Source organism: Ictidomys tridecemlineatus, unplaced genomic scaffold, assembly GCF_052094955.1.
Source record: "Ictidomys tridecemlineatus isolate mIctTri1 unplaced genomic scaffold, mIctTri1.hap1 Scaffold_103, whole genome shotgun sequence".
Classification (NCBI taxonomy): Eukaryota; Metazoa; Chordata; class Mammalia; order Rodentia; family Sciuridae; genus Ictidomys; species Ictidomys tridecemlineatus.
In genome coordinates, this window is record NW_027520990.1 from 749,459 (window position 1) to 893,419 (window position 143,961).

At 37.8% G+C, this 143,961-nt stretch overlaps 3 protein-coding genes, 1 non-coding gene and 1 pseudogene across 4 annotated transcripts; 4 read left to right on the top strand and 1 right to left on the bottom strand.

Moving 5' to 3' along the window:
- Positions 1-30,622: 30,622 nt before the first annotated feature.
- LOC144364733 (cohesin subunit SA-1-like) lies at positions 30,623-90,572 on the top strand. The gene is made up of 5 exons (XM_078035808.1): positions 30,623-30,938; positions 69,261-69,412; positions 73,147-73,220; positions 89,786-89,882; positions 90,380-90,572. Exons 2-4 carry the CDS (start codon positions 69,263-69,265, stop codon positions 89,802-89,804), a joined length of 243 nt encoding a protein of 80 aa, XP_077891934.1. The 5' UTR covers positions 30,623-30,938; positions 69,261-69,262; the 3' UTR covers positions 89,805-89,882; positions 90,380-90,572.
- Positions 81,661-81,735, top strand: Trnaa-agc (transfer RNA alanine (anticodon AGC)). Its single transcript has one exon. It is a non-coding gene; the product is annotated as a tRNA-Ala (tRNA).
- A 7,288-nt stretch (positions 90,573-97,860) lies between the features above and the next one.
- Positions 97,861-98,368, bottom strand: LOC144372433 (coiled-coil-helix-coiled-coil-helix domain-containing protein 2 pseudogene; annotated as a pseudogene).
- LOC144372437 (putative polypeptide N-acetylgalactosaminyltransferase 8) lies at positions 98,345-108,728 on the top strand. The gene is made up of 5 exons (XM_078035813.1): positions 98,345-98,378; positions 98,738-98,853; positions 99,362-99,457; positions 100,538-100,705; positions 107,729-108,728. The coding sequence occupies exons 1-5, from the start codon at positions 98,345-98,347 to the stop codon at positions 107,870-107,872; spliced, it is 558 nt and encodes a 185-aa protein (XP_077891939.1). The 3' UTR covers positions 107,873-108,728.
- A 33,169-nt stretch (positions 108,729-141,897) lies between these two features.
- Positions 141,898-143,956, top strand: LOC101972791 (potassium voltage-gated channel subfamily A member 6; the record flags this gene model as incomplete). The annotated part of the gene is given in 4 exon segments (XM_078035814.1): positions 141,898-142,622; positions 142,624-143,095; positions 143,098-143,673; positions 143,676-143,956. Coding segments are annotated over 4 exon segments (1,380 nt in total), but the record flags the coding sequence as incomplete, so codon positions are not given.
- Between the last annotated feature and the right edge of the window lie 5 nt (positions 143,957-143,961).

Here is a 143,961-nt window from a genome sequence, read left to right on the forward strand (position 1 = left end):
GGAAAGTATAGAGAGGTGAGCTAAGAGAATTTGCAGCTAAAAGACAATAGTTTAAAAAACAGGCCCATTTCAACATTTGTGCAGAATTAATAGTGGTGCCATTGCTGGCCTAAAATAAAGTCAATGCTTTTATAGACTTTGGGCCCTTTTGAAAAGGATCTTAGGACACCATGTCAATTTTCTGCTATATTATGATTTTTGTTGGTAATCATCAAAAGAAGTAACTTTGCTGGAGCTCACTTATATACCTGCCATGAAATCATGAACAAGGGCAGATTTGAGAGATAGCTAAGGATAAACAGATCCTGCTCCAATGTTAGGTCTCCCACCATCAGGCACATGAATTATGTAAAGCTGGCAAGAATTCAGCCTTCTCCCTATATCTCTTTCCCATGCATTGCCTAAAGTGGCTGTAGCAAGGGGAGGACCAATTTCCTGTTCTAACATTGGACCCTTGTCATTGAAAACCAGCTCCTTTCCTTTGTTCTCTCATTCTTGCTTCAATTCAAACTCTTTTACCCACCTCTGTCATCTCTAGTTTTCTAGTGCAAGTAGATGACAAAATAGCACTTAGTGTTCAACATTTGACCCTATAATATTCTTTTTGCAAATGAAGATTTTGAACATTGAAGGGTTTTGTTGAATATTTTTTTAAATATGCATGTAGTTCTTTTTGAAACTAATAGCTTTATTAAAGTATAGGGAAAGAGCAAGGACACAATAATAACAGACTTTCTCTTCCTTGTAGTTTTTTTTTTTTTTGAAAGAGAGAGTGAGAGAGGGGGACACAGAGAGAGAGAGAATTTTAACATTTATTTATTTTTTCTTAGTTCTCGGCGGACACAACATCTTTGTTGGTATGTGGTGCTGCTGAGGATTGAACCCGGGCCGCATGCATGCTAGGCGAGCGCGCTACCACTTGAGCCACATCCCAGCCCCCTTTGTTGAATATTTGTAAAACTTTGGATGTGATCATTTTTCAAATTTGGGAGCTTGTGGGACCACAGAAGTTTCACCTGAAAAAGTCACTTCTTGGGGCTGGGGTTATAGCTCAGTAGTAGAGCACTTGCATATGTGAGGCACTGGGTTCAATTCTCAGCACCACATAAAAATAAATAAAGAAAAGATATTGTGTCCATCTTAAAAATAATCTTTAAATATACAGGGCACACATAAATTATCATGAGAAATAAACACATGCATACACATATTTAATCCATTCTTTCTTTAATTGAAGTTACATATAATAATTTATAGTATATAAATACACACAACATATAAATGCCTACTGTATGCTATTCTGGACATTGGGGCTAGAACAGTGAACAATTAAGAGTCTTCAATAAGACAAGGGCTGGGGATATAGCTCAATCGGTAGAGTGCTTGTCTTGTATGTACAAGGCCCTAGGTTCTAGATAGGGAAGAGGGGTGGGAGGGAAAGGGATGGGGCAGGGGATTAGCAAGGATGGTGGAATGTGATAGACATCATTATCCAAAGTACATGTATGAAGACACAAATTGGGTGTCAAAATACTTTATATACAGAGATATGAAAAATTGTGGTATATATGTGTAATAAGAATTGTAATGCATTTCACTGTAATTTTTTTAAAATCAATAAAAAAGAGAGTCTTCAATAAAACATATTCAGTTGCATGTGGTGTCAAAAGGCATGTGATCTGACTTGTTCATTAGCATAATACTTAACCACTCGTCCAGCAGCTGGTACAGTTATCTGGGTCTTTCCCAGTTTCCTTAAAAGCAGAGCCCAGGGTTCAACTGTAAGAAACATGGAGTATTTTATTTTATTCATGTGTTTTGGTACTAGGGATTGAGCCCAGGAGTGTTTAACCACTGAGTCACATCCCCAACCCTTTTAATTTTTTGAGACAGGGTCTCGCTAAGTAGCTTAGGGCCTCGCTAAGTAGCTTAGGGCCTCGATAAATTGCTGAAGTTGGTCTCCAACTTGTACTCCTCCTGCCTCAGCTTCCTGAGCCACTGGGATTACAGGTGTGCAGCACCATATCTAGCAACATGGAGTATTTTAAAGCGACAGCTATAAAGGGAGCAAGACAGACAAGGGGAGGGCGCCAAGCAAACACCTGATGTTAATTAAAATCAAGACTTGGCCTGGTGTGGTATGTGGAGGGAAATCTTGTCTCTGAAACACAAATTGAATTACAGAGTTTTTTTCTGCCTTGAGTCAAGGCAACTGGCCTTTTGTAGTTCCTTATCTGTCAGTCTTCTGGAGATGGAGGCACCCCTGGGCTCTGGAGCTCTCAGCAGCCAAAGGCAAGTCTCATAAACAGACATCATGCCATAAAAAAAATCTAAAATCTGCCAAGCACAGTGGCACACACCTGTAATCACAGAAGTTCAAGAGGCTGACGCAGGAATATCACAAGTTCAAAGCCAACCTCAAAGGGCTGGAATTGTGAGGCTGTGGCTCAGTGGTAGCATGCTTGCCTAGCATGTGTGAGGCACTGGGTTCAGTTCTCAGCATCACATATAAATGAATAAAATAAAGGTCTATCCATCTAAAAAAATTTTAAAGAATTTGGGGAATGTGGCTCAATAGTTAAACATCCCTGGGTGCAATCCATTGTACCAAAAAATCTCCAACAAACAAATTTAAAATCTGGTTATGCATTTTGGGTTGCCCTTTTGCACCTCTGTTCTTGCCATGAGAAGAACTGTCCCCAGGTAACTATTGCCCTGGCAGCCTGAGACTAAGAATAAACACATATGGAGCAAATTTGAGCTCCATTCTTAATAAGGAGTCAAGAACAGGTGAACCTACAGCTTGAGGCAGAACCAGTCAGCCAAATCTAGCCAAGATCAGCCAATTCCCAGATATAAAAGCAATAATAAATGAGTTTGGAATAATTTGCTATGCAGAATTATGTGACTCTAACTCACTGATTTATACACTGAGAATTTCTGGAGTATTCTAACCTGGTAATGTTATTGCACACTTCATACACTTACTAAAACTCTCTTGGCCTTTCCCGCCATTCATAGTGGAAACTGTGTGGCGGGCAAAGCTTTGTGAATTGGGTCTCATAGTGTCCTAGCTGTTATGAAGTTCTACCAGTCTCATGAATTTGATTCTCCTCAGGGCTTGCTCTAAGAATCTTTTTTTTTTCTTGCCTTATTGGAGATTGAACCCAGGGGTCCTTTACCCCTGAGCTACATCCCCACAGCCCTTCTTGTTTTTTTTTTTGTTTGTTTTTAATTTTAATACAGGGTCTTGCTAAGTTGCCAAGGTTGGCCTCAAACTTGCAATACTGCTGCCTCCACCCCTCACGTGATTGGGATTATAGGCATGTCCCATTGTGCCTGGCTAAAAATCAATATTCCTCAAGCCCATGGCTCAAACCCACTATGCTAGTCAGCTCATTGTCACTGTAACAAACATCTGAGATAATTATCTCATAAAGAGAAACGTTTTTTTCTTGGCTCACAGCTGTAGAGGTAGCAGTCCATGATCTTGGCCCTGTTTCTTTTGGGCATGTGGTGGCACATCATAGTGGGATCATGTGGAGAAGCAAAACTACTCACCCTCATGGGTAGGAAGTGAAAGAGAGAGAAATAGGAAGGGCTGGGATCCCACTATTCCCCCAATGACCTTAAAATCTCCTAGAAATTCTCTCTCTCTCTCTCTCTCTCTCTCTCTCTCTCTCTCTCTTTTTTTGTACCAGGGGTTAAACCCAGGGCCACTTAACCACCAACCCACAACCCTAGTCCTTTTAATTTTTTAAATATTTTATTAGAGACAGGGTCTTAATGAGTTGCTCAGGTCCTCATTAAGTTGTTGAGGCTGGGTTTGAACTCATGATCCTCCTGCCTCAGCCTCCAAATGCCTAGGATTACATGCATGTGCCACTGCACCAAGCTGAAGGTCCATCTTTTAAAGGTTCTAAACCTCCCAATAGTGCCATGCTGAAGACAGGCCTTTAACACATGTACCTTCAGGGGACACTGAAGATCCAAACATAGCACTCATCAAGGTGGTGTTTACAGACAGAAGTTGCTGAATTTTGAAACCTAATAGCCAACCGATTGCAACCACCTTCTTTCTGCCACAGGCCAGAACAAAACCATTGCACCTTCTGTACTTTTCTGTTCTGGAAACCAATGGACAACCTCTCTTTTTTTCTCACCATTCTGACAAGGTCTATAATTATTAAATTATCAAATTGTGGGACCATTATTAACCATGGTGAAAGCAATTCCAGAGGAGTAAATCAGAAATCAAATTAATAGATTCATCAAAAATGACAGGTGAGGGCTGGGGGTGTGGCTCATCAGGCATGCGTGCGGCCTGGGTTCGATCCTCAGCACCACATACAAACAAAGATGTTGTGTCCAATGAATACTAAAATAAATAAATAAATAAATATTTAAAAAATTCTCTCTCCCCCCATCCTCTCTCTCTCTCTCTCTCTCTCTCTCTCTCTCTCTCTCTTTTTTAAAAAAATGACAGGTGAGGAAGAGGGTACATTAGCATAAGGTTTTCTGTCTAAAACTTGTCCCTTGACTCTCTCCCTTCACAACCTGGACTCTTTTAATTTCATTCTTCCTCTCACAACTAAAATTAACAAAGTGTTCTACATTTTGCAAAGCTCTTTTTAGGCAGAAAAAAATCATTTAATTGTCACTTCTAAAAGCTAAGTAAGAAAACCACCTGACATTAACAGGTAATTTACATAAATTATCTTATATTTTGTTCTCAAAGTCATGAAGTATGTTTTACAAAATGCTAGGTGGTCTCCATTTTTTCCAGTGGAGATTAAGAAACTTTGAGTGATATGCCTAAAGTCACCCAGTGGGTTAACAGAGTGAGATAATCAGGAACCACCAGGGTAGGACACAAGGCTGGAACAACTGAAATAAACCCATGGGCACAATAACTTGTCACTCTTCATAGCATATGTCCTTTCCTCTACCCTTGTGTAGAGGAAAGACCGGCTTAAAATCCTCATAAAAACCACAGAAGATAAATGCTTGCACATGATGAAATTGTAACTGGGGGACCACTCTTTCTCCCCACCAAAAAAAAAACCCTTTAGCTTCCCTTATTTCTTGTCAACATAAAAATCACTAATTTTGGAGTTCATACAGCAGGCTGAGACATTATTAGTCTCCCACTAACTTTGTTGTAGTTAACACCTCTGATATGTGGATTATGATGATAATGGTTCCTTAGGTCACTTTTTAGGGACTTGAAGGCTACTTTTGCTGAAGAATATTGACTCTTGGTTTGGGCCTGCAGATATCTGGTGGGTGATTGGAATGGGATCTCTGTCATTATATATGTCTGTCCCTTTTGCTCTCTTAACTTTTGGATTAGGCTGTGCCTGTAGACATGTTGATTGCTTGTTGGACCTGGTGTTTTCTTCTACCACACCCTTGTGCCTTTATAGTAGGTATTGCAGCCTAAGCACCCAAAGTCCTTCAGCCCTATCATAAGACCCAGATCAAGGTACAAGTCTAAGATATTTGCATAGGATAATGATGCCAGCCACAAGAACCCCAAGAAAGTTGATTATGACTTCCTGGTGGTTCAAATCTTATATAAGAACAAACATCTTTTGGAACTTTGCCCCTGGCTAACGGAAATTACCAAATCCTAGCCCACCCCAGCGAATCAATAAAAGCTTGTATCTTCCTTTGTTTAGAGAGCAGCCTGGTCCTTTGATCAATGCTATCTCCGTTTAGCCAAGCCCCAATTAAAGACTTGCCTCTATATTTATGTTCACTTGACTCTTTCATTTCTATTGTCACCAAGTCAAAAGTTTCTGTCTCTGGTATCAGAAGAATTGAACCAGGAATGAGGACTCCTTGATCTTGATTAGTCTTCTTGCCTCTGCATAAAAGGATGTCCTCCCAACCCAAGGTGTCCAATTCTCTTCACTATTCAGTAGTCACAGAATCTTATTTCCTTACTTCAGAGGACAGATTAAGTGAGATTAATGTGCCAGAAGATCTAGGATTGGAATCCAAACCTTGTGACTCAAGTTGAAGGCATGTTCCAGAGTACCAGGCTGCCCCAGTTCTTGGCAGTTCTTGCCAAGGGAAGAATATTTGTTTTACAAGGTCAGTCACACACTGTAAAAGAAATCTTGCCTGGTGACCATCCAGTGTATCCTCATTTACACATCTGGAGTATCCCTAAAGACTCCCGTCAGCTTTGGAGCACACCAAGTTCTGTGACCTTTGTCATGTCTCCTTGGAGTGTCAAAGTGATCATGTGTTCCACTCAAAACAGAATTTGGACAAAATGGGGACCAATTTCTGTGCTGACCTGGTCAGTTCTGCACCCAACCACTTGCTGAAAGCAGCCTGAATGCCTGCTGCCTGTACTTGCTCACAACCCCTGTTGGCACTGTATGGCATCCATCTCAAGGAGCCAGCAGGCTACAGGCCAGAAGATCCCATTAAGGAACATGAAATGTGCCTTACTGCTTCTTTGTTGCTGTCAAGAAGATGAAACTAACTAATAAAGAATTTTTGGAAGTAGAGAATAGTGACTGAACCAAAAGATCAATAGAAAGCATCATTTTTTTTAAGGTGATAAAATCCAAATTTTAAGAAAGAAGTTTCAAGTTGTTGCTCAGTTGGCTTTATGAGTGATGCCTCTTTCCTTTCTCAACACCCCAAAGTCTGAAAATGTTATTTCTGAGTATTTCCAAGTATTAGCAATATTTTTGTGGGTCTATTTAGCAAACCATTAGAAATTACAATAGAACTTTAAAATTTGGAATTGGAATTTCCTTTTTTTGGTACTAAAGATTGAACCCAGGGATTCTTAACCACTAAGCCACTTCCCAAGCCCTTTTTTGTACTTTTTTCTTTAAGAGACAGGGTCTCCCTGAGTTGCTTAGAGCCTTGCTTTGCTGAGGCTGGCTTTGAACTTATGATCCTCCTGCCTCAGCCTCCCTTGCCGCTAGGATTACAGGTGTGCTCTACCACACCTGGCCCCGAAATTATAATTTTCAACTATACTGTTTTTTTTTATTACAATGCCAAAGGCTACCTTTTTACATCTAGACTGCTGAGCCAGCTCTGTTGAGATTCTCCTTTGTGAATGTTAGGGATATGATGATCCACCATTCAAATACTCCTTCAATGCAGGATTATTGTCCCAGCTGCTAGGAATGCTGTTGGCAGATAATTCTTCAGCCATCAGCTTCTTCAGGGATTGTCTCATTAGTAGAAATTAGCCTCTCTCAAGGTCATATTGTTTCAGAGCTAGCCATTTTCAATAACTAAAGATGAAAGAAATAAAATCTGGCCCCTTAGCCCAACTTGGGAAAACTCTGAAGGGCTATTTTCACTCCAGAACATGTCATTACCACCCAAAGTGGGGGTAATGACAAAAGTTAGGTTTCCTCATGGTATTTGTTGAATATTCTGTGCATCTTGACAAATGTATGGTGATATTATATACAATATTATAGTATCATGCAGAGAAATTTCACTGCTCTAAAAATCCTCTGTGCTTTGCCTAGTCATCTCTCTCTCATCTCCAAACTCTGGCAACCACTGATTCTTATTACTGTCTCCATATTTTGGCTTTTCCCGAACATCATATAGTTGGAATCAAACAGTATGTAGCCTTTTCAGATTGGCTTCTTTCACTTAGTAATGTGAATTTAAGATTACATCTTGCCCTTTCATTGCTAGATATCTTATTTCTCTTTGGTGTCAAATATAGTTGCATTGTTGGGATATTAAAATTTATTATCCATTTATTGACTGAAGGACATATGAGTTGCCTCCACGTTTTGGTAATTACGAATAAAGCTGCTATCTGTGTGTAGGTTTTTGTGTAGACATAAATTTTCAACTTATTTGGGTAGCTACCAAAGAGTGCAATTGCTGGATCATATGGCAAGAGTATGTTTAGTTTTATAAGAAACTCCAAACTGTTTTCTATGGTGTTCCTTCCAATAATAAGTGAGGGCTCCTGTTTTTCCACATCCCTTCTAGTACTTCATCGTATCTGTGCTTTGAATTTTGTTCATTCTAATAGGTATGTAGTAGTATCTCATTGTTATTTTTATTAGCAAGTCCCTAATTCCTTAATATGATGTTGAACATCTTTTCATATGATAAACAGGTGGCTTATTTGCCATATTTGGTGAGGTATGTACTAAAGTCTTTGACTCATTTTCTATTGAATTTTTTATTCTCTTATTATTGAGTTCTTTGTATATTTTGGATAAAGTCTTTTATTAGATATTTCTTTTGCAAATACTTTTTTTCAATCTTTATTTTCACAACAATGTCCCCCATGAAGTAGAAATTTTTTTTATTTTAATAAAGTCTAGCTTTCATTGATCATAGCTTTGATGTTGTATCTAAGAAAGTCTGTCCTGCTCAAAGTCATCTAGGTTTTCTCCTATGTTGTCATTGAAGAATTTTATAATTTTCTGTGTACTTTTAATGGCCCATTTTTTATTTAATTTTGAGAATATAAAGGTCTGTGTCTAGATTTATTTATTTATTGTGCATGTGGATCTTGTTTCAGAACCATTTTTTGAAAAGACTATCTTTGTTCCATTGAATTCCCTTTGATCCTTTGTTAAGGCTCAGTGTGGGGTTGTTTCTGAACTCTCTGTTCTGTTCCACTAATCTTTTTGTCTATTCCTTCATCAGTACCACACTGTCTTGATTACTGCAGTTTTGTAGTATGTTTTGAAGTTGTGTAGCACCTGTTCTCTCTGATTTCATTCTATTCCTTCAATGTTGACTATTCTGGATTTTTCTCTCCATATAAACTACAAAGTTAGTTTGTCAATAATAACAAAATAACTTGCTTTAATTTTGGTTGAGGTTGTGTTGAATCTATAAATCAAATTGGGAAGAAGTGTCATCTGGGTAATATTGAGTCTTTCTATCCACATATACCAAATGTCTCTCCACAGTTTTCTCACATATACTTTGTTAGGTTTATTCCTATATTCCTTTTTTTTCAGGGATGGGGTGTTAATGTAAGTGTGTAATGTAAATTAGTTCCAGAAGCATGTTTCATTTGTTTGCTTTTGTTTTTTATTTGTTTTATGCTTCTTTTGGGTTTCTACACAGACCTGTCATCTCGGAACAAAACCAGGTTAATTTCTTCCTTCTCAATCTGTATACTACCTCTTCTTTCTTTCTCTCCTTTCTTCCTTCTTTTCTTTCTCTCCTCTTACTACATTACCTAGGATTTCCAGTAGAGTGTTAAAAAGTGGTGGTGAGAGAGACATTCTTATCTTGCTCCTAATCTGAGGGTCAAGTTTCAAGTTTCTCATTATTAAGTATGATGGTAACTGTGGGTTTTTGTAGATATTCTTTATCAAACTAGGAAGGACACCTTCTATTTATAACAAGTGGATTTTGGATATTTTCAAATGTTTATTCTATATCTATAACTGCCTACAAATCAATAAGGGAGACCCAGAAAAGGAAATCCTGCTGACATCTTGTTATCATACTTCTAACCTCCAGAACTGTGACAAAATAAATTTCTCTTATTAAAGACACCCAGTCTATCCAGTCTATGCTGCTTTGTTGTGGCCGCTCTAGAATGTAATCTTAAATTCTTTTCAGCTTGTGATGTACCAATTCATTCATTGGTACATTGTTAATGTCTTAGTTGCAGCAATATGTTATCTTTGTTCATGTCAACATATAACATCAAATCATCAGGAAATTTAAATACAGCTGGGTGCAGTGGTGCATGCCTGTAATCCCAGTGACTCAGGAGGCTGAGGCAGGAGGATCTCAAGTTCCAAGGCAGACTCAGCAACTTAGCAAGGCCCTAAGCAACTCAGCGAGATCCTGTCTCTAAATAAAATACAAATTAGGGCTGGGGATGTGGCTCAGTGGTTAAGCATATGGGTCTAATTTCCAGTACCAATAAATAAATAAATAAATTTTTAAAATTAAATACAGACATTCTAATAAATTCTACCTCATAGAAGTCCCACCATAAATATTTTATAAGTGTATTAGATATTTATAAATGCAAATGTTACATCATTAAGAATATTTCCAACATTCATGGATCAGAGCAGAATTACCTGTCCAGGAGCAGTGGTGTGAACCTTTAAAACCAGTGAACTTGAGAGGCTGAAACAGGAGGATCAAAAGTTCTAGGCCAGGCTTAGCAATTTATCAAGACCCAGTCTCTAAATAAAGAATAAAAAGGGCTGAGGAAGTAGCTCAGAGGTAAAGCACTCCTGGGTTCAATCCCCAATCACCCCTCCCAAATAGAATTACCTGCTTACCAATGATTATGTGTAATGATCAGTAAAATATTCTGCAGACTAACATTTGGGTATATACATTCCAATCCATATTCTCAGTTCCTGTACACTTCCATTGCCAGGTTCTGTCCACAATTTCACATAGTGATGCATCCTATAACTCTGAATCTTCATTTGAGTAAGCACTGTGGACAATAGGGGTTTCCCTAGAAGCCACTGCTAACCAGGACAGCAAGTAATACTGTTTATGGAGCTCACTAAGGGGCACATGAATACACCTCACTAAATGCAAACTAAATGCATCCCCAACTCAACTTTCCTTTATTTTTTTAATATTTATTTTTTAGTTGTATTTGGACAAAATACCTTTATTTTTAAATTTATTTTTATGTGGTGCTGAGGATCGAACCCAGGGCCTTGCATGTGCCAGGCAAGCGCTCTACCACTGAGCCACAACTTTCTTTTAACTGAATCCCCAAAGTGCTTTTGAGCACCCTGCACAATTCAAGAAATGTGACAGGAGAATTTCAAATGGAAAGAGAAATTAGTCTTTTATTTTTCAAGGCTTACCACAATATAGAACTATAAGAATACTACTGGGGTTCTTCCTAAAGTTCTTGAAGTCCTGAAGCTTGTGCTTTAATAGTTTTACAATAAGTCAGCCTTTGGCATTGTAAGAGTCTCATGCCTGATGCTAGTCAGGAATTTACAAGATGGTCCTCTGTGTTAGCTTTTTCTCATTATAACAAAACACATGCACACTTAACTTACAAGGATGGAAGTTTTATTTTGGCTCATGGTTTTGGAGGTTCCCATTCACGACTGAGCAGTCAAACTTCTTTGGGCCTCTGATAAGGCAGCATATCATAGCAGAGAAGAATGTTCACCTCATCAGCCAGGAAACAAAAGAGAAAAAAAGGCCATGGTCTCACAATCCCCTTCAAGCTCATGCCTACAATGACTTAAAAGCCTCCCACTAGACCCCAAGTCCGCTGTAACTCACAATAAACAACACCAACCTGGGGACCATAACTATAACACAGAGATCTTTGGGGGCTTTATACAAACTATAATATACTCTCACCTGTTTTCTCCTACCATCTCATGATGGTCTTTTCTCACTCAGATCAATGTTATATTCCACTATAACAGTATCCAAATCAATGGATATGTCAAGAATTTGTGCCTTTGTCTTTACCCACAGCCTCTTTCTGGTTGGGTTTATCAGTCTTCCCTCTGAACCTTTCTAGTTTTCATCCTGATCATCCCTCACAATTCTCAAAATAGGATGTGACACCTTTGTCCCTCACTTTCACACTTGAACAGACCCTGACAGGAGAAGAATCATGAAGGAGTCAGAGTCGCCGTGACCAAGGATGGGAAACTAGAAACAAAACAGAAACAAAACAGCTCAAGTCAGGAGGAAAGCCTGGCTGGGTTTAAAATATGATCTTCTCTTATTTATTTTATTTTTAAATTAATCTCATGTGTATAAAAAATAATGTAGTCAGGATTTACATGGAAAATAAGAATCTTTCTCACTCCAAAGACCTAATCCTTTACCCCAAAGTTAATCATTAACCACAGTTCAGTGATTTCCTGTGTGTGTATTTGAAGGATTAGTTTTAAGGGAGAGATGATCACTCTGGTTTGAGACATTAAGTTGAGAATAATGATGATATAGCTTGGTGGCAATGTTCCAAGAAACAGTTAGATATTTTAAATAGGCAATTGGAAAAGTGAGAACTAACAGGTAGATCTAGACTCTTTTATTTTTTTGCATTGCTAATGGTGTGTGTGAGAGAGAAATGAGAGGTAGTGAGGAAAAGAGGACAATTCTTATCTATAGGGAACACCAACATTTAGGAGACAACCAAGGAAGTAAGTCCCTTGAAGAGACAAAAGCAATAGTCAGTGAAGTGAAAGAAATTGAGAAATGCTTCTTTGTTTTAGTAGCATTGGAAACTTTGCTTCCCTGAGAAAATACAATACACAAATAGCTAGCAGCCAGTACTTCTAGGAACAAGAAAACTTAGAGCAACCATACTGTTTTGTGCGATATTTTATGGTAAAACTTTCTGTTCCTTGCCCTTGGTCACTAGTCCCCTATTAATTTCTATGTGCTAGACTTTGTGCCTTTTTTCTCTCTAGAGATGTGAAGACTATAAGCTCTCCTCAATCCTCAGCTTTTCTTTACTTTTTCTTTTTTTAAGTATTTTTTTTAGTTGTAAATGGACATAATGCCTTTATTTATTTTATTTTATTTATTTTTATGTGGAGCTGAGAATTGAATCCAGTGTCTCACACATGCTAGGCAGGCACTCTACCACACTGAGCCACAACCCCAGCCCACCTCAGCTTTTATTTTCTGTTCTACCACCATTGCAGAACGTCCCTCCTGTTTCATATGGTAGAAAGACTCCTAAGGTGGACACATATGGTCCCCAACTCGTAGTATTCAGAGCTGTGCATAATTACCTGCTTTGAGTGTGAGCTGAACTTAGTGATTTGATTCTATGGCAAAGATTATGAGATGCCACTTCTATGATTGTAACAAGGGTCATAAATTTGGTTTTCCTAGCTGATTGTCACTATTGCATTTTGGGTTGACTTTTAAAAAATGTTTTTATTAGTTATAGATAGACACAGTACTTTATTTATTTTTTTAATGTGGTGCTGAGGAGTGAACCCAATGCCCCACACATGCTAGGCAAGTGCTGTACCACTAAGCCACAACCTCAGCCCCGGGTTGACTGTTTTGATGAAGTAAGCAGCCAGGATGGAGAAGCAAGGAACTGAGGTCAGCTTCTGGCAAAGAGCCAACAAGGAACAGAAGCCCTGAGATTAATAGCCCAACAGGAACTGAATGTCGCTAACAACCACTGAATGAACTTAAACCTTCAGATGAGAGTACAGACCTCAGACCAATAGTCCAGGAGAATAATGCTGAGACCCGAATTGAGACAGTGGCTGAGGGAAGAGAAGAGCAGTATATACAAAACAAGACTAGCTGGACTTGATGATCAACAGGATGGTGGGGAATGACAGAGAGGAGTTGACCAGGGCCCCTAGGTGGAGAGTGGGAATGTTTGCTAAGCAGTAGTGCTTAGGGATGAGGCAGGTTTGGGGAGATGGCTTGGACTGTATGATTATGTTCTTAAGCTAGAAAGAAAAAGTTTATATTTTCCTTGTCTGTTCAAAAGCATATCTGCTGGGAAAATGTGCAGGGGTAAAATAAATCTGAAGCTGGCTCATGGGTGCATGAAATACAATCTACATCTACAAAATAGGTAGGTCATTTAAATTGACTTAAAGAGAAGATGGAGGGAGAGAGGAAGAGGGAAGGAAGGAGGATAAAAGGAAGAGAGGAAAAAAAATGAATATCGTCTTTAGACAATGGAGCTGAGCTCTGTGGTACACACCAGAAATCTCAGCTACTCAGGAAGCTGAGGTGGGAGGATGTCAAGTTCAAGGCCAGCCCTGAACAATGTAGTGTGACCCTGTTTCAAACTAAAATAAAGTTTCAAAAGGATTGGGAATAAGCTCAGTGGTAGAGTGCTTTCAATGGTAGCATGAACAAGGCCCTGGGTTCAATCCATAGTACCAGAAAAAGAAAAAGAAGAAAGAGAAGGAGGAGGAGGAGGAAGTGGAGGAATAAGAAGAAAATAGATAGAAGTGAATGCAAATACAGCATAGTAATTTAAAGCAAATGGAACAGGGGGAGTCTGGGCAATACTCAGTTGAAGAAGGCAGTAGCTAAAATTTTGTTGTTGTTGTTCATTGAACCCAGGGCCTCACAAATGCTAGGCAAGCATTCTACCACTGAGTCACATCCTTAGCACTTTAACAATTTTCTTACATTGAGATAGGTCTTGCTAACTTGCCTAGGCTGACCTCAAACTTGGGATTCTCTCTGCTTCAGCTTTCCAAATAGGTAGGATTTCAGGCTTGCTCTACCTCACCAGGTAGTAGCTAGAAATTTTAAGGGAATCCTGTGCCCTTGCCACTAGAGGCCCTGAGCCAGCCTGAACTCCCAGCTACAAGGATAGACCTATTCTATAGTAAGAGGCTTAGGACATTTCACAGTAGCAGTATCACCCAGAGCAGGGTTATTGTGGAAGAATCTGCAAACCAGACAGGTAAGAAAATGCCAGAAAATGGGCCCAATTTTAGGAGAAGCATTCAAGTAGGTTCCGATAAACTTCTATGGTGCAAAACTGCCTTGGCATCACTGGTTGAGGAAGGAGAAATGGGAACAGAGCAGACCTTGTAAAATTAAGTGAACAGCACTTACTGCACTCAAAATACACTCGCTTCTGCCACCTCCTCATCCCACCTCTCCTTTCAAGTGTGAATAGCATCTGTGCTCTGCAACTGAGTCCTGGCCTTAGCAAAATGTATTAGGAGTGAGTTGCTGGTATACTTAACAACTAGATCCTAAGGACAGGGTTGGGGAGAATTACTGATTTGCAGCACTTGCAGTTATCCATCATGTAAATAATCCAGACTTCCGCTTGATGTCATAGAATACAAAGTGGGGAAGAGATGTGCACAATTAGCTTTTATGAACTGGTGAAAGCCAGCTCCAGCATGTCAGGGTAAGGCACTATAAAACATTTTGCTGAACCCAATCATCTCTTGGAATTCACATTGCTTATTCTTCATATATTCTAATGGTTATAGTGAACATCGGTTGCTCTTTGCACAGTATACCTCAACTTCTTTGGTTACTTCTCTTCCCTTACTGCTAGGAACTTCCCCTCACACACTATTTATGGTGTTTCTCAGTGAAACCCCTTGACCTTTGGGGTAGATTCAAGACTCAGGCTAAGATCAGTAAGTACTGTTCACTTAATTTTACAAGGTCCAAATTCTTAATTTTACAGGGTCAGATTCTCTCTGCTTTGTAGAAGAAGACTGAAGTCAAATCATCATTTAATGCAAGCTTCCCAAAAGAGGATATCTGAGATATGTTGGCTCCTGCTGTTTGTGACAACAGTATGTTCCTAAGTTCCTTCCACTCTGTGAGCTACTATGATTTTTTTCTATAAGTAAAATGTTATTGTGAAAATAAATAAAATGGTATTTTAAAATTCTAGCTAGAATTTCAGTCAAAGGTCATGTATTGTTAAAAAGGAAATCAGCAAGTACCAACTATAAGCTCCCAGCAAACTACAAGTTTCTCTATATAATTAGGATTGAAAGTGCATGTCTTGTGTTTGCACTCCTGAAATTATTCCACATTCCATGCTTGCAAAAACATTGAGCTAGATAATGCACACTCTCAAATGAGGTGTTTGGACTGGCATGCCACCAGTTGGTCCAGCCCGCTTTCTTCCCCTGTTGCTGCATATAAGCAGAGAGGGATAGGAGTCCTTTTGGCTGCTGTCTCAAACTTAAAGCCTCACTTTAAGCTATAGTTGAGAATGACTTTTGGATTTCATGAGCAGTGTCACAGACAATTTATTTCTTTTTTTTAACGTTTATTTATTTATTTATTTATTTTACATGGTACTGAGGATCAAACCCAGGGCCTCACAGCTAGGCGAGTGCTCTACTCCTGAGCACAATCCCAGCCCCATTTCATTTTCTTTTTCTTTCTTTCTTTTTTCTTTTTTTTTGTTGTAGATGGACATAATACCTTTATTTTATTTGTTTATTTATATGTGATGCTAAGGACTTTTTTCTCCAATCCAGGGCCTCACACATGCGAGGCAAACACTCTACCACTGAGTCACAATCCTAGTCCCGGCAATTCATTTCTTATGGAACGACCATGGATTTGATTAAAAGGACAATGTGTTATGTTAAAGTAACATTGAAAAATTGAATTTGCAACTGTTTCACTGATTATGTTGGCTGTTGGCCATTATAGCCATGTCCTGCGTTTGATAACCCGGTTGTGTGCTTCACACATTGATGTATTCTGGTTGCCTGTTGACAGTTGAGTAGCAGCATATTCCCTCTGTCTTCTTAAATCTGACCAATTAATGGCTTTTAGAAATGTGAATGTAAAACTTTTCAAGTTTCTACCTTTAAATTTATTGTGTAAATATAAATTTAGCCTCTTTTGTCAGATACTCAAATGTTTAATATAAAACAGTAATTAAAGTATATAAAACATAGTGATAGGAGGAGAAATACTGATGACAAAAAAATTACGACAAAGTTCTCCTTGTTTCTACTTCATATCTATTTAGGCATCTAGTTCAGGCTGCAGACCCAGTGCAGACAGCGCTGTCTCCTCTGTGTATATCCTTAAAGCCTGGGCCAGGGGAGCAATATCCATCTACTTCTGAGTGGAGGACCACTCTTTCTCCTCTGGCTATACCTGTGCAACTCTCCACACTATGGAAGGGTTTCCACAGACAAGTCCATCAATATGTATGGGTGACTCTAGCAATTCTCTCACCTATGTAGTTCCTCTCAAGGGACAAAGCAGAGGAGCCTGCCTACCCATTTCCACCCCAGCATAGACTTTGCTGTTCTTTTGGAGCTGGGTTCTTGATGGCTCATTCATACTGCCATTGCCCAAGACCACAGCTGCAGTCACTTGTGCTGGCTCCTCTAAGTGGACTATTCTGGCTGTGAGCACATGCTTTAGTGCTTCCTTGAGTAAGAGCCTTCTTCCCCTCTGTCAATCACTTGACTCAATAGGAAAAAAGGAAAGATTCCATCTTTTCATTACTTATAATTGTCAAACACACCACTGAATATTACTGAAAGAAGTGACTGTTATGATTCTAGATAGGCATGACTGTCTACTGCCTTGACAACCACCAAAAAAAAAAAAAAAAGAAAAAAGTCTGGTTCTCCTTTTGTGCCTCTTTCTTAGTAAATGATTTTACTCTCCATTAAGTAGCACCAGTTAGAAATTCCAGAGTAATTCATATTCAAATTATCTTGCCTCTGGGAGGTCAGTTTACTGCCAGATCATCTCTTGAAACCACGTACTGTTTGGTATCTCCTCTAATAAAATACTAGTCCATGCTAGCCTGACCTACATCAAAAAAACTTTTCCAGAAGCCAGGTGTAGTGGTGGTACATACCTGTAATCTTAGCAACTCAGAAGGCTGAGGCAGGAGGACGGTAAGTTTGAGGCCCATCTCAGGAATTTAGTGAGACCCTCAGCAACTCAGCAGGACCCTGTCTAAAAAATAAATAAATAAAGCCAGGCAGGGTGGCTCATGCCTGTAATTCTAGCAGCTTGGGAGGCTGAGGCAAGAGGATCACAGGAGGCTCAGGTAGTGGTTTGAGAGGCTGATGCAGAAGTTCAAAGCCAGCCTCGGTGAATTAGCAAGACCTGAAACTTATTGAGATCCTATCTCAAAAAATAAAAAGGGCTGGGATATAGCTCAGTGGTTAAGCTCCCCTGAATTCAATCCCTAATACCTCAAAATAAAATAAAGAGGTCTGAGGATGTAATTCAGTGTTAAAATTGCCCTAGTTCCAATCCCCATTATTCAGGAAAAAGAAGAGAGGCAAATGGGGAGGGGGGAGACTGACTTCTCACTTTTACCTTGAATTCATTATCCACACAGCAACTAGTGATCTTTGTAAATATAATCAGATCACTCTCCTGTTTACAACCCTTTGACTTACTCTGTTGTTAGAATGATAAAAACAAGACAAATCCCTCACATTCACTAGATGGAACAAAATGGATGCCCACATACCAACTTTCTAAACACTAAAAGGCCATAAAAACAAGCTGATGATCAGATTTTAAAAAATAGTATCTTCCTCTGTGACAAAGAGGAGGATGTATCTTCATGACTGTATAGAAGAAGTCCATGTTTCCATTTTGAATTCTCAGACATGAAGTTCCTGAGCCAGGCAGAGCTAAGCACCAAGCCCCAACTCTCTCTGCTTTCCTTTCTACCCCAGGTTCTAGACACTCTCACGGGGTCTCACCTGCATATATGCAGTCACCCAAGTCTACATATTTCATATTTCTGATATAAATTGTCCTTTGAACAACTTTTTTTTAGCTGTAGATGGATACAATACTTTATTTTTGTTTGTTTTCATTTTTTTAAAATATGGCTCCAGGGATTGAACCTAGTGCCTCACACATGCTAGGCAAATACTCTACCACTGAGCCACAATCCCTGCTCGCTTTTGAAAAACTTCTGAATCCAGAAGTGTGTATTCTAGTAACTAGGTCAACACTCAAGAGAACAGACAAGGGACAGGCTCTGGGAGCCAGGCACAGGGACATTTGCTCAAGGGATTTCAGAGTACCTTGAATATGTTCTAAAGAGTAGGGTGGTACAGGCTTTAGGTGGGCATGTCCCTCTGATCTTGAAAATTCCTTACCTCTTTGGAAAAGTGAAGCTAGAGAAGGGCCACTGTGGATTCAGAGCTGTTTTTTGCATTCTTCCATGACCTTCTGCCTTTTATTCATATTAAGCTTTTAGTTCTTTAAATCTCCATGTTCCCTTCTGTTACAGGGCCTTTGTAGAAGGGGTTACCCCCTCCTTGGCAACTCATTTTTTTCAGGTCTCAGCTGAAACATCTTTTCCTTGAAGTTGGTTTCTGATAGTCCTCATATCACTCAAGTGCCTCCATTCGGTAGGCTCGTAGAATCCTGTACTATTTCATAGCACTAATAACAACGCTAATAGAATAATTATTACTTGCCTAGTACTCATATAATTATTAAGTTATTATATAAGTAGTTATTACATAATGAGAAGTTTAATGCTTTTATCCTCTGCTAGAATGAAAATCTCCAAGAGGGAAGGGACACTGTGTCTAATTCATCACTGTCTCCCCAATACCTAACATGGTTCCTTACATAAAATAGCCAAATATATTTGTTAAATGAAGAAAAGCATGCTTTGTGTGACTGTCTCCAGTCTCAGGTTTTCCCTGCCTTGTTATAAGGGAAATCACTTTTAAGATTCACAATCTTGGTCTCGGCCTCTGTGAAGCACCTGCAGATCCCCTGAACCTTTCTTTCTAGTGGGGGTCCTCATGGACATTGGCATTATGGCCTGTCCCCTTCTAGTTCTAGATGTTTGCTCATGGCATGTATTTTTAGAGACCATTCATTTAAAAGGATTATTCAAATGCTTTAGCTCTATTTAAAAAGAATCTTTTCAGAAATAAAAGTTAGATGCAATTATTTATTATTATTATTTTGGTATTGGGGATTGAACATGAGGGTTCTTTATTACTGAGCTATATACCCAATCCTTTTTATTTTGAAACAGGATCTAGATAAATTACCCAGGCTGGCCTCTAACTTGCAATTCTCCTTCGTCAACCTCCCTAGTAGCTGGAATTATGGGCATACACCACTGTGCCCAGTTGCAATTATTTCAATAGATCTTTCATCAGTTAAAATATCAATGTTAGTATTTTAATGTCATCTCTTTATATTGTATGTTTTAAAATATTAGATGCAACTGTTTTGCAGCTTTGGAAATAAGTTAAAAATGATGTTTGCAATTCTATTCAGTTTCTAAAAATAACTGCATCAAGATATATAATAGTATTGTTTAGTTTTAAAACATGTTTTCTGTGATTCTAACAGTGTATGTTTACTATAGAAAATTTGGAATGAGCACAAAAATATAAAGAAAATAAAAATTATCTATAATTCCAATACCTTAAGATATATACTAATGATCTGATCACCTCTCAGAGGCCCCACCTCTTGAAACTATCATGGTAGGGATTGAGTTTCATCATAGGAATTGGGAGTGGGGCACAAACATTCGTACTCTAACAGAGGGACCATGATTATTCTTTTGATCTCTAAGTAAGAATGTCAATTCAGATTCTAGGACCTATGGTCCTTGAAGTGTTTAGGTATTCCCATGTTCCCAGTGGACAGTTATCTGAGTAAATGGCTTTAGATCTAAAGGTTCTGAAACAATCTTTGGGGAAATACTGAGGAAATTGATACTATGCACATTCATCATGGTATTTCAAGTCCATCTTCATGGGAACCTATCTTTCTTTGAGTTCATGGTTTTAGATCTAAAAACAGATTCATGTTTGGAAACTTGTCAAGGAAACATTATTTAATTGAGGAGACTGCTTCACTCTCCTGGTTATAAATCCTAGAATTCATCAAATGGTACAAAATGAGTAGTATCCTCATTAACTGCCCATTTATTTTTCCCTCAGGATCATCATATTAATTATCTTCATATTATTTTCTGTAGTTCTCTTTTTCCTCACTGCACCTGGGACTTTATAATAATTGTCCAACTTGACTTCTGACAGTGAATAACCACTACGTGGCCTTGATCACTTTAGGACCCTGTTATCCCTATTGCTATCAGTGAAACTCATTCTTCCATGGCTTCTTTTACCATCAGTTCTGGCCTACAGGGAGTCACTAGTCATCATCTTAGAGATACTGGTGCCCCAACAATAGCACATCTTTTTCTTTTTCTTTTTTTTTTTTAACCATAGTGCTGGGAACTGAACTCAAGGCCTCATGCATGTTAGGCAAGCACTCTACCACTAAACTATGTCCCCAGTCCAGCATAACGGTGCATTTCTAATGGCCTTGAAATATGGTGTAAATAATGGCCTTATGTAAACTAGTCATCTGGTGGGGTTTCCATCTTTATAAAGTAAATATTCTTCAGCATAATCAAATTCCTGATCCTTAAAATTTATTCTTCTACTCTCTGCCATGGCAATGGTGACATTTTAGCCTCACTTGATATGGGTCATCAATTTTTTCATGCTTCTGGAATCCATTCACACTAACTGTTGGGGGTCTTGATATGGTTTTAGATCCTTAGTACTGGGAGGGTGTTTCCGAATATACTTCTCCCTTATCCAATCTGATGTTCCTTTCATTATCATTAAGCACTCTCAAAATTTAATTCTATACATTTTTTTCCAGTTTATGCTGGCTGGGTATTAAAGATCTTTTGGGATATAGGTCCTTTCCTGAATGACAATATCCAGCATATTGAGACTTAACACTAGTTAAGGCCTACGGAAAGAGAGAACCTGTGAGTAAATCTTGAGGGCAAAGAGGAGACACTTATTATTTTAATGAAGAGACATGTCTGAATCATCTCTGAGTAATGGGGAACCATTTCTGGAAATGTCCCCATCTGATTGTCAAGCCCCATTCTTTCTCAACTAAGACCCTGCTCTTAGCTTAATATACCTGTCTTGACTGGAGTTTAGCTCACTCTGACTGAATTCATTCTTTGGCTTATTATGGACTCCTACTTCAGGAGATTTTTTTCTCTTCTTTTTTGTGAGGTACTAAGTAGTCACTTTGAGCTTTCAGTTGGAGATTAATCACTCTCAGCTTTTCATTAACTTATTTCCAGTCCATTCATTCAGATAAACAATAATCTTAATCACCATGAGCTATTACAATAAAATGCCATAGACAGGGGCTGGGGCTGGGGCTCAGTGGTACAGTTCTTGCCTCATGCATGTGAGGCACTGGGTTCAATCCTCAGCACCACTTAAAAATAAATACATTTTAAAAAAGATATTGTATCCATTTAAAATTAAAAAAATATATATTTTTTTAAAAAGCCATAGACAGGGCTGGGGTTGTAGCTCAATGGCAGAGTGCTCACCTTACGCATGCTAGACCCTGGGTTCAATCCTCAGCACCACAAAAAAATAAATAAATAAAATAAAGGTATTGTGTCCAACTACAACTAAAAAATAAATATTTTTTAAAAATGCCTTAGACAGATTGCTTAACAAAGCGAAATTTTTCACAGTTTCAGGGTCTGAGAAATGCAAAATCAGGGTGCTGGCTCATTTGGTTCCTGGTTAGGGCTCTTTTCCTGGCTTGCAGACCACCATCTTCTTGCTTTGTTCTCTCACATTCTTTCCTCAGTGTGTTCACAAAGAGACACAGCTCTCTTCCTCTTTCTGTATGGTCATGAATCCCATTATATTAGGGCTCACTGCTACAATCTAATTTAACCTGAATTATCTCCTAAAAGCCCTATATCCCAGTACAATCACATTTTTAGTCCAGAGAAATACCCAATTCCATTGTTCTTATAATTTTCATTTTCCCTATATGTACCATTCCACTGGTGTACCAATCCCATTAACCACCCATAAAAATTTTAACACTTAGACTGTAACCTTGTGATAGGAGCCCTCAATGTCAGGTAGGCATCTAATGGTCATATGCAAAACCCCATCTTATTGCTTGCTCCTTCAGACCTTATTCTTGCCCTCAACAGTTATAGGTTGGGTTTCCTGGGAAGGTGACGACAAGACATGAACAGGTAGGGTGTTTGGAGAGTGCCCTTTGGACTAAACGCTTGTAGAAGAGTGGGAAAGAAAAAAGGATTGGGGAGAGAGATTGTGCAGGTCCCATAGGGAGTTTTGGAGGTTCAAACTGACTATTATAGTTGTCCCAAGTTGGGCAAGTTGGCCAGTCTCTTATATTCCCACTTTGATCCCCAATCGATATGTGGACCAGGCTGGGAGAGGACCTTAGCAAAGGTGACAGTCTGCAAATGCAACAGTTCTAAAGGCACCAAAGACTCGGTCAACAGCAGGCTCAATAGCTGGGACAAATCCTTACTCGAAGGGGGATGGTGGTAGCATATCACCATGTTCATGAAACATTTAAATCTCTTATTGTTTTTGTTTTCATATCAGGGAGAAAATTTCCACTCCCATGAGGAAAAAAAAATGGTAAGAGCTTAATCCCTTACTTTCTAGGGAAGTAGGAATAATTTCACTAACAGTTGAGATCAGAAGAAGGAACCAAATTTGAAACACTAAGCCCATTCTGGGCTTTTTGTTTTGGTCTCACTTTGTTTCTCTCTGTTTTTTTTTTTCCCTCTTGTCTGTAGGATTTAACAAATTTTCTGTTTTATGTGGCAGACCCAAAATCTATGAAGTTGTCCAGTTCTGCTTTTGACTGGGTGATATATCTGGTTGTGGGTAACAAGTACATTTGCTAAACCTTACCTCTTTGTTTAATTGGCTTTATGCAATGTAATTTTTTATAAATTTTATTTATTATAAAAATTTCAAACATGATCAAAAGCAGAAAGAATAAATCAAGGAATGCTGCTTATATTTAATACCCAATTAAGTAAATATCAGGATTTTAAAATATTTTTTAGTTTTAGGTGGACACAATATCTCTATTTTACATTTATGAGGTTCTGAGCATAGAGCCCAGTGCCTCATGCATGCTAGGTGAGCACTCTGCCACTGAGCCACAACCCTAGCCCCCTTTATTTTATTTGTATGTGGTGCTGAGGATTGAACCTAGTGGCTTCCACATGTGAGGCGAGCGCTCTACCACTGAGAGGATTTTTTTTTAAATATTTTTTTTTATTCATTGATGGACACAATACCTTTATTTTATTTGTTTATTTTTATGTGGGCTGGGAATCGAACTCAGTGCCTCACACATGCTAGGCAAGTGCTCTACCACTGAGCAACAACCCCAGCCCAATATCAGGATTTTTATACAAGCCAATATTTTGATTTCTATCTGTCAGATTTTTTAAAATCTTATTTTTCATTTGTTTCCATACTTGGGAATGGAGGAAAATTATATTATCTTAAATACAAACACAAAACAATACACCCTGAGAAACTTCACATGAAATCTGGACTTGTGACAGCTCTTTGGGTGATTTAAAAAAAAAAAAAAAGGTCTGGCAACACTGGCTAGGGTGGCGACTATCAGCTGGCTCTGAGAAGCAGCTGCTGGCTTTAGACGGGTGTGAGCTCTCCTCTTTGAGATCTTAGTGTCCACCCCTCCGAGTGTGGCAGCCTAGTGCCAGTTCACCATTCATCACAGAGCTTAAATTGTTGCTTTTATTATGTCTGTCCCTCTTCCCACTTTTGTATGTTACCTCTCCGGCTTCTGAAGGCCCTAGCTTTGTAGACAGCTATTTTAGTTTACCTCAAGACCAGATCAGGTGATGCACAATCACAATGTCTAAGTGTTTGCAGCAGCTTTACTATAAGACAAAGCTGGAATACAAACATCCATCAGTAGGTACACTGACAAACTGTAGTATGATCATACAAAGGAGTACCATAGCAATACTGGAAAGGAATGAATGTTTAATACAACATGGATGAAACTCAAAATAATTATATTGAGTAGAGAAACAATACAAAAAAGCAAAACCAAACCAGACCTAATACATGTTGTACTTACTAATCCATTTTTTTTTAATTCTAGAAAATTCAATTAACCTATAATAACAGAAAGCAGATCAGTGGACAGACAGTGGATGAGTGGTTGCCTGAGATGAATAGAGGAAGAGAAATGGTTTACAATGGCCAATGAGGCAACTTTTAGAGACGATACATTTGTCATCTTGATTGTGGTAATAGTTTAATGGGTATACATACATGTTACAGCTCATCAAATTATAAACTTTAATTATATGTAATTTATTGTGTTAATCCTATATCAATAAAATTGCACTAAAGACAACAAAATAACAAATGTCTGTCATAAATGGCAATAGCTACTGAATATACATCTACCTAAGTGTCATTGACAGAAGGTATTTATATTTAATTTTATTTATTGATTGTTTACATTGATTTAGAAGGAAAGGTCTGCAATTCTGATCCTGATAACTTGTTATTATATTTTCTTTCCTAGGAACACTAAGATTAAAGAGAAAGCCTAAAAGCTTTTGGAAACAGATAACAGTGGCTGCCTCTGGGGAGAATTAAGAACAAGAGTAAAGATATGGGCAAGTGTTTTAGTCATCTTTTTTTTTTTTTTTTTTTTTTTTTTTTTGCTGCTGTGACTAAAAGACCCAACAAGAACAATTAGAGGAGGAAAAGTTTATTTGGGGACGTACAGTTTCAGAGGTCTCAGTCCGTAGATGGTCAATTCCATTCCTCATGTATGTATACCTGTTAAACCATTATCACAATCAAGATGAAGGCTCTCATAATCCAATCATTTCACCTCTAAGCCTTCTTGCACTGTCTCACAGGTTTGAGCTTTTGGGGGACACCTAACATCTAAACCATAACAGCAAGTAACTTTTTATTGTTTCAATAGGTCATTCATATGCATGTGATATTTATAATAAAAGTTCTTTTTACAAAATAAACCTGGTTATAAAATATATGCAATGAAAGATCATAGGAAAATCATTTAGTATGTTTCCATAAAATATTTTACCCAGAGATGATTTACATTGGGTGGAAGGGTAAACATCTGATAATGATGAGGAATTAAGAAACTAATCATCTATTAAATCCAGGAAAACAGGTTGAACATTCCTGCTGTCAAGCTCAGAGAGGGTTGTTGGAATGCTTTTGTTGTAATTGTTCATCCTCTCATTTATCATACGGTACACAGTAACAGATTTATTTTATTGTTTGTTAACACTTTTTAATCCAGGGCTAGGTAGAGTACTTGTGTATGAGGCCCTGAGTTCCACACCCAGCACTGCAAGCAAGCAAACAACAACAAAAATCAATCCATACTTTCATTCAGTTTCACTGAGTACTAGACAATGCCTTGGGACTTCTGAATGAAAGTAGACTCAAACTTAGTTATACTGACCAACTAAACTTAATGTTTCTTTTTTTCTGTGATACTGGGGGTTGAACCCAGGAGCAATCTACCTCTGAGCTACATCCCTAGCCCTTTTGAATTTTTATTTTGTGACAGGGCTATGCTAGGCTGTCTGTTAGATTGGTTTCTCTGTGTGTATGGAAACAATGTCTTAGACATTTATTTGATCAAGGATGATTTCCAAAAGTGGGCTAGGCCTTTTGAAATTAGGTGAAAATTCCAAGGACACCAAGAAACTTGGACTAAGCAAATTGTTGTTCTACTGATTCTTTAATCTCTACCTTAAATAATGTGTAGAAAGCATTAGTTTCTTCCCATGTTAGTTCCAGTCTTATGCCTATGAATTTATTTATTTTTCTTTCTCTTTTTCTTTCTTTTTTTTTTAATATCTGCATAGTTCTGGTCCTCTACATTTTTAGGGATAGAACTTTGTCTGCAACCATGTTATTGACTCTAAAAGGAAAGGTAATTTGGATACATCTTATTATAAACTTTGGGGCAGAATTAATTTGTCATCTTTGGAAGGAATTATGTTCTGAGTTAAAAAAAAAAAGGAAAAAAATTCATGATTTAACCCAATTATGGACTGGTAGTAGGACACCATGGCATATTACTGCCACCAAGTGGCATCACATCTTAATTGCAAGAGTAGAAAAAGGAAAATAATTTCTGATTTTTAAAATATAAGCAACATCAAATTTCCTGTAACCAAGTGAAAAAATTTTAAGTAAGAATACTTCATTTGCAAAATAAAAATGAGGAAGTTGTCATGATCCCTAAAACACAGGGTTTGTGAAAGTGATAAAAGTGAAGGGATAAGTAAGTAGGGTCAGATGACAGAACACGTTTCTTTGGTCTAAATATTCAGTAGCTGCATCTGGAACTATATCTGCAAAAAAGTAGTGGAAAGGAAGAATAATTCATAAAAATATTTCTTTAAAATGCCTTTATGTGAAAAGAACATAACCATTATCATCATCAAAGTTGACTGAATCTTGGGCTGGGATTGTGGCTCAGTAGCAGAGCGCTTGCCTGACATGTGTGAGGCACTGGGTTCGATTCTCATCACCACATATAAATAAATGAATAAAATAAATGTCTATTAACAACTAAAGAATATTTTTAAAAAGTTGAATTTTAAGCAGAACTGAATTGTTTTGTGAGCTAACATTATCTAGAGAGGAAAAAGGCAAAAGTTTAGCTAAAATTTCAAGGAATCATACTCTCTATAGAGTCACAAACTAGTTCTTTGTGTTATTAAACAAAGTTCCTCATGTTATTGGTTAATTAGATCGAATACATTGTTAGACATATTTTGATTTGGTATATATGCAAGGAAAATATCAAAGGCAATTTAAGACAATAGTATATAAAAAGTCTTTTTAAAATAAACTATAGAAACTCCTCTTCAATGTCTACCAATTTCATAGAATATGGAATGCATTTTTCTGTTTGTAATTTTAAATGTCAACTTTGGATGAGGTGGGCCAAGAGACTGAGTTGAAATAAAGGTCTAATGGCATGTATTTTAAAAGGCATATCCTTCTTTTTGATATTTCAAGCATATCTATGACTTGTTAATGAAAAAAGCCGTGTTTGAAAATCTTTGACAAGGGATTTGAAATCTTAAGAAATTCTTAAAAGCAGAGGCTTCTGGGAAATATGTAATCCTGCAATGAATTCATCATGTTATGGAATCTCTATTACTTTACCAAATAGCTAAAGGATGAATGAATCTGCCTTTTGTTTACATTTATGATTGATCAGACCAAATCAGCTGATATGAAGAATTTGTGACAAAACAGAGATAAACTGGAAAAAACATCAAGGCATTCCTTGAATGACATTACATATTTTAGATGATAGTTTATAATCCATAAGAAACTACAGAGACCTTTTGTGTAAGTATATAATATTGCTTTTTTTAAAGGAGGAAAATGAAGGATCTGAACTGTTCAGATGACTATTACAATAGTGGTGTAAGGCAATGGGAAGAGATGGGGAGTGAAGGGCTTTGATGAAGATGGCTGCAGAAAAAAAAATAAGGGATCTGAATGAATTAGGATATGATGGGACTCAGGTTAAAAAAATATAAGTCAAGTATGGCCTTATAATTTAGACCCTGGGGACTACATAATTATTTACAAACATCAGTTCAATTTGTGTGAGGGCAAAATAAAGTGTTAGGTTTCTACATACTTAGAAAGTTGACTATTTATGCTCTTGGATAATTTTTAAATTTTTTTTTAAAGTGCTAGGCTGGGAATATAGCTCCGTGGTATAGCACATGCCTCAAGAGGCCCTGCCTTCATGAGATGAGGGGTAAAGGGCTGAGGGGGAGGAGAGAAGCTAAAAAATACTTAGCAAAATATTACCACTGTAATAACACAATGGATTTTTTTGATGGTGGTGGTAGGTGGGGACTGAACCCAGGGCCTCACACATGCTAGGCAAATACTCTACTGAGCTATACCCCTGACCTGTTCATTTTAAATTTTTGGACAGGGTCTCCCTAGGTTGCCCAGGTTGGCCTTGAATTTGTGATCCTCCTGCCTCAGCTTCTGGAGAAACTACCATTACAGGTGTGTACCACCATACCTGGCTACAGATGACATTTTAATATATTAAATAGTTTAATACTCAACAATCTATTGCTATTTCCATGTTACAGATGAAGAAACTGAGACACAGAGATCTGCCCAAAGTCATACAGCTTTCCAGAACAGTCTGGTTCCAGAGTCCATGTTCTTAATCACTGTACTATGCTGAAATCACAGTGTTATTAGATTAGAATGTTCAAATAAGAGAGATAAAATGTCAGTTTATTTATTTTTCCAGTATTGATGATTGAATCCAGGGGTGTTCTACTGCAGAACTATATCCCCAGCCCTTCTTTCATTCATCTGCTTTTGAGGCAGGGTCTTACTACATTGTTGAACCTGGCCTAAAACTTGTTATTCTCCTTCCTCACCCTTCCAGTAGCTGGTATTACAGGCAGGTAACACTGAGCCTGTCTTAGAGAATTAATTTTAAATGCTTAATTTTGCAATGGAGCTTCCTGGAAAGTACCTGTAAGGAAAAGGTAGGAAGATTAAAAAATTAATTTTGGGGAGACTTTCAAGAGAAAGAATGTATTACATAACAGAGAGCTAGGGGTTGAACTACAGGATGGAAGACTGAAGTGGAGTTAGAAAAGGAATCAGAGACCAGTAAATCAGGTAAGTATAGATCCAGGGATTGAGAAGTGTTAATTGTGAAGGAAGGATGATAGTAACTGGAGGGAACTGACAGCAGTGTTTTTTTTTTTTCTTTAAGACAACGGAAACTTGAAAAACAGAAGGAAGAAGCCAGAGAATAGAATGCTGAATACTGAGGATGTAACACTACAGGAAAATAGTAATGGTACAAGGAACTTGAAAAGCAGGACACACACCATTTAGACAGGATAGACTGTGGAGAGAAGGGCAGAGGGAATGCCTTAATTCGCTGAGAAATTTTGAGATCCTGATCGGAATCATGGTTACAAATGTCTGAAGATGGAGAGAATGTCAACCCATTGTTGGAATTGCACAGCTTTTAGCCCAGGAAACTAGATGAAGTCATCTATTAGCCTAGTTTGGGACTGGCACTTTTAACAAGGAAAGCTAGAAACAGGCTTTGCAGAGTAACAATAGGAAGTCAACCAGAGACTAGTAAATATATATCTATAAATAGTGTTATCTAAAAACCTCTGCAAGTCCAGTCACAGATTCATACCCGACTTCCTTCAGTGAAAAGCCACCACACACCACCTTCCAACGCCTAACAGAAACCAGGAACAAGGATGATAACTAGAGATTAGCCCTCAAGAATATAATGGAGTTGAGCGAGTATAAGGTACTCGCTCAACTCCATTATATGGAGTCTATTCTGTTGGAGAATTGAGTCACAAATGGGCTGATGACCTGGGAGAGTAAGGATTCACTTTTGTTGAAAAAAGGTGAAAGCAGGTGAAAGGTAGAAGCCATGGTCAGGGATAGGCAGGTAGAGAGCAAAGGGAAGCTGTGAGATCCAACAAAACAGCTGGGTCAAGATTTCACGGTAGTGACTTTGTCCCTAGCCCACTGGAGGGCTAAGAGTCTCACGTCCATTTCAGAACCACTGACAATACTACTAGTTTGCAGTAGGAGAAACCGAATCCCAAAGCTGAGTCTCTATTTTCCCAGTCTAGCTGCATTCCCGGCTCACTAACTAGCCAATGCTGCCGCCTTATGCAAAGCCGGCACCACGGAGAGACTGCTACACAGAGGCAGGACGACGCCTATCGGCCTGGAGCCGGCAGTGTTCCGTCCAGAGCCCTGGCGAGGGAGGTCCCAAACAGTTCTGGCAACCTACTCCCCTTGGGTGGAGGAAAGCACCTCCCCAACAATAAATCGCTAGGAGTTCTCCCTAAGACCTGGAGGGGCTGGAGCAGGGCTCCGAGAGATCGCTCCCTTCCGTTTCCGCAGCAGGCCAGGCGGGCAGCGGGAAACTGGAGCCCAGGGAGGGAAGAGCTAGCCCCCGACCTGGGGAGGGGCCTGGGTGAAGAAACGGGGGCGGGCTCCGAGCAGCTCTAAAAATGGCGGGCGGCAGCTCTGCGAGTGGGACGCTCAGGCGCCAGTGTTCCTCCTTCCGCCCGCCGCGGGTGGCCCACGAACAGTCCACAGCGGCCTCATCCAGAGCTCTCCGCCACTCGCAATTGGCGGAGCTGGGCAAGCGCTCCATGTGGGGGCGGAGCCGCCACGCAGCGGCCACGTTTCCCGCCCCGCTGGTGCGCCTGCGCGCAGTCCCCTCAGGAAAGCGTTTGCGCGCGCCCCCGCCAAGGCCCCAAGCTGGCGCCTCAGCTCCCTCCCCTTTCCGGGCAGGCCAGTCCCGTCAGCAAGGCAGTGAGCACCGCGGCCAGCAGAGGGCGGTCCGGACCCAAGTCTGCAGCGGCGCCATTGGCGTGTGGAAAAAGCCACCAGATGGCGGGTTAGGATTGCAGCTCCGTTGAAGGCGCGGACCCCGCTCCCGAACCCCCGGCGACCACCCCGTAACAACCCCCTCACATCGGGAATAACACACGGGAGACTTTTGGGGGGAAACTAGGTCGAAGGCCGCCAGCGCCCGGATGGGCAGCTGAGGTGAGTGGGCGGCGGCGACGGCGGCGGGGGGCGGGAAAGAGGGGGAATGCGGCGGCAGCTTTGGCTTTTCTGGGTCTTTTACTCTTTTAAATGAATTTTAGTACTGTCTCCTTACATTTAAACAGTGTTATTGGCATTTTAATGTTATTGAATCTGTAGATTGCTTTTGAAAATATGGTCATTTTAATAGTATTAATCTTTCCTAGGAGAATTAATACATAATCGGTGATATTTATTTTACTTCTGATGTAGTAATTGCAACATAGTTGTTTCCATCTTGTAAAGCCTTATTCATTTTCATTCTTTGGTGTTTTATAATTTTTATTTTTAGAGTTCTGTCATCTCCTGAGTTAGATTTATTCTTGTTTATTTTTCAATTGAATGAAATGATTTTTTGATTTCTTTTTTGGCAGATTTATTATGGGGATATAGGAAAGCTACTGATTTTTTTGTGTTCATCTTGTATGCTACTTCTTTTGAGTGTTTTTTTTTTATCAGATCTACAAGACTTATGCTGGAGATTTTTGCATCCTCTTTGTATAGAATCAGGTCATCAGTCAGCAGAGATAATTTGACTACTACTTTTCCTATTTTTCTTTAGTTTTCTAATGTTGCCTGGTTGCTCTGGCTGGTATTTCAACAACTGTAATGAATAGGAGTGATCAGAATAAATAACCTTTCATTGTGTCTGATTTTAGAGGAAATGCTTTCAGTTTTTCTCTATTTAGTATGAGGTTGACTTTGGGTTTGTTGCATCTAGCCTTCATCATGTTGAGGTATGTTTTTCCTATCCCTGATTTCTCCTGTGTTTCTAACGTGAATGAGTGCTGAATATTTTCAAATCCTTTATTTTTTTTGTATCTATTGAGAGAATGTATTCTTAATTCTATTTATGGTATGAATTATATTTTTTACTTGTGTATATTAAACCAACCTTGCATCCCTGAGATTAATCCAGCTATTCATATTGTCTACTCTTGTTAATGTGTTTTTGAATGTGGTTTGCCAACATTTTATTAAGGATTTTTGTGTATATGTTGATTTAGTACATTGGTCTGTACTTTTCTTCCCTTGATGTGTTTTTGTTGTTGTTGTTTTTTGGTCTTTGTATCAGAGTAACACTGGTTTCATAAATGAGTTACAGATTGAGTCCTACCTTTCTATTTCTCAGAATAATTTGAGAAGATTGGTGTTAATGGTTCTTTTTTGGGGGGGTATATGCACTTCTTTTTAGTAAATTTTGAAGGAGATGTATGTGTTTTTTATTTTTTTTTAGTTGTTAGTGGCCCTTTTTATTTTTTTATTGATACATGCTAGGCAAGCTCTCTGCCACTGAGCCACAATTCCAGCCCTGGTGTTAATGCTTCTTAAAGGCCTGGTAAAACTGCCAAGAATCCATCTGGTCTTGGGGTTGTCTTCCTTGGAAGGCCCCCCTTTTTTTCTTTTTATTTGGTATTATGGATTAACTCAGGGGTACTCAACCACTAAGCCACATCCCCAGCCCTTTTTTGTATATATATTTTTAGAGACAGAATCTCACTGAGTTGCTTAGTACCTTGCCATTGCTGAGGCTGACTTTGAACTCACAATTCTCCTGTCTCAGCCTCCCAGGTCGCTGGGATTATAGACGTGTGCCACTGAGTCTGGCTTCTTAGAAAGCTTTTAATTAATGCTTCAGTCTCATTGCTTGCCATTGATCTGTTTAGATTTTCTATTTCCTCATGGCTTAATTTTGGCAGATGATATATCTAGAAATTCATTAATATCTTCTTGGTTTTCCTGTTTATTATAATATGAATTTTCAAAATAGTCTAATGATCATATGGATATCAAAAGTGTCTCTGTTGATATCTCCTTTGCCATCTCTAATTTTGTTGATTTGGGTCTTCTCTCTTTTTGATAGTTTGACTAGAGGTTTCTCAATCTTGCTTATCTTTTGAAAGAATCTGCTTTTGGTTTCATTGATTTGTTGAATTTTTTATTCTTAATTTCATTAATATTAGCTCTGATCTAAATTATTTTTTTCTACTGGCTTTAAAATTGTTAAAATGTTGGCAATGAATACTATAAGCTTCCTTCTTAATCCTGCCTTTATGGTATCCCAGAGATTTGGGTGTGTTGTATTGCTGTTCTAATTTGATTCTAGTATTTTTCTTTGTCTCATTTTTTCAATGATTCATTCTTTATTTAAGAGAGTATTGTTCAATCTCCATGTATTTATGTGGTATCTATATGTTTTCTGACTTCCATTTATTATGATATTATAAGTCATGAGATAAAATTGATTTTTTTTTGGTGGGGGGTATGTGCTAAGACTTGCTTTGTGCCCTTAAAATAAGATCTGTTTTGGGAAAGATTCCATAAGTTGCTAAGAAGAAATTGTAGTCAGCTGATGTTGGTTGAAATATTCTACAGATGATTATTAGTTCCATTTGGCTTATCATATTATTTATGTCAGAAATGTATTTATTGATTATATGTCTGGAAAAATCTTGTTTTTGGAGGGGTGGGTTGGAATCAGCAATTATTAATCATACTCTGTAAATTCATGAAGTATTTATTTCATGTAGTAAGGTGTATTTACATTTGAGGTAGAAATATTTGTAATTGTTATATTTTCTTGTTGGATTTTTTCCTTTAACAGTATGTGCTTGATTTTTTTGTGATTAAGTTTTGCCTACATTTTTTTTTGTCAGATATAGCATCTCCTTTTTTTTGAGAGAGAGAGAGAGAGAGAGAGAGAGAGAGAGAGAGAGAGAGAGAGAGAGAATTTTTAATATTGATTTATTTTTTAGTTTTCGGTGGATACAACATCTTTGTTTGTATGTGGTGCTGAGGATCGAACCTGGGCCGCATGCATGCCAGCCAAGCGCGCTACCGCTTGAGCCACATCCCCAGCCCCTTGTTTTGTTTTTTTAAAGCTCCATTTGTAGAGAATATTCTTTTCTGTCCTTTAGCTTGCAGTTGGTGTATATCTTTGCCTATAATAAGATGAGTGCCTTGGAAATTTCATATGTTTGATGTGAGTTTTTTTGTTTGTTTGTTTTCATTTTTGTTGTATTCTCCTTGTAGTACTGGGGATGGAATCCAGGGCTTTGTGCATGCAAGGCAAGCACTCTACCATTGAGCCATGTCCCCAGCACTGAGTGTGATTTTTTTTTATTATTATTCAATGAGTCAGCTTTTTAATTATAGAGTTTAGACTGTTCACATCAGAGTTACTATGGTAAGATATTTATTATTTCCAATTTTTTTATTTTGTTTTATAGTTTTAATTCATTATTGAATTTAATTTGCTTAATTGCTCTTCTGGAGAACTATACATTTGAAAGTTCTGGGGCTTGTTTATGATTTCTCTTTGTGTAGTATTTCTTTAAATAATTTCTGTAGTGTATGTTTAATGGTCATGGAATTTTTAAATTTTATCCTTATCATGAAAAGTTTTTGTTTTATCTTTGATTTTAAATGATAGATAATCTAATAACCTTTGTTGGCAGTTGTTTTCTCAGTATTTCATTCCACACTATCTTGTTTTTGGGGATCTCAGTTGAGAAATCTGAAGCAACTCTTACTGTTCTACTTGTGTCATCTGATGTTTTTCTTTTTTGTGTTTTAATAGTCTTTTGTTATTATCTGTATTAGACATTTTTTGTGTTTTAATAGTATTTTGTTATTATCTGTATTAGACATTTTGATTATGACATGGCTTCGAAAGATTAATTTTTTATCTTGGCTATTTAATGTTCTATATGCCACAATATGCAAATGTACATCTCATTTCTAAGGTTTGGAAAGTTTTGGGGTATTATTTCATTGCAAAGGTTCTTAATACCATTAAGCCTGTTTATCTCTGCTCTTTCTATCCCAGTGACTTCATTATGACTGTGAAGTTTTGTTTCTTAAATCTTGTTCCCAAGTTGTTATATATTTTCATCACGTTACTTTCCTTACCTTAGATATGTGTCTCTTAAATATTCCAGCTTAAACTCACTGTCAAGTTTCAAGGTTCTGTTTTCTCCATAGTCCAGTTTGTTGGTGATAATTTTCAAGTGATTTTTTTTAATTCAATTTCATTTTGTCTTTCATTTTCAGAAGTTCTGATTGGTGTGTCTTCAAACTCTATATTTCTTTAAGTGGTCATTCAATTCTTGTAATTGCTCTCTTAATTTTATTTCTTAATTAGTTTCCCACATCCTCTTTTACTCATTTATCACTTTAATAATCAATTTTTAAAAGCTTTTCTTTGGAATTTTATCCCCTTCTCTGGTTGTGTATCCTTTTTTGAACGGTAGTAAGTTTTGGGGGAAGACTTTTTTCCTGTTTACTCATGTTTGCAGAGGTCTTGTATTTGCACATCTATTGAGATGAATTCTTTTTCCTTTCCTGTGGATAGCCTATGGAGTGTAGTTGTAGATTTTTTTGGTATCTCTAAGCTTCAACACATAAGCTCAGTGTAATTCAGTTGTTTCATCTGCCATTATCTTCCAGTTTGGTGCTGTAGAAATGCTAAATTAATTCATTCTTGTAGAGCTGCTATAATACTATGGGCTTTTTACATCCTTCTTTTTGGAGTCTTTCTCTTATATGTTGTAGGGGTAGGGGCCTGATGCTCTCTTTATTTGTTGGTACCTGGGATTTAGTCTTTGATTTGACATATTTGTCTACCCTATTCTATGTGTTAAAATATTGTTGAAGTTTAATTTGGATTGGTTTATGTATGGAGGAAGATGTACTGTCATGTTCCTGAATTGTGGGTGTATTTCAGTCTCAGAGTCTCTACTCTGTGAACCTGTAGTGTACTAGACATTTCCTAGCCCTTCTCAAAGGTAGGAGAAACAAGCAAAAGCAACAATCATAGTGATCAATATTCAAAATAAAGATAAGTGTACATTGTCTACTGTGGCATGTACACTTTTAATTATTGCAAAAAGAGGAAGGGCAAGGTTAGCATTTAATAACAGCAATAATAACCAATAACTATGAACCAGATCTTGCATCTCCCAGTATGAATAACTTGAGAACAATATGAATGATGAGGTAATAATTATATAAATTATTGTTAAAGACAGTATAATTATAATTCATTAAGAAGAAAGAAAATAGGGACAATGTAAACAAAAGTTTAAAATACTCAAAATTCAAATAGGGGTACAATAGGAGAGAAGAGATATCAACTGATGGCTGTAAAGGAGGAGGAATAAAAGGGAACTGAAAGAAATAAATAACAAGAAAAAGAGAGAATAAGCAAACTTGGCTGTTAAAGAGGGAAGAAAGGAGAGAAGGAATAATAAGGACCAGAACTAAAAGTCAAACCAAAACACACAAACAAAAAACTTTACTCCTCTACCGTCATAAAAAGGTGGAATAACCTATTTTGAGGGGGAAAAAAGTAGAAAAATTATAAAGGAAGAAGTGGAAAAGTGATAAAAATGAAGAGAAAAAAAATAGGAAAGTGTGTATCTGTGTGTCCGTGAGTCATTCAACACAACTAGAACATACACTCCCAGAAGAACATGTACTTTGACACTCATGCTCAATTCAAAAAGGAGAAAAAAAGGAAGAAAAAGAATTCTGTTTCTTCACTAATTTAGTCTTTCTTCTTGTGTTGCCCTTCCCCTCCACAGTAGGCCAATGCCATGCCTTTTTGGCTGCATTCCACATGTGTTCTTTCCTATCCTTTGTTTAGAACATCTGAATTTCTGTTTCTTTGATTCTAGTATTAAGATTAGGTGAATTCCTTGTGTCACCCTCCTTGCTGGGAAGCAATGTTGTGCTGCTTGAATCCCCAGTCACAATATCTGGATATTACACCCTTCCTCTACTCTGTCATCTTTCACCTCTAATTAGTGATTGTGATTTTAAATGTCAATTTGATGTTAATATTACTTCCTCAGCCTTTTGGTAAGTTACCAAGTATTTATTGATTCACATTTTTTTAAGGTATAGTTGGACACAATGCCTTTATTTTATTTACTTATTTTTATGTGGTGCTGAGGAACGAACCCAGGGCCTTGTACGTGTTAGGCAAGTATGCTCTATCTCTGAGCAATAACCCCACATGTTTTTAATAAACAGAATTTTATCTTAAATAAATAATGCATGTATATGATTTTTAAAAATAAAACAATATTTTGATCAACATCGACCCACTATCCTGCCCTCTTCACCTGTAGTCCTCCTGCTTAGAGGAATTCTTTTATTTCTTTAAACCATCCCCCAGTATTACATGATTATTTACTGCATTTTGGTGGGGAGCGGGTAGTGCTTGGAGCCCAGGACCTTATGTATGCTGGTACATACATACCCTAACTTACTCCTCCTTTTGACAACATCATGATAATATTTTTGGTGAACAAAAAGTATATCTAATTCTTTTGTAAAACATACGCAATATAGAGAGGGTAAGATTTTCCCCTACTTCAAAGTCAGTTGTTTGTGGCCATTGTTAATAAATTACTGGATATTCAATGATTTGGAACATGTCCTAAAAATATGTGAAATTTTGTGGAATATAAAGACAATAAATATACATCTATGGAGTATTGTGGAGGACAGACTCAAGTGTGCCTCCTTCTGAGCATCATCTACTGATACTCATCTTTTTGTGTTGTCCTCTTGAGTAGGTTAAAGCCTGTTACTTGCTTTTAAACAACCAACATAATATAGCAAAGATGATAGGGCAATTCTGATTAATAATGTTGTGAAAAATTTTTCTGCTAACCTACTTTCTCTAGGAATTCTCCTTGCTGGCTTGATAATGTGAAAATATTGGAGAAGTGTATATGACACAGAACCATGTATAATTTCTTGGCCCTTAGGGGCACTTCTTTAGCCATAAGTGGGCAGAATATCAGTGGCTTCGATTCTATAACAACTGAGAAATTAATTCTGCCTTTGACCTTAGCGAACTTATAAATTGATTCTTTCCCAGTTGAGCATCCAATTGAGAATGCAGAGAATGCAATGCAGCAAACAACTTTTTGTATCCCCACCCATGTCTCTGTCTCTGCATCTTTCTCTCCCCCTCCATACTGTGAGGTTTTTTTTTTTTAACTCATTCTAGATTTAAAAAAAAAAACTGTATTGAGAGATTTCTCCTAATTGGAGTAAAAGGCCTGTGATGAGATTTTTTTTTTCAGACAATGTTTTCTTTATCTGTAAGAAAACCCATGAGGTTTAATACAAGCTGTTTCAAAAAATGGCAGGAATTCTTACACAATTGAAGCTCTCTTCTATGACTGTCCTCTAGAAATGGAAACCTAAAGTATAATATTATAAATCAAAGAATATGTTCCCTGAGTGTTTCTCCCACCTTCTCTTCAAACTTCGACCACCAACACCATTATTTCAAAGTTACACAGTACAAGCCAGTCTCATCCAAAGTCCTAGCTACTCTGCAGTTTGAGGTGGAAGGATCTGCTCGAGCTCAGAACTTCAGGGCCAGCCCCAGTAGCAGAGGGTGAACTTACCATTTTACCATAAGAGTTGTCTGATCCTGTGATGAGATTTTGAAGTTTCCCCAAGGATGCAGTATTACTTCTAATTTATTTTCTCGGTAGGGAAAGGAATTTTCATTACATGTCCTTTAGCTATTCTTTCCATAATGACCCTTTTCCCATGGATCAGTAAAGCTGATGTGGGGATTCTGACATTTTCAAGTATGTCTTTTGCAACTATATATTCAGAACTGAGGAAATAACCACAGAATGTGTCTATGGTTTGGGGTTCAAGTTCATTGGATTTGAATTACAATTCCATCAATCATCCAGCTACTATAAGTCCATAATTTAAGCAGTTGATTACAATGGCATTTTGAATCTCCAGAAACTGTCAATTCAGACAGTGTCTCTTAATACATGAAAGGTCCTAATGTTTGCTTTTTAACAATGCATAGTACCTCTAATTAATGGCTATAAATTCTTTGAGGGAAGGATTAGAGGAAGATATATGGCATGTAATTGCAGCTGTTATGCTGGGGTCCTTCTTCAAAATGCCTGGTCTCAGTCATAGTAGAATCTGTGAATTGACCTAGGTCTGAAAACTATGAGAGGTTGTAACTCTTCACTGTTGTCTCCTAAGTCATGATTCTAGCTACTAGACCTAGAATTTCTCTTTTTATATAGTATATACAGTACTCTAGATTGCTCGCCTATTTTGTTACTAGGGGCATTGTTAATTATCTATTGTTGAAGAACTTGTATAATGACATAATAATTGTGTGTGTGTGTGTGTGTGTGTGTGTGTGTGTGTGTGTTGCCCTTTAGAGAGTATATGTCCACTTTGTTTTTGATGGTTAAGTATGGCCAGTTGGAATGTTTTCCATTGGAATTACATTATCTCCATTGAAATCTAGAAACTCTTCTTAATGACCACATCTCATGTAGTCATACCTGGCTTTAAAAAAAAAAAGAAAAAAGAATAACCACAGAGCTTTATAAAGATGTATATGTATTTCCTTTCTTCACTGATAAGAGTTTTCATTGTTTTTGGTCCCTCTCATAGAGCATAGAGAGGAGTAGGAGCATAAATATGCAGTTTGTACATGATACATCAAATCCAGCATTCCTAATTCTCTAAATCATTGATCTGTGTCACTGCAGGGAAGCTCTGGCACCTCAACTGTTACATCCACTTCCAGTGCACCAACTAGAAAATATAGCCTTTACCAGCTACACGAACTACTGCGTTAAATCTGGAATTTTTAGTAAGCACATTAATATTAATGAATTTAGCATGATGTACTGTTATATTCTACCCTTTGTGGTCAGATACATTTAGAATCTACTCCCACATGTGTTCCTCAGTTATCTTCTGGGTTTGTAAAGTATTTATTTCTTCCTGGATTACCAATATATACTTTTCCTCTTAGAACACGCTGATTTGAACTCAATTATGGATCAAGTGTCAACAAGAGCTGGATTACATCTGCTCATATAAACAGAATTTTCAAGCCAAGAAAGGCCCATCTTCTCAGACACTGGAAAGGAACTTTATTCCATTGGTGTGGGAGGCTCAAAATTACTTGGGAATGAGGGAGACTTGTTTACAGAGGTTAGTTTCATCTGAGATGAAACAAAATTCTTTGTTCCATGTTTCAGGATCCCATTCTTTGCCAATTCAGGTCATAATTTTCTAGATGGGAGAATTTGGTGAGACTGAATCAATTACTCAATAAAAATTTTAGGAGTTGGGGATATAGTTCAGTGGCAGAGTCCTGAGTTTAGTCCTCAGCCCTAGGGGAAAATTTTTTTTCCAGCTTGATTTTTCAGCAGTTTTAAACCCCATAACTATAAAGGAGGAAAAGATTCTTCTAAGACAATCATGGAAGTTCTTTGGTTCTCAGATTGTGATTTAGGCTGAGATTTAAGGGACCTGAGCTTTTCATTTGCTCTCTGTAAATGCTGTAATGTACTTAGTGGGATCTATGTTATACTATTGCCCTAACACTTGTTATTACTGCCATAATATTCAGCTACACTAGCCACTAAGCTCCCAAGGTATGTGCTTGAGTGGGCACTTCATTACAACCAACCACAGATGACAACTTGTTTAACACTTTTTTGTGGTATGAGGGATTGAATTCAGGAGCACTGAACTACTGAGCCACATTCTCAGCCCTATTTTGTATTTTAGAGACAAGGTCTTACTGAATTGTTTAGCGCCTCACTTCTGCTGAGGAGATCCTCCTGTCTCATCCTCTGGAGCTACTGGGATTATAGGCATGCTCCATGGCACCTGGATTTGGTTAACTTTTGAAGTTACTATTTCTCTACTAGCATTCTGTTTTCCCTAGCAAGAAGCGTAGTCTTGTCTTTAACCCCAAGGGTATGACTCAGCTCCTCAAATCTTATTTCTACTGTTTTATATCCTGGAAATAATTATCAGTTTGAATTTAGTAAGGAGCCAGTCATTTGAGTTAGTAAAACTTATTATAACTAATCACTAAGTTATAGAGGATTAACTTTATATATAAAAATAAAGATAATTCTAAAAGGCTTGAAGCACCTTTCTCAAGGAAAGTCAAACTTGAAAGGAGGAGCCTCAGCTCCTTCATGGTGAATTTCCAACTCTGTTGGGAAAAGATGAATTGCAGTTCCTTGGATGGTAGATTGCACTAGGTTGCCTTGGCAAAACTGGGTTGCATTTGTGGGCAATAGGGAACAACACTTGCAGTAGTACACTTGTTAAAAATAGTGGATAGTTGTAGAGAGATGGGATACTTGCTGCCATCATGAGACCTGGAACATACCAGTGACCATGTTCATGGGATATCAAACAGATAATCATCGGGGCTGAAGTTATACCTCAGTGGTAAAGCACTTGCATGCATGAGGCCCTGAGTTCAATCCTCAACACTATATAAAATTAAAAAATAAAAGATATAGTGTCCATCTACTAATCTATCTATCTGTCTACCTACACACATTTTTTTAAAAGGATAATCATCAGTCTCAGGCTAGGCAGAAGGTCAGTGAAGGACTGTATACTTATGGCAGAAAACTGAGGTAGACCATTGTAGTATTTCCTTATATATACTCCTCCTGGATAGACCATGCAGCAAGAGCAAAAATAATAATAATAATAATAATAAAAACTCAGCATATCAGAACCAGGAAGAGAAGTTTCTTTCCTTTTCTACTATCCTCCCGAAATTATACTGATAAAATTTATATACTTCTTAATGTAAAGGGAAAATGTCCATTATAACAGAACTGATACTGAAGGATAATTTTGGAACTGAAAAACAGTAGATTGATAATAAATTCAGAGGCTTTCCTTATATGTCTAGGATTTCTTGGCTATTTGTTTAAAGGTATTGATTGCTGATTTGGTGATCCCTAAGAATAGTTTATAAACATTTTATCTGATTTATTTTTGGTCCTCAATGTTGTAAGGTTTTTACTTTTTCCTTGGAATCAATTAATTCTGGCTGTAACTAGATGAAACTTGTATATGTTCAGATTCTTGTATATGTTCAGATTTAAATCTTTCATTGATCAGGGTATTCCTTTTAAAATGATTAATTTATTTTTCTTCCTTTGTTCTTTTTTTTCTAATTCTCAAATAGTTAGATCTGCTAAATGCATCTGCCAAATCTTTCACTCCTTTATTCATAAATTCTTTGTATTTTTGTTTTATGTGTTGGCAATCCTCCACCCACTCACACAAGTTTCATGCCATTACATTTGTTCTTGGTGATTATTCTTTCATTTCAGGGCATATTTAAATTGGAAATTCTTTTTTTCTTAAACTTCTTTTTTTTTTAAGCTTCCAGTCATTATTTTTTTATGCTTTAATTTCCTCATCGGTTTCATATACAATTGATTTGCTTTTTCACTTCTTGATTACTGAGTCTTTTAGGCACATTATTTTGTTTTGATTCCTTAAGGAGTCATATTGTCAAATTACCAGGGCCTTTTAACTGACCCAAAAACATATGTAGTGAATGTTGCTGTAGTCTCTATTCCTGTATCATTCTAATCAATTCTGTTAATTGGTGCTTTCCCACCTAGTCTTAGGAGTGGGAAGCAGCTAATTCATCCTGTGACCCTGTGGTTTCTTTTGGGCTAAGAATTTGCAGTAGGTTTTAGTACCACACATCTCAGGAATTCTGCTATTCTAAAGAAGATTCAGCAATCTCTGAACATGCCACTTTTTAAAGAAATGTCAACAAGAAATTCTTGTCTTTCCCTGAACATTCTTGGCTGAGAAGAAATCTTCATTTTGTGCTGTTTCTATTTTCTAGAGATCCTTGTAGAACCCATATCTTTGCTTGCATCCTCCTTGTTCATTGCAGTTACTTTGTTTTGAATGGGAATGTGATGAGAAGAGCATCAAAAATGGAAATTCAGGTTGTCATTTTGCCAAAATGCCTCTGATGAGACCTGTGAGATAAATATTGTAAATGTAAAGACAGCTTACAAACTGAAGAGAAACTATAAAACGTGACATCAATATTAAAATACCTTTCTCTGCCATTTTTATGTAAATGGCTATTAGACCACTTAGCTTTAATGTTACCATGTTAAATGAAAAAATAATTTGTTGATAATAGCTTGGCATTTCATAAAAATAATAGAAATGGGAAAAACTAAAATTAGTATCAAATGAAAGTGTGAAATATAGTGGTCATGGGGCTTTATTTATTTTTCTGGAAATTGGTGTGAAATGATATTATAAACTGATTGTAAGGTAAAATGAAAATACATCCTATCGTATGAAGGACCACACTATTCATCTAAGCTTAAAAACTAAGTAGTAATATAAAAGGACAACAGTAAGATCACTTTGGTCAGAAACGTCAGTAGTACAAATGAAAAGAAATAGCATTGTGTATAAGAGCAAATATCAGAAGAGCTACATTAAAATATTAAAAATATATTTAAAGTAAGTGTAAAATAGTAAAAACAGACAAACTCAGACTTGCTTGTGTTCCCCTGTCCCACCCTTTGTGGTGCTGGGGATCAAATCCAGGGACTCTAACATGCTAGGCAAGATTGCTACCACTGAGTTGCATCCTAAACTCAAAACTCAGTCTTTGAAGAGCTATAAAAATAAAGAATGTTTTAGGGATATAGCTCAGTTGGTAGAGTGCTTGCCTCACATGCACAGAGCCATGGGTTCAATCCTCAGCACCACAAAAAAATAAATAAGTAAAATGAGAGTTATTTGTATGTTAAAAAAAAGTTTTAACTTACACATCAAGATAAGCCTCAGGTAGTAATAATATAAGTCTCATGAAGTAATAAAAAAATTCTCACTATGTAGAACTTATGCATTTACACACAAAAAAATGCTTGTGATTTGCAGGGGGGAAAATTTCATACATTTATTATACAATGATTCTCAGTTTAGAAGAGAATGGGAATGTTTTCTCTGATACAAGGCTGATTCATAGTGGGATAGGGAGGGGATGCATGGGAGGGATGAACTCTAGATAGGGCAGAGGGGTGGGAAGGGAAGGGACGGGGCATAGGGTTAGAAATGATGGTGGAATGAGATTGACATCATTATCCAAAGTATACATATGAAGATACAAATGGTTTGAATATACTTTGTATACAATTAGAGATGTGAAAAATTGTGCTCTATGTGTGTAATATGCATTTTAATGCATTCCACTCTCATATATAACAAATTAGAATGTTTTTAAAAAAGGATTACTGTGGTTAGGTCTGCTTCCCCGCTTCCCCCGCACCTGCCTCGAAACATGGTCTATTTGTACCCCAGAGTGACTTCTGTCTCCTAGGCTCAGGCAGTCCTCGAGCCTCAGCCTCCAAGTAGTTTGGACCATAGGTGTATGCCATCATTCCTGGCCCAGATTAGAGTTTACATGTGACTGTATTTTCTTTGCCATCTGCTTGTCTTTCTACAAAGCAAATGAATCTATAATATAGGATAATAGTTCTCTGTGCCTTTGTGTGTTTAACCAACATTCTGTCAAATGCTACTGAAAAATATATTTACCTAACAGTTTAAGAATATCAACTTAGTACACTGCATAGATAACCAAATTGAATTGATCTCTAAGCCTTATGGAGAGATTAAAGGCAAGATTTAAAATTCATTTTTAACATTGACTATTTTGTACCATATATGTAATTTTTCTTCCTTGCTTTAATTTTTGTTGTTGTTGTTGTTGTTGTCTTCTCTTTATTTTCTTTCTTAATTTAAAAATGTTATTTTTTGAACTGCCTCATATTCCTTATGGAGAAAAACAGAATATTAATTTCTGCACTGTTCTCTAGTACATAAGAATCATGATTATAACAAATGTCATGATATTTGTCATTTATAATCTGTAATTTTGAGTCTTCTAATGGTCTTCTTGTTGAATATCTGTGGCTGAGCTCTCAGAGATTTTCTTTGTAGTAAAGTCTTATAATAAAACTCTTTGTGTTGAATTGTGGATATGAAAACTATCAGTATCACAGCTTGAATTTTTCATACGTTTTTCTATTCTGGAGGTATGTATGTGAATTTGCTTTAAAATTAGTATCATACATTTCTCTTTTCACTTAATGTCACAAATAACCTTCATTATCATTAATGCTAACTGTAGATTCAGCTCATTTGTATTACTATTTACATTTCATCCTAATGTATGAATATATTAGTTTTATGAAACATTCTTTTATAAATATTTAAATTGATTAGCTTTTTTTTTTACTAAACAAAAATATCCATGCAGGAAGGAATAGTCTCTATGTGGTAGGAAGGCTGCCACAATTATTGGAAGTTGGACTGATTTTGGCAGAGATAACAAAAATATACCAAAATTTAATTTTTCTTCTTGGTAGTAGAGAATTTCTTCACTTCTCTAATATCCAAATATTTAATATGGCTACTGATGTTTTGTCAATGAAGTACACTTCAAATCTGAGTCACAAAAACTTACTATGAGATGCTTTTTTAAAAATGATTTTTATGTTCTGTCAACTGGATATTGATACTGAAGGCTACTTACTTAGGATTATAGAAACTTTGTCATATTAAGGTCCCAGAGTAATTGTGTGTTTGTGATTTATGATTTAGGTATTCTAAAGTTATAGGATTCTCTTTGAAGATCTAGGACTATCGTATCCAAAATGTTTTTTGAAATTATCCTGTGTACCTTTCCTACTCCACAAATAAGGGCAACCCATATTGGAATATTATTTTTCTTAAGGTGAAACCCTAGACCATTGATTTAGATCTTTTTAAATAAATGTAGAATTTGTAAAATATAAGTGTGTATATGTAAGTATGTATGTAGTACTGGATTTGATTGAGCCTTGTATATGATAGACAAGCACTGTACCAGTGAGACACATTTCCAGTCAAATTATAAGTAACTATTTAAAGGTCTGATGTTTCGTCTCCATAAGCACCACTTTAGCTGTATTTTCAAACTTAGATGTTTTCATTATCTTTAGTTTAAAAAATTTTCTAATTACCAAACATTTGGGGATATTTTGTTATCTACTTCTGACTTGAATCTGTTATGGCCAGAGAATATGTTCTTTGTTATTTCAGGCCCTTAAGTACTTAAAAGATTTGATCCATAACTTGTTTTGGTGAATTCTATGTGTGTTAGAATTTATATTCTGTAATCATTGACATTATTTTTTATTCATGTCAATTTGGTCACATTTGTCTTATTCAAAACTATATACTTACTTTTTTGTTCTGTTTGCTTCTTTCTTCAGCTACTAAGAGATGTGTATTAAAAATCTCAGTATGATTATGAATTTGTCTATTCTTCTAGTTCAGTTTTTGTTGTATATGTTTTGAGACTTGTTATTTAGTGTATCCAAATTTAGCATTGTTATATCTTCCTAAAGAATTTATTATTATGGAATATTCCTCTTCATGTTTGATAATATTCCTTGTCTTTATTTCTGTTTAGTGTAGCCATATTCTTACAATTACTGTTTGCATGGTATATATTATTACCCTAATATTGCAAGCTACTTGTGCTCTTGTATTTAAGGAGTATCTCTTGTAAATATCACGTGGTTAGATATTTTTTCTCTTTTAAATAGCAGTGTTCTTTATAATGACAGTATTGATAAACTACTTAAATGAATATGTTATATTGGGCTCAAATTCAGGGCCTGGGAAGAGATATAATTGGACTCTAATAGTTCTCAGACTCTTAAAAAAGAGGAAATTTTTTAAGGGAGTGGTGCTGCTGTAAACACAGCCTAAAGAAGCAGAAAGTTGGTAAAAATCTTAATATAGGTGACTTCCAAGGAGTAATTACTGGATGTATGAGGCTAATATCATTTTTCCTTCTCTATAATTTACTTGTCTGCGTAATGGTTGGGTCTTGTTGACCAGTCTAAAGAAGAGTGTTTAGTCCATTTTCTTGGTTTTATTTATATTTTTTGTTGAGTGTTTTGTTTTAAAAGTTATTTTGCCTTTATTTGGAAGATTTATTTTGGGTAGATTCTGTATTAAAAAAAAATCTATATGGACATATTTTTTTCTTTCTTTCAGTATTTTAACTAGATCGTTCCATTATCCATGAGCTTGCATTATTTTTTGGTGTGAAATATACCATCCTTCTTGTCAGTCGTTCCCACATATATATCCTCTGGCTCCTTTAAGATTTTTTTTCTTTTCCTGAAGATTTCCAGCAGTTTGATTATGAGGCATGTTTATGGTTTTCTATTCTTTTTCTCTCTTTAAACTTTTATCCCACACAAGGTCCTCTGTAACAGGATGCATTATCTACCCACCTATGCCCATAGTAATACTTCTCATACATATATGTCTGTAGTTTCTATCTACCAACGCTTCTTTATTGCTTTATATTCTCATTTTCTTTTGTCCCCACACTTTTCTGGTAGCTTTTATATTTAATTTAATTAATTAATTAATTTGCAGTGCTGGGAATTGAACTCAGGGGCACCCCCATCCTTATTATTTTATTCTGAGACAGGGTCTTTCTGAGTTGCCCAGCGTGGCCTTAGACTTTCGATCCTTCTGCCTCAGCCTTCTGAATAGGTTGATTACAAAAGTGTGCCACTGTGCCTGGCTTCTGAGAGCTTTTAAATAGTATGATTTTTTTAAACTCCTAGATGAATAATCAATTATGTTAATATAATTTATTAATAAATTGATGTTTGCCTTCTAAAATTGAAGTACTTTCTGCGTAATGTGTTCTGTATATCTGAAACTACTTCTGTACTTTGTTCTTTTATGTTACTTGTCTGTTATTTTCTGATTTATATTCAGTACCTTTGTAGTAAATTTTAGTACTTCTAATGCAATTTCCAGCACACAGGTTTTCTCAGAATGTTTTGAGCTCTTCATGTATAACTGGTGGGAATATAAATCAATACCGGGGAATGAAAAATTCTGTCACCATGTTCAGAATGCTTTCACAATGGTGGACCTACATAGAAATATAGAAACAGATTCTTCCTCAGCCTTGTGCCACACTTTTTTAACAAGGTCTCACAAAGTTTTTTGCTTGGGTGCTAAATCTTAAAAGTTTCTGCATTTACTCCCTGGTTCTCACCATTATCCTGAACTAGTGATGAGACCTAACTCTCAGCAGAGCTGAACTTTCAACAGATAACCGTACAATACTTTTTGATTTTTGCCCTCTCCTACCACCATAATATTTTTCTTAGTTTCTGTTCATTTTTTAAATAAAACCTCCCAAACACTGTGTGATAAGATAGGAAGATAGGATTATGTACAAAAAAAAAAGTCTTCTCTTTTTACTTAGAAGAAATGAAAGTGATTCTTTTCAATAAAAGGTAATAAAAGAAGGTTAACCCAGCCAGAATGGACTACATTAAAAAGACTAAAAATACCTAGTATTGATTGGGACATGGAGCATCTGGAAATCTCCTATATTGTTCCTATTCTGTTGGTGGAAGTATAATTTACTATACTTGTTTCTGGGAAATTGCTTGTCATAGTCTGCTAACCCTTGACATGTATATTCTGTATACTAACAAGTCTACTGCTGATTATATAGAAAGTAGAAAAGAATGTGTATGTTCATCAAAAGATGTGTACATTTAAAACAGTTTGCTTGTAATTATCCTAATCTGAAAACAGCTTTATGTCCATTAACAGTAAAATGGATAATAAATTATTATCAATTTATAAAGTAAAACACTACTAAGCAATACAAAAAAGGAATTACTAATATGAAAAATAACATAATTGGATCTTACTAATATAACTTTGCTGAAAGGAAACACAAAAGATGAAACATATCAAACTAATTTTTGGTAATAACTGTCAGAATAATAATTACCCTTTGGATTAGAAATGATTACTTACAGGAAAGCATCAGGAAGGAACATGTTTCAATTCTGGAAATATTTTCTTTTTCTTGTTTATTACATAGCTGTATTGGTCAGTTTATTAAGGTGTAACTTAAGATTTATGCATTTTGCTGTGTACAAACATACTTCAGTGCACAAATAAAATTTTAAAAAATGTATTATGTTTTATATATTTATTCTGATTCCCATCCTCAACTCCCACCAAAGAATATCCCAAACAGTCTTGCTAACTAGAATGCCAACTAAAATCTCATTAATTTGCCTCAGAAGCTGAGAAGACAATACAGTTTTGAGATAAAACTGAACTTTTTGGTGGTGTTGTTTTTAAATTCAGAACATATTTATGTCATTTTTTTATATCCTGTAAATTTTTCAAACATTTTCCTTATTAGTGCTTGTACTTCTCTTGAATTTATTTTTGGCATTTTTAGTTGTGAACAAACCTCTCTTCCTTTTATGTTGTCTAGTTATTGTAATGCTCAAGCCTTTTTTTATCAATTGTCTTATCAAATTTTTCTATTTTATTAGTCTGTTGAATCACTGTAGCAGAGCCTTAAGTTTCTTATTTGTAGCAAAAGAGACTTGTTTTTATTAGTGTTTTACTAATATTTGCGTTAACAAAAGGTTCAAACCTGTGTTGAATGGCTACAAGGGGTATCCTTGCTTTGTTGCTTGTTTAGTTGAAATGTCTTAAATATTTTAGTAACAAATGTATTTTAGTCTTTGTCTTTATTTTCTCTGAGTAGATTCCATCTTACTCTGGTTTTTGTAGAAGTATTTTTTATTGAGATTGACTTAATTTTATCAGACAGTTTTGAAATCTAAGAAGTGCAACCATTTAATTTTTTCATAAATTTGATTTCGAAATATTGAACCCTCCTTTTATTTCTGAAAAAATTCATTTTGTTACATATGTTCTGCACTCTTTAGTAGGTTTCCTGATACTCAGAAAACATTTATCTGTAAGGAGTGAAGTTGGCTTAATTTTGAGGTTGTTTTTATAATATAGTTTCTGAATAATTATATTTGCTTGACTTCAAGGGATTGGTAAAGTCGAGTTTGTTTGGTGTATTGTGAATGAGAACTAGTAATGTACATTTTATTGACCTTTTTAAAAAAGAGTTATCTTTGCTTTTATTTGGCTACAGAGAAGTAGTGTCAGATAAGTAGTTTTCTTATTCAAATAGACCCACAAACACAAACTTTTTGAAAATTTATTTGCTATGATATCAAAATTTTTTGAAGTTTTCATTTTTATATTTTTTTCCCATAGTCTGTGGTGGACGACTGGATTGAATCATATAAACAAGACAGGGGCATCGCACTTCTGGATTTAATCAACTTTTTTATCCAGTTTTCAGGATGTCGAGGTACAGAATATTAAAATAAACGATGTACATTGAGCCTGTCAGCCCAGCAGGGTGACTTTTTACTTCACCTGCACTACTCAAATATAATTCATTCTAGAATTATGTACTAATTTTTTTCTGATAGAGAAAATAATTGGTAAATTATTTAAGGATATTCATTTTTGTTCTAGTTCCATTTTGCTCCTATAAAATAATGCGTTTCTGAATTTTTTTGAAACTTTAGGGAGGAAATATGAATTTTATGCAATACCTTTTTGAATTGAATTTTTAGATCATAACATTTTCTTGTTTTTACTCATTTTTGTATATAAGCTTCATGTTAGAAAGTGTGGTAGTTGCTAACATTCACAATTTTGTGCATTTGCAAAATCCATAAAACAATTTAATTAAAGTGATATTTTTATCATTTTAACAGGTATTTACTAGATATTTTTCTCATGTAGAATAGTTATAGCTTAGATTAAAAGAGTCTAATATTTAAAGGTGTCTTTATTCTAAGGAATAATAAAGGAAATATATGACTAGTTCAGTGAAGTGTTACGATTATAAAAACCAGATATTATTTAATGACTGTTTAGATATGTCAAACCTTGTGCTTTTCTAAACTACATTAGTTGATTTAATCTGTGTTAACAGTCTTATCAGGTAGTTGTGATTCTTATTTTATAGATCAGAATCTGAGATTAAAGGTGTTAGGTAAGTTTATCTGGATTCATACAGTTAGGGCCAAAATCAAGACTCAAGAGTCAGGAAGTTTCATTTATTGTCTATATCCCTAACCCAAAAGATCATGAGAATAATAGGGATGAGCTTCTGATCCAGCTGGGCTGTACCTGTATATATTAATGTGGGAAGATGGTAAAACAACAAAACAATACATCCTAGAGGAAGCAGACCCTGAAATGAATATAAGGATGTTTGAAGAGAACAGCAAAAAGTAGCAGTGTACAAAAAGACAAGAAGCCACAATTGACTCCAGGACAGAATTCAATGGCTGAACCTTAGAGTTTAGAGACTGGCAGGGAGTAGGTAGAGATTAGGCTATTTAAAACTAAGAAAGTTTGTTCATTTTACTCTGGTAAAATTGGTGGAGCAACCATTGATAATATGTTTTTCATATATTATCTCTTGCACTCCAAGAGTTCTGGGTTTTTACTTTAAAAATAGTAAGTAGTCTTTAAAATTTTACTCCTGCAATGTATTCCCATGGCTCTAAAAATAATTTTTAAGTTATATAATAAAAAGTCTTTACACTTTTTGTCTTCTCATTTATCTCTGCGTAATAGATGGCTCCTGTCTAAATTATTATATGTCCTCCAATCTATTTTTCTTTCTAGCCTTCTAATTTCCACACTTATAGGTTGAAATGCATACAATTTCTTCTAAATACCTATAACACAAAACATATTAGTGTATAGAGTTTTCATGCCCCCTCTTTTTTTAGGGAAAAATATATTTATTTTTTGTTATTTTATTTTTTTGTTATTTTAAACAGTACTATATTTCTCAAAATTTTCAGCTTAATGATTTAAAAATGGTATCAGTGTGATTTTTTAAAATATGATGTGAAATTTATATGACAGCCATTTTTAAAAATTGATTTTTTAAAAAAATAAATGATAGTGGAATGCATTACAATTCTTATTACACATATACAGCACAATTTTTCATATCTCTGGTTGTATATAAAGTATGTTGACACCAATTTGTATCTTCATACATGTACTTTGGATAATGAGTCCATCACATTCCACCAACCTTGCTAACCCCCTGCCCTCTTCTTTTCCCTCCCACCCCTTTGCCCTATCTAGAGTTTGTCTATTTCTCTCATGCTCCCCCTCCCTACCCCACTATGAATCAGCTTCCTTATATAAGAGAAAACATTAGGCATTTGTTCTTTTGGGATTGGCTATATAATAGCCATTTTAAAGTATACAGTTTATATCGTGCAGCTGTCTTAGTGTGGGTGGCTTTAACATCATGAAAGATTGGTTATCTTATAAAAAGCAAAAATTTATTTTTGGAAGTTTAGGATAAGAGTGCCAGTATGGTCCGGTCCTTGTTTGGTTTCCCTTCCAGGCTGTAAATTACTGATTTCATGTTGTATCCATGATAAAAAGAGGGTGAAAGAACTATGCAGGGTACCTTATAATGTCACTAACTCTCATAACCTAATTATTTCCTTCATCCCTGTCTCCTAATACCAGTGCACTGGGACTTAAGATTTCAGCCTAAGAATTTTGGGAGGACACATAAAGATGTTTCGTACTTACCGTATATTTTTGAGGATTAGATAAGTTGTAGCCTGTATCAGTAGTTCATTTTTCTTTCATGATTGATTAATACTCCATGTTATATATGAATTTCACAAATTGTTTACCAATTCATCTGTCTTTAGATATTCAGGTTCTTTCTACTATCTTTGCTATTGTGATTACTGAAAGAGAAAGCATTCATGAACAGGTCTTTGTGGTATAACTACACACTGGGCTTTTGTGGCACTTTAAACAAATAAAATGGGGAATATCTGTGCTAACATGCATTAATAAATTTTTAAGGGCAAAGTGCAAAAGAAAATCTGAAGTATACATCCTTTTTTTTCCTAAGAAGAGAGAAATTTAGATATACACATGTATATGCTTATATGACTGAAAAGAAATATAAAAAGAATAAACCAGAGATCAATGAGATTGGTTACAAATAGGGAGGGATTGTGGGGGAGGGGGAAGAAAGGGAGGGAGAGTGAGAATGAGAATTAGCTGGAAAAATATAGAGGGAATTGGGGTGGGGATGGATACTTAATTTGAAAATACCTTTTTTTTTTTTGGTACTAAAAACTGAACCCAGAAGTGATTTGCCACTAAGCCACATCCCAAGCCCTTTTATTATTTTATTTTGAGACAGGGTCTTGCTAAGTTGTGTAGGGTCTCAGCCTCCTGAACCACAGGAATTATAGGCATGCACCACCATGCCTGGTTGAAAATGCTTTTTGAATAGTCCTTAACTTTGAATGCTATCTCAAAATTTCACACACTCAACAAAAATAAAATGGAAATCAAGAAAGATGAAGGTGTAAGTTCTAAAATTGAATGCAAACGAAACAAATTAATCATATCATTCCATACAGTAATTAAACTGTACTAAAAAGAGAACTGAAAACTTCTATATAATAGGCACAGTATAGTGAAGGTCAACAAAGGACAAATGAACTATATTTCTAATATGTTGAGGTAAGATTTGTATCATACATACAGACCTTTTTGTTATAAATTAAATTTCTAAAATGCAGGTTCAAGTTTTATTGTATCAGTTATTCCCCCTAAAGCTGCATAAGATCAAATGACTAATCTATGTTTACATAACTTGTCTTGATGGAATAGGGACTATTTATCAATAAGGACTATTTAGGAAAGGGAAGAGTTTGGGAGAAAGGGTAGAAGGGAGGATTGGATATGATCAACACATGATATAAATACATGTATGGAAATATCACAATGAAACCTGTTAGTTTGTACAATTAATATGTTAATAAATAAAATTGGCTTGAAATAGGAAGAGAGTAAGGGTATCGAGAGGCTTTTTTTTTTTTTAACCATTAGTTACAGACTAGAAGGATACCACAACCAATGACAAGGCAAATGGAACATCTTACCATGACTGAAGAACATGGGCAGTATTGTTTTCTCATCTTGGATCTTGAACCCTAGGATACAGTATTGGTTTCCAACTTTAGCTATCTTAGATTGCATCAGCACCACTGATTGTCTCCCTAACTGCCCATTTATCTTTAGTCTTTTCACAAAAGTCTCTTCATTTGAACCATTTAGAAAGAATTCTATTTACTGTGGGAGCCCTCCATCAAAATGGGCCAACTAACTCAATAAAAGATATATTTAGTATTAATGAATAGGGAATGATGACAAAGGAAAAGTTTAAAACTGTTAACCTTGTGTTGTAGTCTTAAGTTGTATAACTTTATAAATGTTTATAGAAATAAATTTATGAGGAAGCTAAAAGGGCTTTTCATAGAACTATAGGGATAGATTAATAGAATTATGCTTGCCTAAATGAATGTGTTAGCCATGTTCAAAAGTATTATACTTTATTAAATACATAATATTGATGAATATATGCATACATTCTGGTTTACACCAATACATAACATTTCAAAGTGTTTATGTGGGGTAATGATAAATATTTTTCATTGACAAATGTCTTTTTATATAAAGTATATGCTTGAGAATTGATGATTAGAAATAACCTTTCTTATTTGGTTATCACAACTAATATTTCTGTTTTGTAGTACTTATATTGACTTCCAAATGCTCCTTAGGAGTGCAGGATTGCCAGAGAATTAAACCTAGGAGCAGTTAATCAGTTTCTTGAACTTTCCTAATTTGTGAGCCCATTAGTGTCACAGGAATTTTTTTGTGGCACCTCTAGGCCAAAAGAAATACAATGGTTCCTTTTATAAAATAGTTATATCCAAACTAGTTATTTATGTCCTCACAACTTAATAGCTGCTGTTAAGAAAAGTGATATGTATATAATTGAGATAAAATAAAAATTATGTTACTCTTATATAACCATAATTAATAATGTATGTGTGTACCTATTGGACACCCAATCTTTGGATTCACCCTCAATTTTGGTTCCATATTGGTTTTCTGGCAGTACTTATGAAAACTAAGATTCCTAAACATAGGATATTTTCAGAAGGAGCTTAATTAGGTTCTAGTTAATGAGAGTAGTAATGGGCTACATAAAACACTTCTAATTCTGATTTTTTCCCCTTATTTTATGTCCCTACTGCAATACTATGATTTATTGTCTTCTCCCAAGTAAATAAATGGCACTGGTATCCTTATCTCTGTGTGTGTATATATGTGCCTGTGGCTTAGAAACTAACAAGTGTATATTTAATGGGTTCATTATGTATTAATCAGTATTCTCTTTTGAATTTAATGAATCCTTATCTCTAAACATGTACAAGTACATTATCATTTTTCTTAAGTTTCTTTAAGTTGTGACATTTTATACATACAGAAGTTATATAGAATATGTAAGTATAGGTTTTATAATTTAATATATTATGAATTCCAGTGTTACCAGTACTCCAGTCAAAGAAAAGAATATTGCCAGGACTTCACAAGAACCTTCCTTTCTGTGTTGTATGACCCTCCCCATCACAACTGTTTCCATTTCCCACAGAGATAAGTGTTACCTTGATTTTATGAGAACTATTTCTTGGCTTTTCTTTATAGCTTTATAATTAGTAGTTATGTCCTTAAATAAAATAGTTTTGCCTGCTCTCCTTATTTGGATAGTTAACTATACCTACTCTTTGTGTTACTTTTATGTTTCCTGTACTGTAGTTATTTATGTATATGATAAAGACAATTCTTTGTTGTTTTGGTTTCTCCTGTGTATCATAGAACATTTAGCAATATCTTTTAACCTGTAACTCTTAGTTACCAATAACACATTTCTCTCTTTCTTCTCTCCCTGAGTTATGACAATCAAAAATGTCTGTAGAGGTTGCTAAATGCCCCTGGAGAGGCAAATTGCCCTATTTTGAGAGCTTCTATAAAATATCAGTTTTTATAAGCATACCAGTTTATTTATACTTCTACCCTTGAAAGAAATTAAATTGTTTCTAGCTTGTAGGTAATATAAACAATATTACTATAAACTATCTTTTATACATGTTAGTTAGTATCCCTGTACAAAATGGTGTGATTTATATACCATGGAGTCAAAGTTCTTGCTGGGCTTGAAAATATAATGGCCATACTTTGTTGAAATGGTTGTAGTTAATTTTAATGCTCTAACTAGTCAATGTCACTGAAATCAGATGGCTTCATATCTTTGCTCAAACATAGTATTGACAATATTTTTAGATTTGTCTTGTGAGGTAGCTTCCAAAGTCTCATGTTACGTTTTTCATTTTTATTTCCTCTCCTGCTTTTGAGATTGTGTACTGTTTCATATATCAGTTGATTATTTTACTCTTGCAATGTTGGTCTTTTTTTTAATTGATTTGTAAGATTTTTCTGATAATACCAGTCTCTTGATGAAAAAAAAAATATATATATATCTATACACATATACTCACATGCATATGCTGTCCTTTCCCACCTTGCAGTAGGTTCTTTTTTTCTCCTCATTCTCATAATTTGATATATTATTATTTGAGGGAAGTGGTTTCTATCTGTTTTGTTCTCTGTTATATCTCTAGCACCTATAAATATTTGTTGAAAGAATGAATGAGCCTAAGTTCTTAATTTTAAAATGTAATGAAATTTGTTAGTCTTCTCTTTTATGTGCATTTTGTGTTTTATGTGGGAAATTCTTGTTGTTGTTTTTTCCCCCTTTTCCCTTCATCTTTTTGTAGTACTAGAGATTGAGTCCAAGGGCATTCTACCACTTTTATGTCCCTAGTTCTTTTTTCAGTGTTTTTTATATGATAATGTCACTAAGTTGTCGAGGAACTTATGATGTTCCTGCCTCAGCTTCTCAGGTTGCTAAGTGTATAGGTATGGGAGCCCACATTTAACTTATTTAAGAAATTCTTTACATGATAGTCAAGAAAATATTCTCCTGGTTTTTAAATAAAAACTTCTAGTTTATATAAAGTTTATTTATATTCAGTTTAACCTTGGAAATTTAGGTTTTTACTCCATCTGGAGTTGTAGATTTTTTAAGTGTGAAAAGTCCTCTAGTTTTTTTACTATTTGTACAATGGAACCATTAGCATATGCAAAGTATTTGCTTACAGGAAAGTCTTCTGGATTCTGTATTCTAATAATTAATTTGTTACTTTAAAAAAATCCCTTGACTAGAAAATTCTTGGTGTGCATGTGAGATTGTGTGTTTTGTAATTAGTTCTACCAATAAACTTGGTAAAACTAATTAGAAAACTTGTTAGAATTTGTGTATCAGAGTTTCTCAACTGGGATAGACACTATTGACATTTGGGGCTGGATTATTCTTTTTTGTGGAGCATTTCTCCATCATAGGCTCTACCCACTGAATGACAGTGGAAAGTCTCCTGTACCATCATTGTTCATGTCAAAGTAGTTCACAGGTGGAAGTGCAAAGATTAATGGTACTTTTATACATCCGTGGTTGATATATTTACATTTTTATGAAATCAGATCTTATAATTCACAGTCATTTTATTTCTCCATTTAGGTTTTTTTCACTATGTTAGAGGGTTTTTTTGGGGGGGGTTTTACATCTGTAATTAAATTTATTTTTGGATTTTGACCATTTAAAAGCATTCATTATTAATAGAACCTTTTTTTTGTCAAAAGACTTAATTTTTAGAGCAGTTTTAGGCTTATATAAAAAATAAGCAGAAAATATAGATAGTTCTCATTTATCCTCCTTCTACCTCCATTTCCTGTTTTAAGATCTATCAATTACTGTGGTAATTGATGAAATCATATCAATACATTATAATCAGCTGAAGTCCATGGTTTACATTAGAGTTTACTCTGTGATGTAATATTCTGAGTTTTCACAAATTCATGATAATCTATATACTGTTACAGTATCATATAGGATAGTCTCACTGACCATAAAATCCCCTATCGTTTTACAGCTCTCTTCTCATTCCCCCATAAAATTTTTAAATTTATCATGAAGTTTGATTTGTTAATATATTTTGGGGGATTTAGTATGTGTATCCTTTTTGTTTGTTCATTTGTTTATGGTACTGGGGATTGAAATCAGGGCCTCATGCTTGTTTGGCAAGTACACTACCAGTGAGCTACATTCCAGGCTCTTTTTAAAAACTTTTTAAAATTCTGGATCTAGATAGGGTCTCCTGAGTTGTCCAGGCTGGCCTCAAACTTCTGATTCTTTTGCCTTGCCTTCCCAAGTACCTGAGATTGTGGTTATATACCACAAATCCAGGATATATCTATATTTTATCAATGAGATTACCTGTACTTTTCCCTTTTTATTCTTTCCATTTTTAGTATCAAGGCCTTCTTATCTTAACAAAATGCATAGTACACATCTATGGATTATTATCTTTATTAATATGAAATGACCTTCTTTGTCTCTTTACCAAGTTTGGCTGTATTCTGTTTCATCAGATATGAATATAAGTACTCCTCTTGCTTTTTTTCATTCCATCTTCTTCGAACATCATTTTCCATCTTTTCACTTTCAATGAAGTTAGTCTTTCCTAGTAAGGTTACTTTTTTTTTTTTTACAAGCATCATATTACTTTTTTGAGTCTAGAGTAATTTAAATTTTTTTCTTTTTGTTGGTTTTTAGATTCCTTTTGTTTTTTTTTAACAGTTCTGAAAATCGGCTTTATTTTAGAAACCAGTTTCTTAAAATAAACCTTGTTTTTAAAAATCACTTTACAAACATTTTGTATCTTGTATTTATTAACTTAGTGACTTTGGACAAGCGGTTTAACATCTGTGCTTCATCTTTATGGTATCAATACCAATGATCCTTTCTCAGTACTGGCATGTAGTTAAAACAACGTGGAGAATCAGAACTCTTACAAACTTAAAATTATGGTCGAAATTAAGTTAAATAAAATCAAGGAAATAAAATAAGTGTTAAATTTATTTAACAAGAATTTTAATGTGCTTTTAATTTTTTTAAATCATAACCTTATTTGCTACAATTGTAATGTCCCTCAATTTATATAAATTTTCTGTTTTTCCTGTTGTTTGGATCCTTTATCTTTTAGATCCCCTATTATATTTTTTCCCCTTAATTTAGTCTCCTTTTCTGGTATAGGATATTATCTGATACATTTATGAATAAAAGGATATCAGGGAAGTAAATATTTGAGATTTTGCATGTCTACAAAAATATGGATTTGGCCTCTTATTTAATAGTTGACTGCAATCTAGATTTAAATATTACAAATTATTTTCTTCAGAATTTGTCTCTATCTTCCAGTATTGCTCCTGAGAAGTTCTTCGCTATTAAGCTTTCAAGGGCTGGGATTGTGGCTAAGTGAGAGAATGCTTGCCTAGCATGTGTGAGGCACTAGATTCGGTTCTCAGCACCACATATAAATAAATAAGATAAAGATTCATCAACAACTTTACAAATAAATAATTAATTAAAATATTTCAAGCCTCTCTCCTTCCCTCCCTCCCTCCATTCCTTCCTTCCTTCCTTCCTTCCTCCCTTTCTTCCCTCCCTCCATCCCTATTGAACTCAGTGGGGGGGTACTTAACCACTAAACCACATCCTTAACCGTTTTAATTTTTTTTATTTTGAGACAGCATCTCACTAAGTTGCTGAGGCTGGCCTCAAACTTGGAATCCTCCTGTCTCAGTCTTCCAGCCACTGGGATAACAGTCTTGAGCTGCTCTGCCAAGCAATAACCCTGTTTCTTGTCTTTAGAAACTTTTACATTTTGCTACTTGTTCCTAGTATTCTGACATTTTTCGGTGCTATACTCTGGTGTATGTTTTTTCCAGATTGGTGGGTATCATTGTGGGGTTGTCTGGTGGTAAACTAATGTTTTCATTATAGGTCCTCAGATGTTGGCTTTGGTAATATTTTTTTTCTCCTGTAAAAGATCAGCTTCTTTGCAGAAGCATGTAAAATGGCTGTCTTGACATTTTGGAGTTGGGTAGGGTGAGGACGTGCTTGACATTCTGCATATCACATATAATTGTGAATGTGAATCACATATGTGTGTGTGTATGTATGTATGCATATGTATTATGTATATATACAATGATTCCAAATCTCTGGTTTATTTTCCTCAAGAAATAAATGTCTGGACTTCCAAAATAAGTATGTGGTAGAAAAATTGCCAGGCTGCCTAGGTTTGGTGAGGACATGGGAATTTAATTGCATATTTTACAGACTATATCACTTTCCATCTTCTGTGGAACAGATGCAGTCTGTTTCTGCATTTTACAGAGCAAAATGGCTTTTTGTTTCACAGATAATAGCTGTCATGATTTTTCTACCCCTTTCTTTGATTTGAATGTTCCCTCCTCGTCTCCTTGCTATTCATATATTTGTGATTTGAGACTGCAGGTATTTTCTGGATTCTTTGAAGATGAAAAATCTTTTCTCCTTCCTATTTTGCTTCAAATTTAAAGGGATAAAGGGATTAGTTAAATCTTTTTTTTTAAGTTTTTTAGTTGTAGATGGATACGATACTTTTATTTGCTTGCTTATTTGTTTGTTTGTTTATTTGTTTTTATGTGGGTGCTGGGGATTGAACCCAGTGCCTCAGGGATGCTAGGCAAGTGCTCTACCCTGAGCTATAACCCCAGTCCCAATTAGTTAAATCTTTATCATTTGAAAATGATGAAGTTTATCATAGCCCCCTTTAAACCAACACTTTTTATAGTAAGGCTTATGCAAAATTAAGTATTATCAACCCTCTCTTAATAATCTAATGTGTCCCATTATCAAACATTTTTAGACACTAGATAAAGTAACATGTGCCTATAGTCCCCTCCCCACTTTGGAAGATCACTTGGACCTATGAGTTTTAGACCAGCCAGGGCAGTGTAGTGTTTTTTTTCTGTTTTCCTACTCATCTACTGTTTTTCTTCTATTTGGTCCTGAAATACTTTTACACAGTATTTTTTTTAAAAATTTTTATTTGTTTTAATTAGTTATACATGATAGTAGAATGCATTTATGTACTTTGATATCTGTAGATGGGATATAATTTCTCATTTTTCTGAGTGTTCATGTTATAGAATCATATTGATCATGCAGTCACATACATACATAAAGTAATAATGACTGTTTCATTCCATTATCTTTCCTATCCCTAAATCCCCTTTCCTCCCCTTTTTTTCACTTCCCTCTACCTAGTCTAAGGTAACATTTTTCTTCTCTTATTGTGAATTAGCATCTTTATATTAGATAAAACATTTGGCCTGTGTTTTTTTCGGATTGGCTTATTTCACTTAGCATGATATTCTCCAACTCCATCTATTTACTAGCAAATGTCATAATTTCATTCTTCTTTAAAGCTGAGTAATATCCCATTGAGTATATATACCCCTTTTTAAATCCATTCATCTATTGAAGGACACCTAGGTTGGTTCCATAGTTTAGCTATTGAGAATTGAGCTTCTTTAAACATAGAGTGGCTGCATTACTATAATATGTTGATTTTAAGTCCTTTGGGTATAAACCGAGGAGTGGGATAGCTGGGTCAAATGGTGGCTCCTTTCCAAGTTTTCTGAGGAATCTCCATACTACTTTCCATAGTGGTTGCACCAATTTGCAGTTCCATCCCAGTATTTTTAATATTCTTCACACAATATCTATCTCTTTTTTCCTTTCATCATTTGTTATAATCACATCCTTCTTTATACCCTCAATTTCTTGCCTCTGTCTCCCTTCGTCATACTCCCTAGAAAACCCTGTATCACCACATGCACCACACTTGCATCAGAGTACCTGAAAGTGACTGGGGAGGAAACCTAACTATAATGGCTGGATTTTCTATTAATCTGTCAATGGAACCTTTTTAATGCTGCTAGTAAACCCTATGATATTTCATTCTAGAGTTATTTGCACTTCCTTACAAGGTTATGCCTTACCTCAAAACTATAAAACCTCCTGTCTTATCTTCACACTTAGTTGATTATCTTGTTCTTTAATGGAAACAATCAGAAGAGTATTATTCAAGGATTAAACCTACCTGTCTGGCTACAATAGTTGTAATATCTATACGTTCTGTCTTTTCTCTTACTACAATGCCCTCTAAGGCCAGTCCTTATATTTGTACAATGAATCTAATCCCCATTCACTTTAGAACATTGTTTTTCAGATTGTTCTGTCTCTCTTTTCTGACTTCAATTTGTCCCCTGGGATTAGATAAGTCTTATCATTATGCTAACATGGTGTAATGGCTCCCATCTTTTAGAAATCCTTTGCATTAATCTGGATTCCTTCCAAATAACAAAACCATTTAGAAATATAGTTACCTATTTACATGCGCGCGTGCACACACACACACACACACACACACACACCCCAATACATACATACTTAAGTAAATTGACTCTATGCAGTTATGAGCTGGCAAATTGAAATCTGTAGAAAAGCCAGCCAACAAGTTGGAAACTCAGTCAGGAATTATACTGCATTGAATCAGATCTGTAAGGCAGGCCAGAAGCTTAGTATTTTATGCTGCAGATGTCAGAAATTTCTTTTGAGAAGTTTGTTTTTTCTTTTAAACCTGCATCTAATTGTGTGAGGCCCACTCACATTAAATCTCATTTGTTTAAAATCAGCTGAATTTAGATATTAATCATATCTACAAAATACCTTCAAGGTAATAAGTCGATTAGTGTTTGATTAAATATCTGACCAAGGTAATCTAGCAAAAATTGACATATAAGACTGATTATCACAAATCCCTTGTTTTGTCATGCCCCTCAGCTACATTCTCATCGCTCCTTTTCTGTGCTACAAATCACAAAGAATGATTTATATGTACTATTTTACTCAGTATCCTCATAACTCTCTTTGTACCTACTCCTGTCAGGTTTCTGTTTCTAACACTGCACTGCCTGTGTTGTCGCCTGGTTAACAGTTACCTTCTCTGATTGGTAGATCCCCCCTTTTATTAAGTTGCATTATAATATACATAACAGTAGGATTTTTTGTTACATGTTCATGCACAATTGCCAATATCTCTTTCCCTTTCCTTTTCCTTCCCCTGGTCCCTTTCCTGTGTTTACTGGTCTCCTTTCTAATTTCATACAACCTCCACCACATTTTTTTCTTCTTTTTTTTTTCACAAGCATCTGCATAAGGGAGAAAACATCAGACTTCCTGAGTTTGACTTATTTCACTCAACATGATGTCCTCCAGTTCCATTCATTTACCACCAGATTACATTATTTCATTTTAGTCCCTGAATAAAACTTCATTGTGTATATATACACATTTTCTTTCTCCATTCATCTGCTTTTATTCTGGTTGTATAACTTGGCTATGTGAATTATGCTGCTATAAACAAGGGTATGCATATCTTGCTGTAGTATGATGACTTTAATTCTTTGGCATAAAAATCAAGAAGTGTTATTGCTGGAACTTAGGGTGGTTTCATTCCTAGTCTTTTTGTTTTAATTATTCGTTTTAGTTCCATATAATATTAGGATATATTTTGGCATTAATCACAAAAAATGGAATATAACTTGCTTTAATTTAGCCCCTAGTACTTCTCCCCTTGACCTTTCCCCCTCTTTTTGTTCCCCTCCCTATCTCCTACTGATCCATCTGTAATTTATAGTTTTTTTAAAATTAGTGTCTTATAGATGTACTTGATGTTGGGATTCACTGTGGTATATTCATGTGTGTATACATATGAAAGTTCAGTCGATTCATTCCACTGTTCTTCCCTTTTCCTATCCTTCTTTCCTTTGATTTTTGGAGACTGGCTTATTTCACTTAGCACGATAGTCTCTATTTTCATCATTTGCTGGCAAATGCCATAATTTCATTCTCTATGGCTAGTACTCCATTGCATGTATGTATATGTGTGTGTGTATATATATATATATATATATGATTTTTCTTGAGCCCTGTTGAAGGGCTCCTAGGTTGGTTCCATAGCTTGACTATTGAAATTGTGCTACTATAAACATTGATGTGGCTGTATTCCTGATGTATGCTGGTTTTAAATCTTTTAGATATACATCAAAAAGTGAATAGCTGGGTCATACGGTGGTTCTATTCCATAGTCTTTTGAGGAAACTTCATACTGATTTCCATAGTGGTTATACTAATTTACAGTGTTACCAAGAGTGTAAAAGTATTCATTTCCCCACACATCTTTTCCATTTGTTGGTTTTTTTTTTAATTCTTGATGGCTGCCATTCTAATTTGAACAAGATGAAATCTCAGTGTATTTTTGATTTGCATTTCCTCATTGCTATATTTGTTGGCCATTTGTACTACTTCTTTTAAGAAGTGTCTGTTAAGTTTATTTTTTTCATTTATTGTTTGGTTTTTTTGTAGTCCTTTATATATTCTAGACATTAAATCTTCTGTCAGAAGAGTAGCTAACAAAGCTTTTCTCTTTTCTCTTCACACTCTTGTTTTCTTTGTTGTGCAGAAGCTTTTTAAATTTGATGCTGTTCCATTTATTGTTTCTTGGTGTTATTTTCTGAACTTTAGGAATCTGTAGAAAAAGTCCTTGCCTGTACCTCTATGAGAATGTTGACCCTACATTTTCTTCCAGCAGTTACAAAGTTTCTGGTCTAATTTCTAGTTTTTGGTTTCTTTTGAATTGATATTGGTTCAGGGTAAGAGATAGGAATAGAGTTTCATTCTTAGACATATGGATATCCAGTTTTCTTAGCACCATTAATTTAAAAAGGCTATCTTGTCTCCTGTGTATGTTTTTGCTATCCATGACTATATCTTTTTGGGCTTGTCTGTGTCTTCTATTTTCTTCCATTGGCCTATGGGTCTGTTTTTATGTCAGTACTATGCAGTTTATATTACTATAACTCAGGTATAACTTGAATTCATTTATTGTGATTCCTCTCCAGCATTGTTTTTTTTTTTTTTTTTTGGCTTAGAATTGCTTTGACTATTCTGTGTCTTTTATTCTTCTAACTGAATTTTAAGACTTTTTGTTTTTCCTAATTCAATAAATGATGTCATTTGTATTTTGGTTGGGATTTCACTAAATCTCTACTTTGATTTTGATAGTATGACCATTTTAACATATTACTTCTTCCTTTCACTGGAGCTCTTTCTACCTTGTGTCTTCAGTTCTTCAGCGTTCTATAATTTTCATTGTAGAAGTCTTTCACTTCCTTGGTTCGATTTATTCCTAGTGCTGGGTTTTTTTTGGGGGTGGGGTGGGGTGGGGGGGAGTATTATAAATCAAATTATTTTCCTGAGTCTCTGCATATTCATTATTGATATATAGGACGGGTTATGTTGATTCTGTATCTTTAGCAGTTATCTTCTCATTGCCTAGGTCATTGAGCAACTCACGGATGTCACCTTTCTTTCTTCTTGGAACACTGTCTTTGCATGTTTTCTGGAAACAAGTATTATCCTATAGGTTTTAACTAAACTGCACATATTGAATTATCTTTAAGACTCAGTCTTCAGGTTTTTTTATTAAGTAATGAATAAAGTGTAAAATAGTTTGTGTTAATTTTTTTTCTTTTTTTTTTTAGTTGTAGTTAGACACAATATTTTAATTTATTTTTATGTAGTGCCTCACCAATGAGGTACAGCCCCATCCCTTCTGTTAACTTTTTGTTCACTGCGACAAAGTACCTGAGAAAGTCAAATACAAACCATTTTGACTTATGATTTTACAGATGTGAGTTTATGTTCAGACAGTTCAGTTGTTTTGGAGCTTATTGAGGCAGTACATCATGGTGAAAGGGCACGATAGAGCAAAGCTGCTCATCTGCTGGCAGCTAGGAAGCATAGACAGAGTGGGGTGCTTGGAGAAGAGTGTTGGGGAAAAAATATACCCTTCAAAGTTATTCCCCCAGTGACCTACCTCCTTCAACTAGGCACCATCTCCTAAAGTTTCTATCACTCCCAAAGCTACAGACCAAGCTTTCAACACATTACCCTTTGGAGGAACATTTCAGATACCAACCATAACACAGTTCCATGGTTTAATTATTTTTCTGAAAATATAATCATTCTGAGAGGCATAATATTCAAGAGTTCATATTCAAAGTAAAAAATGTTACATAGTGACATACTACTTATCTATCCCAATCTCAAATTCTTTTCCCTGAAGAAAACTAAAATTTCTAGTTTCAAAAATATTTTATGTGTATAATAGCAAATACAGGTTCAGTGAGAGGCAGTGTGGTATAATGATTGGGAGCTTGGAATATGGAACAAATCTGCTTGTAATCAAATTTTCTACCAGTCACTGGCTGTGTAACCACTGTCTCTTAGCTGATCTGAATACATACGTGCAAAGAGCTTAGAAGACTGTTTGGTATGTGAAAATAAATGACATATTTATTCTTTCTGCTAAATGATTTTGTAATATAAATAACATCAGGCATTTTGGCTCTCCCCCCTTAAAACACACACACACACACACACACACACACACACGGCAAGCTTTTTTTAAAAAAAATTCTTTTCTTTCTTTTTTTTGATGTTGATTGACCTTTATTTTATTCATTCTATGTGCTGCGCTGAGAATCTGACCCAGTGCCTCACTCATGTTAAGCAACTGCTCTAACACTGAGCCACAACCCCAGCCCCAGCGCAGGATATTCTTTACAACAAACAAATCATACCTGATATTTTTTCCTTTGGCCAGTAATTTTTCATCAAATATTTTTGCCATCCAGTTTTATAGCTCTAAATACCAATGTCTTTGATAGCAACTTCCAAACGTTTTACCTACTGGACATTGCCACTTAAATACATAATTAGCCGGGGTGGGGGCACTTTTTAGGTACCTTTGTTGCTTCTATTTCTCTGATTTCCTTTATTATAATTTTTAAATTTCCTTCATTATAATTTTTAAAATTTGTTCACCTACAGTGTTAAAATATACATTATATGTAACCATTTTTTCTACCTCTTGCTGCCACCTTAATCTAAGCCATCATCACTTTACTTTTAAATTATTGTTTAGCATTTTAAGCAAAAGATTTTCAGCTCTCCTTCACTCTTCTCCTGTTTGGTTTTTTTTTCCTCCACTTTTACTCTCAAGTAGAGTCAGGTGCTTTGTTCTTTTTGTATCTCTAACACATCAACCAATGTTTAGTATATATTGGGTTGATATGTGAGTGAGGAAGCACTAAATAAGTGCTTTGTGAACTATGTGGAGTAAAAAAAGAGTTTTGTTTACCAATCTGTCACAAACTAGTACTTTTGTAAAATGCAATCAAATTGAATTTAGGAAAAATGAAATATGTATTTATTAGTGTCATTTTATTAGCTACAACATACTGTCAGATTGCTATCAAAATTTCTAAGCACTCTCAAATTTGTACTTACAGTATCCTTATAAGAAACCTTTTTTGGTAAGCAGCTGTTTGCTGACCATACTCTCAGCACAGTACTAGATAATGTTCATCATTCTATAACCCACAGTTAAAAATGTAAAAACTAAATGAAATATTACTCTCCTTGGTAGAGAAGAAGAAGGCACTTCAAACCCTCTGTCATAATATGAAGGCTAAATCCCGTTGGATTACTACTTTATTAAAAATTTATTTTTGGTAATACTAGTAAAATTTAATAAATACTCTATGCATTAATCAGTCGTTTTCAGGGGACTAAAGAAAACATAATTGTCAAGTTGTATCTATCTCATAAAAGTAGAAGACTATTCTCGATCTATTTGTTTATGTGTTGATAAGAAAAGTAAAACTTTTGGTGAAGTCTTAAATTTACAGATTTAGAAATATTTTAACTCAAAGAGTAAATTATATTATATATGGCACTTTCCTGAAAATGTTTGCTCATTTTGCATTTTTTGTTTATTGTCGTAAGTTGATTATTTTCTTGTTTATATATCTGAGCTGAGAGGAGAGTCATTTCATAACAGAGTTTAGTATCAGGATTCATAAAAAGATACATAGCTGAAAGCAAAAATGACTAAACTCAAGAAAATCTGTGCCTCATTTTCCACTGGTAATTCCAGGCGGAGTTTATGTGTTAGTTTTAATACTTTCCAAATCCTTGATCTTCAGTTCATTTTGCTTTAGAGATCCGGAAGTTTATACTGAACCCCTGTTGGTTATCACTTTGTGTGCTCAGAATGCCTCACTCAGATAGTTTGTCCCAGATCCTTCTGTCTTTGAGCTATTTTCCTTTCTAATATAGATTAATTAAAAAAGACTTTTTTTTACCTTTATTTGTAGAGTCACATATTCTACTGTTGACAATGTATAAATAAACCTGCAAAACACTAGCTTGTATTTTGAAACACAAGAATGTTTCTCAGTGTATTATTTGCGATATCATATCTCAGGAAAAGAAGTATTAGATGCATATCTAAATTGTCATTAACTTAAATGTGTTTGTTTTCAGGATTTTTGTTTTATATTTTGGTTTTAGGGCAGCAACAGTGTTGACATGAAACTGGCCAAAATATACAGTTTAAGAAGAACATTGGGAGTATGCAGATAGATCAATAATAGATTAATAGATAAGTAAATAGACATCAATCCAGCATTATGTATGTTATATATGTAATTAAAAGGAAATAGAATTTTAAAAGAAATGTATGCTCATTTTTAGTTAAATTGATATGTTAGCAGATATGTGAATCAGTTCTAAAGCACTGGACAGCTCATTTTTTATTAGTGAACATTTATATTTGGGGATGAATTACCTAAAAGGAACAAAAAGGGAAGTTATTTACCAACACAGAGTGTCTTATTTCTTTACCAGTATTTCCCATACTCTGTCTCAACAGTGAAGACAAGTATGAATGAATAGACAAATAAAAATTTGAGATTCATGTTCATACTGTTGAACAGATGATTTACAAACAGAAGTTTGAAAATATTTAATAGGATTTACAAATACCAGGTGAACATTTAAGAGTACATTAACACTGTGACTGAAGAGAGTATCTTAATTGGAAATTCACAGAATGCATTTTTTAAAGAGTTCAATATGATCAGTGTTTTTTTTTTGAGTTGAAAATTGTGCAGCTCACTGAAGTGAGAAAAAGAGGGAGAAGACCATCTTTGGTGTTACAAGGATCATAAATTGTAAACATTTAAGGGACCTTGATGTATGTACATAAAGGCATTAAGGAAACATTTGTACACACAGATCTGGTGGTCAGAAGAGAGATATAAGCTTGATATAAGCTTGATTAGTATGCCAACGCTAAGGTGTTTGTATTTGGAAGTAGAGGGAAGAGATTGTTTAAGATGCTGCTTAAATCTTTCTGGCTGATAATTAGGATGAAGCTCTTTTTAACTAGGCAATGTTAACAAGCCCAACAGATTTTTTTCTTAAGGAAGAGAAAATTATGTTCAAGACTAAAAAAGATGAGTTTATTTCTATAAAATTACCATTTTGAAAAGTTTAAATTTCCCTGAGTTATAAAACAAATTGTACTTTTATCTTTTATTCATTTGCTGTATAAATTTGTAATCCTTTGGATGAAAGTATGTTTTGTAGGTGAATATTATAATATTTCTTATATTTCATAGCCATGAAGCTCATGACTTCTCTGGTGAATGTTGCCTTAAACCTCAGTATTCATCAGGATAATACACAGAGACAGTATGAAGCTGAGAGAAATAAAATGATTGGGAAAAGAGCCAATGAAAGGTTGGAATTACTAATTCAGAAACGTAAAGAGGTAAGCAAATTTCATTGTAACTGATGGAATATGTAGTAAATGTAAGTAATTTTTCTTTGTTCTCTGCAGAAAGGTTTATATTGATTATTATTATTAGTTGTTCAAAACATTACAAAGCTCTTGACATATCATATTTCATACATTTGATTCAAGCACATTATGAACTCACATTTTTACCCCGTATACATATTGCAGATTCACATTGGTTACACATCCACTTTTTTACATACTGCCATACTAGTGTATGTTGTATTCTGCTACCCTTCCTATCCTCTACTATTTTTAAAATTTATTTTTAATTTGTTTGATCTCAGAGTTCTCAGATAAAACTGGAATGTTCATTGCTGATTGGCTAAGTGCCTTCTGAGGTAGACAAAGATCATAGACAAATCAATTTTCAAAAGAAGGCTGTCTGAAACTTAGGCAGCTCAGAAAGGTTGTCAGGGTATAGACTCAGAAAGCACAGTAAATAATTAAGTCATAACTGTAGGCCAGAAAAGTTGTGTTTCTAGGAGAAAGCCAAAGCCTGCTGATATATAAGGTATTACTGTAAATTAGGTTGGTCCAGATTTTGTTTGTTGTTGTTCATTTGTTGTTTTCTTTTGTTTTTTGTTGTGCTCATGATTGAACCCAGGAACTCATGCAAGCTAGGCAGGCTTTCTACCAATGAACTATACCTCCTTCCATTGGGCCCAGTTTTAGACTGTTTTTTTTTTTCTTTTGGGTACTGGAGATTAAAACCAGAGATGCTTTACCACTGAGCTACATTCCCAGCCCTTTGTATTTTTTTATGTCGAGACAGGGTATTGCTAAGTTGCTGAGGCTGGCCTGGAACTTGTGAGCCTCAGCCTTCCAAACAACTGGGATTACAGGTGTGAACTACTGCACCTGGCTTAGAATAACATTACACATATATTTTGAAACATTTTAAAACTGGATTTTTAATAGGAACATTTTTATCATCTAATTGGAAGTAAAATTTTTAGATTTGTAATAATCTACCTTGTAGCTTGAGAAAAGAGTATCATATTGCTGAAAAGGAATTGTGTGTGTGTGTGTGTGTGTGTGTGTGTGTGTATGAATAATGTGTTATTCATGGGTAAGAAAAAGCAATGTATCTCTAATATATTTTTTAAGAGAGAGAGAGAGAGAGAATATCTTTTTAATAGTTTTTTAGTTTTCAGCAGATACAACATCTTTATTTGTATGTGGTGCTGAGGATCGAACCCAGGCCACACGCATGCCAGGCGAGCACGCTACCATTTGAGCCACATCCCTAGCTCTCTCAAATATCTTTATTATCCATTTTGTATAAGTTTTATAGGACTGCTGGAATGATGTACCACTATCTGAGTAATTTGAACAAGTGAAATTTATTTTCTTGTACTTTTGGATGATAGCTGTCCAAAATCAGGGTGTTGACAAGACCATGTTCTCTCAAGGCGTTAGGGAAAGATATGTTCTAGGCTTCTCTCCTAAGAGCATGACTCCAGTCTTCATGATGTTCTTCCTGTGTATGTTTGTCTGTCTTTACATCTGTTCTATTTATAACCAGTACAAGTCATGTTGAATTAGAGGCCTGCCCTACTCTAGTGTGACCCCATTTTTAAGAATTGTTTTGTCACAACCTTGTTTCTAAATAAGGCCATATTTTGAGTTACTGTGCATTACAACTTAATTGTACAAATTTTTGAAGAACATTTTTTAACCCCTAACACATTATGCTTGAAATGTTGTGGAGGTAAATATTGGAAAAGGGCTTTATTAAGTATTGCCAACTAAAATGTAGGACTCTTCTCTTTTTTTAATGCTTTTATTAATTGTTGATGGATCTTTATTTATATGCGGTACTGGGAATCAAACCCAGTGCCTCACATGTGCTAACCAAGAGCTCTACCACTGAGCTACAACTTCAGCCCGTAAAATGTAGGACTCTTATGAATCAGTTTTCTATAGTAATTAATAAAGCAAAAGGAATTTTTATAACTTACAATAAGTTACCATAATTTGAATGATTTACTCAAAAAATACAAATGGTGCCCTATATGATGAATTACTTAAAATTATTTTTACCTTACAGTAGAGCAAAAGCCATATATATTTAGAATAAAACTCTGCTTCAAATTTTATTTTTCTTTTTTTTCCAGGCTAGTAGTACATATATTCTCCTGATGCTGGACAGTAGTGGTTCACATTCAGCTACACAATCATAATACTCTCTGAGGTATACTGTATTGCCAGTAGTTTTTTTTGGATATTGTGTTGTCAGTTTTTTTATCCCATCATGGCTACAAAATTCCCGTCTATGTGTATACATTAGATGTTCAACACTCTATTATAAAATAGGCTTTGTGTTAAATGATTGCCCATCAGCAGGCTACTAGTTTAAGTGTTGTGAGCACATTTAAGGTAGGTTAGGTGATGCTGTGATATTTGATAGGTTAAATGCATTGCTGACTTAACAATATTTTAAACTTAAAATGGATTGATCAGGATATAATACTATCTTAAGTTAAGGAACATCTTTCCCTGTTCTCAAACTTAGTAAAATCTGAAATAGCATACAGCAAAGAATAAATCTGAAGGAATTTTATTATCATGTTTTTAGCAATAGCAAATATGTCACTGGACATTATTACACAGCAAATGATAAGATAAATTGGAATAATAAATACCATATCAAGGGCTGGGGATGTGGCTCAAGCGGTAGCACGCTCACCTGGCATGCGTGCGGCCCGGATTCGATCCTCAGCACCACATACCAACAAAGATGTTGTGTCTGCCGAGAACTAAAAAATAAATATTAAAAATTCTCTCTCTCTCTCTCTCTCCTCTCTCACTCTCTCTTTAAAATAAATAAATAAATAAATAAATAAATAAATAAATAAATAAATACCATATCAAGTGTCATGTTCTAGCACTGCTTTTGAGTAGTAAATAAACTTTATCTCTAATCACTGATGTTGCCTGAAACTTATCTTTCCTGTAGTAGTTAATTTTGTTCCATTACACCACTATTTTCTCTTATGCCTCCTAATTGAGGAACTTGGCCTACTTTCAGTTGTGAATTACTCAGATGGAAAGTAATATTTGGATACTTTAGATGGAGAAGGAAGTTCTTATAGAATGACAGATATATTGATCACTGATGATCCCTTATCTAAGGAAAACAACACCAAGCCAAAGACCTGATTTGGTGAGATGTGTAGAAATTTAGGCCTATTCACAAAGCAGATGATACTTTGGAGATAGGAGCCTGATCACTTTACCTTGTTAGTCATTGTGTAGTATATATCTATTTTTTCTTCTTGTTTCTTTTCTCTTTAATAAATGGGGACTGAATCTAGAGGCACTACTGAGTTCTTTTTCAATCCCCAGTAGTTCTTATTTTTTTATTTTTAGACAGGGTCTCACCAAGTTGTGGAGGATCTTGCTAAGTTGATACAACTGGCCTCAAACTTGAATTCCTCCTGCCTCAGGCTCCTGAGTCCTTTAAATTACAGATATTCACTACCATTCCTAGCTAATCCGTGTCTATATAGAGACAGCAAGAGATTTAAGGTGATAGAGCTGTAGAAATAATGCAAGTATACTGGTTATTTCAAACATCTATTGCATAATGAGAGAAAGGATAGATAATAACCAGGATTTTAAAACAGTTGGAAATGTTGATTCCAAATAAAATGGCCAGTTTTTCAATTTGCATTTTTTACTGTCTTTTCTCCCCCCACCAGCTACAAGAAAACCAGGATGAATTCGAAAATATGATGAACTCTATTTTTAAGGGCATATTTCTTCATAGATACCGGTAAGGGATTTTTAAAGTCATTTAGAAAGTCTTTACCTTAGATAATTATTGCTTATTTGTAACAGACTAACTGTAAAGCCATAATACTCTACTAATTATTACTTTTGTTTTCTGGAAAACAACTGTGGCTATAAATGCTATGTAAATGACATGTGGAGAATATGCACTTATTACTGCCACATTCTTCCAAACTCAGACTGTCTACTGTTGGAGGCAGCCTATGGACTTGGCATTTGTACTGATATAATATTTATGTAATTATTAAATTAATGTAGCCTTAATAAGATATGTTTTTCACATTTGAAAAAAATTAAATGCTTTACTTCTTGATCTGTGTTACTTACTGTCTTGTTTAATAATCAAATTAATGACTAATCTTTTTTGAACATGTCTGTTAAGAAGAAAGAGGACAAGAATAAGAAAGGAATTGTTAGCGAAATATTTTTTTGTCATACTACATTACGAATGAGTTTAGTTTGTCTTTCTGTGAAGTCATAAAACTTTGAAAATACTACATTATAAAAGCATATTTGACATAAAATTAATAGATTGTATGTGTACCTATATTTCTGTTACTTAAATGCAGTATATGTATAGGTAGATACACTCCAATGGAAGCACTGTTTTCAGACAGATTTGAAACTGTAGTTGATAAATTCATATAAAGCAGTAGTTTAACATAAGAAATTTTGTGTGTAGGTGTGTGTTTATATATAACTTTGAGATTTTAGCAGAATTTAAACATTTTAACTCAAAAGTATATAAATATCTTTTGAAACAGGACCAAGGCCTTAGTTTTAGTATGGATTCTCTGGTTAGATCTTTATATCTCTTTTTTGCATAAACCTTGTATATAACCCAATACTGACCCATTTATTTGAAACAACAACAAAAAGAGCTTACATGTATGTGGCATGCGGTCATGTAGTCTTTTGTTCTTTGTGAATGTATAATTGAGGTAAAACTGCACATTTAATTGTATAATTGAATGGGTTTTGACATATTATGTACCTGAAAAGCCACAAGATAAATAATAAGTCCATCAACCTTTGAAGATTTTTCTTGGCACTTTGTAGTTCCTCCCTACCTACTTTCTCAGCACTTTACCCTTGCATCATCCTGTTCTGCTATTTGATTCATGGTTCTCTTTTAGACTTTTGCAGCAATAGAATTATACAATATATACTTCTCATTAGTCTTGTTTTTTTGTCTAAAAAAATTAGTCTTTCACCATTAAATGTATTGTTTACTGTAAGGTTTTCATAGATGCCATCTATTAGACTGAGGAAGTTTGTTTGTTTCTGTTCTTCAGAAAGTTTCAATTCAGAATGTACATTGGATTTTGTGAATTGCTTTTCTGCATCTAGAGATCATTGTGTAATTTTCTTTTTGAATATTGTTAATGTGATGAGCTGAGCTGTTTGACTTTCATATGTTTACATTTATTCATGGGTCAAAACCCACAGTCTTGTTGTAGTTTTTTTCTTTTTATTTTTAATGCTATATTTTTAAATATTATTGAATGTGGTTTGCTAGAATTTGTCCAAGAAGTTTTGCATCTTCAAAATATATTAATCTCTTTTTATTTTAATGGATGTATCTGACTACTTTAGGTATAAAGATAACAACACTGAAATTGTAGATTCATTTGCATTTGAGTAAGATTTTTTTTAAATGAAGTAACTTTTTTTTCTATAGCTTTATTTTATTCATTTATTTTTTATGTGATGCTAAGGATTGAACCCAGGGCCTCACATGTGCTAGGCAAATACTCTACCACTGAGCCACAGTCACAGCCCTTGAGTAAGATTTTTAAATTAGGTAATATAGTATTTCTACTTTGTTCTTCCTTTTCAAAGTTGTTTTGAGTATTATAGGTCCTTTGCAGAATACAAATTTTGGGATAAACTTGTCCTATTTTACACTAAAGCTTCTGAAGTTTTCATATGAATTGTAATGAATCAATTCTTTTCTAATTGTTTTCATATTTTATCTTGTAACTGCGATTTTATTATTTTGTGTTAGATTGTTCCCTGCTATTACACAAAAATACAGTTTTTAAAATTTGTACAAAGTAATTTTATCCTAGCAGTTTTGGTCAGGGTGTGGTGAGTTTTGTTTTATTCTGTTTTTTTTTTTTTTTTAGGTTGTTTAGAACTTTTCTACATGTGAGATACGGTCATTTTTGAATAAAGAGAGTTTTACTTTTTGCTTCTGTTATCTCTTCATTCTTTTCTTTAAAAGTATCTTTACTTCTAATTGATGCATTGTAATTATACAAACTCATGGAGTATAATCTGACACTTAATACATGTGCACAAATGTAGATAATGTCAGGGTAATTAGCTTATCTGTCACTTAAGGCATTTATTATTTCTTTGTGGTAGGAATATTTGAAATTTTCTCTACTACCTATTTTGAAATATTTTCAGTTAATTGTTGTGAACTATAGTTAGGCTGTTGTGCTGTAAAACATTAGGAGTTATTTTTCCTATCCAGCTGTACCCTTCTACCTGTTAATAATTCACTCTCTGTCTTCTTTTCCCCATGTCCTACTCAGGCTCTGGTAACCACCATTCTCTTCTCCACTTCTTTGAGATCCAACTTTTGTTCTATATATGTCGAAGAACATATTCTTTCTGAGCCTGACTTGCTTCACTTAATATAATGTCTTCTACTTCATCTCTCGTCTCACAATGGACAAGCTTTCATCCTTTTGATGACTGAATAATATTTCATTGTATCTACATATCACATTTTCATTATCTATTATTTTGTCAGTAGGTGCCTAGGTTGATCCTTTATTGGCCATTTTTTTACTGTCTTTGTGAAAAAGTCTGTGTCTTTCAGTCTTTTGAAAACTGGATTGTTTTTGTCTTGAGTTTTTGATTAACTGGTATATTCTAAATATTAGTCCCTTGTCAGATACATGGCTTGCAGATATTTTCTCTGTTCTGTCAGTTATGTCTTCATTATTTTGATGGGTTTCAGTATCATGAAGAAGTTTTAGTTTATGACTTTTTTTAAATGAAGTAACTTTTTACTTCATTTACTTTTTACCAATTTATCACATATATTGTTTCCTGTGTTTGTGAATTGATAGCAAAAAAATATCTTTTCCCAGACCAATGTACTGAAATATTTCTCTATATTTTCATCTAGTAGTTTTATAGATAGGGGTCTTACATTTAATTTTTTTATCATTTTTTGTAGTTTTCTTTTATATGGTGAAAGATGGGGATCTAGTTTTCATCTTGTGGATATATATATATATATCCAGTTTTTCTGGAACAGTTCAAGGAAGAAACTTTCCATTCCTCAATGTACACTATGGATACCTTATCCAAAACTGTCCACTGTTATTTGTGGATTTATCTCTAGGAACTCAATTCTTTTGTACTCTATGTTAACACCATGTTGTTTTGGTTACTATATCTTTTGAAGTCAGGTATTATAGTACCTTCAGCTTTTTTTGCTCAGGACTGCTTTGGCTGTTTGGCACCTTTTGTGATTGCATAAAACTTTTAGTTATGTTCTGAGAAAACATATTTGCTTTGTTAGGAATAATATTGAATTTGTAGATTGATTTGAGTACTGTGGATATTTTAATAATAAAGATTTTTTTACTCCATGAACAGGAAGTGTCTTTCTATTTACTTTTGTCCTCTTCAATTTATTTCATCAGCATTTTGTTATGTTTGTTGTAGAGATTAGTCACTTGTTTAAACTTATTCCTAGGTATTTTATTTTTACTTCTTTTCACTTAAGTTTGTAGGTATTGCGAATGGGACTATTTTATTGATTAGTTTTTTAGCAATTTTGTTTTTGGCATGTTTAAATAAAAAAAGCTACTGATTTTTGCTAATTGTTATATCCTACAACCTTAATGAAATTTATCCTTTTTAACAGTTCAGAAGAATCTTCAGTTTTTTCTATATATCAAATCATGTCCTCTATAAACAAAAATAATTTAATTTCTTCTTTTCCTATTTGGGTGCCCTTTATTTCTTTCTCTTGCTTTATTCCTCTGCCTAAGATTTCCAATATTGTGTTGAATGAGAACAGTGACAATAGACATCATTATCTTTTCCTTCATCTTAGAGGTAATGATGTCAGCTTTTACCTATTCAGAGTATTGGTTACAATTTTGTCACATGTGGGCTTCATTATCTCAAAGTATCTTTATCTAATTTTTTGAGAGTTTTTATCACAAAGGGACATTGAATTTTATTGAATACAGTTTTTCTATTCACTGACATAATTAGATGATTTTGTCCTTTCTTCTATTAATGTATTACTGTGCTAAGTTTATTATTTTGAACCTCCCTGTATCCCCGGGATAAATTTAATTTGATCATGGCACAGGATCTTTTTAATGTACTTTTGTGTTTGATTTGCTAACATAGTTTTGAGAATTAATGCATATTTGTTCATCAGGGATATTGATCTGTAATGATCTGAGTCTTGGGGGGAGAGGAGGGGGGGCAGGGATCAGAGAGAGAACTCGCAGCAGTTGATCACAGAGCCACATCCCCAGCCCTATTTCGTATTTTATTTAGACACAGGGTCTCACTGAGTTGCTTAATGCCTCAGCCTCCTGGGCCACTCAGATTACAGATATACACCACCACGCCTGGCTATAGTCTGTTTTTGCTGTTGTTTGTTTTTGCCTCGTTTATTTATCAGAGTAATGCTATCTTAACAGAATAAGTTTTCAGGGGTTTCCTCCTTTTCATTTCTTTAAAGTATTTAGAGGAGAACCGGCATTATTCCTTCTTTAAATGTTTGGCAGAATTCAGGCATGAAGCCATCTCATCCTAGGCATTTCTTCTTTGGTAAATTTTTGTATTACTGGTTATTGATCACTTCTGATTTTTGTCGTTGTGATTCAACTTTGTTAGGTCATATGTATCCAGAAATTTATACTTTTCTTCTAGGTTTTTCAATTTATTCCTATATAGTTATACATCATAATCCTTAATGATTCTTTGTATTTGTATTCCCTGATGTTATTTACTTGGGTGTTCTGTTTCTTTTTTGTTGTTGCTATTGTTGTTTAGTTAGTCTACATAGTAAAGATTAGTCAGTTTTGTTTATCTTTTAAAAAATCCCCTTTTTATTAATCTTTTGTATTTTTTAAGGCTCTCTTTTATTTATTTTTGCTCAATCTTTGTTATTTTTTTTTCTTCTACTAACTTGGGGTTTGGTTAATTCTTTTCTAGTTCTTTAATTTACATCCTTAATTTGTTTTTTTGAAATCTTATTTTTCTAATGTAAGTACTTGCTACTATAAAAATTACCTATTTTTTCTGCTTTTACCATATTGCCATAAGTTTTAGAACATTATTTTTATATGTTTGCAAGAAATTTTTAAATTTCCCTATTGGTTAATGAAGAGAATATTTTCTAATATGCATGTATTTCTATAGTCAGTGTCTAAAATTCTTACTGTTTTTCTAGTTATATTCCATTGTTTTCAGAGGAAGATACATGCTTTGGCTTCATTTTTTTCAAATTTGCTGAGACTTATTTTGTGACCTAACATGCCTGTCCTGTGCTTATCCTTCAGAATTGCATTATTCAATCTCCATGTATTTATATAGTTTCTGTAGTTTTCTTGGCCAATGAATTTATTTTGTTATGATCTGATATTATGCAAAGAATTATTTCAGTTTTTGAAAAATGTTTTCAAAGACTTGTTTTGTGTCCTAAAATAGGGTTTACCTTGGAGAACATTTCATGAGCATCTGAAAAGAAAGCATATTTAGCTGTTGTTGGATGAAATATTCTGTAGATGTCCCTAACTCCATTTGGTCTATAGTAGGTTTTATTTGTGTAGTGTCTTTGTTGATTTTATAGTTGGATGATGTATCTATTGGAGAATTATATTGAAGTTATCATGATTGTTGTATTGGAATTTATCTGAGTCTTACTGTCAAATATTGTTTATTTTGTCTCATTCAGTGCATAGGTATTTGGGGGATAATATTTTCAATCTTTATTTTTTCTTGTTGGACTTTTTTCTCTACCAGTGATCTTTTTAGCCACTTTTTTTTTGGATTAAAATTTGCTTCTTTCTGATGTAAGAGTTACCACCCCTGCTTCTTTCAGGCTCCATCTGCATTAAATATAATTTTCCATCTTTTCATTTTCAGTCTGTGGATGACTAATATACTCTTCTAATGAGATTTATTCCTTTCCGAGATCTCCTTATTAAAACTTCTATCATCTTCTGTGTGTAGAATTTTCTATTTTTCTATAGTATTTGCTTAGTGGTCATGATTTCCTTTTGTTTATGCTTATCACATAAATTTTTTATTTCTTCTTAGAGTCTGTCACATAATTACTGGAAATAGCAATCTAGGTTTATAATTACATTCTTTCAGGGCTTGAAACAATTTGTTACAAGCCTTCCTGGCCTTTAGAGTTTTTGCGGAGAGATTTGCTGTCATTGTGACTGGTTTTCCTTTATACATGACCTTGGCATTTCTGTCTTGTAGCTTTTAAAAATTCTTTACTTGGTCTGTATTTTTGGTATATCAGTGTCATATATCTCTCTTGTTCTATGAGCCTTGTTAGGTCTTTTAATGTCCCATATTTCTTAGATACTCTGCTCATGTAAAGTATTCTCATTAATATTTTCTCTTCAAGGCCTAAAACTTTGTTTTCTACATCACCTAATCTATTAGTAAGACTTTCAAATGACTTTTTTATTTGATTGAGGTTTTTATTTCCAAGATTTCTGTTTGGTGCTTTTTATAAATCTGTATCTTTAAATTGAAATGCTCTTTTATAGCCTACCTTTCTTCCTTTAGTTTATTTGATAGATGTTCTTTTACTTCAGTTATCATTTTAACCAATTTTTGAATTTTTAAAAACTATTTTTAGTTGTTGATGGACAATACCTTTATTTTATTTGCTTATTTTTATGCAGTGCTCAGAATCAAATCCAGTGCCTGACACTTGCTGGAGGAGCGCTCTACCACTGAGCTACAACCCCTGTCCAAAAACTTGTTGAATTCTTCATCTGACATTTTCTTGACTTCAGTGTCTATGAAATCAGTTATTGGAGAGGTGTGAATTTTGAAAACTATCTTATTACCTTGTTTCCTCACATTTTTTGTATTTCTGGGTTGATATTTTCACATCTGCTAGGATGATTATCTCTTCCAGTGTTATGTAAGGAACTTTTTAGTGAGCTGTTTCTCTTAATTGTGTGCCCTGAGTTGGGAATATGTCTATGTCAAAACTCACACCCAACATTGTTTTTATATTCAGTCCCTCACCCTGTTTTGAGAGGAGATACAATCAGCTGTGATCAATTCAGAACAAAGCCATATACTAATAAACCTTCAAAAAATATTCTGAACATGTTCTTCTCAATCTCTTTTATCTAAAAGTGGAAATGTGGAGTAATTCTCTAGCATAAGTTAAGAAATTAGGTATTAAAGAAAGTACATTGCTATTAAACTGTGGGGTCATGATGAGGAAAGAGGGAAAGGAAATGGCAGTTGAGAGACAGGAGTAGAAAACACAAAAAGAAAAAGAGGGAGAGAATATAAAGTGAACGAGGAGAAAGAGGAATGAGTAAATTCATTTAATTCATTAAATATATATATATTTATATATATAATTGTGTTAATGAATACAATATTAAATAATAGGGAGAAACCTAGCAAATCAATATAAAAATAATATCTGTGAAATAAAAAACTATTTTTAAATTATTTCTTACTAAACTAATTGAGATGGAGAGATTTCTTATTGGGCCTTCTGGATTTGAATTTCATTGGGTTTTGGCAGGCTTAGTAAATGCCCTCACCTCCTAGTTTGCCTGTAAGTTTCTCTGGATGTGGAGGTAATAACCTCTCTAGCCCACCTCAGATGCTGTTTGGTATGCTGTTGTTTGGTATGCTGGGTGTGCCTATGGCTTTCTGGAGGGTGAGAGAAAGAACCCCTAATTGTCTGTAGTTTAGCATCCAGTCTCTTCCTGGTTGGGACTGCAGTTTTATGTGCCGGCCTATAAAACTTCGAGTCATTGGCCCTTATATAAAGAGTTTGTCGTATTTAGATGCAATGCTATCTTAAATCAAAATGACGTGTTATATCTGAATTTACAAGAGAATGCATATTATATCCCAAGAAGATAATTAGCTCTTTTTCTTACTGGAATAAAAAAATTTCTTGTCTCTTTTAATATATAAAAACTAAATACCTTTATTATTTTTTTCCTTGTACCAGGAATGGAACCTCTGAGCCACATCTCTATTCCCTTTTTTAATTTTTTTTGAGACAGGTTATCACTAAGTTGCAGAGGCTTGATTTAAATTTGCGATCCTCTGGGGCTTGGGTTGTGGCTCAGCGGTAGACTGCTCGCCTAGCACGTGCGAGGCACTGGGTTCGATCCTCAGCACCACATAAAAATAAATAAATAAGGGCTGGTGGTATAGCTCAGTTGGTAGAGTGCTTGTCTAGCATGCATAAGGCCCTGGGTTCAATCCCCAGCACCACACCAAAAATAAATGAATGAATGAATGAATGAAGGAAGGAATTTTTTTTAAAAAAAAAAATTGTGATCCTCCTGCCTCAGCCTCACAGGTTGCTGGGAATAAAAGTGTGCATCACTGCCCCTGGCTAAAAACTAAGTAACATTCATGTTTTGAATTTTCCAGGGTTTTATCACAGTAGAGTGTTTTAAAAGAGTTAAATAGATTTGTTGAAATCTAGAATACTTGGTCTAAAAATGTATTTCTACTTCTAATCTCTTAGAAAGGGTCTGACTTTGACATGAATCCTATATCATCAAGTCCTGAATAAGTAATCCTCAAAATAACCAAGGGTACGAAGAAAAAACTATGGAAATTTTTATTAAACAAACAAACAACAACAACAACAAAAAAACCCCTGACATTCTATAGCTCAAACTGCCAGGTATTCATAAACATGAAGATCCACCCCTATTCCTCCACCCCACCCCCCAATACTGGATATTGTTTACCTAGGGCAATACCCATGGTAGGCAGTTGCTCTACTACTAACTTATCCTCTTTTTTTTTTTTTACTTTGAGATAGGCTCTCTTTAAGACATCCAGTCTAACCTTGAATTTGAGATCCTCCTGCCTTAGCCTCTCAAGTAGCTGGGATTGTGAGCATGCACCACTGTGCCAAGCAGCAGCATAGAAATTTTATAACAATTTAAATCATTGTGTTAGCGTAATAGCTATCAGAAGCCTTTTTTATATATACCTTTATTTATTTTTATGTGGTGCTGAGGATCAAACCCATTACCTCACACATGCTAGGCAAGTGCTCTACCAATGAGCTACAACCCCAGCCCAGAAGCCATTTTATTTTTTAAAATGCAATTATAAGGGGCTGGGGATGTGGCGCAAGCGGTAGCATGCTCGCCTGGTGTGCGTGCAGCCCGGGTTCCATCCTCAGCACCACATACAAACAAAGATGTTGTGTCCACCAAAAACTAAAAAAATACATATTGAAATTCTCTCTCTCTCTCCCTCTCTCTCTCTCTCTCCCTCTCTCCCTCTCTCCCTCTCTCCCTCTCTCCCTCTCTCCCTCTCTCCCTCTCTCTCTCTCTCTTTAAAAAAATGCAATTATAGGGGCTGGGGTTGTTGCTCAGTGGTAAAAAGCTCATCTAGCACATGCGGGGCCCTGGGTTTCATCCTCAGCAGCACATAAAAATAAACGAGTGGAATAAAGGTATTGTATTTACAACTAAAAAAATAAATATTTAAAATAAAATTCAATTATATTCTTAGATATTTATTTATTTATTTATTTATTTATACTGGGATTGAACCTAGGGGCACTTCACCATTAAACTATATCCCTAGCCCTTTCTAATTATTTATTTATTTGTTTTAATTATATACACACACACATTAGTTGTAGATGGACACATTACCTTTATTTTATATGTTTATTTTTATGTGGTGCTAGGGAACGAACCCAGTGCTTTATGCATGCTAGGCAAGCTCTCTACCACTGAGCCACAACTCTGGTCCCATCTAATTTTTTTTATCTTGAGACAATATCTCACGAAGTTGCCTAGGCTGTCCTGGAACTAGTGATCCTCATGCTTTAGACTCCGCAGTAGCTGGGATTACAATCATGCACCTCCCATGCCTATCTTTTTTTAATTGATGATAAAAAGAGATTCTTACCTCTCCCTGTCCCCAGATCATCATTTGAAGGGAAATCTAATTAGCATGTAGTGAGTTTTTTTCCCGAATATATATCTTCTGTAAGTATTTTAACACCCTTTTCTTTGCAGTAATAAATCCCAAGCTAGACTCTGTTTGTTTTGTTTTGTGTTTACTCCCTATATGAAATTGGAACCTTTGCATCTAAGTCCACCTCAAGTTAATCCAACTAGATTTTACTTCACTACGAGAATGTAGAACTATACAGTGCACACTCATCATACATACACACACTCCTATATTCACCAAGACAGTCTCTTTTGTAGGATTGGATTAAAGTTTTGCACTTTTATTCCCCACCACTACCATCCCAGTTCTTTCCCCTATTCCCGCAGTAGAGTATTCTTCTGAATTTATGTGACGGTTATCAGTTTTAAAAGAACTTAATGTATGACCACAAAGTCTTGGGAAACCAAATTTTTGGTGTTTCTTACCATCAGTTTTTGTTTTGTTTTGTTTTTGTTTTTGTACCTGGAAGTGAACTCAGGGTCACTCAGCCACTGAGCCACATCCTCAGCCCTTTTTTGTATTTAGAGACAAAATACAATAGCAGTAGTGAGTTTCACCTCACTGTTGCTGAGGCTGGCTTTGAACTCACAATCCTGCTGCATCAGCCTCCCTAGCTGCTGGGATTACAGGTGTGCACCGTCGCACCTGGCCTCTAACCATCAGTTAAAAAATTATTAAACTGCTTTTATAGAAATCCATTGTCTAGGTGAAGGAGGGGAGGTTGATTTCCCTTGTACATTGTTGATAAAAACATATGAATATTCAGTGAAATTATTTCTTAAATCTCTATCAGCCTCAATTATTTTATTTTTTAAAGATTGCAAGTATTAAGTAATCCCCTCTACATTTTTCTTTTATCATTCCCACTCTAATCTCTTTGCGTCTGTTTTTCTGAGAATGAGTCATTGTCTTCCTGTTTCGTTCATCTGATTGAAACTGCACCCTCTTGAACCTGTAGCCTCTGTCCTCAGATTCATCTTATGCCTCTTCCAAATGAGCTGATGAAACCTTTGTCTTGATTTTAGAACTTTGGAGGTTATAACCTCATCTGTTCTCCTGAATAAAACAAACTTTTTAAAATTGTAAGTTTTATGCTGTAAGTTGGTCAACAGAAAGAAAATCTCTAACAACTAAAGTAGTTGTTTCTGTAGGTTCTCTACCTAGCCATTTTATTTCTGCCCTTCATGGTGATGCAGAATGTGCCTAATTTGCCTAATGTTGAAATTGCATTAATAATTTATGTATTTTAGACTTAAATATCTTAAAATCTTTGAGGATTTATGCTCATAATTCTAATTGCCTTGCTCTTATAGTTTATCTGTATTGTTCTATACTACTTTTGCTTTTACCATGCTTGTTACTCCATTTTTGGTTACTACATATGAGTCAGGATAATTTAAAAAGAAAGGGGTATTTTGACTCACAGTTTAAGAAGCCTAAGAGCATGACCTTGGCATCTGCATGGCTTCTGGTAAGGGCTTCACAGCAGTTGGTTTGTAAAGAAGAGGAAAAGCAAGTAGAATTCCCACAATAGCTAACCCATTTCTGCCAGAGAAACATTCATCCACTTATAAAGGCAGACCTTCTCACCACCTTTCAAACTCTCACATTAGAGATCAAGCTTCCGCCTGAGTTTTCAGCAGGAAAAAACTATGCCCAAACCATAGCACCTGTGTGTACATTTATTTTTATACCTCTTAGTATATGCTAATCCCCATATCAGAATCTTTGTAGTGTTTAACAATCTATATTTCTTTAACCCACCTCATTTCTTCTCTTTCTTTTGACTCATCCTGAATCCTGTATCTCATAAAGTTGCCAAAACTGTCCCTCTCAAGGGAATCTTCTCTCTACCCCTGTACTCCTGCCACATACTAATACATACCTTTTTGGACAGTCCACTTGAATTTAGTTCTTCTTAACTCTTTCACAGTATTTCCATTTAAATATTCTCCTGGGAGCATAAATTATTGTCCCTTAAAGATATAACTCATTACAAACCCACATTTGCTGTTATTTATGCAATATTGTTATACCACTTGATGTTTCTTACAGAAGTATTTTGCACAAATGTTAAAAAAGAATCTCTTTGAATAAAGAATCTGTGTTAATACCCAATTCTCTCCTCTAACAAATCATTTTATCCTTGATGCTTTTATTTTCTTATTTATGTAGTTATTAAAACATATTTATTGAGCAGTTAATAAGCATTAGATGCTGTGTTAAACAGCATTTATATTTGAATAAAATTTTCTTGTAATGGGAAAACAATAAAACATTAAGTGTACTATAATAGAAATAACTGAAGAGCATAGTAGAGCACTTAGCAAAAAAGCAATTGAGAATTTTCATTCCAGCAACAGGTTGTTTTCCAGTTTTCTGAAGTGCTTTCATGAATACCACCTTACCTTATTTAATTTTTAAGGTCCTGTGGTATAGGCAGGACACATTATAGGTGAAGAAACGAGACTTGGGAGGAGAGATGGTTGCTTGGGAATTTTGCTGGACAGGTGAAAATGAAACTCAATTCATGTCCTCACTATATCTATATCCATAGGTAATGGTATCAAAAGAATTTTTGAGCAGCTAATATGCACTAGGTGCTGTATTAAACAGCATTCATATTTGAAGATTTTATTTTATTTTTTAATCTGTGGGGTTTTTGGAGAGGATATTGGAGAATGAACACAGGAGTGCTTTATCACTGAACTATAATCCCTTACCCTTTTTATTTTTGGAGACAAGGTCTCGTTAAGTTTTTTAGGTCCTTGCTAAATTGCTGAGGCTGGCCTTGAACCTGTGGTCCTCCTGCCCAGCCTCCCAGGTCACTGGGATTACTGACATGCACCACATGCCCAGCTTATAATTTTTACTGTGTGAACTTGGATGTATTAATTTCATTTTTCTTGGCATTGATGTCAAGTCTATGGTTAGGGAAAAGTCAGTCATGCTATCTTACATCTGAGGTTGTGACTGTACATTGAGACAACTATCTTCAGCCTTTTGCTCATCCATTGTTGATCTTTTCTCATTATATATGTTATATAATACTTTCATCATTGACTTTCCACTTATCTTCCCTCCCGGAAGACCATATCCTTTGAGCCAGTTCTGTAAATCCCCAATTGTTACGCTTGAACCTTGATACTCTTTACAATACTGTGCTCTGTCCCAGTTCATTTTTTGTTGCTATAACCATACTCGATTCTGGGTAGTTTATTTTTAAAAGTGGGTTTATTTAGCACATATATGGGGGGCTCAAAGTCCAAGATCAAGCAGCACCATCTAGTCAGCCCCTGGTGAGGACCTTCTTGTTACACCATGGCAAATGATTGCATAGTAGAAGTGGGTGTGAGAGAGTTTGCAAGGTAAAAGAAAAAGGACAGGGAGGAGCCAGGCTCTCTATTACAACCCAGCCTCTTAGGAACTAATCCACTCCTACCAGATCAGCATTAGTGCTTTCACAAGGGTGGACCCTATTCACTTAACCTCCCACTAGTCTCCACTTCTTACCTGTTTTACCACCTTTTAATACCATTACGTGGGGAACTGCGGACCAAACTCCTAGCAAATGAAGTGTTAGGAAAGAAACTATATCCAAACTATAGTATGTTCCTCTTGCATTGAATGATTAGGTGATACTGCCTTATCTGCTATTTTGTGATCTTATCTATGAAGAAATTTAACCTTAACCTAAGTGGAAATTTCTGTAGATCATGATGAGGGCTGCTAGCATTGTCCTTAAGATACCTGCCAAAATTTAAACTTCCACAGTCTTTCAATAAAGGGATGGATAGGGAGGAATCATGCCTTCTCTACCAAGGGGTATGAGTCATTTTTAGGCTCACAAATTCAGAAGAAACTAGGAATTAAAGGTCCTCACCTACATCTACCCAGATATTTTTTAGACCCCACTTTTTTCCTATCGTAGTTCTGATTTTGTCATAGGAAAATTGATTAAATTTCCAAAAAAAAAAATGGCAGCACTGTCCTTGAACTGGAAATTTAATGGCCTGATCTTATTATTTTTTTCTCTTTAGGACCATAGTACAATATAGCAGCAAATACTTAGTTCCACAGTTCTTATAGTTAACTGTTATTCACCCTGCTTCCTCAAATGTCAGAATGGTGTACAAGTTAATAGTGCACATTCTTTTTCACCCACAGGTAAAAACCCTAGCAAAATACAATACTGTTCTATGTCAGGAATTGTCAGTACTTATCACCATTGGATTCTTCCTCATAACAATCCAGTCTTCAAGTAATCCAACCTCAGAATCTCATCAAAAAAGTTAGGTCACATTCCCTAGAAGCCAAACCTGAGGAATTATTGTGCTAACAGTATAGTTGTATGTCTTAACAATGGGGATATATTCTGAAAGATGTGTCACCTGGCCATTTTTTCAGTGAATAAACACAATAACTGCATGTGACTAATCACAAGATTTTGTAAAGCTGCTGTGAGCTAAACATAGTATATTATTTTATAATAAACTTTTTGCTTATAAGCAGATATATATACTAAAATAATGATAAAACATATAGCAGATGCATAAGCTAGTAAGTCATTTACTATTATTGTCAAATATTATATACTGTGCATAATTGTATATGCATAGTAGGTTTGTTTACACCAGCATCAACACAAACACATGAGTAATAAGTTGTGCCATGATGTTATGATGACTACAGTGTCCCTAGATACTAGGAATTTTTCAATTCCATTGTATCTTCTGGGATCACCTTTGTATATGTAGTCCGTGATTGAGCAAAACATTGTTTTGTAGCACATGATTAGGTTTGTACTCAGGAGTATCCTATTGGAAAATATGATAAAGCAGGAAACAGCCCAACAGGTGGTTTCAGAATAAGTCTAGACTCTGCACAATCTCACAACAAACTCTAGAGAATAAATTACATCTCAAAGTTTGTCCTGCCAGAGTTAAGACAGTTAGGCTGTTTTACCATTATGTCTTTCTACTCTGGTTATGGGCATTAGTCTGGGAAAGGTGAGAGTGGAGTGGAGTGAATAGGAGAGGAAAGGTGAAACATAATCTCTTAGGAATTTCTGTGCCAGGTGGGTCTTTTCAACCATGGTGGTTTCTTCAGAGAAAGGTGTGTATAGGAATCATTAGCAGTTGACAGAGGCTGAAGAATTAACAAGTAAAGGGAGTTTGGGTGGAGTGTTAATTGCACCTGGTATAAACACTTCAGATTTCTCCTACATGCTATAACTAACCTTAACAGATAATATCACTTCATTCACTGCTGTGCTATAAGTAGTTGAATTAGCTTGCAAGAGGGTGATTATACACACTTCTCCATGAATGAGTTCAATGATAGTTCATTGGTAGTTCAGTATCATCTATGGAAGGTATATTTATGTTATGGATCTTTGCATGCGTAACAAAGTGGGCCCTGTTCCCCAGAATGAGTTACTAAATCTTTTACCAGCATATCCCTGTACTTAGACGTGTGTGTGCGCACGCTCACGCATGTGCATGTGCTTTTGAGATTTTGTTTTGTTTTGTTTTGTTTTGTTTTGGTTTGGTTTTGGAGGGGCAACTGGCATTGAACTGAGAAGCACTCAACCACTGAGCCACTTCCCCAGCCCTAATTTGTATTTTATTTAGCAACAAGGTCTCATTGAGTTGCTTATTGCCTTGCTTTTGTATATGTAGTCCCTGATTGAGAGATGTGGGATGTGGCTCAGTGGTTGAGCGTTCAATCCCCCGTACCAATAATAATAATAATAATAATCCCTTGAATCCTTTGAGAGTGTTGACTAAATTTCTAGATGATGCCATACACATTCTGTTTACACTGTGCCAACAACCTTTACTCTTAATTAGTGACTTTATATTAAAGATATTCTTCTGGTAACTCGCACCTTTAGGACTTTACACTGTGTCATTTTCCCAGTGTTTTAAACATTCTGCTGTTTCTCTGTTTCCTTACTACTCTCCTTGGAATGTAAAAGGCATCCAGTAAATACTTGTTGCATGAATAAATGATAACTTTAATATGAAATTAAGTTTTGCCACAGGATTATTCTATAATTACATATAGAACAAATGAGCATTCCCTTCTCTAATTATGATCATAAGTTAAAAATTCTAAGTATCACCGAATAATATGAGAGATACTCATTATATGGTCAGAGTTGATAAATGTTTGACACAGTTATATTCACAAGAAACTAAGGGATTTTCAATGTATTTTTAAATGATTAAACTGAAATTATTTTATTCTTCATAAAGACTTCAGTATTTTTATTATAATCTTTTTGGCATGGAATTAACTGCTTCTTTTGTGTTTTTTTTTGTATCTCTGAAGCAAGGGGAAGTCAGACTGAAGTGTTTGAAAGCTCTACAGAGTCTATACCAATAGAGAATTATTTCCCAAACTGGAGCTATTCCCTAACCGATTCAAGGTAAGCATTAAGAACAGTGAGCTTATTATTTTCATAGTACCTACATTATTTCTCATTGTAACCTTGTACTTATAGCTAGTTTATCAAATGACATTACTGTAATAAGTGTTTAATTCCTGTTCTTTACTACATATTCTTTAAATAAACCTGCCTGAAATAAATGAGTATCTACTTTACCACAAATACACACAAGAGTTCTTGTTTCCTTAAAAATATCTTTCTTGTTTAAAATTATTTCTTTATATATCTTCTTTAATGAATATATTAATTTTGTAACTAAAGGTTTCCCTGTCACAGTGTTCTGGGAATGGCAGTTGATGAGAAAGATTTTAAATTACAAACATTCTAGCATCTCCTTTGTGAGAGTAGAACTATGAGAATATGATTTCAAGAATAAAGTTTTGCATTTAACCTATCATTAGTGTGGCACATATGCCTCAGAATACATAATCTTAAGTCTTTCTCAGCTTTTTTATATTTATGGTTTATTTTTTTAGGATCGCATTGTATCAATGACACTTGACAAAGAATATGATGTTGCTGTGGAAGCTATTCGATTGGTTACTCTAATACTTTAGTGAGTTTATTTTTTAATATTTTGATATTTTAATGCCCTTTTCTCTGCATTATTGATATCCTTTTGTATATAAAGCCCTTAAATATATTTATCACTTCAGGTTCTACTTTTAATACCTTAAGGTTTTGTTCCAAACAAAGTATTCTTTTTTTTTTGATTATGTGTGGATTTGTTTTGTTTTTGTTTTTCATTTTGACTGTTGTCTCTTTCCTCCATATTAAAGTTTTTTCATGCAATCTACAGAAAATCCAATGAAATATCTTCCTCTTTAAACAAAAACAGAGAAAGAAGTCTTCAAAAGAAAGGTCTCTCAAAAGGGATAGGTTTTTCAAATAGGCTTTTTGGAATGTATATAAAACCAAAAGATAGGAAATAAAGCAGGTAATTTGTTTTATTTACAAAATGATCAAAAATAGATTTTAAAATAACAATTTTAAGAAAGCTATTTAAGAAAAATAGCTTTTTCATTACAAGTTTGACTATAAAAGTAGAATCTGTAAGAGAATGTGATTTCTAGCAAAATTGTTACATATTCTTCTCTATATACTTTATAATGACACACCTGTCATGAACTAAATAGCTATACAGGGGTCTACTGATGCTTGAGTTCTTTATACCTTTTTGCCTTTATACCATGATTTTTATTATTTTGGCTTTATAATATATTTTAAAATCCAGCCTATTCTCTTGGTAGATTCTCTGGTCTATTTAAAATCCTTTTTTCTATGATAAGAATTTTTAAAATATACTTGTCAGTTGCTTCAAAATTTTGGTTAGTATTTTAAATATTAGAACTTCATGGAATTTAGGAGAAAATGGAAGTTTTTATTATATCATATCATTTATTCATGAAAAGATGCATTTCTTTGTTGAGATATCATTAGGTCTTATACATAGAGCTCAATTTTCCATGGTGATCTTCTGTGTTATTTAGTATATGTTAATTCTTAAAAACTTTGTAGTTTCATTGCTATATAATTGGTATTTAGTATTTTCTATTTCTTGTTTTGGTGGGTTTCTTATGTTTTGAGACAGGGTCTCACTAAGTTGCTTAGGGCCTCACTAATTGGTTGAGTTTGGCCTCAAACTTGCTATCCTCCTACCTCTGCCTCCTGAGTTGCTTGGATTATAGGCCACCATGCCTAGCTTCTACTTGGTTGTTGCTGAGGTATAGAAACCTTCAACTTTTATGTTAGTTTTGTAGGTATACTGGATTAGAACTCTCATTTCTTCTGATGTTTTGTTAATTCTGTTTACTTGTACTAAGTAAATTACATTATTTGCAAACAATTTCAGTTCCTAACCTTACAAGTTTTCATCTCTTGTCAAATTGCATAGCCAGTTCCTTTATTACTATTAACAGTGTCACTGATAGAAGACAGTTTTGTTCTTGTTCTGGGGAGGCAATTAAAGTTTTTAGTTTCTGTGATTTCTGTGGTATCTTTTCGTCCGTGATAAAATTTTCCCTTTGTATATGAGTTTCCTGAGATTTTCCTTTTATCCACTAATGAACCTGAGTTAAATTAATAAATTTGTCTAGTGGTAAGCACCCCTTACATTTCTAGAATAAATTCTATTTGAACATGATACAGTTCTGTTTTGTTTAAATACAGTATTATATACACATCTGTTATCATTAATAAATTTGACATTTTAGAATTAAATTTATTTTTTAAGCACATACATAAAAACAAAAATTTTATGGGGCTAAAGATATGACTCAATTATAACTCAATTATCTGCTCAATGGTAGAATGTTTGCCTAACATGTGAAAGGCCTTGGGTTTGATCCCCATCACCACAAAAAAGAGTATAAATAAATGTAAATAAAATTGTACATAGTAATGGGGTAGCATGATATTTTGGTACATGTGTAATGTTGAAATTAGGTTAAATATGTGGATCTCCTCAAACATTTATCATTTCTTTATTTTGAAAATCCTTTCCTCTTTTTGAAGTAAATACATACATTATCCTTATCTATAGTCATCCTGCTGTCCCATGTTAAACTTGAACATCTGTGTAACTAACTCAGTAGTCATTTATTGGGGTCTCTTAATCTCCCCATCCTCTCCTAAATACCATTCTGCCCTCAACTTCTACATCAGGGTTTTATTTTTTTTACATTCCACATATATGCCTGGCTTATTTCACCTAACTCTAGTTCTATCATCCTTTTTCATGGCTGAATTGTTTCCTTTTTGTATGTATATCACCTTTTCTTTCTCCATTTATTAGTTGATAGACACTTTGATTGCTTCCATTTCTTGGCTATTGTGAGTAGTGCTGCAGTGAACCTGAGTATAGACGTCCTCTTCCATGTAGGGATTTTATTTCCTTAGAATATATACTCAGTAGGGGGTAGATATATGATCTATATTTGTAGATCATATGGTAGTTCTGTTTTGAATTTTTTTTGTTGTACTGGACCAAATATCTCTATTTTATTTATTTATTTATTTTTATGTGGTGCTGAGGATTGAACCTAGTGCCCTACCAATGCCAAGCAAGCTCTCTACCATTGAGCTTTAAGGATTTTATTAATTTACATCCTACCAAGTGTGTTAAAGTTTCCCTTCTTTCAATCCTTATCAGAGAAATCCTTTGTCTTTTTGATAATAAGTATTCTAAGTGAGGAGAGGTGATGTCTCCTTATGTTTTGATTTGCATTTCCCTGATGGTTATTGATGCTAAGCATTTTCTTCTAAGCACTTGTTAGGTTCTTTCTCTAATCACAGATATTAGAAAACGTTAGAGCTCATGAAGTGCTTTTTCCTGACCTCTAGTTGCCATGGCCATGATGGTGCTCGTGGGTGTGTGTAAACAGAGATGATGGGTAAAAAAGGACAGCTAGTATGGGTTGAAAACCTATATGTAGGCACTGTGCCAGAGATTAACATGGGAATCGCCTGAGTTCAGAATCCAGTTCTGTCATATTAACTGGCAAGTGTGGACAAGTTACTGACATGAGGCTAACAGTAATACCTGCATGGTGAGAGTTAAATTCACAAAAAGTACTAGGATGGTGTGAGACATGAGGCTGTCTATTATTATTATAAGCAGAAGCTTCAAGTCTGTGTGTGAGTGGGGGGGTTGGATAGAGCGAGTGAGCGAGAGAGATATGAATGAAGTTTGGCAAGTAAGAATAAATTGGACGGTAAAATTTGAAAACTGTTGAGTAAGGATAATCAATAACATTATTTCATAAATAGAAATCCTTAATTTGAATTTAAGATTTCCCCCTAAATTTCTGTGGGTTAGAAACCTCCATCAACTAGAAAATTGAAATACAGTTGTATTTATATTTTTAAATACTTGGCTGGAAGAAAAACAAGCTGGATGGAACCCCCACATGATTAGTTTGGGGACTGATGAAGAAGATAATAGAGGAAAGACGTGTTTCAGGGCAACTTGGAGGCTGCTGAGGTGAAGGAATTGTTATGTTGTTGATGACTCCTGACAACTCAAAGGGTGGGTGAGCCCTTTTTGCAGAAGAGTAAGTCAAGGCTCATGGAGGGTGGGTGTTTTGTGCCTAGCTGCTAGGCATGCAGTGACGGAATCAGGATTTGAGCACAAATCAGTGTGACATCAAAGCCTACCTTTTTTTCACTTTACTATCCTGGGGTGTGGGATGCTATTAAGAGGATCTTTGCAGTAAGAAGTAAAGAAAGGAATTTTAAAAAATGAAGGTCTCACAGTGGAACTGACTCCTCAGGTGGACAGTCTTGAAATGTCAGTTAATCAAACCATCAAGGCACAATGTGCCCAGCCTTGTCTCTGGGACTCCTTTGGCACGAGTGTGGTAGGTCATGGCATCCTGCATGGCCAAACTCACATCCCTGGGAGGGGCGATTAGAAAATAAAAGACTCACACAGATTTTGAAGATAAAGCTGGGATCAGGTGGAGTGCTGCTCTCTGATGGAGAAGCAGATCTAAAGAGTTACACCAGCAATCTTTATTTATATATGTTTTATTATCAGGTTAAAGACTATGCAAGCATTATTCTTTGTACTCAGAAAAGTTATAGAACTAAAACATCTATGCAGCTTTTCCACAGTTGCAATGTGCAATGTTAGGAACTTTGGTAGCACTCAAGGAGGTCTATTGATTAAAGTTACTGTTAAGCAAGAAGTCTCAGGAGTAGCAGACCTGGAGAAACATTATGATTGTCTAGCATGAGAGTTCCTCTATACCTGAGAGTTATGTGCCTTAGATCAAGGTTGAAGCTCATAAGATTCCTTCATGGAACATCCTCAGGCAGGGCTTTACCATAGCAGCTAGGCATCCTATGTCCATGCACAGAAACTTTCCTAGGCACCAGACCCGCCACAACCATGAGGTCATGAGAGACCCCCGATCTCAGTCACTGTGCTCCCATTCTCATTAACCACTCTCCACAATAGGTTACTAACCACTACCAGATGGGCTAATTAGCTCTCAGAAACTGCAACTCACTTAGGCAACTACGAAGAGAAGATTCTGGAGACCTGATACCAATCCAATATGAGTAGATAGTTCTATTATCCATGGGAATGAAAATCATATTTTCTGAGTTAAATATTAGAATGCATGTTCTGATAAGCATGTTTGTACTCATCAGGGTAGTAAAGAAAAACATTTAGAACTGGTAGCTTTTGGTCAAGAAGTACCTGAATTGACCAAATCTAGGGTCTTAAGCAAGATGCATTCTTTTCCTCACAATTTCTAGGAATCAGGTTTGTAGGTACAGCTTAGCTGGGCCCTCTTCAAGAATGCATTCAAGGTGTGCACCAGGATTAGGTTCTCATATAAACTTGGCTAGAGAAGGATCTGCTTCCAAGCTCACATGATTGTGATTCCATCAGGTTCCGTAAAGTCTTACAGACTAAGGAAGCATTCAGAGTTCACACTGGCTACCAGTTGGAAGCTACCCTTAGTTTCTCGTTAACTGTATCTTCCCACATGATAGCTCAAAAAATGGCAGCTTGCTTCTTCAAAGTCAATGAAAAAGAGAGCATATCCTAACAAGATGGGTGCTACAGTCTTAAGTCATGTAATCAAATACACGTAGTCAATTACATCCTGTAACCCCTACCATGTTCTATCAGACAGAAAAAGGCTGGGTGTTGGTGCATGCTTATAATACTAGAAGCTCAGGAGGCTGAGGCAGGGGGATCTCAAGTTCAAAGCCAGCCTCAGCAAGTTAGTGAAGCCCTAAGCAACTTAGTGAGAACCTGTCTCAAAATTATAAAAAAAAAAGAGCTGGGGATGTGGCTCAGTGAATTCAGTGTGGCTCCCTGAATTCAATTCCTGTTAGAGTATATAAATAAATAAAAATAAAAAATAAAAAAGGAAGGAAGAAAGAAAGAAAAAGGAGGGAGGCCACACTCAAGGGGAGGGGATTAGGTAAAGGGTGAGCACCAAGAGGAAGAATCATAGAAGCCACCTCAGTTTCTGTCTGCCATTTGTCCTGTGTCTGGCTTGAGACAGAGAAGGGTCATGGGAAGTTAAGTCTAGTGAGAGGGCATGGTGCCTCTCAGGACTTGGCCACTTTCCTTGGTGATAAGGGAGCAGAGGCAGCCTCTTTTGTCCTTTCAGGAGGACTTTGTGAAGGAAGTAGGAGTTCAGTTCCAGGACTGTTTGACAACAGAGGGGGAGCAGTTTGATAGTCTCCTAAGGATGGACAATTTGAATAAGAAGTCTGGGGTAGGAAGACCAAACTTAGAGTCATTAAAAAATGGTCCCCGAATGGGGCCTTCTTGTGAGTCATCAAGCCATGCAATTCATTGACCGCAGGGCCCAGTCTATGCAGGAGATAGTTCCTTCTCTTGCAGGTGTGGCAGTGTGGAGGGAAGATTGAGATCTTACCCTGCTCCCGGGTGGCTCATCTAGAGAGATACCCCAAGCCCTACACGTGGGATCTAAGCATTTTCTTGAAGCGCAATGCTCTGTGAGTGGCTGAAATCTGGATGGATGAATACAAACACATGGTCTACTTGGCCTGGAACATACCTCTCCAGGTTTGTCATGGACTGAACAGCATCAGGGGGAAAGCTAGCAGCAGGAAGTGGTGGTGGCAGTGAAGAATGAGAATGGACAGAAAAAATATGCTGTTGTGTCATAAAGAATTAGAGTAAGTTCCCAAGGTATAATAATAGTGACACTTAACGTCTGTGTGACAATATCATGTTCTAGATAGTGTTTTATATACTGACCCATTAACCATCAGAACCACCTTTGGGATATGTTTCACAGATGAGGAAGCCAAGGCACAGATAATTAGAAGAAACTTGTTTAACACAGGAACATACAGTAATTAGACCACATAAGACTCAAAGCAAGAAAATCTGGCTTTTAGATTCTGTGTTCTACATCCGTCTTCTATACTGGGGCAGTCCTTGCAGAGTAAAATTGGATATCATATATTGGTTAAGAGGACATAAACATAGCAAGTGATACATGGGGTGGTGAGAGGAGGTCCTTTTATCTTGTTAGATGCACATACATGAGGACAACCTTGGCTGAGCCTGCATCTTTTGCCCTGGCCACCTGAGGTTGGTGTGATATGCTGTCTTCTGTCCCTAAGCGCTGGCTTTGAGTTTAAGCATGGTTAGCTGTGTTTGGCACAGAGAGAAGAGGAATACTCTCTTTCCATCACAGTGGATCCTAAAGTAACCTCCAGAAATCAGAGGGTCAGGATGGTTGGGAAACTGTGGAACAGATCTAGGAGGAAAAGTCTGAAGACAAGGTGGAGTCAGGGGTCTGGTTAAACTATGGGAGCACTATTTCTGGAGAATGTAAAAATAGGCAGAGAAGCCCGAGCCTTCTTTAGGATTCAAAGTCATGAAAATCATTCCTTTAACAACTCAAGGTGCCAGTAGTCTGCAGTTAGCTCATTGTTCATACAAATTTCTTCTGGTGCCCCTGTATGCCAAGGTATGATGGGAAAATAGGTACCCTCCAGGATATCCTTAGCTCTTTTATCTCTATTGTGACTGTGCCAAGCTATAAAGAAAACTGTCCCTAAACAAATGAACTTCTGCAAAGGTGATTTGAAATGAACCACATAGGAACATTCTGGAAAAAAGGCAGATACCCCATATGGGTTCTGCATTTCTGCCTTTTTTTTCTAGTTAATATTCATTTTTAGAAAGTCTTCAAATCTTGGTGTCAGAACTTTTTTTTTTTTCAGGAGAAAAATCATTTTATTCTAATACTCAAAGAACATCAGAACAGCTGACTTCAGGAGGCCACGTATTTGCCAGTCCCAACTCTGTGAACTTCCATACAGTTAGAATACTTATTTGCTGCCATTCACAAAAACTGAAGCTATTAAATGAGGCTTTACATTGCAGTTTTATTTTCATACTTTCACTATCAGTTACCTTTTTATGTTAAAGTAACTTGGTCATCAGAGCTGATTTTCCAATTCTTCAATTTGAACTTCTTGATTAGACTAATCCATTAGCAATTCTGCACTGCTTCAACACCTCATTGAAACCCTCACAGAGCTTAACATCAGCTTGGTTCTGGGCACACTCCAAAAATTGTTTTATCTCATAAAAGCAAGGGTCACTAAGCTGCTGCTGTTGTGCTGGCTGGGTTCCCCGAGGCTCCTGGTAAGTGATATCAGGCTTTGTTTGCTCTCCTCCACTGAAGCCTCCAGTGATGGCATGGCCCAGTGTGTGCCCAACAGCAGAGCCCACTGCCACACCAGCTGCAGTGGTTGACATCTGGGCCATCAGACCTGGCTGCCGGGGTGCTACAGCAGGAGACCCGACTGTAGATGGTGGGGCTGCAGCTGGTGGCTCAGCTTCTGGTGCTGGCCTAGGCACAGCCCTCATCTGAGGGGCCCGGCTGGCTGGGGGCGCCATGCGCGAAGTGCGGCTCCAGCTTCCACGCGACATGGTAAGTTCCCGACGGCTCGGCGTCCAGCGGTGTCAGAACTTTTAAAAAGCCTTTTCTGCCATGGTGAGGAATATTTTATACCTTATTGATGTGAATATCATCTCAAACAGGAGCAGTCTGCTTCGGCTTGCTATAATGAGAAATGTACTGTGGTGACCCTGCCTGCTCCATGCCGGGTTTGCAAATGTCTTTGAAAACCAGTAGAGGTCCCCAAGGTTGCTTTTCTACATTCCCTGGAAAATAAAATATCAAGGTTACCTCTAGGCTGCCAGGAAAATTCTCAGTCCATTCATGCAAGGTCATACTTATTAGTGGAGTCAGGAAGGTCTCATGAACCAAAGCATAGAAATCTTGGTGTTTTATTTCAGAACTCTGGAATTGATTAAGGAGACATTTCTTCCAGAATTGCACTCCGGAAGAAATTGAAATGTAAAACTTTTGACTGGTACCTGAAAAATGTTTATCCACTCTTGAAGCCGACCCTCAACATTGTGGGCTATGGAAGAGTACGTGCTGTGAAATGGATTTAGAATTTGAATGCTTGTTTGTGGAAGACAGTGAAACCCAAACCATATATTTACCTGGCCAAGGGTTTTCCTGCCTAGTGTCCCCTTCCTGCCCCATGCCTTCCTCAGCGCTCTGCTCTTGAGAGACTTCCTTTCCTCTTGTTCCCCAATCCCTGTTTCTTTTCCTTTTGCTGCCTCTAGTCCTTTTGAAAACTGCAGCTCTTGCCTGACACTGTTGGTTCCTTAGCCAACTCATGTCTGTAGCAGGATGGGTTCTTCGGTGTTCTCTGTGAGGGTCTGCAGGGGACAATGTTCCCAAAACGTGGGCAGCACAGCTGCACCTCACCTAAGCTCTGGTTTGTTTCCCAGTGCTCAGCACGTGGCTGCCAGGATCCCGGTTTCTGCTTCTTTTGGCTGTTGGCTTCTTGGTGTTTTAAGGAAAATGCAGGTCCTGGGGAGGCTTTGGGATTGTCTTTCCAAAACTGCATTCATGTTTTTTTCCCTTCAGATGAAAAACTCGTTGGATAAGAGTATCTGCCTGGATCAAGGACCTGTGCCAGGCAATACCCCCATCATGCATCCCTGCCATGAATTCAGTCCACAGGTAACTTCCATCATCTTCCCTGCCTGACAGGGTGAGTCTATTTTGGCTCAGCTCCTGGTAACCTCTGTCAGATTTAAACTTGGTGTTAGACGATGGGGACGCAAGAGCAGAGTATTCTGGGACACAGGTAAGGGTGAAACCCAAACCTACACTTTTAAGTAGGGTTTGTTGTTGTTGTTGTTGTTGTTGGGGATGGAACCCAAGGCATCCTGCATGCTAGGCAATCATTGTACCACTGAATTATATCTCTAGTCTTTAAGTAAGCACATTCTGGTTCATTCTAAAGGTCACAGCAAGACAGCTCAGTTTCAGGGACATGTAGAAGGCTTTGCTCTGTTGTGGTCATTCTCCAGGGGAGATTTTCATTGGTAATTGCCTCTAATCCCTTTTTTTCCTCTCTTCCCACTGTCCCACCATCTTCCCTTCTCCTGTGCATCCCAGAAATTTGACGGGTGAAGCCACCTGTTCTTCTCTTGCAAAGAAGGAAGCAGAGGGCTAAAGAAAACAGAGGTGGAATGGAAGTTCCTCTGTGGCATAGAAGTGGGCTGGCACTAAGTTCAGGGTGCAGCCAGGGGACTTTTTATTAAATGGAAAATATTCAAATCTGCCATCTTACTTTGCATGTTGCCATTACAGGAAGGTTTTGAGGTATTCCTGGTAGATATCATTCCCTCTTAGGAGATGAAAAACCTGAGGCATGAAAACAACCTATTTGTCCAAGCTCACTGAGCAAGGCACTATCAGATGGGAAATTTGAAAGGCTTCTTGACAACAGGCTCATACTGGGATTTACAGTGACAGCTTCTCAAGTTCAGCTTGAGAAGCTTTGGGAGAAGCTTTCTTCAAAGATCAGCTCCCTCATCCACACACACCATGATTCTTTTGGAGACATTGTAGGAAAGAGGGTGGGCCAAGTGCCCATCCCTAGGCCTGGCCTTCTCCCTGGAATCTACTGTCATAGGGGAGGAAGGGTGCAATAACTCCATGTGGCCAGGAAATTCATGATCCAGGGCACGAGAGCCATCCTTGGGCCTCTACACGGCTGAGTGTGCCCATGGCAGGTCCCTTTCTATCTTCCAGAACATCCATTACCACCAAACTGGGGAATTCTACATGGGAAATCTGATTGCAGAGGCAAACTCTGATGACCGCTGCCTCACAGATCCTGGCCATGGGGAAAATCCTACTTTAGAGCCATGTTCTACGGCAGCCCAAAGTGGACTACACATACATTGGGATTTTAAACAGGTGAGTCACATGCCTTTTAAAGGGGAGGTACTTACTAATATAGTTTGAGAGGTTTGACTTGATTTGATAACATTTTTAGATTAATTTTTGTGGCAGCAGGTAAGGGAAAGACTGGAAGCTGGGAATCAGGTGTGAACCACAGAGTCTCTTGACTAAGGCAGGGGTGGATGAGGAGGGAGAAGTCCTGGAGCTGCCATAGCTTCATAGAGTTTGGGCTCAAATCCTGGCTTAGTCATCTTTAGCAAGTTTCTGACTATCTCTGATGCTCAGTTTCCTCGTCTATAAAACCAAGATAATAGTATTTACTTTGTGGGCCTATCGGGAGGATTAAATGAGAGAAGATTGTGAAGCATTTGGCATGGTGCCTGGCACATGATTTTTAATGATTGTCAAAGTATAGAGGACTAGGGTGAAATCCAACAGGGACTACTGCAAAAGTCCTGGCTTTCACTTCAATATTAAATGGCCAAGAACAGGATAGCGGGAATCTAGCAGAATCCATGTGTCAATGACATGAAGGACTTGGCTGATCACAGTCTACGTGTGAACCTGCCCTATGTTGGGGCTGCTTCAAAAATTTTTGTGTTCTTTGGCCAATTTCATTAGTCTGTGATGTCCTGTTGGAAGGAGGTTATGGTTTGTGATTGGTACTGCATAAACTTCAAGTGCTGCATTTTAAAAATCATGGACAATCTATTTCGGCAAGTCCTATTTTTTTAAGGCCAATAACCTCTGTGACGATTTTCTGCTAGCTATGCAGTTTAAATGTATAGGCACCTATGTGCAAAAATTTCCTTATGATTTCAGAGAGGTTTTTCGTTCCAGTCTCCCTGCAATATCAATTAGAGGGAGAAGGAGAGGTAATGCCTTCCCAGTCTCTGTCACCTCCATCTAAGCTACAATGACATGGAACTGGCATGCTCCCCCTACCTTAGGCCCATTTCAGTTGTCATTCCCTCTCCTCCAACCTCTTCACCAGAACAACCTCAAAGTGCATCCCTGGCTTCAGACAGGGCCTCTCTCTGGGAAGCTTCCATGACCCTGCAGGAATAGGCTGGGTTCTTCTGTGCTCTCAGGCTCCCCTTGTCTCATTATCTCTTCGACCTGCCTGCTCTCCTGTTTCTTTTCACCACTCATCTGAGAACTGGAGGGCAGGGTCTGGATTTTGCTTGTTGTTTTCTCTCTATCATCTGTTATAACATCTGGAACATTTCAGGCACTCAATAAGTGGTTGTGGAACAAGTGAAAGATTGGCACTTAGGAGAGCTGAGCTTGGAGAAAAGAGGATGCTGTTTTCCTAAGGAAAAGGAGCATGCTAGTCAATTTTCTGTCATTTACATCAAGTACCTGAGGTAACCAACATATAAAGAGAGGTTTAGTCTGAGTCACAGTTTTGAAGATTCCAGTCCATGATTGATTGGTCCAGTTGATTTGGGTCTGTAGTGAGGTATTGCATCAGGGTGGGAGCATGTGGTAGAGTAGACCTCACTTATATCATAAGTCAAGAAGCAAAAGAGAAAGAGGAAGAGACTGGGGTCTTGCAGTCCCCCTTGAAGGCACATCCTCAATCACCTAAAGACTTTCTGCTAGACTCATTCTCTTAAAGATTCTACCTTCTCCCAATAGTCCCAAACTGGACTTCTTGATGACAAAGGGGGGACTTCTTGATGGCCCAGCAGCTGCCTCACACAGTGCTGAGTTCTCTGTCAATAGTAGTCACCAAGCACAGCACATCAGAGTATCTGGTGAGCCTAGTGTGCTAAATGTGAATTTTTGATGTCTTTAATGATCTTAGTACTTCAAGCCTAGCAAGTTTTAATAATTTTAATAGGGCATTTTTTAAAACAATTTAATAAATTTATTTAACTGTTGTAGAGTATATTTTATAAATTTAAATTACATAAAATACATAATACATTAAATTGATAAAATTAATTTAAAACATTAAATTTACTTTCTTAAGGACTTTGATTATCTGACTTTATATTTAGTGAACCTGAATCTCTTAAATGTTTTCCAAAGTGCTTATAAAGTCAGTGAAATCTCAACATGCAATCAGAAATTTAATTTGTTACACATTTTAAAATTGCTATCAAAAGGTTAATTTGTAAGATGCTAATTTTCCATAAATATAACAGTACTTAAAAATAGCAAAAACACATAGAATATTTAGCAAATATTACCTGTTTCTTCCCTTAGTATCTATACTTTATCCCAAATATCCTAGGAATTAAAAATACCATTTATTCCTAAGAGCTCTTTTGGAGGTTCTAGCAGGGGAGTGCAGCTACTCATATATCCTTGACCAAAGAGCAGTCCTCCTCTATTGGGGAAGGGTGTCCTCTTCAACAGAGCATGCAGCTCTAGGAGGAATGCACTAGGCATGGAAAAGAGGAGGAAGGGGACATCTGCTTATCCAGCAAGATCAGTTAAGTCACTGTGGTGACAGATGTGTCGTAGCCAGATCAGCCTCACTATTTATCCAAAAGAGATAATTATGCATCCCAAATATTTGAAAAGTTGTCTTCCTAAGAGAAATTTGGAAGGTTGCCTTTTCAGCTGACTGAGGCCGATGATAGAATGGAAATTTGGGCTGAGTGTAAGGTCTGCTCTGTAGCACATCCAGGGATGGGCTGCCTGATGCTCTGATGTCCAGGCTGGGACCCTTTTTATGACCATTATGCCAAGAAATTCAAAAGTTAAGAGGGAGGTGATCAGGTGGTTCCTGGTATATTATCAAACTTTTGGTTCATCTTGAGTCAATTCCTATCTAGTCCTTCCTATCCATTTTATATCTGAATCAAAAACAATATTTGGCTGAATGTTGGGGCTCTCTTGTGCTCTATTTACTTTGTAGCACAACTTACACATTCATTCTACTAAAAAGTTACCAAAGTAAAGGATAAGCAGAATCTCTGTATTATTTATTGTTTATGAGTGGGAATCTTGAAAATAAATCCTGAGCATGAAAAAAAAATCACTAAAAATATTTTCTGGAATTGAGAGGGTGATCAGACTAGATAATCCCTCTATTTTCTCCCAATGTCATGATTCTGTGTTTTAAATCAACCAGAGGAGGTTACACTCTCTGTGAAGCACAAGGGAGCCAAATCGAGTGACTGAGAAGGGACCTAATTCAGAGATGGGGTGTTTACAGCCACATGGACTTTGATAGGAGGAGCCTAGCATTGGCGGTAGTGATGCAGTTGAAACAGTGGGTATTTGGGTGAAGGTCAAGACAGAGTGACAGCCCATGACACAAAGAGGATTTCTAGAGTTGGTAGTGAGGAGGAGGAGAACACCCATCCTAAAGGTTCCAAAAACCACTAAGAAAGAGAGCCCTGTGGGTGCTCACACCTTGCTGGTGGGTGAGTGAACCAAAAAGGTTCCAATAGTAATTTGCCTGCACACAGGTGTTATAATTGAATCTGAAAGGCACCCCCCCAGGCTTATGTCGAAGTCTTGGTTTTCAATGCAACAATGTTCAGAGGTAGGGCTTTTGGGAAGTTATTAGATCATGAGGGCTCTGATTATATTAGTGGATTAAGCCATTGATGAAGTTATACTTTGATGGACTATTGGGAGATTATGGAAATTTAGAATATGGAACCTAGTTGAAAGGAGTGGGTCCTTGAGGCATGACCTTGGGGACTATATCTTATCCCTGGACTTTCCTCTCTCTTGGCCTTCTGACCACTGTAAGGTGAGCAGCTTTCCTCCACCATGTGCTCCCTGCTGTGATCTTCTTCCTCATCCCAGGCCCAGAAACAACAGAGTCAAGCAATCACAAACTGAAGTCTCTGAAACCATGAGCCCAAATTCTTTCTTCCTGTTGAGTTGTTTACCTTGGGTATTTTATCAATAGTGTTGGAAAGTTGACTAACACAATAGGAAGAGCTCTGATACCAACAACTAACTATGACCCTTTTAAAGGAACTGATTAGTTTTCAGGATAATATCTTAAGAAATAATGTAGACTGAAGTCCATGATTAATGTAGACTATATCCTGATATTTTCAAAGCAAAATGTTAGGAAAAATGAAATACCCAGTAGTGGTAGGGATTTTTGCTCGTTGCTTAAGTGAATATCATATAGCTATTCAAATGATATTCTAAAAGTTATTTAAAAATGATGAAAGGAGAAAATATACATAATATTAATTTAAAAGAAGTAAAAACCATATATAAAAACCACAAGTACAGTGTTATACCATCATGAGTGGTTCTAATTTTTAAAAATATCATTTTTACATTAAAATAAGCATATATTCCTTTTGTAAAAGTGAAAATGAAACAAAAACAGAAATCCGTTAAAAATTCTGGCCGCACTGTTCCTAAATAAACACAAGAGAGAAAGTGCATAAGATCCAGATGAACACAATTAAAAGAAGCCAGGTGCTGTAGGGAGTGCTGTCAGAGCCCAAGTCACATGGAAGTTGAGAGAAAATAGAAAATAGGCCACTGAGTTTATTTAAAACATCACAGTATAATAGCCAAGACTTATTGAGTGTATGTTATAAGCCAGGCATTGGGTTAAACATTATCTAATTTAGTCCTTGTAAGACAAAGGTCTTTTATAAGAGAAGTGTTACTGTTAGCTCTGTCTGAACCATGAAGAAACTATGGCCCAGAGAAGTCAAACCATTTCCCCAAGATTACACAGCATAGTAATTGTGCAGCACTGAAGCAGAGAATCTTACCACTGTGTGTTACTTCCTGGTTGCTTAGGTATTTGATTCTCCTTTTTTTCATGTTTTTTATTGGTGCATTATGGTTGTATGAAATGGTGGGACTTGTTGTTATGTATTCCTACATGCACACAATATAACAATGGAATTTGGCCAGTATCACTCCCTAGAAGTTCCCCTTTCCCTCCCTGTGGTCCCTTTCCTCTACTCCTGATCTCTCTTTTTCATGAGACTCCCCCACCCAATGTTTTTTGTTCCTTTTTCCTCTCTAGCTTCCACATATGAGAGACAATATATGGCCCTTGGCTTTCTGAGTTTCATTTATTTAGCTTAACATGGTGTTCTCAAGTTCTATCCACTTTCTTGCAAATGACAGAATTTCATTCTTCTTAATGGCTGAATAAATCTCCATTGTGTGTATATACCACATTTTCTTTATCCATTGGTAGATACCTCCACTGGTTCTATAGTTTGGCTATTGTGAATTGTGCTGCTATAAACATAGGTATGCATGTCTCACTCTAGTCTGATGACTTTTATTTTTTTAAAGGGGCAAAACCACTAAATATTAGTTAAGCAGGAGAGCTTTGGGTTTGTGGTCCTCCCCTTCTTCTAACATTATGACATCTTTAAAGCTAGTAGAAAACAAATGTGCAGAGAGGGAGAAATAAAATAAGGGTGTTAGACTGGAAGAATGTTGGCTAGCATCAAGGACGGCTGATTCAGAGCACAAACAGGCTACTGACTGGCGAGACAGGGACAGGCAGCTCCTTTGAGATGATCCATGAGGCAGCATCCTGTGGACCACTGGTGGTTTTCAGGTGAAGATATAAATGGAGTGTGATCTTCTTGACATTTGCTGAAAGTGTTGGGGTGGGGATCCAGGGACAGAATGTGCTGTAGAGGCCTAGAAGAGTGACACAGAGGGGCAAGCGAAGCCTGAGGCCAGGCTGCTGTAGATGCCTTGTTGAGCCGGGTTGGTGGACTCTGTACAGGAGCCCTCTGTGGTCAGGGGCTGAAAGCAGGGAGTGGCGGGTGGTGGAGAAGTTCCAGAACCTGGAGAGGAACCCTGCGTGGCCGACACTGGATGAATGCCCTGAGAATGGGGGGTGGAGGATGGGGTGGGACACCCAGGGAGTATAGGTCAGATGGTTTGGGAGACCAGGGGTTGTTGGGGGCAGTTTGTGATTGTGAGAGGTGAGAAGCAGGGAGGCAGAGGTTTGGAGATCTTTGAGCTGCAGCCCTTACTGTTAAAAGCCCTGGTGACCGTGTATCTGAGGGACAGTGAGATCAGGTGACTCACCGGACCTCTCATCGAATGCATGAACTCTGACGATGGTAGCAGAAGGTTGTGAATAAAGGAAGAAGCCCCTGACCCAGGAACTAACACAGATTAGGGAGTGATTCTAGCAAAGATTGGAGAGGGGCATGGGAGTGAGAGGGGTGTGGGGGTGAGAGGGGCATGGGGGTGAGAGGGTTAGGAGCAGATGCAGGCTCAGCTTGGACAGATGGCAAGTTTGCCAAGTGCTGAGATGTGGAGTTCAGAAAGAGGTGGGGCGAGGGGTGGGGGTCAGAGGGAGAATATAGGAACAAGGAGGAGGACCCTTCTTCCTTTTTCCCTACGAGAAGGGATAGGGCCAAGATGGTCTCAGATTTATCGTGCATCTTTCATGTATCAAGCACCAGATGCTCAATTAATATTAACACAAATTTTAAACTTTAAAATTTACTCAAAACCTATTTTACAGATGAGGAAATGGAGACTTGGGGAGGTTAGGTGCCCAAGGCCACCTGGTTTGTATATGAGGGAATCAATCCTGACTGTTGAGCACTGATGCCCATGGTGTTCCCAGTAGTGAACTTTGTTGAAGCCCCATGACAGGAGGCAGGAAGTTGCCACCCAGAATGGTGGAGAAGGTAAATTGAGTTCCTCCCAAGTGGCTTCTGCCCCAGGTCCTTGACAGAGCCCTGCTGAGGAGGGAGAGGAAGGCAAGGGAAGGGCGAGCCTGAGGGGTTCCATGGGCTCAGGTCTGGAAAGACAGAAAAGACGGACAAATTTGAAAACAAGATGTCATGGTGTTACGCCTGTCAGCGTTGGCCTGCTGCTTCAGTCTCCAGGGAGGCCCATGGTGCTTATGAACTCAGTACTGTGGGCTTAGCTGGCTGCCAGGCTGGTGCAGAAAGCACTGGGGGGTTGAATTCCACACATTGCTTCTCATTCTCGCTGGGGAACTTGCAAAGGATCCAGGGACCCTGGCAGACCACAGCACAGAGAGTAGGCCCAGTGGGATGCTGTGCTATTGCTATCACCTTGACTCTCCCTCCTCCCACCCAGGGAAGAGCCATCATAAACAGGGACACCAAACAGTGTCTGGAGATCAGGAAGCACTCTTTTGGTGCCTACATGCTTGTGCTGCAGAAGTGTACCATGCAAATTCAGTACGTCATCAGAAACTGGGATCAGACCGATGTCCAGTGAGCTTGCAGAGTCTGAATTTGGGACACCAATTCTCACAACTGGAATGGCATCTACCCCCAATGCTGTGCAATGTGGGAGAGGGTGAAGGAAAGGAAATGTGTGTGTGTTTACTGTGATCTCAGTGTGCAAGACCCAGGACATGGAATCCTGTGCACGTGTCAGGGCACAATGGCTGAGGACCGGAGCAGAAACTGATGCCTTGTGCCCAGCTTCCCTTGGAAGATTGTGATATCTATCAAATGCCATTCTTGGAAACTCCTTGAAATAGCCTGTCTCATCTGCTTGTTCTGTGGAAAGTGGAGGAGGAAGATGGAAGTTTATCTCTGACTTCCACCAACGCTGTTTAGCCTTCATTCCAACAGCTACTATCGCCACCTGTCCCACACCTCCTCCCCGACTCAGCTGCTTAGAGACTCCCCAGACTGTTCCACGTGAGAGGCTGGGTCCTCCTCATGCCAGTGGCAGTGTGATCACCATCCAGGTGGCATGACCTCCCTCTCCTTTCTGGACTGTTCTGAAAGATACAACAAGTAGACCAGTCACTTTAACAGATTCCTCCATTTGTGTGCCCCCTATCCCATGGCAGCTTTATTGGAATTACCAGTCTCTCCCATGAAAAAGAGATTGCAGAGGCTGAGGAGAGGAGGGAAAGAACCTCACCCAATCATAGCTTTTCAAGGGCTAGTTCACAGAAAATGGTAGAAAAATCCAATTCCTTGTGAATCTGTTCATAATGTCTGATGATTAGATCTCACCTATTTCTTTCTATTGCCCCCCAAAAATTATGGAGAAAATGAGGATTACAACAGATAGCCATCACCTATTGGGGCACAAAGAAGGGATTTGCAGGCAAAAACTTTAAGCCAGGATTCTTATGTCTGTTCATTGGGTAAATCCTTCCCTGTAGTTATCCAGGGCTACCAATTTTGGGTGAGACCTTGGGGACCCAGGTGTGTGCTGTGTTGTGGGCTTACCCAGGAAGTATGGGCTCCTGGGTTGCCTTCCTAAGAGGCTGCTTTTTCCTTAGTCCCATGTCAGGGGTCCCTGGGAATCATGAGGTTTCTTTTAGGTATTAGGCAGGAAAGACACTGGTAATCTGGCACAGAATTAAATTGGCTAAGACTTTTAAAAATAAGCTTTAGAAGTGTATCATAAGTATGCAGCTTGATCAAAACTTCACAGTGAAGAAACGACAAGTAAGAATTATTGTGAATAAGATCCTATTGTGTTATAAATTAAATGTTAAGCAAATGTATTACTTCTGGTTTCTTCCTGGCAAACTGAAGGGAAAATAAAATTGAGAGCAAAGGTTTTAAAAAGCATGTACGTGGGCTGGGGATATGGCTCAAGCAGTAGTGCGCTCGCCTGGCATGTGCAGGGCGCGGGGTTTGATCCTTAGCACCACATAAAAATGAAATGAAGATGTTGTGTCTACTGAAAACTAAAATATAAATATTAAAAAATTCTCTCTCTCTCAAAAAAAAGCATGTACGCAATAGAAAAGCAGGCAAAAGACACACTAGGTTTACATATATAAAAAACATTTGACCTCATTCACAGAGAAATGAAGATTAAAAGTGAACTGAGATAATTTTTCATTTAAATTGGCAAAAGTAAAAAAAAGAAAACAAAACAGAAAACACAACAGCACATTCCATGGGAGGAATGTGGAGACTGGCAGTCTCGTGTTGATGGGAGGATGTAAAATGGCACAATCTCAGTTGGTATTTGGCAATATCTAATTCTTTGCAGAACTGGGTGTTTGTGAAACATGTTGGAGATAAACTGTGTACCCAAACTTCAGAGAGTGCTAAATAAATCCACACAGTGGGGTATTAGGTGGCTGTAAAAAGGAACAGGAGCTTCTCTCTGAACTGATATGGAGTGATTTAGTGTATATTTTGCTCAGTGAAAAAAGAAAACTAGCATCTATAAGTATGTATCTTTTAGGTAGAAAATAAGGAGAAAATATACATGTGTCTGTTCTTTTCTGCAAAATAAAACCTGAGAAGGATAAACCAGAAACTATTGAGATTGTTACAATGGATGGTGGTGGTTGGGAACAGGGTGCCAAGGACTGGGGAACAGGATAGAAGAGATGCGGGGGGAGTGGCATTCTCATAAGTAGACTTTTTTCCCTGTGGATTTGACATTTAGAATCATGTTTCATATGTTCAAAATAAAAATACATAAAAATCAAATATAGAAACCAAAAATGGATTATAAACAAAAGTAAGCAAATCTAGCCATATATCTCTACTTTAGATGAACACTTCTCTGCACTTACACACATACACCGAGCATACCTAGCATTCAACATTCAGTCCTTCATTTCTAAATATTTAGAATTAGGACTCCTTAGGGAAATAGCTAATTTTAAGGTTCTGGCTCTAATATCTTCCTGTGTTGAAAGAAAGGAACTTCTCAAAGAATGGTAGGATATGTTACAACCCACAGTAACCAAGTTGAAAGGGGTTCCACTGGCTAAATCTGGGACAATTTGAACATTAAAATTAATGTTGATCACAATAGCCAAAGAATAAGATAAGAATACATGAGTTCTTTCAAATAAATAAAAGAATGAATGAGGAGTAGGGAAAGTTCTTCCTTACAATAAAATGCCAATTTAATAATTGTTAAAGGGATTATGAAATTAGGAAATCACAACTTGGCACGCACACAGTTAAAATTGTTTCAGGCAAGACTCACCAATGGATGTTAAAACTAGTGGGTGATGAGAAATGGGAAAAATATACACCACAAATGTATGTACACAAAAATATATAATTAAAGTAACTTCCCAGAAGATATTTATCCATTACAGCAGTGGAAAGATAGTAATTTTATGGGTGAGAAACCTGGCATATGCCATGTTACTTGAGCAGTCAACATAAACACCAGTAGCTGGACAAATGGACAGCTTGTACCTCTTGATATGATGTGCCAAGAACATAGCATCACTTCTAGGCTATTCCTGCCCAAAATGCAGAGCCTGAACTTATAATCTTTGTGAAACTTCAATTAAACCCAAATCAAGAGACATTCTTCAAAAAAAATAGTCTGTATGCTTCAAAAATGTTAAAGTCATGAAAGATGAAGAAGTATTGAGAGGCTTTCAGACTAAAGGAGATGAAAGAGACACAGCAGCTGAATGTGATGTGTGGTTCTGGACCTGAGGGGATTTCTCTCCTCTTTCATTTATAAGGAACAGCAGTAAGATAATTGCTGAAATTGGAATCGGGTTGGTTGATGAGATAATAGTACTGTATCTATGTTATTTCATTGTACACTGGCTATATAAGAAAATGTCCTTAATTTTATGAAACAATCACTGAATGGATTGGGGGGGTAGGACATGATCAGATTTTACATATGTGGATGAAAGGTCAAGCAGGGTATGGTAAAACAAATGTAGGTAAGTGAAACTGGCTGAACATAGTAGAGGGTATGCAGGAATTCTTTGTACTGGGTACTCACAACTTTTCTGTAAGTCTGACATTATTTTAAAATAGAACACATTTAAATTTAAAACAAACTCAAACAAAAAATTGCCTACCTAGATAAACTGTTGAAAGCAAAACTCCATCCACGGTTTTGCTTTCTACAGTTTCAATTATCTGAGGTCATTGGGGATCCAAAAGTATTGAATGGAATATTCTGGAAATAAAAATTCATAAGTTTCAAATAACTTTTATTACATTGTATCATTATACTTCTTCTATTTTGTTATGAGTTATTATTGCTAATTTCTCATGTGCCTAGTTTTAAAATTAAACTTTAGTATAGGAATATATAGGGAAAAATGTCTAGATATGCTTTTCCCATTTCTCATCACCCACTAGTTTTAAACAATTTTAAATGTGTGCGTGCCGAGTTGTGATTTCCTAATTTGACAATCCCTTTAACAATTATTAAATTGGCATTCTATTGTAAGGAAGAACCTTTACCATAGGAATATATAGGGAATAAAATATCTAATATGGTTCCAGGTATCTCTTGAGAGTTTTAGAATGTATCCCCCTTGGATCAGGAAGGACTCCTGTACATTAAATATCCCTTCCCACTAACTGCAGCTTAAATCTAAGAAATAGCAGCTTAATCCAACGTTGGTGTCTTTTGTTCTTAAGGGGAAATCTGTAATTCTCTCACATATGTAGTTAGATGGTCAGACAGACCTGAGGCCCCCACTTTCCAGAGGCTCTGGTCCAGCAGGCCAGCTATGAGGAGGAGGGTGTGGGATAGCTTCCTTCATTCAAAAGTCTGACCATCACTTGTTCCTCTGGTCACCTGCTACCTCCAGCCCTCATTGGTCAGGACTTGTGAAGGTTGTCTCTGTGATGGACTTTAGCCCAGTCAGGAAACTGTTCCCTTGGTAACCACCAAAAGATTGCAATTTGCAAGTCTATCGTCTCTATTCACTGATTCACTAATTGTTCTCCCCCACCCCCTTTCATTTTTGAGAATGATGGAGCTCTACATAAGTTAGCGCTATCTAAACGTTGACAGCTGTTAAACTTGTTGATGATGCTGGAACTTCAAAGGTCACCAAATCCCCACAGAGAAGTCCTTCTGTGTTTGTTACTAGGAGTTGGATTTCTAGAACCATGGTCCTGCCCATTCCCTCCCTCTGACCCAGACAGTGGTAATCCCTGGAGTGTGTTGCAATGCTCATTTTTCTCTCCATCCTCTTTTACCTCTGGCTTTTCTGAAGCCTGTGTCTTATGTTTCCCTCATAGGCCGCAGGGGGACACTATGCCTGGAGGTCTTGGGGAGCCACCGTTCACTTTACAATATGGCTCTCTCTTTTTGACCCCAAAGTAAAAGGCGTGGCTCCTTTTTTCATTCCACCTGTCCCAAACCAAAGTGACAATGTGACTGTTTTTGTTCTTTCCCAACCCAACTTCAAGCAGGAACCCCAGGGAAGCAATTTGGATCTGCCATTCTCTTTATTACAGCAGCTATCACCCCAGGATTCTCTCACTTTTCCAAAGGGGGCCTAGAGACTGGGTCACTGCCATCATGTGCCTGATTGTCCTTCTTCAGATCCTTTGCATCATTTGCATCAGGCTTACGTATCCCAACCTCAGGGTGCACAACTTCTGATCCACGTGAGACCTAAAGGAGGAAGGGCTGAGGGCCGAATTGTAACAAATGGAGATTCTAGCAGATTTAATCTCTTACAGAGTCCCTTTATTGTACTTATAATACATTTCCACAATGGAAAATGTGCTTTAGCTAATTTCCTAAATTTAAGAAAATCTGTAAAGTCCTTTTATAGAGATTATCTAAAATAGGTGGATAATACCATAGTGAGTTAATTATCACCTGAATTTGTGGGTAAAATCAACTCATGACTATGTTATAATTTCAAAATCATAGTTTTTTTTCTCCTCTAAACATTTTAACAAATATAATTTCAAGGAGTGAATTTATTTCAGGATTAAAAGGCTAGCCAGGTACATTAGTAAACGCCTGTAATCCCAGCAGCTTGGGAGGCTGAGGCAGGAGAAATGCAAGTTTGAGGCAATCCTTGGCAATTTAGTGAGACTATCTAAAAATAAGAAGGGCAGAGGATGCAGAGGTCTCTGGGTTCAATCCCCATTACCACCCACCCCACCAAAAGACGGCAATTTGCAAGTCTATCATCCTTAAGCAAAAAAAAAACCAAATTGCTCAATATAACCATAGAGCTATTGTCCTCTGTAGAAAACAAATACCTAAAACAACAACGAAAATCCCAGGCAGAAGAGTCAAATTTATGACAAGAAATATGTATAGTTTAACTTTAATTGGTGAAAGCAGTTATGCCAATATTCTCAAATGTTTTCCTTTTCTAACAGATTGTACTGGCTAGGTCAGGACTTGTCCTTTGAAAAATAACTTGTTGATCTTCTTTTGTTCTTTAAAAGTTCTTCATGAACTGAGCTGGTGGCTCTGCTTCAAATACATTTTCTAGTCAAACCTGGGTGGAGGAGATGAGACTGTCCTATTCACACAGGGGCCTTGTCCCCCAGTCCCACTATTCCTTATAATCTCCTTATCTCCCCTCCAGAGTCTTGGGGCCTTGCCATGGGCCTATAGCACATCTTGTCTAGTCTTTCCCTATAAAAATGCCTTCCCAGTATGTGTACAAAATTCCTTTTTGTGAAGATTTGGGAGAACAGAAAAAAGCTTTATAATCTTCTGAGATTTAAAGCTTTGCAAGTGACATAGAGATGTTACCAGTTTGAAGGAATACATTGATGTCAAATTGAACACAAGATTAGGACACAGGTGCATTTTAAGATTAAGGTCACTATTTTCAGAAACCAGGACAGGAATACAAAGAGAAAAGCAGTCATAAGCTCATCAGTTGGTCATCCTTAGGCACAGTAATTGCCATGTTATCAATGTGTGTTTGAATCTGTCTGCCTCAAATGCCACTGATTCCAAGGTGCAGCCACTGTAGGCACAGATGCTCTGCTTTCTAAATTTGGACTCTGTCACTATCATGGGGACTCTTTTGTTTACATTGCATCAGGTGCACAAGAAAGGGGGGGTGGCTGGCCTTGGATAGTGCTGCTGCCCTAGCAGTGGTCACTGCCAGGTCTTGTTTGCTCTTCTGAACTGGAATGTTTTACTCCTGAGTTCCACAGCATGGCTTGGGCTATAGAGGAGGTTGACAGAGAGGACTGAGAAGCACTGGCTTGGGGACTACAGAGTGGGCCATGCAAAGCCAGCGTGGGTGCTGTAGGACACTGAAGACTGGGTGTGACTGGAGGTGCAGCTGTGTGGGGACCAGCAGGGCCAGCAAAAGTACCTGCAAGCCCTAGAACAAGTAGCAGATTCTGAGGGTGACCGAAGGGGAGGGATGGATCCTGTGGCCCTAGATCACCCTCAAGGAGCTCTGGCAGCAGCAAAGAACGGGTTTGTGTGAAAATAGCCAGAGCTAAGCCTGGGCATTAGCCAGGCAGGCGAGCTGTGAAAGAGCCATGGGAGGAGGCCTCTATCTGGGGCAGTCACTACCTTTATTCCCCTCCCTGCAGGAGAGCTCTGGTGGCTGTCTCCCTGTGCCTGAGCTTTCCCTTATCCTACTTCTCCTCTGATGTTAAGACCTTTGTGTGTAGGATTAACGGAGCTCCAGGGGAGCACTGCTGCACTCATCAGTAGGATAGTCCACTGTTTGCATCTTTCAGCAGGAACAATAGGGAACACATTGTCCAGTGGAAATTCAGTCATGAACAGGGGATTCTTCTTTGATGTCCTCCTGCAGCCTTGAGATCTGTAAAGGGAGTAAGTTTCCCACTTACAGAACTCACCTTTCTCTCTGATCCCTTTGGGAATAGGGATCTTAAGATCTTATAAGAAACATCCACATGAAAATAGAAGAGAGACCAGAAGAGGAGTGGAAGGAGACAAAGGGAAGGGAGGAAGGAACAAAACAGACTCAATTATGGTATGTGCACGTATTAGCACATCACACTGAATCCCATCCCACTATTATTATAATCGTAATGCATAATAAAAATTAATTTCAAAAGAAATAAAAGTAGTATGGTTTTAAAAAAGCAAATTGCATCTTGTCTGTCTTACCTCTACCAATATGGACTTCGGTAGCCAGTTCAAATTCAGAAAGAGAAAGAGAGACAGAGAGAGATACAAAGAAAGAGTGATTGGCTCCAGCAATCTGAGATGTCTGGGCAATATCCAGAGCCTCTGGAAGCAGTTTCAGAGAACATACCACTGCTGTTTTCCAAGTGAGAGTCAATAGTCATCGTAGCCAACCCTGGCCATCTTGAGCTTTTCCAAGCATCCTGTTTATTCACAGAGGAGTTTGGGGTGAAGCAAAAAAACATCCAGGGTTGCTTCCAAAAGTCCAGGAGGGGAGGTTCTTAAGAGAGCAGCCAAGGGAGAGCGACTCTGTCTGGACTGGGCCTCTTCAGGCAAGTAGACCAGTTGGCCAACCTCCCCCTAAATGCAGTGTGGTCCAATCAACAGGCAAAAGTTCTGAAACGCAGCCCCAGCCCTGGACTGGAGCACCCTGGCAAGTTCAGCTGTGGAGAGAGACCCGCTTTGGACCAGCTCAGCCCACTGAGCTCTTGGCCAGCACTCTGTCTGTCTCCATGCCATCTCAGATCTTTTTGGCTCCAGACAAGTTCAAAGCTTTCCACTGTAGTTGGCCAGAGGCCTCAGGGAGAGACATTTGTAGGAGTCTTTTCATAATGGGCTCCTGGTTACTGGAATTAAAAAATCTGACTGTGAACACTTATTTCAGGCCAGCTGTTGGCACTGATGTTAAAATAAGGATCAGCTTCAGCCCCTGCCCCCTTTTAAGTCCAATACGGAAAAACTCCATTTGGCAGCTCTTTTCCCTAAAATAGCAACAAGAAGAGAGACAAATATCCCAGGTCTGAAAAATAAAACCTTGTACAGAATTAGGGATTCTCTTATAATGTTGTTTTAATAAGTAAGGCCTTTAACACGGTCATCATGCCCCTGATGTTCCAGATTATAAATGGGCCTCTAGTATGGGTGGTGTGCAAGTCAGTTCTAAAGCCACAGCTGGTATTATTAATAAGAAAGACACATAGACAGAAAGTTTAATTAAACCCATGAGTCAGAGAATGTGAAAGGCCAAGGCAAATACGCTTACCACAGGTGCGGCTCTGGGGACAGGAAAGGGGAATCATTGCCTGCCTTGAGGCTGGGTCCTGTCAGAGAGGACCTTAGGATACAGTGTTTTTCTTTGAAGACTCTATTTACCCTCAGATGCGCACTCTTCTGCCTCCAACTACAGGGGCCAAAAAAAGAGAACCCCTTGAATTCCTTTGTGTTGCCTTCAGAGAGTTTGGAGTTGCTGGAAGAGTGGCCTAGATACACCAAGGTTATGCAAATTTAGTCCTGCTTCTTTTGAATGTTACAGGTTTCCTCTCCTCCTTTTTTTTTTTTTTACTCTTCCCACTTACCATCCTAATTTTCATTATTCTTATCTCACTTTTGGCAGAATCCAGTTGAATGATACGCAAACAAAAGTGGGACGAGGGGGAATCAGGGATGGAGTTGGCAGGGGGTGGAAGACAATTCCCATTTCAGGCCTCAGGCCTTGGAGGTCCCCTGAGGAAGAGGGGATTAGAGGAAGTGAATGAAGAGAAATGGCTGCTTCTTGTTCAAGAGCCCTGAGACTGTTCTAAGGGGGTGACTATGAGTGAACAGATATGTGGAATTGGAGCAAAGACAGCCAAAGTGAATTTGGCAGGATGGAAAAAAAGCCAAGCAAGAAATCAGAGTGAGCCCCAGGAGAGACTGATGTTGGGCCTGTAAGTAAGCAAAGCAGCCACCTGAACTGTTTTTCATGGTGCCTTCTCTCTGAGGAATAGCCAGACAAGCAAGTCTCCTTACATTTGTCTTTGTAAATTTAACAAAATGCAAATTTTAAACATTTCCAAAATACATAAGCACAAAATCAACCAGTAAAAACCATGCATAGGGCTGGGTTTGTGGCTCAGTGGTAGAGCGCTTGCCTGGCATGTATAAAAGGCACTGGGTTTGATTCTCAACACCACATAAAATAAATATATAAATAAAAGAATGAATAAATAAACTAAAGTAAAAAAAACCAAAAAATTAAAAAATGATTTATAAGAACACAAAAAATGCATACTTTTACCACAGTGAGGTAATAATTACATATTTGTTTCTTTCCTGTTTTTCTCTTTTGAACCTGTGTACCTGGATATATTTACATTTTTATAAGATTAGAAGCATACTTTATATACAGTTGTAGCTCTTTTTTTGTTTTTGTACCAGGGATTGAACTCAGGGGCACTCAACCATTGAGCCATATCCCCAGCCCTATGTTGTATTTTTATTTAGAAACAGGATCTCACTGAGTTGCATAGCACCTCACAGTTGCTAATGCTTGCTTGGAACTTGTGATCTTCCTGCCTCAGCCTTCTGGCTGCTGGGATAACAAGTGGTTTGACTTTTTAGTTTAACATTTTATGTCAAAATCCAACCTCACTAGTGACTCAATTACATATTGATGCAGGGGAGTCATCTGCCGAGAGACAGGAGTTTCCTGCACTTTAGGTTATCTCTGCAGATAATGGCTGGGTGAATCTTTTATCAGGCATAGGCTTTAAGTGGATCAGGGCACTCCTTCTGCTTGTCAGGACAGCAGAGGTGGCTGCAGCTTCAAGCAGAAGGAGGGTGGATGGAGATTTCTGCTTTTGCAGCATGTACCAGAGGGAACCTGGCAGGTTAGAGCAGCTCTATATTTATGGAGTCAGCACTTCCCAGCTGATCGCAAAGGGTAGAACCCCAACCTAGGAGGATGTTCTGAAGGTTTATCATTTATTGGGCATCTACTGTGTGCTAGGCATTGGGGGACTGTGCAAATATTATTTGCCATCCTCCAAACAATCTGATAAGATAGGTTCTATTATCCACACTTTCCCAATGAAGAAAGCAAGCTCTCAACAATCAGCATACCACTACAAGGTCACACAACTGATAAGGGACTGGATGAGGACCACAACTTGGGATTCCAGGAATGTTGCAGAATAGGAAAATATGGTTTTTGAAATAAACAAAAAGCATGCCTTTGAATCAACTTGTTAAAACTGAACTTTCTTTTGTGTGATAAATATTTACTAAGGAAAAATGCTATTTCTCTCTCTTTCCTCAATTTGGGAAGTCTATCTGATTTTTCCTATTAGGATCTTACATCCATTCATTCAACAAATGTTCAGGTTTTGATTACTGTCACTGCTAAAGGGAGTAAAAGAATGGATCAGATTTAGCCTCTGCCTTTGATAAATGGACAGTCCAATGGGATTAGGCAGCCACAAACACACTAAGTATGACACCGGTGGTGACTGCCACCACAGAGATTGAATCAAGGACATGGCCTTTGAAATGAGGGTGAGATTCCTCTATCTTAGCTTGATAATTCATCTGTAGAATAATGGGATTGGATAAGAGTGACTCTGACTCTAGCAATTCCATAATCCTGATTTCCTTGTCTTCTGCAGATTTGTCACTGGTAGAACAGCTTTTTTTCCATATGTAAGATGCTCTGGGCTCCTCAGACAGCCTGATCCAGAGCCCACAATGGACTGCCTTCAAAGTCACCTTATACTGGAGGGACAAGTAGCCTCCTTAACTGTTTCTCTATGCCTCTGTTGGTCAAGAGAGACCTTCCAGCAACAAGTTCAAGTTCTCTTTCCTTTCTATGCAGCTCCTTCCTTCTTTTTCTACTCTCTTTTAATGATAGACAACACTGCTCTACCTCCTCCACTCCAATTCCTTGGAAAGACAGACCTCAAGGTCAGGATTTGTTCTGATGCAGCCCTGAATCTATCCAGGTCCTTACACAGCTCTTTGCACACAGACGTTCAGTTAATGTGAACGAATGAACAGCAGCTGTCTCCTTTGGAACCTTTAAAAGGGTCGAGATTAGTTTGACTGCATGTGTTACAAATGACCCTGAATAGTGACTTAAAATGAGCCCATCATCTTGCAGTTATATTTATTTATTAAATATATCATCTTACAGTTTTGGAGGTCAGAAGTCTGAAATGGATCTCACTGGGGTAAAATCAAGGTATTGGTAGGTCAATATTTCCTTCTGGAAGCTCTTCATGAGAATCTTTTTTTTTTTTCGTTTTTTGCCTTTTACACCTTCTTAGAGGCTACCTGCTTTCCTGGCCGTGTGACCCTCTTCCATATTTGATGCAGATAGTGGCTCAACAAATTGTTCTCACATTTCATTATCCTGACATTGAGTGTTGGCCTCCCTCTTCCATCTTCTAGTACCTTGTGATTACATTGGGCTTGTCTGGATAATCCAGGATCATCCCCCTGTCTTAAGGTCGGTTGATCAGCATGTAACATAGTTCCAGGAATCAAATGTTGACATTTTTGGAGAGCCTATTATTCTGTCTACCATAATATCAATGACTTTTCTTTAGGATCCTGCTTATTCTACCATGTCTCCATGCACCCAGACAATAGTTGTTGAACTGCTACTGTGTTCCATGTGCTATGATTGGTTCTGGGAAGTAAGATACACACATTGCATAGACTGGTAGGAGGCAAGAATGAACCATGCAATGCATTCTGATCAACACTGCAATGTAGGAGTGTAGAAGGGACTGTGGGGTATAGAGAACAGCATCAAATCCAGACAGGAAACAGAGATGATAACAGACCTGAGCCATATGGTGCTGGGACTATGGATGGGGATCTATGCAGAGGAAACAGCATTTTCAAAGAGCTGGAGCTTGGTGTGCCCTGAGAATGAAGATAGTCCAGATTACTGGAGCATAATATGCCTCTCCCCCAGCTTCTGTGCTATTCTTAAAGAAGAGAGTTGAAACTGCATAGGTAACAGTGGGGATTATGGAGGAGCTTGAGTGCAAGTTAAGGAGTTTTTAATTGTTGTTTTTAAATGCTACAGCAATTGGGAAACAATTGAAAATTTTCAAATAGAAAAGTGGGTCACCATGGGTTGGTATGTTGCCTGTGCATAATGATTTCCCAAGTGCTGTAGTTTGTATCTTACATGACCCCTAAAGGATCATGTGTGAATGGCTTGCTCCCCTGGGTGAAGGTATTGGAAATGATGGAATATTTAAGGGATAGGGACTTGTAGGAGTTCTTTAGGCCATTGGAGTTGTGCCCTTGAAGGGGATAGTGTGACCCCAGCTCCTCTTCTCTTTTGTTTCCAGGCTCCTACTTAGTTGTGCAGTTCTGCTTTGCCATGTGGTCCCACCATGGTGCTGTCTCACCACAGGCCCAAAGCAACAGGACCAAGTGATTATGGACTACCACTTCTAAAACTGTGAGCCAAAGTATACTTTTCTCTTTATACGCTGACTGTCTAGAGTTATTTGTTATAGTGAGGAAAGCTGACACAATATGGGTTCTTCCTTACGTTTTCACAGTTGCCTTTCTTCCAGGGGTCACATTTGATCGACATTTTTCTAATGAGTAGTGTAGCCATTTTCTACCCCTGTTGCCAACCTCTGTGGGCTTTCAGTCTTAGCTAAGGCTGCTCAAAGGTGACTTTGTAGCATCTCGTCTCATATGATGTCCAGGATCTGGCCCTGATTACCTCCCTGCATTAGGTTTCTTTTCCCCAGAGCCATCTTATTAAGGTCCTAATTAGGACAGCATCAATGAACTGTAAATGCACTCGTATAAAATGATTGCTTGTTTCAGCAGATTTTTTGCTCCCTTGAAATCAACAGAAGCAATTATGAAGCAGCTGTGGTATGATGGCAAAAGTAGTGGTTTCAGTCAGAAGATCTGGCTATGAATTCCAGCTCTGCCATTTAATAGCCAGCCAACCTAGGGAGAATCACATAGCTTCTTGGAGTCTCAATTTTATAGAGTAGTGGTTGTAGAAGTTAGGTAGACTGACTGCTGTAACCCAAAATTTAGTAGTATAATTCAATAAAATCTTATGTCTTGTTCACACAACAGTCTAACCTGGGTGTTCCTGGCTTGGTGGTACTTAAGCATAGCCCTCATCTATCTGTGATTTGGGGACTCAGGATCTCTCTCTCTCTCGTGGCTCTCAGTCCCTTCCCATCATGTAGTCCCCAGAATCCTTCCTTTTAAGCCAAAAGGAGAAAGGATATTAAGGTTTGTGTAGTTTAAGGGTCAAGCTACAAGGTAACCCATAATACTTTGGGAAGAACTTCAGGCGCATGACCACACCCAATTAGGTGCAAGGGAAGCTGGGAAATGTAGTCCAACCATGTGTCCTGGGGGAAAAGGCAAAATGTTTTACAGAACAACTGGCCTGTCTACCAACTGTCTAGCTATACAGATAAAATTATTTCTAGAATTAAACTATGTAAGTAATTACTAGTGCTTAGAGATGGGTCTAGTCTGTGGTAAGTGTTTAGTGCAAGTGTGTGTGTGTTTGTGTGTGTGTGTTGCAAAGAGTGTCTCAGAGATCAACAAATGATGCAGAAAGGAAATGTAAATTGTGAGTTGTGAGAGCCGTTCTCCTTAATGTTTTCTTCTCATTGAGGATTACAATGGGAGCTGAATCAGCAATGATTAAGGGGGATGGATTAGATCAGACAAGATAATTTAGAGGAATAAATAGGGCCACATAGATCATAAGGAGAATTAAATGGAATCTGACCTAAGAGTAAGGTCCAGATTAATTTGAACTCTTGTGCAAGTTAGTATGCAAATGGAGTGAACACAGAGTACAGGTTACACTAATAGCAATGTTTTATAATCAAGTAATGGTTTGCCTATCCCCAGCATTAAGGCCCTTATGCTTCTAATCTACTTCAATTTCCTGTCCCCTCCAACCCCCAATATAATGCGATCAAAATCAGGAATGAACAGCCCCACCTCTTTTCCTGTACATTACAGGGACGATGATTTTATTTGAACAAGTATTTATTTTAGGACATAATAAGGAGAGTATTTCTTCTTCCTTTCACCAGTTCAATCCCTACCTTGGAAAAAACAGCCGGAAGAAACTATTAACTGTGTGCTGCTTTTAGAGCCATCCTGGGGGAAAGATACATCTCCATTAAATGTCCAGTTGCTGAGAGCTGCTATAGGCTCAGTAGTGAAGCCTGTGATTAGAACACAGGGGGCTCTAATGGTGGCCCAGGAAGCAAGTCCCCCTCTGAAGGTGTCCAAGAAGGGTCATTAGAAGATAGCCACTGCCATGAGTGAGGGCCAGGGAGCAGGCTGCAGAGAGCAAATAGGGGTCATTTAAAATAAGGGACATGACAAGCTAAAGTGAAATAATGACTGCGGCTCTGGACAGAGTTTTTACAGAGCCACAAGCTATTCCTGTTCTTGGAGGAGGGAGGGCTGCAGGTTTCTTCTGGATCACAGTGAAAGCATGAAAATGGTTTAGAGTGGGGTAGGAGAGAAAAAGGAGTCTGGGGCTTGGCTCAGGAGCTAGGAGAGCTGGAGGAGGAAGAGGATGACCAGAACGCCAGGCAGGCTAGGGCAGGAAGCACAAGACTCAGGATTCAGAAAGGAGAGGGGTAAGGACCAGTGCATAGTCTTCTTCCCCACTAGAGTGAGGAAGAACTCTATGGATGGTCTTTCCTTAAACTAGGTTTGTTTCTCCTTGTGGAGAAAGGAACTTATAATGGGGATTTTCTCACAGGAAAGAGTGGTTGTTAAAAACTGGGGTTTGAGTCCCAACTCTATTCTTTACTAGCTGGGTAGCCTTGGGGATGTCCATTAACTTCTCTGAGCCTCAGAAATCACTAAAGAGTAGAATAATAATGTATGTAAAACCATGCAGAGTCTGACATAGCAATAACTTATCAAAAATGAACAGATATAAAAAATGTATAGGTTGAGAGCAGAGGACTGGAAATTTGGAAATTTCTCAGCATGAAGAGAATATAATTCAATTTTCCTTTTGCAAAGAAAAATATGAAGAACTTTGCTCATGAGAATTGTTCCTGTTTGGAGACAGAAGATCTGGGTCTTGGTTATAGTGTTATCATTAACAAGTTATCATTAACCTGTAGGCAGCTTGAGTACATCTTTTAGGTTTCAGGTCAACATTTTTAAAATAATGATAATACCAAGAGCGAACAACCTCATAGGGATTTAATGGGAATCTCTAAGGCACCTGGTAAAAAGTCAGAATCTAAGTGAACCTCAGGGGTCATCAAGATGGTAGGTCCAGGTGATCTCTGGAGAGCAGAGTGGCTCAGGGAGTGGGAAGATCCAGAAAAAGAAGAGAAACTGGGGAGGGAAAGAGAGAGTGAGAACAAGTACTTGGAAGCCTGCAGACAGTAGGTGATGGGCTGAAATGACCCAAAGGTCTTTTGCATGACCAGGGTTATAACCAGGAAGGACCAGATCTGGTAAGAAGAGTCAAGGTGAGAGATTGTTTAGTCTTTGGAATGTTAAGCTGTTGGAGTTGAAAGCCACAGGGGTAAAATAATGATAATAAATAGCATTTGTTGTTAATTACCATTTATTTACTCAACAAATACTGAAGGCCTACTATGTGTCAGGTAGTTTTACATGCTGGGGATAGTTACAACATTGAGTAAAACTGAAAAAAAATCCTCTCTTTATGGAGCTTTAAAATAGAGAAGTTTAAAAAAAATAAATGTTTAGGTTGGGATGACATTTGGCTCTGTACCTCAAACCATGTACAAAATTTAACTTAAAATGGATCAAAACCTTAAGTGCAAGAGCAACTATCACACTCTTAGAAGAAAACATAGATAAAATCTTTGGAACCTTAGACTTGGCATTGGATTCTTAGCTATGACATTACAGGCATGTGCGCACACGCGCGCGCGCGCGCGCACACACACACACATAAATATAAATTTTAGTTCATAGGGTTAAAAGCATTTTTGTTTCAGATATGCTATCTAGAAAGTAAAGAGGCAATTCATAATATTTCTGTAAAGCTAAAACTGCTATTAAAATAGTATATTAACTTTAAAAAGACAATATGCAAAATAAAACACTGAAAATTATATATCTAATTAGGCTGTCCTTGTATCTAGAATATATAAATAGCTCTTTAAAATGGGCAAAAGGTCTGAATAATTATTCTTCAAAAGGAGATCCACAAATGGTTAATAAGTATATATGCCCAATATTATTAAACACTAGGGAAATACAAATTGAACTGCAAAAGAGATTCTACTTCATACTCACTAGCAATGGTGATAATTTTAAAAATGGAAAATAACAATTGTTGATGAGGATATACAGACTGGAATCTTCATACATCGATGGTGGGAATGTAAAATGGCATAGACACTCTGGCAAACAGTCTGGAAAATTCCTCAAGTGTTAAGTACAGGGCTACCATACAACCCAGCAATTCTACTCCTCGGCATATACTCAAGAGACATGGGACATGTCCACACAAAAATGCTGTGTATGAATGCTCCATGTACTAATGCTAGCACTGTTATTCATAATGACTAAAAGGTGTAAATAACCCAATATTTCCTCAATAGATGAATGGATAGATAAAATGTGATATATTTTGTGCTGAAATGTTATTTGGCCATAAGAAGAAATGAAGTATTGATGTAATGCAGATGCATCTCGAAAATATGTAAAGGGAAAGAAGTTAGTCCCAAGAGACTACAGACTGTGTGATTCCATTTATATGAACTATCCAGAACGGGCAAATGTATAGAGACAAAATTAGAAGTTATTTAGGGCTGGTCAAAATGGGGGTGCTATGAGGGACTTCAGGAGTGATAGCTAACGATAGTTTTATGGCTTTTGGAGGTAATGAAAATGTTCTGAAGCTGAGTGTGGGGATGGTTGCACAACTCTGTACATATACTATAAACCATTGAATTGCACACTTCAAACAGGAGAATTGTATGGTATGTTAATAATAACTCAATAAAACTGTTTAAATGTAGATGCATTATGTTAGGTAGTGATAAGTGCTATGAAGAACAAGGGATGGGCAAAGCACAGGTGGTGACAAGAAAGAAGGGAGCAATGCCGATGACATCATGTACTATATAATGACATTTCAGTCAATGACAAGCCGCATACATGACAGTGGTCCTGTAAGATTATAATGGATCTGAAAAATTCCCGTCTCCTAGCAACATTGTGGCTGTTGTGATGTTGTAGCGCAATACACCGTCCATGTGCTTGTAGGGGTGCTGGTGTGAGTAAAGCCATTGTGCTGCCAATCACATGAGAGTAGCATGTCCAATTCTGTGTGGTACATAATCCTCAATGCTAATACATGACTGTTACTGGTTACTGGTTTATGTATGTACTATCCTATGCCTTTTACCTTCAGGTTAGAGCATACTGCTTCCACTTACAGAAAAATAGTTTACTTTAAAATGATGTGCTGTGTCATTCTGGCAGCAGCCTCAACATGGGTATGACATCTCTCTTTCTCACTTATTTATTTATTTATTGGATTGAACCCAGGAGCACTTAACCACTGGGCCACATCCCCATCCCTTTTTATTTTTTTTATTTTGAGACAGGATCTTGGTAACTTGCTTAGGGTCTTGCTAAGTTGATGAGGCTGACCTTAAACTTGTGCTCCTCCTGCCTCAGCCTCCTAAGTTGTTGGAATTACAAGTATGCACCACCATGCACCACTAAAATTTTTGTTTTAATTTTAACACAGAAAATATCAACAGATAAAAACCTACTTCATCAAAAGGCTTTTTTGTTCCTCGGTAAGTTTTAGGTATAAAGAGGTCTGGATACCAAAAAGTCTGAAGAAAAGTTCTACTCTTTTTTTTTGAAAAATAAAAGCATATTTATAACTGTTTTTCTCTGTCATCCATTTATTTTTTTGGTACTGGGTATTGAACCCTGGGGTGCTTTACCACTGAGCTACAGCTGCAGTCCCTGTTCTAATGCCCTTTTTGTATTTTTGTTATTCTAAGACAGTGGCTCACTAAATTGCTGAGGCTGGCTTTGAACTCTGATGCTCCTGGGAGAGCTGCTGGGATGACAGGTGTGTGCTACAGCAGCCCACAACGTGTGTATGGCATCTCTTGATCGCGTCATTTCTCTTGCTTGATTCAGCCTCATATTTATTTTGTTCATCATGGCCCTAGGATCAATAACACACATGCGTGCTCAGTGTAGTCTAGGTGAACCGTAGGCTATGCATCTGTGCTTGTGTGGATATACTCTACAATGTTCACACAATGACGCACTTCTCATAACATGTCCCCCTAATTAAGCGACATGAGGGTAGCCTGGGGAAGGACCTGCTTGGCTGAAGAAACCAGCGTGAAGCTCCTGAGGCTGCAGAGAGCTTCAGGGGGCAGGAAGCGGGGAGGCCAGTGTGGCTGAAGTTGCCGGAGGGAGGGAGGGAGGGGGTTTAGCAAGCTGGGGCTCAGGGCTAGGCATCAGAGTGGACAGGCCATGGTTGGGAGTTTGGATTCTGTACTTCACGGGGCGGGAAGCTATAGGAGTCTGTGAAGTAGACAAATGACACATGTAGGTTTATGGTTTTAAAACATTGCTCTGGCTGTGGGTGGAGAATAGTCTGAGGGAAGGTTGGCGTGAGTGGTGTGCTGTTTTTACAGCTCTCTGGAGGGATAAAGGCCTTGGTTTGTAATGTTTGCTAATTTCTGGGATGTAAATGCTCCCTCTGTCGCCAATTTTGAACTACCAACAGTTTGACAACTGGGTCTCACAACTCCTGGAAATTGGAGTAGTCAGCTCTTGGGAGCCATTGTGAGTCAATTTCAGCATACCAACCGCAGGAGACTGAAGGAGAGCTTCTAGAACTGTCCAAAGGAATGAGAAAATAATTAGATTTGGGGTATATTTTAGAAGCTTTTTCCTGTTTTGCACAAGGATATGTAGCGGTGATGTTCTCACTGTATCTCATTTAGTTCTTCCACCAGCCCAGGGCTGCCTTAGCTCATTGAGGTCTTTGTGCAGATGAGAGAAAGGTGCTTTTCCTCTGGGAGTCAACAGCCTCCCACCAGGGAGCACAGACGTCACTCACACTAGCTGCACTGTGCAGGCACAACCTGCCCATTCAAGGCCCATCAGCCCCATGATGGGCAGGAGGTGATTCTGTTCTAATGCCCTTTTTTATAGAGGAGAAATTGAAAGCCATATTAGTTAAGAAACTTGCCTGAACCAGGAGAATGGGATTTAAACCCAAGCTACTTTAAGTCTTGGACAGTTTTCCCTAAAACTTCATAGAGGTTCTCTCTCATTGGAACAGCAAATTCACTCCAGGGTAACTTCACATCCCAAAGTGTATCTGTAAACCTGGGCCGTCAGTTACACCAGACTGCAAAAACAAAATGGTGGAGAGAAAGGGAACGGACAGGGAGATGTAGGGTTATACATTTCTGTGGCAAAATTTTATTCCCGGAGTTGTGATAAACTCACAGTAAAGAGAGAGAATTCATACTAATCTTAATAATAAATTATGGATAATTCACAACTTTTTTAATATTTATTTTTTAGGTGTAGATGGACACAGCACAATGCCTCTATTTTTATGTGGTGCTGAGGATCGAACCCGGGTCCCACCCATGCTAGGGGAGTGCTCTACCGCTGAGCCATAATCCCAGCCCATAATTCACAACTTTAAAGCATCTACTTCATGTAAAACATTCTAGATATCTTCAGGTTAATTTGAAAAGAAGAAAAACTTTAACTTCATTTTAAAGATGGGAACAATGAGGCTCAGAGAGATTAAAACATGCTCAGGATCACACAGCTGGTGAGTGGCATTTGGGGTAATCTCTCAGCAGGTTGAACTCTACCAGTAGGCAACCTCTCCTTTTTGTGTTTTCATTCTTCCCCAGAATATCTTGAGTATGATTCTGAACAGTGAGCAATCAGGCCACTTCTGGGAGAATTTTAGAAACTTGACATCAAACTAGTTCATTCAACAAACACTGAGAGTCTCATTTACCAGGAACACCTTAGGCAGTGGAGCTGTGCTCATGAATAAGACATTGTCTGTTACCTTGAATATGACTCCACACTCAGAATTTTCTATGTTCCCTTTATGATATGGGGGCCAGGTCCCCTTTGCTTAGTCCCAGTCTATCCATGGCTTTAAAGGAATCCAGGATGCTCACTTAGATTGCCAAATTCCTAAGAAGCTGGGGAGTATGAGATCTGGATGTATAAAAGAGGTCAAAAATTGCAGTTTCCCTTTCCTGTGCCCCTGAAGTGGCTTTGCTCCTTTCTCTACCAGTTTCTGAGCTGGCAAAATCAGGCATGCCCACTGCAGAGTCCCTGGATGGCCTTGGGTCTGCCCTCCTTCTTCATTCTTAGCCTCCCTCCTTTTGACAAAGGAGCAGACTGTGCCTTGCGGTGAGGTGGGGCACTTCCCTAGAGCAGGCCACTTCCTGGCTTTGGGTAGGAACAGAGGATTAAGCTGGAAGGTTTCTTTTCTCTTTCATGGAAATGGAATTCAAATTGGAACCTTATGTCTGGTTTCTCTGAGCTGCAGAGCATGGCTAGAGTATGGTCTCCAGCTAGCATTCTGGAGGACTGCTGAGTTAGCTCAGCTGATCCCTTCTCCTTAAATGAGAAGCTGCACTACAACCTTGTCATGGTAAGAATACTCTACTTGGGATGAGACACCGAAATGCAAAGCCCAAGTCTGTGTCTGTGTCTGTGTATGTGTGCATGTATGTACCTGTGAAAAGGGAAGCTGCAGAGGGTTAGTTCTCCATTCAGGAAAGCACTTGGACAGGTTGCCCACTTAGGCCCTCTGGACTCTAGCATCTTATGCACGACCCAGGAGGCACTCATTACAGTAGCTCAGCTGGGTTTGAATCTATGCTCTATAATCTATCAGCTGAGTGACTTTTTACAAGTTATTGATGGCTCTGAAGGTATCTGCTTAAGAAGGTACCAGCAATGAGGTAGCTTTAAAAACTTCTTGTAATTTAAATATTTCCCAATTCTGTGGTTTGGGAATTCAGATGAGTTGTAGTGGCAATATTCTATACCTGTTCCCTGGTGTCTTAGGCCTCAGCTGGGATGACTTGAATGGAGAACACTGAAACAATTGAGGCTGCTTGGGGATTGTGTATGTGTGTGTAGATGTAATGGCTGTGTGTATACAGGTAGAAATTTGTATGTGTATGTATGTAGTATATGTATATATGTGTGTATAAATCTGCATAGGTGCATGTGTGTGTGTGATTATATACGTAAGTGTACATTTGAATGTATGTATGTGTGCATATGTAGATGTAGGTATATGTATATATACTTGTGTGAATCTATGTATGTTATATGTGTGCTTATATGCACATGTACATGTGTGTGTACATATATCTAGATACACCATCGTTGGAGGTAGTGGCCATGACCATTTTGTTCTCCTTTTCATACCCACTGCTTAACACAATATCTGTTACACAAAAGATCTTCAATAAGTGTCTATTGAATAGATGAAAAAATTCTTGTCAAGCATCCAGTATGTACAGGCAAAATACAGGAAGCAGTGATAACAGGACAGAGCTTGGGTAAAGGAGACAGTCTTCTGGAGGTGCCTTCTTTTTCTCTTTAATTTTTTTTTAGTTGTTGATGAATCTTTATTTTATTTATTTATTTTTATGTGGTGTTGAAAATCGAACCTAGTGCCTCACACCTATGAGGTAGGCACTCTACCACTGAACCACAACCCCAGCCCCGGGGCCTTTTTTTTGTTCTCTCCATATGCAAAAATACTGCTCACCCCTTAAATGAGTATAAAATTCTATGTATTTTGCAATTAATAAAGGTCGGGGAGGTCAGGGTTCTCAGATCCTTAATGATACTATGATAATATATAGTTGCATTAATTGACTGGGGCTTTTCTGATTAATAGGTTCTAAGAATAAATGGGAGATACAGAGTACTTTGAGATTTTTAGATCACACATCAGTTGGAAATGTCCTCTTCTGTAATTTCCACCTCCCCGTATTTTGGCTGTTAGTATAAAATTCTTCAGTTTCTACCATCCTTCATCTTCTCCTCAGAAATGGCACTTCCCAATATAGAACAGCGCAGGAATACTTCAGAGGGGAACATGGGGAAATGGCACTGGGTGATGAGTGTGTTTGCATTCTCTCTGCCTGTGCTGTAGATAATGCAGCTTCAAGGACGGGTCCCCCTCTGAGCGCCTCTGAGAATCAGGCCCTAGGCTCTGCAGGTGGCCGTGCATAAACCCTAGTCCACACCCACAGAAAGGAACTGGGTGTTGATATCAGGTGTCACCATGAAGGCCAGAAAAGAATTGGAAGGACTCCCCAACAAGGAGTTGCCTCTGCTGTTCTTTGGGAAAATGTTCTGCCAGTCAAGAGGCAGGTGCTAAGACACCCTAGTAAGCAGTTTAAGCCTAGAATTAGGAGCACATTTCCAGACTCTGAGGGTGACAACACTAGCATTTTAAATAATATTGAACTTCAGGTTTCTTGTCCAAGTTCCTGGATGCGTAGAAAAGGAAACTGAGGCCCAGGAAAGTTAGGTGACAGGGGACCCTCAGCAGCTGAGACTGGCTTGGCTTCTGGCTCCAACTGTAATTTACAAAGCTCAGATCGTGAATGTCCTTAAAAATTGTAAAGCATCCTCCAAAGAAGGTCATCATTCATGTAGTGACGTTCGTGTACCCCTTGGTCACTCTGATGGGAAATGGAAAGGAATGGCGGTGTATGTGCGAATCTCACCCTCTTCCCAGAGCTCTTCCTGCACCCTGCACACATGGGTCCCCCGCTTCTCTGGGTTCCCGTCACCTTGCTGTGGCCCCAGATCTAGGTTTGGCTGGAATCAGCATGCGACTGTCAGAGAAGAGCGTGGAGAGGAGAAGGCAGGTCTGTGGAGGGTGCTGGGCAAGGCTTCCACCTGTAGGGAGACGTGGAGAAAGTGTTGGTGCCCCAGAGAAGAGCAACATGGCGCCCATTCACTGTCTGCCTTCCATCTTCCCTGGACCCAACTCTGAATTTCCACAAAGTCGGGGTGTAGGGGGAGCTGAACGCTGGGGGCCTTTCTCTCAATCTGTCCTGGCATCAGTGCCCCCTGTTGCCGGGAGCCTGGCTGGCCTCTGTAAATTATGTCTGAGAGGAAATGAGATCCAGGCCATTTGCTGGCTTCCTGAACCACTGAGAGCGCTAGGGGAGGAGGGAATGAATAATTGATAAAAGACCATAAAACATAATTCATTCCTTTAAGTGAATTAGAAACTGTAGTTAAAAAAAGAGAGAAGTTACCATCAGTGGACCAGGAGTGTTGCATTATTTAGTCCCAGCTATTTCATTAGATGGGTAATGCAGGAGAACCAGAACATTAAAATCACATCCTTTGCTCTTCAGGAAGGGAAATAGCATCACTGAGGCTCCAGAAGATGCAATTTCAACTCATTGGGCTCAGTTGCCTGGGGCCTGGAGTGTGCTTACAAGAGTGACATAACCCACCTCTGGGTGATGGAAGGAAACAGGCAGTGGCCGTTTACTCCTCCCATCTATCTGCGCCAGAAGGGGAAGTGTAGAGTAAGAGGCTTCTCTTTCTTTTAGGATGCCCTCCAAGCTCCCCTTCATCCCCTCCTGAAACACTCCCTTTTATTCTTTAAGACTGGAAGGGGAATTCAAGTCTAGTCCAGAATAGAAAAAGTAGACATCAGGTATCACTCAAATTTCTGCATCCACATTGAGACTATATCTTATAGGTGATGTCTCTGAGAACTTGGCAATCCCACTCTATTTTGGGGACCTATTCCATTCAACAGAGAGCTTCCCTTTTACAATTTATAGACTTTCCCAAATTCCTTTCCCTAGGGGAAAAAAAAACCCTGAAATTCATTTTATTTTTTTGAAGCAAAGCAATTTAATTTTTGCCTTAGGTTCTCCATCACAAACCATACCCTGGGCTTTCCCATTCTTAATCATACAGCTCTTTGATTCATTTTCAGAACTAAAAGGGCTCTCTACCCCATCTAACAAAATAAACAATAGATGGAAAGTTTGAAATTACAATATCTTTCAGTGCCAAAGGTTCAAGGCCAATCTCTTCGGAATCATGTTCAAAGCACTTGTCCTTCATTCCAGTGGTAGAAGAAGCAGGAAAATATTTCCTCCATCTCACCAGAACATACTTTCACAGTCAGAGCTTTTTGTTCTTCCATTGCTGAACGCATTTTTTTTAAAAGAGAGAGAGAGAGAGAGAGAGAGAGGATTTTTTTAATATTTATTTTTTAGTTATTCGCGGACACAACATCTTTGTATGTGATGTTGAGGATTGAACCTGGGCTGCACGCATGCCAGGCGAGCACGCTACCGCTTGAGCCACATCCCCAGCCCTGAACGCAGTTTTGGTTACCCTCTCCCTAGCGCCTGCTATTCAGAAAAATATTTGTCTCATCCAGCTCCCTTTTTCCCCACCACCTCAACTTCTTCCTTTGTGTATGTGCACACACATACACACATTCATAGTCACGTATGCAATGATGCAGAATTTGCTTTTATTCCATCAGTACCTCAAGAAGGACCTTGTGGATTTTTTGTAGGGAGAGCTTTTTGGGTCTTGTGGCATTCTTTATATTACCGGCTTAGTAACCAGTGTTCTCTGCATAGGCCATCTGATCCCTTGCTTACTTTATCCTTTTTTCTGATTCTTACTGTCATTCATCAACTAACATCAACTGACAAAAATTGGAATCTAAAGAAAACTTGTTCTCCTCTCTGTCCTGCCCGAAGAATTTGTCCTGGAAGAGTTTGCTATTTATAATCAGGGAGCATCATTATCTTGCAGAACAGGGAATCAAGAGATCTAGATTTTAGTCACTGTAACCACAAGACCATGGAGAAGCTATTTATTCATTTTACATCCCCATTCTGGCATCAGAACAATTATGTGGTTGGGTGAGATGATGGTCACCATTTCTCCTAGAGCTTGATTTCTATGATCTCATTTCCTAAAGTGTGTTCTTCTGTACACAGTCTCTCAGAAGGTAAGGTTTGCTGACAAATAGGTTTCCATGGTTAAATCCATTTGAGAAATATTGGATTAAATAATCATAAGGAATGTATCTAGAGCCTTTATGATTTTAAAGTCTATCATGAACCTCTCTGTGAGAAAGTATGAGTCCCACACTCATTCTACTGTGTATGTGTGTGTATGTGGTGTGTGTGTGTGTGTGTGTGTGTGTAAACACCTGCTAGCATGATGTATTACAGTGAGAAAGCATGTGTTTAGTATGTGCCAGGCCCTGGGTTCCATGCCCAGCACCAAAGAAACACTCAAACAAAAACATGATGTACAACTAGAATTGTGTAAAACACAGTTTGAGAATAAAGAACAGAGTGTCTCCAATGTGGGCTCTGCACTCATTGCTGGTTGTGTTTGGTGCCTGGTACCTACCAGCTCTATGTCCTGGGAAATGATTAACTTCTCTGTGCTTCTCTTTTACCATTTTTTAGAAGAAGAAGGACTAGGGGTGTAGCTCAGTGGTAAAGCATTAGTCTAGCATGTGGAAGCCTTTGGATTTGATCCCCAGTGCTCCCAGAATATAAATATAAAATAAGATAAAGGAGGTTAGGAAAACACCTATCTCAGGGCTCTTAACAATGTGTTTGGGACCCAGTAGAACACACATTAAAGCTTATAATTATAAATATTTTTATAATTAATTATAAATAATATAAGTATAAATATTTTCTAAGCTAGCTTATAACTAGCTTAGAAAATATTTATCATTAGTTTAATAAGCAGAAAGAGCTTATAACATTTTATCATAAAGACTTGGCCAAGTCTCTGACTCTACTGGAGCTGTCAGACAGAACTCTGAAGTTAGACAACAGGTGGCTGCTACCTCAGTGGTACAGAGTTAAGTCAGAAAATAGACAAGGAAGAGGAAACATTCCAAACCAGCTCAATATAACCCACATAAAGATACTTACAGAATGGCATAGTAGGAGGAAAAGTAAGCAGTAATGAGAACAAAACACTGTCCAAAGCTAATTGAAATCATGATATCTGTTCAATTTTCTTTGTTAGCAATAGAAAACAGAACATTAATCACCTCTGTATATATCTTCTAAGCAGGAATGTGAGTAGGCATATTGGTGAGGAGGGATTAGGTTTTGCTGCAGTAACAAACAACCTCTAAGTGTCAGTGGATTACAACAAAGGACTGTTTATTTTTCAAACTACTTATTGCGTATTCGTGGCATTCTGTTTTATCTTTCAGTCTGGATCATAAACTTATGGGGCTGCCAACTTCTCAAGTGCTAGGGATTATTATGGTAGGCAAAAAAATTCTAGCAATTGAATGCTGCAGGTCAGATATAACACATGACACAACTTATCCTCTGAATCTGGACACACGAATCCTACTCAATCATGTGATCACCAGGAAGAATCCTACAAAATGCTCAGGAGGTGGAGAGCTGGAAATATTTGATGAACAGCAATAATTACTTCATTCTACCCTTTTGACCATGGAAAGTTTGGCTCCCAGTTGTGGTAGCTAACCCTAAAGTTCTACCCAGTATTGGTGGTATCACAGTGAAGTTGTAGGATCTCTCATGGTATAAGTAAGTAAGTAAGCTGTACATTAGGAAGTTGTATTTCTAGTCTCCACATTAGTTATGGGTGTAGATTTTTCTAATTCAGAGATTTATGAATGGAAAGGACAGTGATCCGCCCCTCTCCCACAACACACTATGCAGTAGTTCACTTGGAACAGGGAAACTGCATTAGGCATTCTTATTCAGAAGTCGGGAAAATGGAGGAAACAAAACAATCTCTGGTCCATCACAAGTCTAAAGTCCTGCTAAGCAGAGTTCAGTGTCATTCCGCTGCCCAGGAGGGGCTCCCAGTCCACTGTATTCTGGCCCTTGGCTTCTCCCTCTGAGGTCCTTCTTTGTGTTATCCTCCTGGATTAGAGCTGAGATAGGCAATGAGATGACATCTTCCCTGGGACCTGAGCAGCTTCATCTTTCTTCCTGTCCATAAAAATTTAGGAACCTACAGGTTCCGAACAGTGGTGGATGGCTACAGGTCATGGTTCCTTTGATGGAGTGACTGTTAGAGTTCAGATCTTGAATGTCCCCCAAAGGCCCATGTATTGAAGGTCTGGTAGCCTTGTGTCACTATTGGGAGGTGGTGAAACCTTTAGGAGTGAGGCCTAGTGGAAGGAAGGTAGGTCATTGGGATGTCCACTGGAAGCGGATATTGGGATCCTGGACTCTTCCCTTCTCTTTTCTGTCTCTCTCTCTCTCTCTCTCTCTCTCTCTCGCTCTCGCTCTCGCTCTCGCTCTCGCTCTCGCTCTCGCTCTCTCTCTTTGCTTTTCTTGTACCATGAAGTGAGCAGCCTTCTCCATCATGGGCTCTCAGTATGATGGATTCTGCTGACATAGGCCCAAAATGATGGGGCTAAGTGATCATGGTCTAAAAATTCTGTAGCTCTGAGTAAAGATAGCTTTTTTTTCTGTTAAGTTGATTTCTCAAGTATTTTATTACAGTAATAGAAAGCTGACTAGCACAGCTTTTCCTTCTCTAATCCAGTCAATTTTTGCCAATAGCCAATAATCACACTTACATTTTTTTCTCAATGAACTTAACAGTGGGTAATACAAGTCTTATCTGTTTTCTGTGAGAAGTTACAACTTTGTCTCAATCTTTCTCTGTTTCCTAATTCACTTTTTCCAGTTCAAAGTACTTTTCTGGAATCCACAGCTTCAAAGTTTTGCTCTAATCTACCTTAACCCATTCAGAAGATTTGTTCTATGAAGCAAGCCTGGGTCCTAGTCAACCTATACTACACAAAGATGTTTTAAATCTTATTTACTTATTTTGGGTGATGAGAAGCAGTTACCTTTGTCAACCCTGAAAATGCCCTACCATTTTGGACCCTCCTGTCCTCTTCATCTCTTCTTGTTCACTGGCCAACTCTATTCTGAGTGCATTGTCTTTTTACCCACAGCCAAGAGTAGCCACTGTATGATAGTAACAATCTGTTTTTGAACCTCTTTCTAGATATGCAAGTTTTAATCAGCCTTCTAAATGATTATAGGCAACAGTTTTTAAAAATATTTTGTTACTTTTGACAGGGATTGCATGCAGTGGTCTATAATAAATTTCCTTCACTGTCCATCATCTGGCCCCTGAGCCAACATCACAAATTTTAAGTATGGTTATCACAACTTCTCACTTCTGGGCACCAATATCTAAATCAGTTTGTACAGACACAATTACACAATGGTAGTAAATCAATCCCTGACTGCCAGAGGCTTAGAACTACAAAGGGTTGCTTCCTAGTCATGCTACTGTTTCTTTGGCTGGGGGTCCCGCTTCATGTCACCTCACCCTAGAACACACTTCTGATGGATCAGCCGTCATCTCGAGTGATGCTGGTTAAGAAAACTTTGGGGCCCTTCCCAAAAGTCAAATTACAAACAATCCTTCTGTTTGTAATTCACTGGCTGGACCTACTTGTCTGGTACCATCCAGGCATATGTGAGCTAAAGAGCCCTGAGAGCAGCTAGAGCTGGAGAAATTTGGAAATCAGCACTCATGACTATAGCAATAAGGGGATGGCAGGAGGAAGCAGACTGCATACTTGTCATGCTAGCAAGCTCTCTTGGAATACTTCTGAAAGATAAGGGTTTTCTTATAGATGTATTTCTTGGCACACAGAATCCTTTCCTAAGGCTGTCAATTCTCATGGCATGGACGTCTAATGCATTCCTTCCTCAATATACACTTCACTTAGGTGAAAGCTGTTAGATTTTTCTCTAGTGACTTCTGGATCCTCATTGTCATTGTCACTATTTTTGTTATGGACATCCTCATCAACACTGTTAAAAACTCTGATTAAGCAGTTAATTATAAAGAGTGCTTATCTATAGAACAGGTCTTTGCAATTATCCTTCCCCCTGTCCACTAGGTCATGGAGAAAGCCCATGAGGAAGGAAGTGATCACACTGCACAAAATGGAAGGGGACATTAGGTCCTAGAATGATACTACTAAATATGTGAAGGGGACTTTAGTTTGTGGAAACAATGGGTGTCATCAACAGGAAATTAGCCCTCAAAGTAGAGGATATCTGATTTTTTTTAGTGGAATTCTTAGACAACCAAAATTTGGGACAGTGTGTGTGTGTGTGTGTGTGTGTGTGTGTGTGTGTGTGTGTGTAGGGAGGAAAACAAAAGGCAAATAGCAAAAGTTGTCTGCAAAGTATAAAACCATCCAATCACCAGGTATTGTTCCCCAGGATTCCTAGGGTTCAAAACTTTCTTCCCTCATTGCCCCAGTTGAGAAAGTAGGAGAAGATTAGGAGAAGGAGTGAAAATGGCCTAGTTCCCCTTGGGTAAAGGGGTAAATGAGGTACAAGAAAGAGAGGCTGGGTCTTGTGGATCATGATTGTCTTCTGTCAGAGGAACTTCCACATAGTACATCCTGAGGAACTGAAGCATAGGACAAGAGCCTTACCCAGAGATGAGACAGTGAGATGAGGGACACATGTCTGCATCCAATTGGCTTTGAATGGTTTGCATTCCATAGTGAAATGCTTAGGACCGGGTGATTTCTTAGGGAGCGTGTCCTCATGCACAGGTGATCACTCAGCAAGTGGCCAGGGATCTGACCATGTGCTACCCATTCTTACTGCAGGGGCCTGTGGGTAGGAGGCAGAGAGAAAAAACATTCCCACAGAGCCCTTGAAATAATGAAGCTGAGACTATAACCACTGTCTTCCTCTCCCAGAACACAACTTTAGGGGTTTGACAGCCAGGATAATGACCAGTGCGTGTGCACATGCGCGTGCGGGCGTGCGCACACACACACCACACACACACACACGTGCACACAGAAAAGTACTAAAGGTAACAAAAAGAAGCCTGGAAAATAGGGTAGACTAGGGCTGGGGATGTGGCTCAAGCGGTAGCGCGCTTACCTGGCATGTGTGCGGCCCGGGTTCGAACTTTAGCACCACATACAAAGATGCTGTGTCCGCCAAAAACTGAAAAATAAATATTGAAATTCTCTCTCTCTCTCTTTAAAAAAAATAGGGTAGACTAATCATTTATATACCTGGGATAAGTACATTCTAGGGCCTGGGGCTGAGTTAAGAATATCAATGATCATCAAATTATGTACCACGCTGTGCACTTATCTCAATTGGTACATACATCCAGGTGTCTATATTATCTTTCTTGAAGGCTTTAGTGTAATGGATTTAAGTTTTTCTTGATTTTTAAATTAATTCATAATTATAGATTTCTTGTCCCCATTCCAGGCTTGAATAAACAATTGCCTCATTGATGTCTTCATTTGCACGTCTAGTTCTTCTCTCCAGTTTAACATGTAAAAATGAGGTCTTGATATATCCCATTGTTTAACCCTTCATGTTACCTTTCTCAATCAATAGCACCACTAGTTGCTCCAACTCCAAACCTGGTATTGCTTATGGATTATCAATTCCTGCTGCTTATATCTCCTAAAATCACCACCCTGATGCTCCCTGAACTCCCCACTCTGTCTTTAATCTCTTTTCATTACCCTAATCCAACTCACCACCACCCCTTCCCCAGACAACTGCGATTTCCTGGTCTTTGCCCTCATCTCTCTCCTCTATTTATGAACTGTCACTGACTTCACATGACCCTTAAGACAAAATCTAAACAGCTCACCCCCTAAGACCTTATCTCTTGCTTCTTCTCCAACATCACCTTGTACTTTTCTTATATGTGGTCTTATTTATGATCCTTCGACATCCATGACCAGTATAGCTCAGGGCTTTGATACTTACCTGCTCAGAATGCTCTCCCCTTGCTTGTTAGCATGGCTGCTGCATTCCCATCTTTGAAATATCCATTGAAATACTACTTCTTCCGAGGGAACTTCCCTCACCAACCTGCCCTCTTCAAAACTAAATCCCAGGTTCATTTCTGACATAGCCTCCCTTTCTCTAAAACATTTATAAAATATGTAAATATCTTCTTTATTGTTTATCATGAAAATGTAATGTAATTGTTTATCATGAAAATGTAATGTAGTTGCTCCAATACAAGTTAAGTAAATGAACAGCCCCATATGAACATTGCAGACATCTGAATCTAGATACAACAACACAAGAAAACAATCTGTGCCGGTATGAAATTGTGCTGGGTGTGTGTTGGGAAATGATCACCTGTCACTAGAAGCAGCATTGCAGTGTCTATGGAAGGAGCTGAGCCTCCTGTCTTCCTTCACCTGGGAACTGGCACTTCTGAAGGTGTGATTTGATTCATCCTTAATACATACTTAGGAAGAATGATCTAGGCATAGGGATTTTCTTGAGCTAAGAAATGAGTCTATTTCACAAAAGAACTAAAAACAGAACTCTGATTCATGAACTTGCTAATGGCTTTTCCCTCTCAGGGGATCCTCCCCGTGCACAATGAAACCTTTCTTGGGGCTCAGCCTTATGCCTGATGTGAAGGTTGACCACAGAACATCAGTTTTGCCTGTAGGGTGGCAGGCAGCACTCGTCAGGCTTAACTGGCTGTGTACCCTTCTGGCAGAATTCAAGGTTCTTCCCATTCTTCTTTGTTTCGAAGTTACTGACCTAGTTGACAATCTCCTGAATAAAAGCGGCAATGATTTAAATGAATATGCCAGTGAATAATTGATTATAAAATTTGAAAACAAAACCAAAAAGAATCAAGGGCCAGCCAGTTTATAAACCAGAGAATATTATAGAAAATCGGACAGAGATAAAAAAGTATCTCCTATGTTGTGTTTATTGCTGTTTCCCTTTATTTTTTATTTTTTTGAATGGAACAATTTTTGCATGAAGACCAAATTGCTTAATTACAAAGGCTGTAAATGGGAAAACTGGGTAAACCAGTATACTAGCTTTCTCACCTTTCAGTGAAACATGCAAGGGAGAGGAGGGGGGAACAGATACTAACAGTGTAGAAAAGAAGCAGAAGCTGTAGCATGGAAGACCTGGTGAGGAACAAAGCAGAGAATACAGTGAGTTCTAAAGCTAGCATCTCCCTTACCCGCTCACCTGACCTCTTCCCTAGAGGTCCAGAAACCTTAGTTCCCTCCTCCCCTTCACCCGCTCTGGGAGCAAATGCTGCTGAGAACAACTGCAGTTTTAAAACACTTTGTGCAATACAAAGAACTCTTCCATGCATCTTGTGGTTTGAGAGTACATTTATGTATCGTTCTCATTGCTATCTTCAATGAACTCTTACTAATATAGAAGCAACCACACAAAGACACCTTGTAGTTGTTAGCTAATTTTGGCCACAGCCAGGCAAAAAGGAGAAAACTGAGGCATAGAAAAGCAAATGTCAATCTACCTGGAAGTAGCAGTTTGAAAAGATGAGCCCTCCCCCTATAGACCCCCAATCAGCTGGTGTAGTAAAGAAAGACTATTTGGTGAAAGGCAGAAATGGATAGAAAGCCACTCTTGTATGCTATTAGAGAGTCAGGGAAAGAGTTAAGTGGTCCCTAATAACAAACTTTGTCCTATCCAAATATTGGTGAATGGGTCTTCATTGTAGCCTGGTCTAGGAGCAGAGGCCATCTTTCTGGTAAAGCACTTAGAATGTGGCTGGTACACATTAGATGCTTAATAAATGTAGATTTTTTAAAAAAAATTAAGCCTCCGACATACCTTTTCTTCCACCTTTTCCTCCCTTTTCTTGGATATGCAATAAGCAGAAATTCCAGATGCATTCCAGGGAGGCTGGAAGCAAAGGCTTCCCCCAGGTGTATTTTCCTGGCTGTGATGTCTTTGATGCCACCATCTTCTGGTTCTTCCTTCACTGGGGCTGCTACCTAACCCAGGACTCCCTGGGAGAAGGAAGACTTGTGATGAGAAAGGCATTGGCAGGCTTCCCAACCCTTTCCTACTATCACTTTGCCATCCTGGGAGAGTTGCAGCCTCGCCTTCCCAGGTTTTCAAAGAGATATTCCCTGGGGGAATTGCATTGGAATATAATCTAATTTGGAAGCTTTCAAGACATTTAAAAAATACTTCCTTTTTCTTTTTCTTCCCCCCCACCCCCGTCTTTCTTTTTTCTTCTTCTTCTTCTTTACAGTAGGATATTGGAGAAACCAGCATATGGGTCTTTGTAAATACAGAGAGACAACAGAGGATTTAATTTTTTAAATTAGATGTCTGGATGACTGGAGGCACACTGCTCTGTATCAAGAAGTGGGAGGGGTGTGTTGAGGTGGGGGTGAGGTGTGATTTCTTATTGATCGAACACTGCGCAGGTCAACTCGGTAAACCCATATGAGAAAAGCTGATTGGGGCAATTGAGGGGGTGTGGTACTAGGGTACTGGCTCCCGTTTAGGGGGACCATGAATGGTGATTGTGTGAAAGCGAGAGGCGTGCCAAGAGAGCATGGGGAAGATTACTGGGGAGGCAAGTGTGTGTCTATTTCCACAGCGCCCGGGCTCCCTGCAGCCCCTGGCTGGGTGAGGGGTGTGATGTGGGAGTGGGGTGGGAGGGGCAGCAGGGGGGGCCTGCCACGTCACTTGGAGAGTGTGTTGGGAAGGAAGGGCAGAGCGGGGAGCCGAGCCGAGCCGCTGCTGCTGCGGCGGCGGCAGCGAAGGCTAGAGTCGTGGGGAGGTGGGTCCCTGCGCTCTGGCGCCGGGGCAGCCTCAGGGCTCTCTCCGAAGCTTGCGGAGCAGCTCCTGGGGAGGAGGTGGTGTCTGTGGCGGCTTTAACCACGACCTTGGCCAAACCAAACCCCGCGGTGTACCTAGGGCGGAGGCCGAGTCTGGGCAGGAGTCTGCCGAGCTGGAGGGAGGCGCATCTGGTGCTTCGGTACCAGCGGCGGCCAGGTGCTTGAGCTGCTGGAGAAGCGCAGTGGGAGCTGGGAAGAGCCAGCTCATCTGGAGGGCGAACCCCAGCGTCCAGGAGCCCAGCCTCAGGCACAGCAAGGGGCGAAGCCAGCGTCTTTTCAGACTGCCAATTTCACGCGCCAGTTTGAGATTCCAGGCATCCCAGTAAGCACCAGCACTGAGGCGCGGGTATCAGAAGCGCGGAGCCAAATCCTCTGCGCCCAGGTCAACTCCCAGACCTATCCTTGCAGAGATCAGGGCTTCAGGGCTCACCAACCCAAACGCCAGGTCAGACCACTAGCCTGCAGGAGCGCGAGTCCCACCCTAAGGAGGGAGCGCCACCGGGAACTGGGAAGCCGGTGCAGCGCTCGCAAGGTTGGGTCGTGGGCGCCATCCTAGTGGCGGCAGCGCACAGCCAAGAGGACATGATATCGGAGAAATCCCTTATGCTGGCGGCGCAGGGGAAGGTCCGGAGCAACAGGATGGGGGGAGGGGGAGCAACAGGATGCTGGAGACTTCCCGGAGGCCGCTGGCGGTGGGGGCTGTTGTAGTAGCGAGCAGCTGGTGATCAATATCTCTGGGCTGAGCTTTGAGACACAGCTACGTACCCTGTCGCTGTTTCCTGACACACTGCTTGGGGACCCTGGCCGCCGAGTCCGCTTCTTTGACCCACTGAGGAATGAATACTTCTTCGACTGCAACCGGCACAGCTTCGATGCCATCCTGTACTACTATCAGTCGGGGGGCTGCCTGCAGAGGCCGGTCAACGTGCCCCTCGACATCTTCATGGAGGAGATTCACTTCTATCAACTGGAGGATGAAGCCTTGGCGGCCTTCCGGGAGGATGAGGGCTGTCTGCCCGAAGGTGGAGAGGACGAGAAGCCGCTACCCTCCCAACCCTTCCAGCGCCAGGTTTGGCTTCTTTTTGAGTATACTGAGAGCTCCGGGCCGCCAGGGGCATCGCTATTGACTCCGTGTTGGTCATTCTCATCTCCATCGTCATCTTTTGCCTGGAGACCTTGCCCCAGTTTCGTGCAGATGGTCGCAGTGGAAGCAATGATGGTGGTGTGAGCCGAATCTCCCCAGTTTCCAGGGGAAGTCAGGAGGAGGAGGAAGAGGAAGATGATTCCTATACATTTCACCCCGGCATCACCTCTGGGGGAATGGGGACAGGAGGTTCGTTCTCACTCAGTACTCTTGGGGGCTCCTTCTTCACAGATCCCTTCTTTCTGGTGGAGACTCTCTGCATTGTTTGGTTCACTTTTGAGCTCCTGGTGCGCTTTTCTGCCTGCCCCAGCAAGCCGTCCTTCTTCCGCAACATCATGAACATCATTGACTTGGTGGCCATCTTCCCCTACTTCATCACCCTGGGCACTGAATTAGTGCAGCAGCAGGAGCAGCAGCCAGCCAGTGGAGGGGGTGGCCAGAATGGGCAGCAGGCCATGTCCCTGGACATCCTCAGGGTGATTCGCTTGGTTCAGGTGTTCCGCATCTTCAAGCTCTCCCGCCATTCCAAAGGGCTGCAGATCCTGGGAAGACCTTGCAGGCCTCCATGAGGGAGCTGGGCCTGATCATCTTCTTCCTCTTCATTGGAGTCATCCTCTTTTCCAGTGCTGTCTACTTCGCAGAGGCTGATGATGATGATTCACTCTTCCCCAGCATCCCAGATGCCTTCTGGTGGGCAGTGGTTACAATGACCACAGTGGGTTATGGAGACATGTACCCCATGACTGTGGGGGGCAAGATCGTGGGCTCTCTGTGTGCCATTGCTGGGGTCCTCACCATTGCCCTGCCTGTGCCGGTCATCGTTTCCAA

Bases quoted from the DNA above. Each gene is read 5' to 3' on its own strand.
- LOC144364733 (XM_078035808.1), top strand. From the start codon at position 69,263: ATGAAGCTCATGACTTCTCTGGTGAATGTTGCCTTAAACCTCAGTATT. The intron at 69,413-73,146 runs GTAAGCAAATTT...TCCCCCCACCAG, and splicing joins TAATTCAGAAACGTAAAGAG to CTACAAGAAAACCAGGATGA.
- LOC144372437 (XM_078035813.1), top strand. From the start codon at position 98,345: ATGGTAAGTTCCCGACGGCTCGGCGTCCAGCGGT. The intron at 98,379-98,737 runs GTCAGAACTTTT...TTGATTAAGGAG, and splicing joins ACGGCTCGGCGTCCAGCGGT to ACATTTCTTCCAGAATTGCA. The intron at 99,458-100,537 runs GTAACTTCCATC...TCTATCTTCCAG, and splicing joins GCCATGAATTCAGTCCACAG to AACATCCATTACCACCAAAC.